The sequence below is a fragment of the Oncorhynchus masou genome, chromosome 26, assembly GCF_036934945.1.
Source record: "Oncorhynchus masou masou isolate Uvic2021 chromosome 26, UVic_Omas_1.1, whole genome shotgun sequence".
NCBI classification, from domain to species: Eukaryota; Metazoa; Chordata; class Actinopteri; order Salmoniformes; family Salmonidae; genus Oncorhynchus; species Oncorhynchus masou.
Window position 1 is genome coordinate 2286503 of NC_088237.1, and position 144179 is coordinate 2430681.

Here is a 144179-nt window from a genome sequence, read left to right on the forward strand (position 1 = left end):
GAGACCCAGGGTCTCGAGATTGATGACGAGTTTGGAGTGTACTATGGTGTTAAATGCTGAGCTGTAGTCGATGAACAGCATTCTCACATAGGTATTCCTCTTGTCCAGATGGGTTAGGGCAGTGTGCAGTGTGGTTGAGATTGCATCGTCTGTGGACCTATTTGGGCGGTAAGCAAATTGGAGTGGGTCTAGGGTGTCAGGTAGGGTGGAGGTGATATGGTCCTTGACTAGTCTCTCAAAGCACTTCATGATGACGGAAGTGAGTGCTTCGGGGCGGTAGTCGTTTAGCTCAGTTACCTTAGCTTTCTTGGGAACAGGAACAATGGTGGCCTTCTTGAAGCATGTGGGAACAGCAGACTGGGATAGGGATCGATTGAATATGTCCGTAAACACACCAGCCAGCTGGTCTGCGCATGCTCTGAGGGTGCGGCTGGGGATGCCGCCTGGGCCTGCAGCCTTGCGAGGGTTAACACGTTTAAATGTTTTACTCACCTCGGCTGCAGTGAAGAAGAGTCCGCATCTTTTGGTTGCGGGCCGTGTCTGTGGCACTGTATTGTCCTCAAAGCGGGCAAAAAAGTTATTTAGTCTGCCTGGGAGCAAGGCATCCTGGTCCGTGACTCGGCTTGTTTTCTTTTTGTAATCCGTGATTGACTGTAGACCCTACAGTTGAATTGCGATTCTACTTTGTCTCCATACTGATGCTTAGCTTGTTTGATTGCCTTGCAGAGGGAATAGCTACCCCTTTGAATTGCGATTCTACTTTGTCTCTATACTGACGCTTAGCTTGTTTGATTGCCTTGCAGAGGGAATAGCTACACTGTTTGTATTCGGTCATGTTTCCAGTCACCTCGCCCTGATTAAAAGCAGTGGTTCGTGCTTTCAGTTTCACGCGAATGCTGCCATCAATCCACGGTTTCTGGTTTGGGAATGTTTTAATCGTTGCTATGGGAACGACATCTTCAACGCACGTTCTAATGAACTCGCTCACCGAATCAGCGTATTCATCAATGTTGTTGTCTGACGCAATACCAAACATATCCCAGTCCACGTGATGGAAGCAGTCTTGGAACGTACAGATGCCCAGCGGGACACTGGAGGGGAGTGGGTTCTGCATGTAGCGCCTGCTCAATGTCCGCATCCAGCTCCCACACTACCGACGCCACCAGGCAGGTGGCCGGGAGTATGGGGGTGGGATCCATGGGCCTCTCCTCTGTGTCATACAGCCGGGACAGTGTGTCTGCCTTAGCATTCTGGGAACCTGGTCTGTACGAAAGGGTGAAAACAAAACAGGTGAAAATTCAGGAAAAGTGACATACAAAAAAATGTGTTTAACAGAGGGCTCTGGGTGAGAATGGTGTCAGCTCACCTGGGGTGACACCAGACTGCCCTGCCAGCTGCCTCGATCCGCAGAGGAACCGACCGGCAGTGTGACCTCTGTGGCCACAGATGGTGCACGAGACGGAACCTCCTCCGGTCTCCCTGCGCACTGCACCTCCCAACTCCGTGGGCATCGGTGTGGTGGTGCTGGGGGATGGAACCGACAGACCCCGCTCTGGACGTCCCCGGGTAGCCAGCAGGTTATCCAACCGAATGGACAGGTCCACCAGCTGGTCGAAGGTGAGGGTGGTGTCCCTGCAGGCCAACACCCGACGGACGTCCTCGCGCAAACTGCAGCAATATTGGTCAATCAGGGCCCTGTCGCTCCATCCCACGCCGGCGGCCAGGGTCCGAAAGTCCATTGCGAAGTCCTGGATTCTCCTCGTCCCCTGCCTCAGATGGTAGAGACATTCACCTACCACTCTACCCTCGGGCGGGTGATCGAAGATGGGTGAAATCCTCGAAATGGTCCAGCGCCGCGTCTCCTTCTCCACACACGGCGTTGGCCCACTGCAGGGCTTTCCCTTAGAGGCACAAGACGAGGACGGACACCCACTCACGGCCCAAAGAAGCTGGGTGAACGGTTGCCAGGTAGAGATCTAGCTGCAAGAGGAAACCCTGGCAGAGTGCAGCCGTCCCGTCGTACTCCTGGGGAAGGGCGAGACGAATCCCACTGGTACAGAATGAAGTGGAGGCGAGTAGTGGAGGCCCTGGTTGGGCTGGTGGAGGCGCTGTAGGAACTCCCTGTCTCTCCCAGCGGTCCATGGTTTGGACGATGCGGTCTGTGGCAGCGCCGAGATGGTGGAACATCGCCGCTTGCTCCTGGACGTGCTCCTGGACTCCTATACCAGGGGCACCTGCTCCTGTTCGGTGCGTAATTCTGTAAGGGGTGCGTAACTGGTGGCAGGGAAGTCAGACGCAGGAGAGCAGAACTAGGTAATAGCTGGAGCAGTTTAATTTCAAAACGAACGGCATAAAGAAATAACCAACATGGGAACAAAACCTGACGCGCACCAGTAAACATGTGCACAAGCACTTACAACAAACAATTCCGCACAAAGACATGGGGGAACAGAGGGTTAAATACACAACAATTAATGAGGGACATGAAAACCAGGTGTGTAGGAAAACAAGGCAAAACAAATGGAAAATGAAAGGTGGATCAAGGATGGCTAGAAGACCGGTGACACCGACCGCCGTACACCGCCCGAACATGGAGAGGAACCGACTTCGGTGGAAGTCATGACAATATGTTTATTTTTGTTTATTGTGCTGAATTATATTCTGTTAAACACATATGTGTATGTTGTTTTAATATTCTGTTTGTATTGAAATGTGTACAGGGCTCTCTTGTAAAATAGATTTTTAATCTCAATATGACTCCCTGTTTAAATTAAGGTTAAAACCATCAAGCGGTATGATGAAACTGGCTCTCACGAGGACCGCCATAGGAAAGGAAGAACCAGAGTTCTCACTGCTGCAGATTAGTTCATTAGAGTTACCAGCCTCAGAAATTTCAGCCCAAATAAATGCTTCAATGAGTTCAAGTAAAAGACACATCTCAACAACAACAACTCAGAGAAGTCTGTGTGAAACAAGCCTTCGTGGTTGATTTGCTGTGGGGAAAAAACACGACTAAAGGACACCAATAAGATGAAGAGACTTGCTTGGGCCAAGAAACACAAGAAATGGACATTAGACCAGTGGAAAACAGTCCTTTAATCTTATGAGTCCAAATGTGAGATTTTTGGTTCCAACCTCCATGTCTTTCTGATACGCAGTGTAGGTTCCCACCGTGAGGCATGGAAAAGGAGATGTGATGGTGTGGGGGTGCTTTGCTGGTGATTTATTTAGAAGTCAAGGCACACTTAACCAGCATTGCCACCACAGCATTCTGCAGTGATACGCCATCCCATCTGGTTTGCTCTTATTGGGACTATCATTTGTTTTTCAACAGGACAGTGACCCAAAACACACCTTCAGGCTGTGTAAGTGCTATTTGACCAAGAAGGAGAGTGATGGAGTGCTGTATCAGATGAGCTGGCCTCCACAATCATCCAAACTCAACCCAATTGAGATGGTTTGGGTAGAGTTGGATTGCAGAGTGAAGGAAAAGCAGCCAACAAGTGCTCAGCATATGTTTGAACTCCTTCAAAAAAGTTGGAAAAGCATTCCAGGTGAAGCTGGTTGAGGGAATGCCAAGAGTGTGCAAAGCTGTCATCAAATGGAGGCTACTTTGAAGAATCTAAAATCAAAAATCTATTTTGAATTGTTGAGCACTTTTTTTGGTTACTGTCTGATTCCATGTGTTATTTCATGATCTTCACTATTAATTCAAATTCAGCAAAAAAAGAAACGTCCCTTTTTCAGGACCCTGTCTTTCAAAGATAATTAGTTAAAATCCAAATAACTTCACAGATCTTCATTGTGAAGTGTTTAAACACTGCTTCCCATGCTTGTTCATTGAACCAAAAACAATTAATGGACACTTGTGGAATGGTTGTTAAGACACTAATAGCTTACAGATGGTAGGCAATTAAGGTCACAGTTATGAAAACTTAGGACACTAAAGAGGCCTATCTACTGACTCTGAAAAACACCAATAGAAATACGCGTCCCTGCTCATCTCCGTGAACGTGCCTTAGGCATGCTGCAAGGAGGCATGAGGACTGCAAATGTGGCCAGGGCAATAAATTGCAATGTCCGTACTGTGAGACACCTAAGACAGCGCTACAGGGAGACAGGACCGACAGCTGATCGTCCTCGCAGTGGCAGACCAAGTGTAACAACCCGTGCACAGGATCGGTACATCTGAACATCACACCTGCGGGACAGGTACAGGATGGTAACGACAACTGCCCAAGTTACACCAGGAACGCACAATCCCTCCATCAGTGCTCAGACTGTCCGCAATAGGCTGAGAGAGGCTGGACTGAGGGCTTGTAGGCCTGTTGTAAGGCAGATCCTCACCAGACATCACCGGTGACAACGTCATCTATGGGCACAAACCCACCGTCGCTGGACCAGACAGGTCTGGCAAAAAGTGTTCTTCTCTGACGAGTCGCGGTTTTGTCTCACCAGGGATGATGGTCGAATTCGCATTTTTCGTTGAAGGAATGAGCATTACACAGAGGCCTGTACTCTGAAGCGGGATCAATTTGGAGGTGGAGGGTCCATCATAGTCTGGGGCGGTGTGTCATAGCATCATCGGACTGAGCTTGTTGTCATTTTAGGCAATCTCAACACTGTGCATTACAGGGAAGACATTCTCCTCCCTCATGTGGTACCCTTCCTGCAGGATCATCCTGATATGACCCTCCAGCATGACAATGCCACCAGCCATACTGCTTTTTCTGCGCGTGATTTCCTGCAAGACAGGAATGTCAGCGTTCTGCCATGGCCAGCGAAGAGCCCGGATCTCAATCCCATTGAGCACGTCTGGGACCTGTTGGATCGGAGGGTGAGGGCTAAGGCCATTCCCCCCAGAAATGTCTGGGAACTTGCAGGTGACTTGGTGGAAGAGTGGGTAACATCTCACAGCAAGAACTTTCAAATCTGTTGCAGTCCATGGGGAGGAGATGCACAGCAGTACTTAATGCAGCTGGTGGCCACACCAGATACTGACAGTTTATGTCTCAGATGTTGAATCGTGTTATGTTCACACAAACATTTACACATTTTAAGTTTGCTGAAAATAAACACAGATGACAGTGAGAGGACGTTTCTTCTTTTGCTGAGTTTACAATGTAGAAAATATAAAAAAATAAAGAAAAACCCTTGAATGAGTAGTTGTGTCCTAACTTTTGACTGGTACTGTATATGGCAATAATTTTCTGGGAGTCTGTGCTTACTCCTTTTTGGGTTTGTGAGCGGAGTCTACAAACAAACATACAACTGCCGATTAATACTTTGCAAGTGAAACACAATATTTTCCGCTAAACTTACTATTTTGACTGTAGGTATATACTGGGTGTACAAAACATTATGACACATTTCCATGAGAGGTGCATCCTTTTTTGTATTTATTTTTAATTTACCCTTATTTTACCAGGTAAGTTGACTCAGAACACATTGTCATTTACAGCAACGACCTGCGGAATAGTTACAGGGGAGAGGAGTCCAGGTGAAAGGTATGATCCCTTATTGATGTAACTAGTTAAACCCGCTTCAATCGGTGTAGATGAAGGAGAGAAAATAGATATGTGTGCCATTCAGAGGGGGCAAGACATAAGATTTACGTGTCTTTGAACAGGGTATGGTAGTATGTGCCATGCGCACCGGTTTGTGTCAAGAACTGCAATGCTGCTGGGTTTTTCACACTCAACAGTTCCCTGTGTGTATCAAGAATGGTCCACCACCCAAGGGACATCCAGCCAACTTGACACAACTGCAACATGGGACACCATCCCTGTGGAACGCTTTCAACAGCTTGTCCTTGTAGAGTCAATGACCAAACATGGTGAATTAAGGCTAGGGCACCTCAATAATAGGAAGGTGTTCTTAATGTTTTATGCACTCAGTGTATATGGGACAGATAGGACACATATTTAAGCTGTCTGTATATATTCTCTGTTTTCGTTGTCGTGTGTGTGTGTGTGTGTGTGTGTGTGTGTGTGTGTGTGTGTGTGTGTGTGTGTGTGTGTGTGTGTGTGTGTGTGTGTGTGTGTGTGTGTGTGTGTGTGTGTGTGCGTGCCTGAGGCTGTGTGTGTATGTGTGCACGTGGGTGCATCAGCTGTCATAGTTATGGGCAACTTGGTAATATGGAGGAGAAGGTGCTTTTTGGGTCCATGATTGTGTCCTTGCAGCTATGACATTTGGTATGTCTGAATCATTTTGCATATGTAATGTGATTTATGGATGAAACAAAATTATTTAAAAAGATGTTTCCTGGCAGGATCGGTGAGGATGTGGCGAGGGTGACGGAGGGAAGCTACGCAGGGAAACACTTCCGCATGGGTTTCATGACCATGCCAGCGCCCCAGGACCGCCTTCCCTCCTCCTGTGGCCAGGGCTTCACTGTGCGTTCCCAGTCTCTACACTCTGTCGGCGGGGGTGATGAGGATGGGAGCCCCAACTCCCGTAAGCTACCGCCGCCCAAACCCAAGAGAGACCCCAACACCAAGCTCAGCATCTCCTCTGAGGGTGTGAACTCTGGATCTGCCTCCAGCAATTGCAACAGAGACAGCCTGGTCAAGTTTGACCGTGAGTGGCCTGGGCTGTGTGTGTATGTGTGTGTCCATGTCAACTTCAAATTAGATTTATGTTCTTATGAGGAAACCTTTTAGGTAGCCTGGTCCTATATATTGCATATGGCATGACAACAAAAGAGAAGTTGGCTACAGTACATACAATATGGGAATTGGCATAATTTTTTGGTACATACAACAACACAAAACAGTCAACATAAAGTATACCAAGTTGCATTACTTTAATTTTAACATTCCAGAAGTTATATCCCTAAATTTGCTATAATGCTATTAACTGGCCTGGAATGTCCATCTTTTTTTTAAAGATAGCAACACCAAACTTGATATGTACCATCTGGATGGTGTCATTGACCGACATGACACGTTTCATGTTAATGGAGCAAAGTGACATGCAGTTATCATGCGTTTAATTAAAAGGGGAAACAGTTTTACATTTTTTGATTGGCCAATTTTCATGCCATCTTGGGAGATATCAAACTTTTAAAAACTTGTTAAAGACAAGTGCCCTGAGCATACATACCATGTTTCGAGTCAATAGGACTAACAGTTCATGAGAATATGATTTTTTAAGGGTTTGACAAAATTAGGCCTATACACTGTTTCGCATTTGCAAACAGCTATTGTTTCAATTCAATCCATAATGTATCTAAAAATAGACAGTTCAATAGGCCAAGGGATTCCTAGGATTTCAGATGTAATGATAAGTGCCCAACATATATGAATTAAAGCCAGAGGTTCAGATGGAACTATCCAAGCAGTAGACACATCTCTTTTAAATGTTGATATTTGTGACATGTTTCAGGAAACTAGACATATGTCACGGGTCACTACATTTGAACATCTTTAAAAAAATCTAAATCAAATCAAATTTATTTGAAAAGCCCTTCTTACATCAGCTGATATCTCAAAGTGCTGTACAGGAACCCAGCCTAAAACCCCAAACAGCAAGCAATGCAGGTGTAGAAGCACAATGGCTAGGAAAAACCCCATAGAAAGGCCAGAACCTAGGAAGAAACCTAGAGAGGAACCAGGCGCTGAGGGGTGGCCAGTCCTCTTCTGGCTGTGCAGGGTGGAGGTTATAACAGAACATGGCCAAGATGTTCAAATGTTCATAGATGACTGGCAGGGTTAAATAATAATAATCACAGTGGTTGTCGAGGGTGCATCAGGTCAGCACCTCAGGAGTAAATGTCAGTTGGCTTTTCATAGCCGATCATTCAGAGTATCTCTACCGCTCATGCTGTCTCGAGAGAATTGAAAACAGCAGGTCTGGGACAGGTAGCACTACAAAATGCATTCTTTTGGCAGAAATGCCTTCTGGAACATGTGAACTTTCATGTGCCTTAATTAAAAATGTGTATGCCATCTGTAAATACAAATAAAATAGTTAAATTATGAGCCTAGTTGGTTTAGCCACAGAGAAAGTAAGCAACCTTCCTGCTAGCCATGATTGGCTGAGATAATGAGTGGGCTGGACATGTCGAGAGATGAGTTTGGATTGGTTTGCCATATAGCGCACTTCTGTCTATTTGAGCTGGCTAGTATGTGTAGGTAATCATGTCTAAAGCGGCTTTTTAAAACAAGTATATTGCTTAGTAGAACTGCATAAGTGTTGATCTCCACTTTCTGGAGGACCGAGTTTTGAAATCAGTGGATTTAGAGTATGACAGCTAAGGAAATGGAGAAAACATCCTTCTCCATGCTTCTCCAGATTACATCTTCAAACTAAGGGCAACCATGGCATCCGTGACAGGGAGAAGCATCTGACCATAATGTATACGGACGGGTAAGATAGTCTAGCCAGCTACCTTTTCCGAAATTACATGTTTCTAATTTGGACATAAAGTCTTTTCATTTCAAGTTAGTGTACTGTTAGCTAGCTAGCTAACATTAGCTGGCTGTCTCGCTAGCTAATGTTACATGTATGATCTTATTATTCATATCTCAGAGCCATTTGCTTGGCTAGTTATAGCCTAATGTTAGCTAGCTAACATTGAACCTGGTTGGTTAGCTACCTGCAGATTAATGCAGGGTAGTAAATGTAATGAGTTGAGATTATGGTTCATTGTGTACCTAGCTAGCTAGCTACTTATCTTAACAAAATACTCCACTATGCAGGGAACCTCTACTCCAATTTCAGAGCACTATCGCCTGAGTGTGCCAGAGTGCAGAATAACTGATGAATTTACAAATGCTCAAAGATAGAGTAATTAAATTGTGGCGAGCTGCAGTTATAGCTGCACAGCTCTGGCAAACATGAAAATAGCCTAGCCAGCTCTGCTAGGGCAAGTAAAATGGTCAGAAGGGGGTGTTCTCTCATGTGTGTCTGGAAGTAGCTCGCAAGTTAGCCACTGTTAGCCAGTTAGCTTGGGTGTTTGACTGCTGTTGTGAGGTCAGAACATTCGGATCAACCCTACTCATCGGCCAGATCGTCCAGTGTGCATCCTGAATGCTCCGAGAGCGAAACCTTCTAACCTTACAAACGGACAATCTGACAGCACAGTTGCAGTCACCAACACTCTGGATAACATAACCAGCTCCGCCACAGCAACTAATGTTGAATGAGCTGTTCTCTCATTTGTGTCTGGAAGCATCTAGCAAGTTAGCTTGGGTGCTTGCCTGCTGTTGTTAGTACAGACTGTTCAGATCAAACTTTAAAGAGATGGGTGGGACTATTAGATGCTATTAGATGAAGCACAGTGATGTTGTAGATTTATAAATAAACAGAATATCTGACATTGTATTTCCGTTGCAACTTTGCTGTGCTTTTAAATATTTGAAAGCACATGTAGTGATAGACATTTGGGTGACAACTAAACAAAAAATTGGGTGTTGTTTTTCCATTGGAATTGGTTGTGCTTTTAGATGGTTGAAAGCATAGTAATAACACAAAAGGAAATTCATCAAACCTTTGGCTGTCTTTTTGAGCAGGTGAATATAGGTTGTAATCTCATTGATCAACATCTCAAATAAATATTACCCAATTATTCACTTTCCTCCACCTACAGTACATGCACATATTACCTCAATTACCCTGACAACCTGTACCCCCGCACATTGACTCTTTAAAAAAAAAAAACTTTAGCCTATTTAGCAAATATTTTCTTAACTCTTATTTTTCTTTAAACTGCATTGTTGGTTAAGGGCTTGTAAGTAAATATTTCACCTGGTGTATTAGGCGCTGGAGTATCTGGGATCTACATCTGTTTATATTAGTTACTGTGCTGTTACTAAGCAGTAATGCATTACGGCAGTGTTACTTTACTACACCTAATAGGAAATGCACATGCGCACTGGGGTGCCGCGAACTGTAGAGCACGAGGGGTTTTGACTACACGAAAACTAACTGTACTCCCGTCTCCTGCCTGGTCATTTCTCCACAACACAAATATTACAGTGGCGACGAGGATGTGTACATTATTACAAATGATTGCAGTGAATTAAGTAATTGCAGAAACTTCTGAAGTGAAGAATTAGATGAAAATTAAGGAATACAAGGAATAAGGAAACTGAACAATTAACTGTGAAAATGGCAACCATTTGTCAAGTACCAGAGTTTGAGGCTACAAAAGAGGATTTTGATTCCTATTTGGAGCGTTTTGAGCATTGGCTGGCTGCAAATGAAATCAAAGATGGAAAGAAAGCAGACGTATTTCTCAGTGTTTTGGGTCCAACTGAGTATGGATTGCTGAAAGGTCTCATTGAACCAATGAAAGCAGTGGAGTTTAACTATGCAGAACTGACTGAAACTCCTGCAAGGTATTTCAAGCCTAAGCCAATTCTCATTGCAGAACGTTTCAGATTTGACCAAAGTCACCAGAGTCCAGGGGAAACCGTGGCTTTGAAAAGGCTGGCAAGTACATGTGAGTTTGCACAATTTCTTGATGATGCTCTCCGAGACAAGTTTGTATGTGGTCTCACAGGTGAAGCATATCACAGAAGGCTCCTGTCAGAGAAGGACCTGACCTTTAAGAAAGCCTGTGATATAGCACTTGGACTCGAGCTTGCCCACAGGGATACTATTGAGCTATCGGGACATGCAGAACGTCAGAAAGGTGTTCACAAGGTCAGTGATGAACGTGGTGAAAAAATCTCACAAAAGTCACACTTTTTTCAGTCCCGTCCTCAAGGTTACACAAGAACAAAGCAGCCCACATCTCAAAGGTTTAAGCCAAGTTGCTACAGATGTGGGAGAGACAATCATCAGCACAGTGAATGTCGATTCCAAAATGAAAAGTGCCACAATTGTGGAAAGGTTGGACATTTACAGAGAGTGTGTAAAGCCTCGAAACGCACAGCAAGAGCGCACAAAGTGTCAGACGCTGCACAAGAAGAGGAAGGTACAACTGAAACAGTAGTGGAACTGTTCACAGTGTACACAGCTCAACAACTAAAAGATGGAATCTATCTCAACATGGAGTTAGTGGGAAAACCAGTAAAAATGCAGTTGGACACTGGAGCGTCTGTATCTCTGGTTCCAGAGAGACTCTACAAAGAAAAACTGAGAGTGCCCTCTTCAGTCCGCGTCCATCCGCCTTTCTTCATACACTGGTGACACTATTCCTGTCTTAGGGCAGATCCAGGTACCAGTCCGGTATGAGGGGAAGCAGTGGACGCTACCGCTTGTCATTGTTAACCTCTTACACTTATGGTGGCGCTATTTCATTTTTGGAAGAAAAACGTTCCCGTTTTAAACAAGATATTTTGTCACAAAAAGATGCTCGACTATGCATATAATTGCTACTGTTCGAAAGAAAACACTCTGACGTGTCCAGAAATACAAATATCTTCTCTGTGCGTGCCCTGTAACGTGAGCTTCAGGCAAAACCAAGATGACTTGGCATCCAGGAAATGACAAGGATTTTTGAGGCTCTGTCTTTCATGATATCCTTATATGGCTGTGAACGCAAGAGGAATGAGTCTGCCCTTTCTGTCGTTTTCCCAAGGTGTCTGCAGCATTGTGACGTATTTGTAGGCAGATCGTTGGAAGATTGACCATAAGAGACCACATTTACCACGTGTCCGCCCGGTGTCCTGCGCCGAAATTGGTGCGCAAAAGTCACCTGCCAGTATTTTTCCATGGGGCACAGAGAGAGAAGCAAGCTTCCACGAACTGCATGTCAATGAAGAGATATGTGAAAAAACACCTTGAGGATTGATTCCAAACAACGTTTGCCATGTTTCGGTCGATATTATGTAGTTAATCCGGAAAAAGTTTCACGTTGTAGGTGACTGCATTTTCGGTTCGTTTCGGTAGCCAGGCGCAATGTAGAAAACGGAACGATTTCTCCTACACACAGACGCTTTCAGGAAACACTGCGCATTTGGTATGTGGCTGGGAGTCTCCTCATTGAAAACATCAGAAGCTCTTCAAAGGTAAATGATTTTATTTATTTGGTTATCTGGCTTTTGTGAAAATGTTGCGTGCTACATGCTACACAAAATGCTATGCTAGCTTTGCATACTCTTACACAAATTAGTCAATTTCTATGGTTCAAAAGCATATTTTGAAAATCTGAGATGACAGTGTTGTTAAGAAAAGGCTAAGCTTGAGAGCAAACGCATTATTTTAATTTTATTTTCGATTTTCAGAAATCGTTAACGTTGCGTTATGCTAATGAGCCTGAGGCTTAGTCACAATCCCGGATCCGGGATGTGGAGTTTCAAGAGGTTAAAGGAGAAAAATCAGCCTTGCTAGGCAGAAACTGGCTACAAAGGATCAAGTTGAACTGGGGAGAAATATTCAGTCTCAGAAATGACAAACCAGTGAGTCAGGCTACACTCACTAACATGCTGGAGACGCACAAAGAACTTTTCAAAGATGGCTACGGCGAAATACAAGACTTCACAGGAAAAGTCAGAGTGCAAGAAGGAACCAAGCCTATCTTTCACAAACCACGTCCGGTTCCCTATGCTCTTAAGGAAGCAGTAGAGAAGGAACTGGACCGCCTACAGAAGAATAACGTAATCACGAACGTAGCGAGGAACCACTGGGCCGCTCCGATTGTTGTAGTCCCAAAGAAAGACAAGACCGTCAGAATGTGCGGTGACTACAAGGTCACAGTAAATCGCTGCATACTACCAGAGGAATATCCACTACCAAACGCTGAAGATCTGTTTGCCACTCTAGCTGGTGGGAAGGTTTTCAGTAAGCTGGACCTGGCATTCGCTTATCAGCAACTGAAGCTGGATCCGGAGTCAGAACAGTATCTGACCATCAATACACACAAGGGGCTATTCAGATTCAATCGCTTGGCCTATGGAATCTCCACAGCTCCAGCGATATTCCAACAAACAACGGATCAGATCTTGGACGGTATAGACCATGTTGTGTGCTTCATGGACGACATCCTCGTGTCAGCACCAACCATTGGAGAGCACCTTGTAGTGCTGGACAAAGTGATGTCAAGACTGGAGAAATACAGACTGAGAATGAAACGCAGCAAGGGTGAGTTAATCCAGGACTCAGTGGAATATCTCGGATACAAGATTGATGCACAAGGCCTGCACCCAACCAACAGCAAGGTGGAAGCAATCATAAACGCACCAGAACCCACAAATATCTCAGAGCTGAGGTCATTTTTGGGGCTCCTGAACTATTACGGAAAGTTTGTGGCAAACTTGTCCACATTGTTGCATCCGCTTCACCAACTGCTGCAGGCCAATACAAAGTGGAATTGGTCCCCACAAGCATTCAAGACTTGCAAACAGCGTCTGCTAAAGAGCAAGTGGCTTGCCCACTATAACACAGAGATGAAGCTGAGACTCGCGTGTGATGCATCTCCATACGGAGTAGGAGCCGTCATCTCACATGTTCTACCGTCAGGTGAAGAACACCCTATTGCATTTGCATCACAGACTCTGTGACCAAGTGAGAGAAATTATGCTCAAATTGAGAAGGAAGCCCTGAGCATAATATTCGGAGTGAAGAAGTTTCACAAATACCTCTACGGAAGGAAGTTCCAACTGCTGACAGATCACAAGCCTCTGTTGGCCATCCTTGGACCAAAATCAGCTATACCAACCCTTGCTGCACTTCGAATGCAACATTGGAATCTGATATTGTTAGCCTACGACTACGAGATTGAGTACAGACGATCCAGTGATCATGCAAATGCCGATGCACTATCGAGACTACCGTGCAATAGTGACTCCGACAGTGAAGATGATAGAGCAGTCTTCCCGATCTCTCTCATTGATGAACTGCCCATATCTGCTTCTGACATAGCAGAGGAAATAAGGAAAGACCCCATGCTTTCAAAAGGTCTTGGACCTAACATTTGGCGGTTGGCTAACCTTCGTCCATTCATCGACAAGAAAGACCAGTTGTCCACTGATCAAGGGTGTGTTCTGTGGGGATCAAGGTTGGTGGTACCTCACAAATTCCAGAGGAGACTGCTATCTGACCTGCATGAGGGACATCCAGGGATCACTCGAATGAAAGCACTCGCTCGCAGTTATCTGTGATGGCCTGGACTGGATCAGGACATTCAACAGCATGTAGGCCACTGCTCACCTTGTGAAGCTGTTCGCAACAAGCCTGCTGCTGCACCTCTTCATCCATGGTCCTGGGCTGCTACACCTTGGGAACGCATCCATGTGGATTACGCCGAAATTGACAAGCAACATTTCCTTGTTGTCGTCGATGTCCATTCCAAGTGGATGGAAGTGTCAGTCTTTTGTCAACTGACCACAGCTGAGAAGACCATCAATCTTCTCAGACACCTGTTTGCATCCTTTGGACTAGTCAAGGAGCTTGTATTCGACAATGGCCCTCCGTTCACGTCAAACGATTTTGAAATGTTTCTCAAGAACAACGGAGTAAGGCACATCCTGTCACCTTACCATCCGGCATCAAACGGAGCAGCGGAGAGAGCCGTGCAAACCTTTAAGAAGGCCTGGACGAGACTCGAGGTTCAGTCTGTGCCCATCCACCAAAGGCTTCCTCGGTTCCTGTTTACTTACCGTAACACCCCACACACAGTAACGGAATGTACACCAGCTGAACTGTTTCTGAAACGCCAACCACGTACCCGCCTGACATTGTTGAAACCAGACTTGTCAAGCACTGTGGCAAAGCACCAGCTACAGCAGATGAAAGCTCATGACAGACACTCAAAGACTGTCAGAGAATTCAAAGAGGAAGAGAGGGTGATGGTACATGATTTCAGACACCCTAAGCGCCTGTGGAACTCAGGTGTGATCTTGCAACGGAGAGGACCTTTGACTTACCAAGTCCAAATTGGTCATCGTTGGGTCAACGTTCATGTGGATCATCTGCTACGGTCCAACGCCCCAGCAGAGACATGCAGAGAGAACAAGAACAATAACGACCCCCAGGACTATTCTCCTGACTGTGGACGTACAGGAGAGACAGAGCCTGACCTTCCACCCGAACCTGGCCCACCACAGGAAGCCCAGGAGGAGCGGAGATATCCTATTCGACAGCGAAGGGCACCTCAAAAGCTTGACCTGTGAGTTGAGCTGGTTAGGGAGGTAACCAGACAGTAAAACAAACATTTTAATATGTCCTAGATAAAAGGAAAGAAAAAGGACATTACCTGGGTTAGTTATTAGGACACAAACTCCATCTTCGGGCAGAATAATCCCCTGGATTTGTGCTGGGCTCTGAAAAGTCTGCTTCAACCCAGTAGTTGAAAAATGTTTAAGAATGCATTGTTTAGATATTGCATTAGTAGTTACCTAACATATTTACCTTGTTCTCCGGGAGTTAAACACTATGGGGGAGGAGTGTAGTATCTGGGATCTACATCTGTTTATATTAGTTACTGTGCTGTTACTAAGCAGTAATGCATTACGGCAGTGTTACGTTACTACACCTAATAGGAAATGCACATGCGCACTGGGGTGCCGCGAACTGTAGAGCACGAGGGGTTTTGACTAAACGAAAACTAACTGTACTCCCGTCTCCTGCCTGGTCATTTCTCCACAACACAAATATTACAGGCGCATGTGACGAATAAAATGTGATTTTATATTCACATTGAAATGACATGGTGTTCCCATGTGGGATGGGGCTGAAGAAATCTACACACTCAAATTATTACCTGTAACTAGGCAAGTCAGTTAAGAACAAATTCTTATTTTCAATGACGGCCTCAGAACAGTGGGTTAACTGCCTGTTCAGGGGCAGAACAACAGATGTGTACCTTGTCAGCCTGGGGATTAGAACTTGCAACCTTCTGGTTACTAGTCGAACACACTAACCACTAGGCTACCCTGCCACCCCAAATGTATGGATAGAGCTATGTATGGAAGGATTAACCATTCATAATAACAAAATCATAGTTTAAACCTTGTTTTGTGGCAATACAGTGTTTGTTTACAATTCCTTTGTTTTACAAGCAAAGGAGTAAAAACAGTTTATAGTTTGGGTTCTGATGGGGTACATCTGTTGAACTAAGCTCCTGAAACATTTAAGTTATATTCTTCAATAATTAATCAGTATGAATCATTAATTAAAAGTAAAAAATTGATGTTTCAACTGCAGATTGCCCCTTTGAGGCAAATGTGTTCCTCGTGAGGAGAGAGGCCTCTATACCCAACTTAGTAATTTTGTCAAACTGGGTTGTATCTTTGTGTGTGTCAAATAAAATAAAATTGTATTTGTCAAATACGCCGAATACAACAGGTGAAGACTTTACTGTAAAATTCTTACTTACGAGCCCTGTCCCAACAAAGCAGAGTTAAAAAATGTTTATGGTAAAAAAGTAAATAGCAATAACAAGGTCATGTACATGGAATACCGGTACATAGCCAATGTACAAGGGGGTATGACATACAGTGGGGGAAAAAAGTATTTAGTCAGCCACCAATTGTGCAAGTTCTCCCACTTAAAAAGATGAGAGAGGCCTGTAATTTTCATCATAGGTACACTTCAACTATGACAGACAAAATGAGAAAAAATATCCAGAAAATCACATTGTAGGATTTTTTATGAATTTATTTGCAAATTATGGTGGAAAATAACAAAAGTTTATCTCAATACTTTGTTGGCAATGACAGAGGTCAAACGTTTTCAAACTTTCTATCCAAGATGGCATTGCAGTTCAGATGTCTTTTGTCCTCGTCTTGTCGTGTCCCGTATATATATATATATATATATATATATATATATTTACAACTTTTTTCACATACATTTTTTCAATTTTCCATAAACTCATCTTCAAAACACTCTCCTGCAACCCGCCTCACCAATTTATATTTATAAAAAAGTATTATTTACCTCAAATCTGTAATCCTCCAAGAAGCTAGCCAGAAACTAGCCAGAAGCTAGCCAGGAGCTAGCCAGAAGCTAGTTCAGAAGCTAGTTAGCTTCTTTACTGGCAAATCGTTAGTATTCAGCTAACCACGGTTTGTGGTCATCAGCTATCCTTTAGCTCAAAAATCTATCGGCAGTTTTGTACGGCGCAGCGCGGCTCGGAACAGAACATACCGGACCAATTTTTCTCTCCATGTCCCTGGATTTCAACCACTAACTCTGGACATTCATACCTGGATCTCACAGCTAGCTAGCTGCTATCCGTGTGACTATCGGCTTTCTTCGATTCCGGAGCAAACATCAATTATTCCGGAGCTAGCCAGCTGAAGAGTTCCATCAATCACTCCTGGGCTGCAGTCACCTATCCGGACCCGTTTTACTGCCTACGCAGAGCCCCACCGGGCCTTCACAACTGGACTGCCGACGTTATCTACCCAAAGGAGATATCCGGCTGGCTCATCCGTCGCGTCGTTACCTGAACGCCCATCTGCGGCCTGCTAACCGTTAGCTGTCTTATCGGCTGCTATCTGAATAGACAATCGGACAATTTATTTATTTATTTTTATTATTATTATTTTATTTTTTCTTCTTCTTAAGCCTCTATAACTATATCTATTGTTTTTATTTTTGTTGTTGTTGTGTGATTTGGATGAATCCCCTCTACCACACGGAACCCAGACTGTATGTTTGTTTTACTCCATGTGTAACTCTGTGTTGTTGTATGTGTCGAACTGCTTTGCTTTATCTTGGCCAGGTCGCAATTGTAAATGAGAACTTGTTCTCAACTTGCCTACCTGGTTAAATAAAGGTGAAATAAAAAATAAATAAAAAATAAAGTTAGAAGCAATAGGATATGAATCATTAGCCTACAACTATTTCAGCATCTTTTCACGCTGCTCTGAGACGAGCATGGGGACTGGTCTTGATAAATCAACAATATTTGTACTTGGACTGAATCTCCATTTGGGAATTGGTTTGACTACAATTATGGTGTAGAAATGTTATGCTCTTAGTGTAACCTTTAGTTAAGAACAAATTCTTATTTACAAGGACAGCCTACTCATTCCTCCCAATTGAACCCCGGTCTCCTGCATGCCTGAGCACAACACAGGAATTCTTTAGCTAAATAGCCTAATACTGTGGAGACTACTCCCAACCATCAAGTTGTACAGCGACTTATTTTCCGTTCCATCCTAACTGAAACCGAGAGGATTTTTCGTTTTTCTTGGAATATCAACAACATAATATTAATCAAATGAATCCCAAACTCTAAAAGTAATTGGAAAGGTAGATACAAATTATTTGTGACATTGTGATTAAGTTAAAGAATGTAAACAAGATGCTGTGTTTCATTTACAGTAGTGATGGACAGCTGGTGGCATATTGAAAACAGGTTTTTGAGCATTTGTAGCCCGATTATCAGGACAACATATTCTTTAAAGACCGGCTTCTGTATGTCTGAACACCCCCCGAACTGCAATACATTAAACGCTTAAGTACTCTGAAGTGTTACATTTCTCACTCAAAACGGGCGATACGGTATTTCTTCATCTTTATGCTTTCGTTAATAAAATAACTTGAAAAAAGACATTCAAAATGCAGATGGTTATTTAAACCGCATTTTAGTTGCACTTCCACCCTGCTCCACGACCAAGTGTAAAACCTTGCTGGGATGATCAATGTATTTGTTGCATTGTTGTATCGTCAATTTCTGTAGTCAAAATGTCTTGATGGCCTCAAAAGTTTGGCGACATCTTCTAATTCCATGGTTTTTCATTATTTTTTTTAACTTCTTTTTTTTTACATTGTAGCATAATAGTGAAGACTTCACAACTATGAAATAACACATATGGAATCAGTTACAAATTCTTATTTACTAGGACAGCCTACTCCTTCCTCCCAATCAGGAATTGAACCCCAGTCTCCCACATGCTCACACAACACAGGGATAATTTAGATTAACAGCCCAGCACTGTAGCAGACTCATGACCGTCACGTTGTACAGTCTTCGGCCAATCGTTTTGAGAATGACACAAATATTAATTTTCACAGTCTGCTGCCTCAGTTTGTATAATGGTAATTTGCATTTACTCCAGAATGTTATGAACAGTGATCAGATTAATTGCAATTAATTGCAAAGACCCTCTTTGCCATGCCAATGAACTGAATCACCCCCAAAAAACATTTACACTGCATTTCAGCCCTGCCACAAAAGGACCAGCTGACATGATGTAAGTGATTCTCTCGTTATTAACACAGGTGTGAGTGTTGACGAGGAAAAGGCTGGAGATCACTCTGTCATGCTGATTGAGTTTGAATAACAGACTGGAAGCTTCAAAACGAGGGTGGTGTTTGGAATCCTTGTTCTTCCTCTGTCAACCATGGTTACCTGCTAGGAAACACATGCCATCATCAATGCGTGGCACAAAAAGGGCTTCACAGGCAAGGATATTGCTGCCTGTAAGATTGCACCTAAATCAACCATTTATGGGATCATCATGAACTTCAAGGAGAGTGGTTCAATTGTTGTGAAGAAGGCTTCAGGGCGCCCAAGAAAGTCCAGCAAGCGCCAGGATCGTCTCCTAAAGTTGATTCATATGCGGGATCAGGGCACCACCAGAACAGAGCTTGCTCAGAAATGAAAGACTTTTGGAGGATGGCCTTTTGGCAAGAAGGGCAGCAAAGAAGCTTCTCTCCAGGAAAAACATCAGGGACAGACTGATATTCTGCAAAAGGTACAGGGATTGGACTGCTGAGGACTGGGGTAAAGACATTTCCTCTGATGAATCCCCTTTCCAATTGTTTGGGGCATCCAGAATAAAGCTTGTCCGGAGAAGACAAGGTGAGTGCTACCATCAGTCCTGTGTCATGCCAACAGTAAAGCATCCTGAGACCATTCATGTGTGGGGTTGCTTCTCAGCCAAAGGAGTGGACAATTTTGCCTAAAAACACAGCCATGAATAAAGAATGGTACCAACACATGCTCCGAGATCAACTTCTCCCAACCATCCAGGAACAGTTTGGTGATGAACAATGCCTTTTCCAGCATTATGGAGCACCTTGCCATAAGGCAAAAGTAATAACTAAGTGGCTCGGGGAACAAAACATTGATATTTTGGGTCCATGGCCTTATCGTTCGGGAAGGCTTATATTTTAGCATAGGTATGATTTTACAAGCCCTACATTCATTAGATACTTCCTGACTGTTTGAAACGCAGTGTATTGACCTATAATTGCAAATCTTTTTTCTATTGTGAATCGCCCACAAGTTTTTGAAACAATCGAGTTATGATTTTTAGGCCACATCGCCCAGCCCTAGCTTGGAGGGGACTATGGTGTTGAATGCTGATCTTGTCCACGTGGAAGAGAGAAGTGTGGAATGCAATAGAGATTGCGTCATTTGTGGATCTGTTGGGGCGGTATCTGAATTGGAGTGGATCAAGAGTGTCGGATGATGATGTTGTGTACCATGACCAGCCTTTAAAAACATGGTTACATGTGAGTTTAGGCAGGTTACCTTTGAGTTCTTAGGAACAGGGACAATGGTGGTCTGTTTGAAACTTGTTGGGATTACAGACTGGGACAAGGACATTTTGAAAATGTCCATGAAGACACTTGCCAGCTGGCAATTATTGATGAAACTCCTGAGTGATGTGGTAAACTCCTCATTGTTATCGGATATTCCAGTCTGTGCTAGCGAAGCAGTCTTGTAGCTTAGCGTCCGCTTCTTCCGACCACTTCCATATTGACCACTGGTACTTCCTGTTTGAGTTTTTGCTTGTAAACAGGAAACAGGAGGATAGAGGCATGGATGCAAGGGCCTTGTATGCATTTCTGTCGGTTAAAGTAAAAGTGGTCCAGAGTGTTAGCGCCTCTGGGGCACAGGACAGGTGTTGGTAAAAGTGTTTGTCTCCCCACATTAAAGTCTCCTCCCACTAGAAACGTTACCTTTGGGTGAGCATTTTCTCATTTATTTACGTCACAGTCATTTCCCCCATCGCAGTAGCAGCATGATGGTAGCAGCAGTAGCAGTGTGCTGCTGATGTGCAGTATATGTCTATACTCTGAATCTTTCAGGAGAGAAATATAGGATTCTTCTTCTTCTCCTCACCATTGTCTGTATGCAATTGTCATCACTTCCCTCTTTCATATCTCTCTCTGTTCCCCACTCCGCATTCCTAACTTAGGCTTTCACATGTCTTCCTACATACTACGGTTGAATATTTTCATGATATTTTGCTAATCTTCCATCCTGAGAATAAATAACTTTTCTCCCGGGTAACCCGGTGTTTCCTGTCAAAACCGGAAGTGTCATTTCAAAGCATATAAAGCACATAAATATGTCTGAATTTCTTTTGAGCTTTGATCTGCTTTAAAATTCAAGCCTGATGCTACCTGAGCATGATGAGCCAAACATTACTGATATTTTATGAGCTAAAGATGTTTTTATGAGCCCAAGTCCAAAAAAGCCTAAATGACCGTGCCGTTATCCAACACATGGATAGCACATTACACATTACAGAAAAACATAAAAGCCCATACATGTAGCTATGCTGTCTTGGATAAATAAATTAAACAAGCTCTAGTAGGCTAATCTTTTTGAGTGTGGACTGTATTACTGTTTGTAATATAATGTATTATATACTGGAATTACACACCTCATTCAAACCATGAAGCTGGGAGAGAACATGCAATGCTGGTGCAGGACATACGGCCCACAAAGTTGCAATTATTTATTTTATTTATTTATTTTATTTAACCTTTATTTAACCAGGTAGGCTAGTTGAGAACAAGTTCTCATTTACAACTGCGACCTGGCCAAGATAAAGCATAGCAGTGTGAACAGACAACACAGAGTTACACATGGAGTAAACAATTAACATGTCAATAACACAGTAGAAAAAAAGGGGAGTCTATATACAATGTGTGCAAAAGGCATGAGGAGGTAGGCGAATAATTACAATATTGCAGATTAACACTGGATTGATAAATGATCATGTACAGGTAGAGATATTGGTGTGCAAAAGAGCGGAAAAGTAAATAAATAAAAACTGTGGGGATGAGGTAGGTGAAAATGGGTGGGCTATTTACCAATAGATTATGTACAGCTGCAGCGATCGGTTAGTTGCTCAGATAGCTGATGTTTGAAGTTGGTGAGGGAGATAAAGGTCTCCAACTTCAGCGATTTTTGCAATTTGTTCCAGTCACAGGCAGCAGAGTACTGGAACGAAAGGCGGCCGAATGAGGTGTTGGCTTTAGGGATGATCAGTGAGATACACCTGCTGGAGCGCGTGCTACGGATGGGTGTTGCCATCGTGACCAGTGAACTGAGATAAGGCGGAGCTTTACCTAGCATGGCCTTGTAGACGACCTGGAGCCAGTGGGTCTTGCGACGAATATGTAGCGAGGGCCAGCCGACAAGAGCATACAAGTCGCAGTGGTGGGTAGTATAAGGTGCTTTAGTGACAAAACGGATGGCACTGTGATAAACTGCATCCAGTTTGCTGAGAAGAGTGTTGGAAGCAATTTTGTAGATGACATCGCCGAAGTCAAGGATCGGTAGGATAGTCAGTTTTACTAGGGTAAGCTTGGCAGCGTGAGTGAAGGAGGCTTTGTTACGGAATAGAAAGCCGACTCTTGATTTGATTTTCGATTGGAGATGTTTGATATGGGTCTGGAAGGAGAGTTTGCAGTCTAGCCAGACACCTAGGTACTTATAGGTGTCCACATATTCAAGGTCGGAACCATCCAGTGCGGTGATGCTAGTCGGGCATGCGGGTGCAGGCAGCGATCGGTTGAAAAGCATGCATTTGGTTTTACTAGCGTTTAAGAGCAGTTGGAGGCCACGGAAGGAGTGTTGTATGGCATTGAAGCTCGTTTGGAGGTTAGATAGCACAGTGTCCAATGACGGGCCGAAAGTATATAGAATGGTGTCGTCTGCGTAGAGGTGGATCAGGGAATCGCCCGCAGCAAGAGCAGCATCATTGATATATACAGAGAAAAGAGTCGGCCCGAGAATTGAACCCTGTGGCACCCCCATAGAGACTGCCAGAGGACCGGACAGCATGCCCTCCGATTTGACACACTGAACTCTGTCTGCAAAGTAATTGGTGAACCAGGCAAGGCAGTCATCCAAAAAACCGAGGCTACTGAGTCTGCCGATAAGAATATGGTGATTGACAGAGTCGAAAGCCTTGGCAAGGTCGATGAAGATGGCTGCACAGTACTGTCTTTTATCGATGGCGGTGATGTTGTTTAGTACCTTGAGTGTGGCTGAGGTGCACCCGTGACCGGCTCGGAAACCAGATTGCATAGCGGAGAAGGTACGGTGGGATTCGAGATGGTCAGTGACCTGTTTGTTGACTTGGCTTTCGAAGACCTTAGATAGGCAAGGCAGAATGGATATAGGTCTGTAACAGTTTGGGTCCAGGGTGTCACCCCCTTTGAAGAGGGGGATGACTGCGGCAGCTTTCCAATCCTTGGGGATCTCAGACGATATGAAAGAGAGTTTGAACAGGCTGGTAATAGGGGTTGCGACAATGGCGGCGGATAGTTTCAGAAATAGAGGGTCCAGATTGTCAAGCCCAGCTGATTTATACGGGTCCAGGTTTTGCAGCTCTTTCAGAACATCTGCTATCTGGATTTGGGTAAAGGAGAACCTGGAGAGGCTTGGGCGAGGAGCTGCGGGGGGGGGGGCGGAGCTGTTGGTCGAGGTTGGAGTAGCCAGGCGGAAGGCATGGCCAGCCGTTGAGAAATACTTGTTGAAGTTTTCAATAATCATGGATTTGTCGGTGGTGACCGTGTTCCCTGGCCTCAGTGCAGTGGGCAGCTGGGAGGAGGTGCTCTTGTTCTCCATGGACTTCACAGTGTCCCAGAACTTTTTGGAGTTGGAGCTACAGGCTGCAAACTTCTGCCTGAAGAAGCTGGCCTTAGCTTTCCTGACTGACTGCGTGTATTGGTTCCTGACTTCCCTGAACAGTTGCATATCGCGGGGACTGTTCGATGCTATTGCAGTCCGCCACAGGATGTTTTTGTACTGGTCGAGGGCAGTCAGGTCTGGAGTGAACCAAGGGCTGTATCTGTTCTTAGTTCTGCATTTTTTGAACGGAGCATGCTTAACTAAAATGGTGAGGAAGTTACTCTTAAAGAATGACCAGGCATCCTCAACTGACGGGATGAGGTCAATGTCCTTCCAGGGTACCCGGGCCAGGTCGATTAGAAAGGCCTGCTCACAGAAGTGTTTTAGGGAGCGTTTGACAGTGATGAGGGGTGGTCGTTTGACTGCGGCACCGTAGCGAATACAGGCAATGAGGCAGTGGTCGCTGAGATCCTGATTGAAGACAGCGGAGGTGTATTTGGAGGGCCAGTTGGTCAGGATGACGTCTATGAGGGTGCCCTTGCTTACAGAGTTAGGGTTGTACCGTGTGGGTTCCTTGATGATTTGTGTGAGATTGAGGGCATCTAGCTTAGATTGTAGGACTGCCGGGGTGTTAAGCATATCCCAGTTTAGGTCACCTAACAGAACAAACTCTGAAGCTAGATGGGGGGCAATCAATTCACAAATGGTGTCCAGGGCAAAGCTGGGAGCTGAGGGGGGTCGGTAGCAGGTGGCAACAGTGAGCGACTTATTTCTGGAGAGAGTAATTTTCAGAATTAGTAGTTCGAACTGTTTGGGTATGGACCTGGAAAGTATGACATTACTTTGCAGGCTCTCTCTGCAGTAGACTGCAACTCCTCCCCCTTTGGCAGTTCTATCTTGACGGAAGATGTTATAGTTGGGTATGGAAATCTCTGAATTTTTGGTGGCCTTCCTGAGCCAGGATTCAGACACGGCAAGGACATCAGGGTTAGCAGAGTGTGCTAAAGCAGTGAGTAAAACAAACTTAGGGAGAAGGCTTCTGATGTTGACATGCATGAAACCAAGGCTTTTTCGATCACAGAAGTCAACAAATGAGGGTGCCTGGGGACATGCAGGGCCTGGGTTTACCTCCACATCACTCACGGAACAGAGAAGAAGTAGTATGAGGGTGCGGCTAAAGGCTATCAAAACTGGTCGCCTAGAGCGTTGGGGACAGAGAATAAGAGGAGCAGGTATCTGGGCATGGTAGAATATATTCAGGGCATAATGCGCAGACAGGGGTATGGTGGGGTGCGGGTACGGCGGAGGTAAGCCCAGGCACTGGGTGATGATGAGAGAGGTTTTATCTCTAGACATGCTGGTTGTAATGGGTGAGGTCACCGCATATGTGGGAGGTGGGACAAAGGAGGTATCAGGGGTATGAGGAGTGGGACAAGGGGCTCCATTGTGAACTAAAACAATGATAACTAACCTGAGCAACAGTATACAAGGCATATTGAGAGAGAGAGACATACAGCGAGGCATACAGTAATCACAGGTGTTGAACTGGGAAAGCTAGCTAAAACAGTGGGTGAAACAACAGCTAATCAGCTAGCATAACAACAGCAGGTAAAATGGCATTGACTAGGCAACGAGGCCGACAGATAAAACAAACAAGCAGAATGGAGTACCGTGATTAATGGACAGTCCAGCGTGCATCAGCTATGTAGCCAAGTGATCAGAGTCCATGGGGCAGGGGGGCTGGACTGGCGAGTGTTATCCAGGTTAAAAAACTAACAATGACTAAATAGCTTGTAGCTAGTTAGCTGGTTAGCTTCTGGGGGTTCTTGAGTGTGTTCTAAAAATTAAAAATAATAGCGATTCCGTATCACATTGGTTGAGGCAGGTTTCCGGAAGGTATAAAAAAATAAAAAAATCAAGAAGAGATAGAAAGTACATATGGGCCACTGCGTGTTTGGGATGCGGCAATGCAGACGGTTAGCAGGCCTGTGCTAACAAGCTAACAGATTAGCAGGCCTGTGCTAGCAGATTAGCAGGCCGGGGTAAACAAGGTAGTAGTTAGCGGACCTGGGCTAAACAAGCTAGCAGTTAGCATGCCGAATTAGCAAGCAAGGAGATAGCGAGGGCTAGAGAGTTCGCCTTTGGAGGGCGTCGCGATGGGGTGAGTCTGTTTATTCCTCTTCATGCAGTGACATCGATAGACCGGTCGTGGGTCCGGGTATTGTAGCCCAGGAGTATGCTATGAGCACAGGAGCTCTGGCCGGGCTAGCTTCAAGCTACGTGGGTGGAAACACTGTCCAGGAGTAATCAACCAGGGTTGCGGTTTAGCTTGATAGCTAGTTGTGAAGATCCAGCTGAAAGATGTTCCGTTTGCGGTGGGAATCCGGGGTTAAAAAAAATAAATAGGTCCGTTATGCTCTGGTTAGCGTCGCGTTATTCAAACTGGCGAGAGCTTTCCGAGCTAAGGGTTAGCTGAAGACCGCTAGCATAGCAGGTGGATTAGCTGGCTAGCTTCAGTTGAGGGGTTCCGGTTCCGAAGTAAATATAAATACTTTAGGAAAAGTAGCTACATTGGGTGAGGCGGGTTGCAGGAGAGTATTTGGAAGCGAGCAAAAATGTTTTTAAAGATATGCGAAGAAAAATATCTAAAACGAAAAAGAGACGATATTTACAGATATTTACAGAGAGACGATACGACAGGACGACTTACTGCTACGCCATCTTGGAACACGAACCATAGGCTAGCGAATTTGATTTTAATTTTGAAATATAATACGACCTATTTAAAATTGTTATGTTTAGTAGGCTGACCCATATATACCATTCATAATATTTATCCTAATGTTGTGCGATGTGCGTTTACGCTGCTGCTACCTTATGTTTATCATGTATGCATAGTCACTTTAATAACTATACATTCATGTACATACTACCTCAATTGGCCTGACCAACCAGTGCTCCCACACATTGGCTAACCGGGCTATCTGCATTGTGTCCCGCCACCCGCCACCCGCCAACCCCTCTTTTACGCTACAGCTACTCTCTGTTCATAATATACAGTGGGGAGAACAAGTATTTGATACACTGCCGATTTTGCAGGTTTTCCTACTTACAAAGCATGCCGAGGTCTGTAATTTTTTATCATATGTACACTTCAACTGTGAGAAACGGAATCTAAAACAAAAATCCAGAAAATCACATTGTATGATTTTTAAGTAATTAATTTGCATTTTATTGCATGACATAAGTATTTGATCACCTACCAACCAGTAAGAATTCCGGCTCTCACAGACCTGTTAGTTTTTCTTTAAGAATCCCTCCTGTTCTCCATTCCTTACCTGTATTAACTGCACCTGTTTGAACTTGTTACCTGTATAAAAGACACCTGTCCATACACTAAATCAAACAGACTCCAACCTCTCCACAATGGCCAAGACCAGAGAGCTGTGTAAGGACATCAGGGATACAATTGTAGACCTGCACAAAGCTGGGATGGGTTACAGGACAATAGGCAAGCAGCTTGGTGAGAAGGCAACAACTGTTGACGCAATTCTTAGAAAATTGAAGAAGTTCAAGATGACGGTCAATCACCCTCTGTCTAGGGCTCCATGCAACATCTCACCTCGTGGGGCATCAATGATCATGAGGAAGGTGAGGGATCAGCCCAGATCTACACGGCAGGACCTGGTCAATGACCTGAAGAGAGCTGGGACCACAGTCTCAAAGAAAACCATTAATGACACACTACGCCATCATGGCTTAAAACCTCTTAGAACTACCCATCCCGGATCCGGGAGAATTGTCATCAACTACACTAATTAGCATAGCGCAATGGTCAAAAAATATTACTAGAAAATATTAATATTCATGAAATACCAAGTGAAATATAGTGAAACACAGCTTACCTTTGGTTAATCACCCTGTCATCTCATATTTTGAAATTATGCTTTACAGCCAAAGCAAGACAAGCGTTTGTGTAAGTTCATCGATAGCCTAGCATAGCATTATGTCCAGCTAGTAGCAGGAAGATTGGTCACAAAAATCAGAAAAGCAATCAAATTAACCGTTTACCTTTGATCTTCGGATGTTTTTACTGACGAGACTCCCAGTTAGACAGCAAATGTTCCTTTTGTTCCATAAAGATTATTTTCATACCCAAAATTCCTCCATTTGTTTGTCACGCTGTGTTGAGAAATCCACTGGAAATAGCGGTCACGACAACACCGTAAAAAAAGTATATCCATAATATCGACAGAAACATGGCAAACGTTTTTTATAATCATTCCTCAAGGTGTTTTTCAAATAACTATTCGATAATATATCAACCGGGACAATTGGCTTTTCAGTAGGAGCGAGAGGAAAAATGACTTCCTCTGTCTTTTACGCAAGTATCACTCTGAGAGCCCTCAGCTGGCCACTTACGCAATGTAGTCGTTTACGTTCATTCTTCAACATAAAGCCGTGAAACTACGTCTCAATGCTGTAGACACCTTAGGGAATACGTAGAAAAGGAATCTGGTTGATATCCCTTTCAATGGCCAATAGGGATGCATAGGAACACAACAGTTTCAAAATAAGAGGCAATTCCTGATTGGATTTTCCTCAGGGTTTCGCCTGCAATATCAGTTCTGTTATACTCACAGACAATATTTTGACAGTTTTGGAAACTTTAGAGTGTTTTCTATCCTACGCTTACAATTATATGCATATTCTAGCATCTGTTCCTGAGAAATAGGTGGTTTACTTTGGGAATGTTATTTTTCCAAAAATGAAAATAGTGCCCCTTATTTTCAAGAGGTTTACCCCCTGCTCAAGCCAGCGCATGTCCAGGCCCGCCTGAAGTTTGCCAATGACCATCTGGATGATCCAGGGGAGGAATGGGAGAAGATCATGTGGTCTAATGAGACAAAATAGAGCTTTTTGTTCTAAACTCCACTCGCCGTGTTTGGAGGAAGAAGGATGAGTACAACCCCAAGAACACCATCCCAACCGTGAAGCATGGAGGTGGAAACATCATTCTTTGGGGAGGCTATTCTGCAAAGGGGACAGGACGACTGCACCGTATTGAGGGGAGGATGGATGGGACCATGTATCATGAGATATTGGCCAACAACCTCCTTCACCCAGTAAGAGCATTGAAGATGGGTCGTGTTGGGTCTTCCAGCATGACAACGACCCGAAACACACAGCCAGGGTTCCTAAGGAGTAGCTCCGTAAGAAGCATCTCAAGGTCCTGGAGTGGCCTAGCCAGTCTCCAGACCTGAACCCAATAGAAAACCTTTGGAGGGAGCTGAAAGTCCGTATTGCCCAGCAACAGCCCCGAAACCTGAAGGATCTGGAGAAGGTCTGTATGGAGGAGTGGGCTAAAATCTCTGCTGCAGTGTGTGCAAACCTGGTCAAGAACTACAGGAAACGTATGATCTCTGTTATTACAAACAAAGGTTTCTGTACCAAATATTAAGTTCTGCTTTTCTGATGTATCAAATACTTATGTCATGCAATAAAATGCAAATTAATTACTTCAAATTCATACAATGTGATTTTCTGGATTTTTGTTTTAGATTCCGTCTCTCACAATTGACATGTACCTATGATAAAATTACAGACCTCTACATGCTTTGTAAGTAGGAAAACCTGCAAAATTGGCAGTGTATCAAATACATGTTCTCCCCACTGTATGCATGTGTCTGTATGTAGCCTCGCTACTTTTATAGCCTCGCTACTGTACATAGCCTCGCTACTGTTATGTCTTTTTACTGTTGTTTTTATTTTTTTACTTTACTTTACTATTGTTCACCTAATACCTTTTTTGCACTATTGGTTAGAGCCTGTAAGTTATCATTTCACTGTAAGGTGTTGTTGTATTCGGTGCACGTGACAAATAAACTTTGATTTGATATATTACTCTTTCTCTTGCTTCATTCCTTCCTCGCTTTCAACAGTTAACTGAAATCCGGTTCGTTGTCCTTATCGTCAGCATTGTAATGACATGCTTGAATAATATTGGACGAGAATAAGATACAGACAGCCTTCACTTCTCTTCACGAAGACTGAATGGTTATGGGTCTGAATAAATAACTGCTCCTTTTTTAAATGAACTCCAGGAGCTAAGAAGCATTTTTTAAGGCATGAGGCCATGCATAACCCATTATTCATTAGCTAAATATAAGGCTAACACTGCATAGAATGTATTACCTGAAAGAGTTAGGGTAGGACATTATCATCATTAACAAAAGTATGTGGACACCTGCTTGTCAAACATCTCATTTCAAATTCATGGGCATTAATATGGTGTTGGTCCCCCCTTTGCTGCTATAACAGCCTCCAGTCTTCTCTGAAGACTTTCCACTAGATGTTGGGACATTGCTGCGAGGACTTGCTTCCATTCAGTCACAAGAGCATTAGTGAGGTCGGGCACTGATGTTGGGCGATTAGGCATGGCTCACAGTCGGCGTTCCAAATAATCCTAAAGGTGTTTGATGGGGTTGTGAGGTCAGGGCTCTGTCTCGGCCAGGCAAGTTCTTCCACACCGATCTCGACAAACCATTGCTTTATGGACCTCACTTTTGTGCACGGGGGCATTGTCATGCTGAAACAGAAAAGGGCCTTCCTCAAACTTTTGCCACAAAGTTGGAAGAACTGAATCATCTGTATGCCATAATGTATGCCATTATGCGGTAAGGTTAAGATTTCCCTTCACTAAAACTAAGGAGCCTAGCTTGAACCATGAAAAACAGCCCCAGATCATTATTCCCCCTGCACCAGACTGTAGATTCGGCACTATGTATGGTGGTGAGCTTTACACCACTCCAGCCAACGCTTGGCATTACGACATGATAATATTAGGCTTGTGTCCGTGCGGCTGGTAGGCCATGGAAACCCATTTCATGAAGCTCCCGATGAACAGTTCTTATGCTGACGTTGCTTCCAGAGGCAGTTTGGAACTTGGTAGTGAGTGTTGCAACAAAGGACAGACCACTTTTTATGCTCGATGCACTTCAGCCCTCGGCGGTCCCGTCTGTGAGCTTGTCAATGTAAATAGTCCAGGTGACCATTTTATTAATTGTTCAGCAGTCTTATGGCTTGGGGGTAGAAGCTTGTAGCGTCATTCCCAAGAAGACTCGAGGCTGTAATTGCTGCCAAAGGTGCTTCAACAAAGTACTGAGTAGTGTCTGAATACTTATGTAAATGTATTATTTCATTTTATTTTTATTTTGCAAAAATGTCTAAAACTTGTCTTTGCTTTGTCATTATGGAGTATTATTGTGTGTAGCTTGATGACGGGAAAAAACATTTCAATATATTTTAGAATAAGGCTGTAACGTGACAAAATGTCGAAAAAGTCAAGAGATCTGAATACTACTGCATTGTAGTTCTGTATTTCAAAATGTTCAGTGGTGATAAATACAAAAGATTTAACTGTTCTTTAGTTCCAAAAACATGTGGTATTTTCTTTCCAAAATGTGTCATTGTTCCAAAGAGAATCTCTGCTGCTATTACATTCAATGGAGAATATGGTTGATGGTAACTTCCTGTTGGTGTGGGCTTTTCGGATTCTTCTGTGGGGTTTAAGAGGTGCCACCACCTACTGTACGTAGTGTGCATTTCTCTAGTATAGACAGTGTTGTACTGAGAGTACGAATCATAGACTGTAGCATATATCAAAAGACTTAATAATGCAAAAAAAAATGTATTGTCTTTCAAATGAACCCATTGCGAGATTGCTTGATGAGGGTTTACAGTGGTCCTCTGAGTGGGGGCTACCTGCCAGAGATGCAAATAACATCTAAAAATGGGCAAACTCTGCTCTCCCTCTAGTGGTAGGAATGTAATGCCTTGGGTATAGGGAAATGGAAAATATCAAGTCAGAGGCCTTCTTTTGCGTACTGGGTAGTGAAGTATTTCAAGATGATAGGTTTGTTTGCTATTGAGATTGTGCATAGTAGGAACAGTGTGTGCACAGGAAAAAGCCTATAGGAAATAGGAGGCCATCAATGGTCTATTGTGTGGGTGCTATTATTTCCTACAATTGACAAGAACTTTTGAACATCATCTTGGCAATTACTTACCCCAATTCTGGCTTCAACTTTGACTCTTCTGCCCTGGGCTCTCTGTAATTCCAACCCAATTTTTGGGCTACACAAGAGGAAACTCTGGCGTTACAGAGGCAAGAGTGTGGATGAAGGCAAATGGTAAACCGGCCACCTCTTCCCTCCATTCTACTGGCCAGTCACTTGATAATAATCTGGATGACTTCCTATCGTGGATATACCACCAACGGGACTCTCGAAACAGCAATGTTCTTTGATTTTCTGAAACATGGCTCTCCAACTTGATGGATTCTCCATCCACTGGGCGGACAGGACAGTGGAGTCTGGAAATCTTCATCAAAACCAACTGGTGTGCTAACTCCTGCACGGTGGAAGAGTCCACCTGTCTTGGAATACCTGATGGTCAAACGCTGACCCTTCTACTCCCCGAGGGAGTTTACATCTGTTATCATGAATGCTGTATTACATTCCACGTCAGGACTAAACAAATAACAAGCGAACTGTACAAGTCTATAAACATGCAAGAAAACCTGTATCGAGAGGCTGCTTTTCTAGTTGCCACTGATTTTAATTCTGTGTCACTAAGACACGTGATGCCCAACTTCCATCAACACATCTCCAACGGCACTAGGGGCGATAAAGTCCTAGACCACTTCTATTCTACCTACAAGCAAGAATACAAGGCCCTCCCTCGTCCACTATTCGGAACATCCGATTATGACTTTACAAACAGAAATTCAAACAGGGAGTACGTGTGACTCGCTCCCGTTGAGAATAGGCCACCGGAATTAGAGATTATGCTACAGGACTGCTTTGCTAGCACTGATTGGAATATGTTTCGAGACTTCACCGATAGCATTGATGAGCTAACCACCTCTGTCCCCAGCTTCATTAGAAAGTGCATTGACTGCATTTCCCCACGGTGATGGTTCCCTGCTTCCCCAATCAAAAGCCCTGGAATAACACAGAGGTTGAGAACAGGGCTACCACACACAGAATTATCGTAGACAACCCTGAGGCTACGCCGACAGGAATAAGTACAAGTCCCACAATGACCAGTTGCCAGGCATATTCACAATAATTTTCAACCTATCCTAGTACCAGTCTGTAATCCCCACATGTTTTAAGATGATCATGCTCATTCCTGTTCCCAAGAACTCTAATGCTTCATGCCACAATAACTACCGCCCTGTAGCACCCACTTCTGAATTCATAAAGTGCTTTGAGAGGCTATTTATGGCACACATTAACTCCACCACCCCAGATACACTCGACCCACTCCAATTTGCATACAGCCCCAACAGATCCATAAATGACGCAATCTCAACATGGCTTTGAGTAAGGCCAATGTGTCTATGTATGCGGGTGACTCAACACTATGCACGTCAGCTACTACAGTGACTGAAATGACTGCAACACTTAATTTCGGAATGGGTAGCAAGGAATAAGTTAGTCCTAAATATTTCCAAAACCTAAAGCATTGTATTTGGGACAAATCATTCACTAAACCCTAAACCTCAACTACATCTCGTAATGAATAATGTGGAAATTGCGCAAATTGAGGTGGCTAAACTGCTTGGATTAACCCTGGATTGTAAACTGTCAAGGTGAAAACATATTGATACAACAGTAGCCAAGATGGGGAGAAGTCTGTCCATAAAAAAGTGCAGGTCCTACAGGCCCTGGTTTTGTCACACCAGGACTACTGTTCAGTCGTGTGGTAAGGTGCCACAAAGAGGGACTTAGGAAAATTGCAGTTGGCTCAGAACAGGGCAGCACACCTGGCCCTTAAAAGTACACGGAGAGCTAACATTAATGAGATGCATGTTAATCTCTCATTGCTCAAAGCGAAAGAGTGATTGACTCCCTCATTACTTGTTTTTGTAAGAGGTGTGGACAAGCTGAAGGTACTGAGCTGTCTGTTTAAAATACTAGCACATAGCTCAGACGTCCATGCATACCCACAAGACATACCACCAGAGGTTTCTTCACAGTCCCCTAATCCAGAACAGACGCACACTACTACATAGAGCCATGACGACATGGAACTAACTATATTCCACATCAGGTAACTGATGCAAGCAGTAGAATCAGATTTAAAATGCAGGTAAAAATGCACCTCATGGAACAGCGGCGACTGTGAAGTAACACAGGCACATAGGCACAGACACATGTATGCACATACATGATAACACACGCACTGTAGACACACATACACATGTATTTTGCGTTGTAAATATGTGGTAGTGGAGTATGGGCCTGAGGACACACACTTAGTGTGATGTGAATTCTGTAATAAATGTAATGTAAAAAAAAAATGTTTTATGTATAACTGCCTTAATTAGCTGCTGCCTTGGCAACAGCTAATAGGGATCCATAATAAATACAAATACTAATTTCTCTTCTCACTGCCCTCACCCAAATAGATAAGAGGAAAATTTGTGAGAATGTTGTTCATTGACTACAGTTTAGCTTTCAACACCATTGTCCCCTCCAATCTCGTCACCAAGCATAGGACTCTCGGTGTGAACACCTCCCTCCTGCAACTGGATCTTGGACTTCCTGACGGGTCGACCCCAGTTGCTGAGGGTAGGCCAAATCATCTCTGCCACGCTGACCCTCAAGACAGGGGGTCTACAGGGGTGTGTTCTTAGTCCTCTACTCCCTGTTCACCCATGATTGTGTGGCCATGCTCGACTCCAACATCATCATCAAGTTTGCTGACGACACTACGGTGGTAGGCCTGATCACCAGCGACGATGAGTCAGCCTACAGGGAGGAGGTCAGTGTCCTGGCGGTATGGTGCTAGAGCAACATTCGTAAGACAAAGGAGCTGATCGTGGACTACAGGAAATGGGGCGGGGGCGAGTACAACCCCCTTGGGCTGCAGTGGAGCAGGTCGAGAGTTTCAAGTTCTTCTGTGTCCAAATCACTAAAGCCGTAAAATGATCCAAACACACAGTCATAGTTTTGAAGAAGATGCGACAGTGGCTCTTCCCCTTCGAGAGGTTGAAAAGGTTTGGCATGGGCCCTCAAATCCTCAAAAAGTTCAACATCTGTAGTATTGAAAGCATCTGGACTGGAGGAATCACTGCCTTGTATGGCAATAGCACCGCCCTCAATCACACGGCACTACAGAGGGAGGTGCGGAGAGCCCAGTACAGAACTGAGTACAGAACATTGCATTCGGAAAGTATTCAGACCCCTTGCCTTTTCATACATTTTGTTATGTTATAGCCTTATTCTAGAATGCATTAAATTGTTTTATCCCCTCATCAATCTACATACAATAGCCCATAATGACAAAGGAAAAAATGTTTTCTAGACATTTTTGGAAATGTATTAAAAATAAAAAAACTGAAATGTCACATTTACATAAGTATTCAGACCCTTTACTCAGTGCTTGGTTGAAGCACATTTGGCAGCGATTACAGCCTCAAGCTTTCTTGGGTATGACGCTACAAGCTTGGCACACCTGTATTTGTGGAGTTTCTCCCATTCTTCTCTGCAGATCCTCTCAAGCTCTGTCAAGTTGTATGGGGAGCGTTGCTGCACAGCTATTTTCAGGTCTCTGCAGAGATTTAGATCGGGTTCAAGTCTGAGCTCTGGCTGGGCCACTCAAGGACATTCAGAGACTTGTCCTGAAGCCTTTCCTGCGTTGTCTTGGTTGTGTGCTTAGGGTCGTTGTACTGTTGGAAGGTTAACCTTCACCCCAGTCTGAGGGCCTGAGGGCTCTGGAGCAGGTTTTCATCAAGGATCTCTCTGCACTTTGCTCCGTTTATCTTTCCCTCGATATTCTACAGACAGACAATTCCTTCGACCTCATGGCTTGTTTTAAGGCTCTGGACCTTATACAGAGAGGTGTTTGGCTTTCCAAGTCATGTCCAATCAATTGAATTTACCACAGGTGGAATCAAGTTGTAGAAACATCTCAGGGATGATCAATGGAAACAGGATGCACCTGAGCTCAATTTCGAGTCTCATAGCAAAGGGTCTGAATAGTTATGTCAATAAGGCTTTGTCATTATGGGGTACTGTGTGTAAATTGATGAGGAAAAACATGATTTAATACATTTTAGAATAAGGCTGTAATGTAAAATGTGGAAATAGTCAAGGGGTCTGAATATTTTCGAATGCACTGTATATCAGGTAGGCCCGAAAAAATTGTTAGACTCCAACCACCCAAACTATAGACTATTCTCTCTGCTTCCGCATGGTAAGCGGTACTGGTGCATCAAGTCTGACACCAACAGGCTCTTGAACAGCTTCTATCTCCAAGCAATGAGGCTGATAAATAGCTAACAAAATAGCTACACAGACTGTATCTTTATTGACCTTTTATTGACCGCTCAAAGGGCCCACACACTCACACACACAAACAAATGTTAATCTTTTATCCTGTTGCCTAGTCACCTTACCCCTATATGTACAGTATCTACCTCCATCACTCCAGTATCTCTGCAAATTGTAAATATGGTATTGACCCTGTATATTATTTGCTTACTGACTTACTTATTGTGTTCATCATATTTCTTCTTTCTTGTGTTTTTTTGTATTACATTGTTATTGATTATTGCATTATTAGTTTGAGTTTGTAAGAAAGGCATTTCACTGTACTTGCATGTGAAATGTAAAAAAATGTACACTTGAAATTTTTTTTTGTAAGAGCATATGTCCTGAGATGTGGAAACAGTCCAACAGGGAGATTGTTTTGGATTTGGTCAGTACTAAAGTCCATGGTGAATTTCCGGTTTGTGTTCCATTGCTCCAGGATAACAAATAATTCAAGGAGCTCTTCTTCACTGCCTGTCCACAGCGTCAGTATGTCGTCAACGTATCTGTACCAACCCATGATGTTGAGTAGGAAAGAGGGTAACACTTCATTTGGATAGTCTCAAGTAGATGGTTTGTAGATGTTCATATGGAAGCCCTGAAGCACAAGGCAAAAAAAATAACAAATATATAGACTCTTGGAATTATCTTGTTTGAACGACTTAGTACCTTGTTCGAATGACTTAGTGTCTCGTTTTAATGACTTAGTAAAAAGCTTGTCAGAACGTGTAATGGTTGCTGTAGCCATTCATTCACTAATTCCATCCATTCATATTATTATTCATGTACAGTTCTTTGATAGCCTAAATTATGGCTGCTTTTGAATGCTAGAACAGTGGGCCAGTGTGGAGCAGAGCGTAATCGAGCAGATTTTTAAAAAAAATGTCAGCCGTCTCTCCCTTTTCACAAGCTCTGGGCATGCTCTGCCAAGCATTTTCATTTCCTTTATCACTATTCTTTTAATTAGGCCTATGTGGTGGTAATATTTTAGCCTACCTCACCAGCAGTAGCCTATATCTAGTTTATATTGTAAGTGGTGCGTAACTGGTGGCAGGGAAGTCAGAAGCAGGAGAGCAGAACTAGGTAATAGCCGGAGCAGTTTAATTGCAAAACCAACGACAACAAAGAAATAACCAACATGGGTACAAAACCCGACGCGCACCAGTAAACGTGCACAAGCACTTACAACAAACAATTCCGCACAAAGACATGCGGGGAACAGAGGGTTAAATACACAACAATTAATGAGGGGAATGAAAACCAGGTGTGTAGGAAAATAAGACAAAACAAATGGAAAATGAAAAGTGAATTGATGATGGCTAGAAGACCGGTGACGCTGAACGCCACCCAAACAAGGAGAGGAACCGACTTCTGTGGAAGTTGTGACATATATTCTACCTTCTAACATTAGGATATGTAGTTAGTTAGGCTAATGTAAAATGTATTTTTGTTTTTCTTGGAATAGAACCACCATATAAATCAAAGTAATTCAGTTAAAATATCTAAAATAAATTAGAAGGCCAGGGTCAGCTTATTTTCATTAATAAAAGCAAATAAATTTCAAATTGCAGCGGACAAATGATTTGAGCACAAAAGCAAGCAACAAGCTTCACGTGCATTGAGCATGGGAAATGTGCTCTACAAATTCATTATTATTTTTGTCAGGTAAAAATACACACGTAAAAATGTAATTACATAAAGGAATGTTAGTGGGAATCTTACAGTAGACTATGTATTAACTACATATCCTAATGTAGAATATAAACTAGATATAGGCTACTGTGGGTGAGGTAGGCTAAAATATTACAACCGAGTAGGCCTAATTAAAATAGTGATAAAAGAAACAAAAATGTTAGGCTGAGTATGCCTAGAGCTTGTGGCTGAGCAGTACCAGAGCAAAATTGGAGCGGGAGAGATGGCCGACACCATTTTGTTATCTGCTAAATTTACACTCGCTCACTTACATGTTATGGCATTCAAAAGCAACCCTGCTTTAGGCTATCAAAGAACTGTCAATGAATAATCATATCAACGGATGGAATCAGTGAATGAAAGGCTGCAGCAACTATTACCCAGTCTGACAAAATATTTTTTTATTGAACACACACGAATGGTGCATAAGTACTTTGTAGAAAAGACAAGTTGACAACCTATTTTTACTAAGTCATTCAAATGAGATAGTAAATTGTTCAAATGAGATCATTCAAGAGTCTACATATTTGTTATTTATTTTTGGCCTTGGGCTTCAGGGCTTCCGTATGAAACCATCTACAAACCATAATACGTGGGACTATACAAATAAAGTGTTATCCCCTTTCCTACCCAACGGCATGGGTTGGTACAGATACATTGACAACATACTGATGCCGTGGACAGGTAGTGAACAAGAGCTCCCTGACCTTTGCTCTCCTCAACACATGGAACAAAAACCTGACATTTACCATGGATTTTAGTACAGACCAAATCCAAGACAATCTCCCTGTTGAAAGGTTTTCACATCTCAGGAGATGTGCTTGGACTGAAATTAGTTAATTAAAAGTTTACAAAATGTATGCCTTTCTTGCAAACTCAAAACCCAACAATGCAATAATCAACAACAATGTAAAACTAGAAAAAAAACACGAGAAACATGAAGAACACAATAAGTAAGAAAATAGCTGCAACCATATAGGCCTAATTAAAAGAATAGTGATAAAAGGAAACCAAGCGTGCCCAGAGCTTGTGGCTGAGGAGTACCAGAGCAAGAGAAAAGGCTGACACCATCTTGTCACGAAACGATAGAAACGGACCAAGGCGCAGCGAATGTTGAGTTCCACATAATTTAATAATAGTGAAAACTTAACAATAAAAGAACAACGAACCGTGACTGCAGAGGTGCTACATACCTGTACACTTAGTCAAAATACAATATCCCACAAACACAGGTGGGAACAAACACTACTTAAATATGATCCCCAATTAGAGACAACAATTACCAGCTGCCTCTAATTGGGAATCATACAAAACACCAACATAGAAACATGAAAACTAGAACACCCACATAGAAATAATAAACTAGACTAACCCGCCAGTCACGCCCTGACCTACTCCCCCCTAGAAAATAAGACTAATAAATAAGACTCTCTATGGTCAGGACGTGACACATCTTCGTACTTACATGCTCTGGCATTCAAAAGCAGCCCTTTCTTAGGCTTTCAAAGAACTGTCAATTTATAATCATATCAATGGATGGAATCAGTGAATGAATGGCTTCAACAACCATTACACAGTCTGACAAGCTGCATAACAAATGGGGCCTAATTAAACTAAATGACAATTAAGTTGTTCAAACAAGATAAGTAGTTCAAAGACTTAGTAACTCGTTTGAACAACCAAGTATATTTTTTGAACGGCTTAGTTAAAAACAAAAAATAGATACTAAGTAATTTAAACAAGATATAAGGTACTATTATTTTGTTTTGCCTTGGGCTTCAGGGCTTCTGTATTTTCAGTAGATGTTCAATAACTGTCAACAACATTTCAACCAACCCTACCCTGAACCCTCATCCTAACCCTAAACTTAACCCTAACCCACTGACATGATAACATTGTACATATTTTGTTTACAGTTTATTTTCCTAGCACTGATGTTTACAATGGCTCCACCTCTATTGCTCGAGACACGTCAACTTCTGTCCTCAACGCTGCCTGAAGAAGACTATTGCAGTCGAATTACGCTGCAGTTGTCCATCCCAATTTTATGTAAACTATAGCCCAATCTGCTCCTACTTATGTATTCTTTGTAAATATTATCTGTAAATTGTTTACTAAAATGTTATTTACTGTATGACAAATGATTACTACAATCAATATTCTTTATACAGATTTCTAATGCAATTGATTTATATTCCCCAATCATCTCTCACTGCAAAGTTACAGAATCAAGGAGTTAGATGGCCAATCCTTAAGGAGTCAATCCTACCATACAGAAGACCCAATCTGATGAGATTTGTATCGAAACAAAGCCAAAAACAAGAACAACCAAACAACAACAGCAATACACATATATCAACAAAAACAACACACATACAGTTGAAGTCGGAAGTGTACAAAACTCATTTTTCAACCACTCCACAAATTTCACAAACTATATTTCTGTCAATTCGGTTAGGACATGTACTTTGTCCATGACACAAGTATTTTTTCCAACAATTGTTTAATGACAGATTATTTCACTCTTTTCACTTCTATCACAATTCCAGTGGGTCAGAAGTTTACATATACTAAGTTAACTGTGCCTTTAAACAGCTTGGAAAATTCCAGAAAATTATATAATGGCTTTAGAAGCCATTGATAGGCTAATTGACGTCATTTGAGTCAATTGGAGGTGTACCTGTGGATGTATTTCAAGGCCTACCTTCAAACTCAGTGCCTCTTTGCTTGACATCCCGGGAAAATCAAAAGAAATCAGACCTCAGAAAAAAAATTGCAGACCTCCACAAGTCTGGTTCATCCTTGGGAGTAATTTCCAAATGACGGAAGGTACCACGTTCATCTGTACAAGCAATAGTACGCAAGTATAAACACCATTGGACCATGCAGCCATCATACCGCTCAGGAAGGAGACGCGTTCTGTCTCCTAAAGATGAATGTACTTTGGTGCAAAAAGTGAAAATCAATCCCAGAACAACAGCAAAGGACCTTGTGAAGATGCTAGAGAAAGCAGGTACAAAAGTATATGTATCCACAATAAAACGAGTCCTATATCAACATAACCTGAAAGGCCGCTCAGCAAGGAAGAAGCCACTGCTCAAAAAAACGCCATAATAAAGCCAGACTACGGTTTGCAACTGCACACAGGGACAAAGATCATACTTTTTGGAGAAAGGTCCAAAGATCATACTTTTTGGAGAAAGGTCCTCTCGTCTGATGAAACAAATATAGAACTGTTTGGCCATATTGACCATCATTATGTTTGGAGGAAAAAGGGGGAGGCTTGCAAGCCGAAGAACACCATCCCAAACGTGTTCTGCAGGAGGGACTGGTGCACTTCACAAAATGGATGGCATCATGAGGCGGAAAATGATGTGGCTGTATTGAAGCAACATCTCAAGACATCAGTCAGGAAGACGGATGGTCACAAATGGGTATTCAAAGTGGACCGTGACCCCAAGCACACTTCCAAAGTTGTGGCAAAATGGCTTAAGGACAACAAAGTCAAGGTATTGGAGTGGCCATTTATAAAATACATTTATAATGCAGAATTTCACTAACTGCTCTCCCAAGGCAACAGCCTCGGGAAACATTTCAAATGGAGAGGAAATAAACATTTTGTTAGTTTTCACTTTGCGAAATCTTAATCAGTCCAAACAATTCAAATTCGAAATTCTTACTTTCCAATTAACTTTGCATTTCCATTGTTACTTTCACTAGTCTACATCTCTGTTTCCTTTTAAATTACAGTTGAAACAAACATAATTACTCGTGACCCCTCCTCCGTTTCATCAATTCAAGAATTGTTAAGAATAAGACGGAATAATGTATCTCACGAGATTAAAACCCCTAGGGTTTTCCTGAGTCAACTTGGAGTGTTTGGTTGTGACAAAGAATGCATTTTGTTATACATTTATTTGAAGAAGAAGAAAAGAAGTGAAGAAAAGACTTGCTTGGGCCAAGAAACATGAGCAATGGGCATTAGACTAGTGGAAATCTGTCCTTTGGTCTGATGAGTCCAAATTTATGATTTTTGGTTCCAACCGCCATGTCTTTGTGAGACGCCTAGTAGGTGAAGCATGGAGGAGGAGTGTGATGGTGTGGGAGTGCTTCGCTGGTGACATTGTCAGTGATTTATTTAGAATTCAAGGCACTCTTAACCTCTCTAGGGTATGTGGGACGCTAGCGTCCCATCTGGCCAACATCCAGTGAGGTTGCAGAGCGCCAAATTCAATTACAGAAATGCTCATTATAAAAATTCAGAAAACAAAACATATTTTACATAGGTTTAAAGATTAACTTCTTGTTAAACCAACCACAGTGTCATATTTATAAAATGCTTTTCGGCGAAAGCATACCTATTACAGAACATACCTATCCCAGAATATAGCCCAGTTGACAAATTATTACAAACAGCAACCAGCCAAGCAGAAGCGTTACAAAACTCAGAAAAGGAGATAAAATGAATCCCTTACTTTTGATGATCCTCATATGGTGGCAATCAGAAGACATTGATTTAGTCAATAAATGTTCCTGTTGTTCGATGAAGTCTCTTTATATCCAAAAACCTTTTTGTTAGAGCGTTTTCTTCAGTAATGCACAGGCTCAAATTCAGTCAAAACAATCAGACAAAAAAATCCAAATTGTATCTGTAAAGTTCATAGAAACATGTCAAACGATGTTTATATTCAAACCTCAGGTTGTTTTTTAGCCTAAATGATCTATAATATTTCAACCGGACAATAACGTTGTCAATATAAAAGGTAAACCAGAAATGCACATGCGCCTGAAAAAATGTTAGGGTCCACTCGTTCAGACTGGTCTTACTCCCTCATTTATAAGAATACAAGCCTGAAACGATTTCTAAAGACTGTTGACATCTAGTGGAAGCCATAAGAACTGCAAATGGAGTCCTAAGTCAATGGATACTGTAATGGCATTGAATAGAAAACTTACAAAACCCCCCAAAAAATGACTTCCTGAATGGATTTTTCTCAGGTTTTCGCCTGCTAAATCAGTTCTGTTATACTCACACTATTGTAACAGTTTCGGAAACTTTAGAGTGTTTTCTATGCAAATCTACCAACTATATATGGGGCGGCAGGGTAGCCTAGTGGTTAGAGTGTTGGACTAGTAACCGGAAGGTTGAAAGTTCAAACCCCCGAGCTGACAAGGTACAAATCTGTCATTCTGCCCCTGAACAAGCAGGTAACCCACTGTTCCTAGGCCGTCATTGAAAATAAGGATTTGTTCTTAACTGACTTGCCTGTGTAAATAAAGGTAAAATAAAATAAAAATATGAATATCATATCTTCTGGGCTCAAGTAGCAGGCTGTTTAATTTGGGCATGCTTTTCATCCAAAATTCCGAATTCTGCCCCCTACCATAGAGGTTAAACATTATGGTTACCACAGCATTCTGCAGCGATGCGCCATCCCATCTGGTTTGCGCTTAGTGGGACTACCATTTGTTTTTCAACACGACAATGACCCAAAGCACATCTCCTGGCTGTGTAAGGGCTATTTGACCAAGAAGGAGTGTGATGGAGTGCCCCATCAGATGACCTGGCCTCCACAATCACCCAACCTCAACCCAATTGAGTTGGTTTGGGATGAGATGGACCGCAGAGTGAAGGAAAAGCATCCAACAAGTGCTCAGCATATGTGGGAACTCCTTCAAGACTGTTGGATAAAATGCCAAGAGTGTGCAAAGCTGTCATCAAGGCATTGAAGAATCTATAGTGTTAAAATATATTTTGATTTATTTAACACCTTTTTTGGTTACTACATGATTCCATAAGTGACAATTTATAGTTTGATGTCTTCACTATTATTCTATGATATAGAAAGTAGCAAAAATAAAGACGAAACATTGAATGAGAAGGTGTGTCCAAACTTTTGACGTATTATACATGTTGTTGCTATTATTAGGCTAACAGAAGAACACATATCTTTGGACAGATCCAGGGAGGCCCGCCCCAAGTCTCAGGGATTGCTGGTGGTCATAGGGACAAAGAAAGTCACTTCCTGCCGCTAATTAACTAATGGATAGTTAATTAATAATTTAATAGGCAACTTATTGGAAATGTCAGAATAATTGGCATACCAATAGCTACTGCAGGCCATATGAATTTAAATTTAATTTCAAAGTTCCAATTAGTTGTTTACTCACATAAATGCTGCATATTATTGTTAAGAAAAATGATCACTTCCACGGTGGAGGGTTCAGGCATGTTTCACCTTTTGTCTATGGTCCAGCTTGCCGAGTCGGATACTATTTCACTGCTGCTGCTGCTGTTGGCCGGCACGCAAATCACACTTCTCACCAACTTGGCTAGCCGTGGATATACTGTGCTCTTTTGGACTTCCACCAGCCCAACATATCTCTTTTGTCTGCCATCACAGGCCGCTGTTGTATATCTTGTCACGTCATCATCATCTTCTTCATCAGCATTCTCTGTGACTTTTTTCCACTCTGAAAAGTCCAACTCTCTTCTCTTGGCGCGGGTTGTGGCACAGACACAGTATTCTGTAGACTCCTCTGATGGTGGCACAGCCATGGATTGTAAAAGTTTGCACACATGGTCATAGACATCTTGCCTGTCTTGGGCGGGCAGCATCCTCAACTGGTTGAACTTGGGCCAGATGAATGTTGCCACCTTGTAGGTCTTTGATGTTCACCTTCCTCTCCAATCAACCGCTGTGATGCTGTCGCACAGCAGCCTGCTGTTGCTAGGCAAGTGCGTGGGGCTGACAGTGATACCTTAGTCTCTCTGACCTGAGACAAACCAGGTTAATTAAGAGTAAGATACTTTTCCAGTTCCTTCTGTGTGTCAAAAAAATGGCTTTAGGAACTCCAGGGGATACTGCATGTAATTCTTTTGACTCTCTCTGTTGGGCTCTTTCTGCGGACCTACAGCTTCTCGTGCACTTCATTGTACATGTCCTGAACAGAGTTGAGGGTCAGGTACACCGTATTAAATCTTGTGTCTCCCATCTGCAGCTGGCTCTTTGAGAGTTGCACAGCCATCCCAGACTGCTTGACATAGCTGTAGAGAGTATAATAAGCACATCATAAACTTTCAAACCCGTTTCATGGCAAATACTATGCCCATGGAAAGCTATATGAATGAATTAGGTCTAAGTTATTATTATTATTATTATATTGGCTATATTCATTATGTTCCTAAATGCACTGTTGCTAAAGGTATTACATGTTTATATAAAGCAAAATACTGCATTGTATTTATTTTGCTTATATCATCATATCATAAGTAACCTACCTGACAAGGTACTTTACTGCTGTGAGCGTTTCAGCAATGTCAGGTGCATCGATGGCCAGTGCTGCTCTCTCAAGGCCATGTCACAGCACCGTGTATAGAACTTGGTTCTGGCAGTCCAGTATCTGATATGGCCGAAGGGCTAGAACGATGTTAGAGCCCTGGTCAGTTTCCCAAACAATGTTGCTTAATGACGTAGAGTTGAGGCCAAATTTGGTCACTAGCAGCTTCACTATTTCTCCCGGTTTTGGCATCTTCTGCTGGAAACTGTGCTGTGGTCAGGTTGGAAATCTGGAAATCTGCAGTAATATAATGGCATGTTATCGTCAGATAACTAAGCTGCCGATAGTCGTCAGTCCGTATGTCAGGATGTTTTAACTTCTCTGTCAGGTTTTCTCTCTTTTCGTCTGCCAGGCTCAGACATCTGGCGGAGACAGTCTGGTGGAGGGGCAGAACAGAGGTAGCATGCACCTTCCCGTAAGTAGCCAGCACATCAATACGCTTTTGGGCAAGCTCGTCAAAGCCTGCCCCTTCTACAGTATTGAAGGGCCAAACATCCTTGCCAAACATCCTTGTCATGTACCGACTACTTTACTTTAACTTCTTGAAGCTACCAATCCCTGTAGCGGGATAATTTTCATCTTCAACCGCTGAATAGCATAGCGCAACAGTCAAATAATATTACTAGAAAATATTCATATTCATGAAATCACAAGTGCAATACTTTGAAACACAGCTTAGCCTTTTGTTAATCACCCTGTCGTCTCAGATTTTGAAATTATGCTTTACAGCGAAAGCAATCCAAGCGTTTGTGTAAGTTTATTGATAGCCTAGCATAGCATTATGTGCACTTAGCATCAGGAAGCTTGGTCACGAAAATCATAAAAGCAATCAAATTAACCGTTTACCTTTGATGATCTTCGGATGTTTTCACTCACGAGACTCCCAGTTACACAGCAAATGATCCTTTTGTTCCATAAAGATTATTTTTATACTCAAATTACCAACGTTTGTTTGTCGCGTTATGTTCAGAAATCCACAGGAAAGAGCGGTCACGACAACGCAGACGGAAATTCCAAATAGTCTTCATAATGTCCACAGAAACATGTCAAACATTTTTTATAATCATTCCTCAGGTAGTTTTTAAAATATATATTCGATAATATATCAACCGAGTGTGTAGCTTTTTCCATGACAGCGGGAGAAACAATGGCCACTTCACTCAATTGCGCACCATCTCACTCTGAGAGCCCCCACCTCTCCACTTACGCAATGTGATCCTTCACGCTCATTTTTGAAAATAAAAGCCTGAAACTGTGTCTAATCAGTGTTGACACCTTAGGGAAGCCACAGAAAAAGGAATCTGGTTGATATCCCTTTAAATGGAGGACAGGCATGCATAGGAACACAGAGGTTTCAAAATAATAGGCACTTCCTGATTGGATTATCCTCATGCTTTCGCCTGCAATGTCAGTTCTGTTATTTTTACAGTATTGGAAACTTTAGAGTGTTTTCTATCCTAATCTGTCAGTTTTATGCATATTCTAGCATCTGGTCATGGGAAATAGGCCGTTGACTTTGGGAACGTTATTTTTCCAAACATAAAAATAGTGCCCTTCGCATCCATTTTGCTGTGTTACAACAGTTTTCTCAGTGTTTATAACCAATTTATTAATGCAATTATGATTGGCTCTCCTATGGTCCGGCCCTACCTTATCGGTCATGCCCTACATGCACGGTACATGAACTACATGCAAGTGCCACGTGAATAGAGCATTGTAATGGTTGAAGGGAATAGGGAATGTTTTTGCTGTCTAAACAAATGAGGGATTTCATTAACATAACTTTTCAGTAAGAGAAACAACAAGTAAAACAATGAATTAAAATGACTGTAATTAGGTATAGCGTCAGGAACATGGACAACAGGACACAATGTTGATGGCTGCACTGTCTGTCCTGCTCGTTGACAGAGAGGAGGAGAGAGACAAGGTGCTGCATTTAAAAAATATATATAATATGTACACAGCCAGACAAGCCCGAGCTGGAATTTGAGCCTGGCTTGGAATGACAACTCTACCCCCAACCTTAAGCCTAATGCTAACCCTAACTAAACAAATATCCATGTACATGCAAGTGGGGGAAAAAAGTCCAGTGTGGCAGTCTCCTGCACCTCTCCATGTATATTTATTTATATGTGTCTTTCAGAAGGGTTAAAAAGCGCAAGTAAAATTTTGGCGTGACCAATAAAGTGAACAATTCTGCCTCTATTGCCCTTTGTATCATGGTCATCTGCTGATGACCTGTTTTAACGCTACTGTCTGTCTGTCCCCCATGCAGGGTCCAAGTCGCGACCTTTCAGTGAGGAGTACAAGCGGATCCCTCCTCCCAAGCCAAAGAGGAACCCTAACACGCAGCTGAGTACCTCCTTTGATGAGTCCTACATCCAGAATCATGGCAACAGGAAGGAAGGAAGGAGGGAAAAGTCCTCATCGCAGAGCCAGAGCCCAGCCCCAGATACGGAGGACGAGGATGAGCCTGTCTACATCGAGATGGTGGGTAACATTCAGAGGGAACTGAAGCAACACCTCCTGGAGGACGAGGACCAGAGTGAGTCGGTCTACGAGGAAATGAAATATCCCATGTTCGACGACATGCTCCAGGACGCTAAGTGGGAACAGGACATGGAGCAGGGTCGTTCCTCCTCCTCCCACACCACCCCCCGGGGGTCCCTCTGTGACATCCCCGCCCCCTTCCCCAACCTGCTCACCCATCGGCCGCCCTTGCTGGTATTTCCGCCAGCCCCTGCCCAGTGCTCGCCTAACTCGGATGAGTCACCCCTCACCCCGCTGGATGTCACAAAGCTGCCCATGCTGGAGAATGTTGCCACTGGGTACACCAACAAGCCCGGGGGAGGTGCCTCTCCCACAACCTCTGAGGCTCCGCCCCCCTCCTCCTCCCCCCACCACCGCAAGGGGGAGAGAGAGAGAGACAGGAAACGAGAACGGGAAAAGGAGAAGGATAGAGAGCGGGATCTCCAATTCACCCACACTATCACTGCGTCTGGTCGCTCCTCTGCCCCTCCCCTGCCCTCCACTCTCTACAAGGCATCGGCGTCGGCTCATGGGTATCCCAGAAGCCATTCCGCGTGTCCCTCACCTGTAAGCATGGGTCGCTCGGTCACACCGCTCAGCCTCAAGCGCCCACCACCTTATGACGCCCTGAAGATAGGTGGCAGCATGCCCCGATCCACCTCCTCCGTTGCGCATGCCGCCAAGAGCTCAGTTGGTCAGGAAGGGGGAGGCAAACTGAGTAACTCTTCTTCGGCCCACAGCTCCATGCAGAATGTGTCGCGTTCCCGCACCCCTACAAGCCCTCTGGATGAACTCACCAACCTGTTTACTGGTGGCCGGAATATGCTAAAGAAGGGATCGGGAGGGAGGAAGGTCAAGGAATCCGCTGAATGTGAGTGCCTATGATTAGGTATTGGCACATACAATATTTTGTTCATGAGGGTTAAATTGTCTCAAATGATGTAAATTGTAAATTCAGAGGGTGACTGCTAAAAAGTTGCTAAAAGGTATTGAATAAATTCACACATGGATTATACCTGTCAATCTGTCTCCTAACCAGAGACCATGAGCAATACCTAGAGTGACACAGGCCATGTCAGTGAGAAAAAAGAGTGAGAGGCAATGTCAGAGGGAGAAATATAGAGAAACAGTGTTGGGAATAGAGGAAAAAACACAAAGAGGGAGGGAGGCAGTGTCAGAGGTGTTTTCAAGACGTTCAAACATTCATAGATGACCAGCAGGGTCAAATTGTAGAGGGTACAACAATTCAGCACCTCAGGAGTAAATGTCAGTTAGCTTTTCATAGCCAAGCATTGAGAGGTTGAGACAGCAGGTGTGGTAGAGATAGAGAGAGGGAGGGAGAGATGGTCGAGAACAGCGCATCTGGGACAAGATAGCATGTCTGGTGAACAGGTCAGGGTTCCATAGCCACAGGCAAAACAGCAGAAACTGGATCAGCAGCATGGTCAGGTGGACTGGGGACAGCCAGGAGACATCAGGCCAGGTAGTCCTGAGGCAGTCCTGAGACATGGTCCTGTAGAGATGAGTCAGAACAAGCCAGGACTGTGCGATATAATAGGGAGTTGTGGTTTCCAACAGACCAATATTATATTCAGTTTAGTGCAGAACATGTGGCAATAAACTACAATGACCATAATGTATTGCTCACCCACTTTGGGGCGTCAAGTAGCCTAGTGGTTAGAGCATTGGGCCAGTAACCAAAAGGTTGCTGGATTGAATCCCAGAGCTGACAAGGTAAAAATATGTCATTCTGCACCTGAGCAAGGCAGTTAACCCACTTGGATGTTGATTATGGCAGCCCCCCGCACCTCTCTGATTCAGAAGAGTTGGGTTGAATGCGGAAGACACATTTCAGTTGAAGGTATTCAGTTGTACAACTGACTAGGTATTCCCCTTTCCTTTCCTTACTTGTCAGGGAGAGAAGAGAGAACACATAAGAGGGAAAGAAAGCAGTTGCTTTGTGAGGTACAGTATCTCTACCTGAAAATACATGATCTTAGTCAGTGGTTACCAAAAATATATATTTTTAAAACATGTTTTAAAAAACACAAGCCTATGCAACATTAACTTATATAAAAAAAGTCTAAGCCTTTATTTAATACATTTTCTTTTGCCTTTACTACTGTAGCCCATAGAAACGCATTGAATAACACAGTCATAAATGGCCAAAAAGTAACATAAATAATCAGGAATAAGGTTTTGAAGTTTCTGTCCTGTATCTAGGAGATATAAAAAAGCTCAGGAAATACAGTTGGAAATACAGTTAAAGTCGGAAGTTTACATACACCTTAGCCAAATACATTTAAGCTCAGTTATTCACAATTCCTGACATTTAATCCTGGTAAAAAAATCCCTGTCTTAGGGTCACCACTTTTTTTTAAAGAATGTGAAATGAATAATAGGCTAGAGAATGATTTATTTCAGCTTTTATTTATTTCATCACATTCCCAGTGGGACAGAAGTTTACATACACTCAATTAGTATTTGGTAGCATTGCCTTTAAATTGATTAACTTGGGTCAAACGTGTCGGGTAGCCTTCCACAAGCTTCCCACAAAAAGTTGAGTGAATTTTGGCCCATTCCTCCTGACAGCGCTGGTGCAACTGAGTCAGGTTTGTAGGCCTCCTTCTACAGGACTGAGGTCAGGGCTTTGTGATGGCCACTCCAATACCTTGACTTTGTTGTCCTTAAGCCATTTTGCCACAACTTTGGAAGTGTGCTTGTGGTCGTTGTCCATTTGGAAGGCCCATTTACGTCCAACCTTTAACTTCCTGACTGATTTTGCTTTACTATAGCCACATCATTTTCCTTATTCATGATGCCATCTGTTTTGTGAAGTGCACCTGTCCCTCCTGCAGCAAAGCATCCCAACAACATGATGCTGCCACCCCCGTTCTTCACGTTTGGGATGGTGTTCTTCGGCTTGCAAGCCTCCCCCTTTTTCCTGCAAACATAACAAAGGTCATTATGGCCAAACAGTTCTATTTTTGTTTCATAGACCAGAGGACATTTCTCCAAAAACTACAATCCTTGTCCCCATGTGTAGTTGCAAACTGTAGTCTAGCTTTTTATGGCGGTTTAGGAGCAGTGGCTTCTTCCTTGCTGAGCGGCCTTTCAGGTTGTCGATATAGGACTCGTTTCACTGTGGATATATATACTTTTGTACCTGTTTCCTCCAGTATCTTCACAAGGTCCTTTGCTGTTGTTCTGGGATTGATTTGTACTTTTCACAACAAAGTACGTTCATCTCTAGGAGACAGAACACATCTTCTTCCTGAGCGGTATGATGGCTGCGTGGTCCCATGGTACTTATACTTGCATACTATTGCTTGTAAAGATGAACGTGGTACCTTCAGGTGTATGGAAATTGCTCCCAAGGATGAACCAGACTTGTGGAGGTCCACAATTTTTTTCTGAGCTCTTGGCTGATTTCTTTTGATTTTCCTATTATGTCAAGCAAAGAGGCACTGAGTTTGAAGGTAGGTGCTTGAAATACATCCACAGGCACCTCCAATTGACTCAAATTATGTCAATTAGCCTATCAGAAGCATCTAAATCCATGACACAATTTTCTGGAATTTTCCAAACTGTTTAAAGGCACAGTTATTTTATTGTATGTATACTTCTGACCCACTGGAATTGTGATATAGTGAACTATAAGTGAAATAATCTGTCTGTAAACAATTGTTGGAAAAATGACTTGTGTCATGCACAAAGTAGATGTCCTAACCGACTTGCCAAAACTATAGTTTGTTTACAATAAATATTTGGAGTGGTTGAAAAATGAGATTTAATGACTCCAACCTAAGTGTATGTAAACTTCCGACTTCAACTGTATTGTGTATGGGTTACCTTCAGACGAGTCCCGTGACACTTGTGAAAAAAAACAGAGATTATCATTGTGTATTTGAGAGTCTCCCCTTTCCACATAGTGGTCATACTAGTTTGAAGGCCAAACCGTTCGTACGCTACTGTTTTCACAAGAAGGCCAATTTTCGGGACGTCTCATGCTCTGACAAACATAGCTGTATATCGGCCGACATTGGCAGATGTGGAGGATTGAAATGCAGTCCATGCAAAAAACTGATATCTCTAGTTTAAATTGACAGAATCTGTCGGGATTTTTTAAATTATGTTACTTGAAGGGTGTGTCAATAGAAACTGTTCTGTAAGCAATGTTTGTACAGTAGGCTATAGGCCTATGTTGGCTTTGGTTGAATTGCCCTGCCAGTGGTGTTCTTCTCAGACCATTTAGAAATTATACATATTTTTAAATCTATGTGACCACAATGGTAATAGATTATTTGTTGTATTCGTTGTGAGACACAGTGGAGTGAGCCTAATAATTTGCCTTCTTTATTTGACTGGACTGATGGCCTGCATCTGATGGTCTGAGGAGAGGGAGGAAAGGATGCTGCCTCACCGTTCCTCTGCTCTCCCTCCTTGCGCTGAGAAAAGGGGACACAGTCTTCCAGCTGATGTACCAATTCATGTTGTTACACCTATGACCAGAGAAAGTTAAATATTCCTCGATACTAAAAAAGCCACATGCTACTAATAATAACAATGCAAGCTTATTGAAACACTTCGTTATACTCATTGATTGCATCTCCAGTGCTGGTTATAGCATGAGTGCAAGTATGGAGAACATGCATTTTATGACTTAAAGTGGCTTCGGAAAGTATTCAGACACCTTGACTTCTTCCACATTTTTTTACATTACAACCTTATTCTAAAATGGATTTAAAATAAATAAATAAAATCTCATAAATCTACACACAATACCACATAACAACAAAGCAAAAACTGTTTTTTAGACATATTAGCAAATTTATATATGATTTTTTTTTTTTAAATCCCATTTACATAACTAGTCAGACTATTTAGTCAGTAGTTTGTTGAAGGACCTTTAAAAGTGATTACAGCATTGAGTCTCTTGGGTATGTTGCTACAAGCTTGGCACACCTGTGTTTGGGGAGTTTCTCCCACTCTTCTCTACAGATTATCTCAAGCTCTGTCAGGTTGGAAGCTCTATGGACAATTCCGTGAACCTCATGGCTTGGTTTTGCTCGGACATACACTGTTAACTGTGAGACCTCATATAGTCAGGAGTGCCTTTCCAAATCATGTCCAATCAATTACATTTAACACAGGTAGAATCCAATCAAGTTGTAGAAACATCTCAAGGATGATCAGTGGAAACAGGATGCACCTGAGCTCAATTTTGAGTCTCAAAGAAAATACTTACGTGAATAAGATATTTTTATTGTTAAAAAATGTGTACAAATTTCTAAAAAACTGTTTTTGCTTTGTCATTGTTTGTAGATTGCGATTTATTTTTTCATCCATTTCAGAAATAGGCTGTAAATTATCAAAATGTGGAAAAAGTCAAGAGGTCTGAATACTTTCCGAAGGCACTCTATAAAAGTGTTGAAGATGTTATTCAGCACTGTCAATACTAATTTAAGCAGGAACTTATAAAAACATCAGCTCTTTGTTGTATTAAATGAGTCTCTCTCTAGTCAGGGTTTTAAAAGTTTTGAAATCTCACTGTATCAACTTTGCTGTCCGCTCGAGGCTTGTTTTTACAGTCTTTGGCTCGATGAAACTGTGCAAACACAGTAATCTGAGCTTTCTGATTGGTCGGCAGTAGGCCTATAGCTGCATTTAATTTTCTCTCTGGGCCTGCAGGGTATGCAGAGTTCTACCTTCAAACACATTAAATGGTTAAAAATGGGAAGTCATTAAATAAAACAAATATTTTATTAAGTAAATTAACGTCAAGAAATTATTGTTAATAAGTGAGAAGCAGTAATGGGCAGTCACTACCATCATGTGACTTTTATTTTAAAAAAAATATTCTGTGTTGTTTACAGCATTCAACCCACATAATGCATATTGCATCTACTGTACTGTGTAAAAATCGAAATAAAAAACTGTGATCATTTTTTCAACATCGAAATGTAACCAAACCGACCTCAAAAAATACTAATCACTCAGCACTAGTGTGTGAGCCCGGATGTATCAGAGAGCCAGCGAGATGTGGAGAGAGACAGCAGACAGTGTGTGCTGTGGGATTGAGGGAGCATGGAGGAGGCCAAATCAGCAGGTGGTGTGTGTGCACAGGCACTGTCAACCAGTGTTAGGAGAATGTGCCCAGCAAGGAGGATTAGCATGAGCCTAGAACTTCTGTGACACACTGCCTCTCCCATAAACCTGTCATGATGCAGATCACAAGCACGGGCACACACACAGAAAGACTCCCTCAATCTCACACACTCATCCCCCCACACATGTGCAGACTAAGAATAAAAAAGCAACTGAAGTACTCAACTCAAAACATGTTCCAGACCAGTTTTCTCAATGAGATTATTAATCCCCACTTGGAATCCTGTTAGATAGGAACTTTAACGTTGCTGTGGATGTCAAAGATTGAGCCAGATTATAGTGCAAGTGCGCCACAGATTATAGTAAACTCTCATGAGGACCTCTTCACCATCAACCACATACTGGCATGCAAGGCAAGCCACACAGTAATGCACGGCAAGGCAAGCCATAAAGTGATGCACCCTAAATGGGATCAAGAGGGTAAGGTCTGATTTCTGTGTCTAGAATGGCACTGATTTAGGTTAAATCCATTGATTTCAGTTTTTATGAAATAATACACAGAGATTTTTAATTTTTGGTGTCCATATTAGGAATCTATTCTTCGCAGCAACACTATAATTCTGTGTTGACTTGCAAGGCTGATATCAGTCTCCTGTCAATGGACTTGGCTGTGCTTGTCTTATTGTTTTATAGTTTCTGATTGGCTTTTGCTCTGTGCCATGGGGGAGATTTTTGGGGCCCTCTGATTGGCTGCGATACCTCAACGAAGCTCTGTGCATCCAATAAAAGTATAACCTCCACGATCCAGCAGCATGGGGCTAGAGAGGCAGGGGAGGTTAGAACACAGCATGGCTGGCCTATTTATAGGCCTGGCATTGCATGCATCCTGAGACTCACAGCACAGCACAGCACAGAGAGTAGCAGGAATACAAAACGCGAACAGGAATAGGAACAAACACATGGTATGGATGATAGTTGAGAGTCGTAGTGTTTACCCACATGCAAAATATGTATACAGTACCAGTCACAAGTTTGGACACACCTACTCATTCAAAGGTTTTCTTAATTTATTCTATTTTCTACATTGTAGAATAATAGTGAAGACATCAAAACTATGAAATAACACTCATGGAGTCATGTAGTAACCAAAAAAGTGTTGAACAAATAAAAATATATTTAGATTTTAGATCCTTCAAATTAGCCACCCTTGGCCTTGATGACAGCTTGCACACTCTTGGCATTCTCTCAACCAATTTCACCTGGAAAGCTTTTCCAACAGTCTTGAAGGAGTTCCCACATACGCTGAGTACTTTTTGGCTGTGTTTCCTTCACTCTGCGGTCCAACTAATCCCAAACCATTTCAATTGGGTTGAGGTTGGGTGACTGTGTAGGCCAAGTCATTTGATGCAGCACTCCATCACACTCCTTCATGGAGGTGTGTTTTGGGTCATTGTCCTGATGAAAAACAAATGATAGTCACACTGCTGTGGTAGCCATGCTGGTTAAGTGTGCCTTGAATTCTAAATAAATCACTGACAGTGTCACCAGCAAAGCACCCCCACACCATCACACCTCCACCTCCATGCTTCACGGTGGGAACCACACATGCAGAGATCATCAACCATTCACCTACTCTGATTTTCACAAAGACACAGCAGTTGGAACCAAAATTTGGACTAATCAGACTAAAGGACAGATTTCCACCGTCTAAATGTCCATTGTTCGTGTTTCTTGGCCCAAGCAAGTCTCTTCTTATTGGTGTCCTTTTGTGGCGTTTTTCTTGCAGCAATTCGACCATGAAGGCCTGATTCACGCAGTCTCCTCCGAACAGTTGATGTTGAGCTGTGTCTGTTACTTGAACTCTGAAGCATTTATTTGGGCTGCAATCTGAGGCTGGAAATTCTAATGACCGTATCCTCTGCAGTAGAGGGAAGTCTGGGTCTTCCTTTCCGAGAAACCTGAATTTTTCCGGATTTACTGACCTTCGTGTCTTAAAGAAATGATGGACTGTCATTTCTCTTCCTTTATTTTGAGCTTATTTGAAATTCCACAAATTAACTTTTAACAAGGCACAAATGTTCATTGATATGCAATTCCAGGTGACCACCTCATGAAGCTGGTGGAGAGAATGCCAATAGGGTGCAAAACTGTCATCAAGACAAAAGGATGGCTACCTAAGTATAAAATATATTTTGATTTGTTTAACACATTTTTGATTACTACATGATTTCATGTGTTTTTTCATAGTTTTGATGTCTACTATTATTCTACAAATCAGATACTAGTAAAAATAAAACAAAACCCCTGGAATGTGTAGGTGTGTCTGAACTTTTGACTGGTACTGTAGACGTTTACTCAAATATGGAAATTATTTTTTTAATGACAGATGGCTGCTATATTTATTTTTATTTTGGTTGAGAAAGGTTGGTTTGAGAATTTTTTACTAAGAGAGACTGAACCAGATTTTCCAGGAGCCCCACCTCAAGTGTAGCTTCTTAAAGTAATACTTCAATGAATTTTTTTATTTTATTTCACCTTTATTTAACCAGGTAGGCAAGTTGAGAACAAGTTCTCAAATGTTAATCTTCAGTTCTGTTACAAATGTCTCAAAATATCTAGGTAAATTCAGAGTCACTTCTAAAAAGTTGCAAAAAAGTATTGAATATATCCACCTACGGATTATACCTGTCTTCTACCCAGATACCCTGAGCGATAAATAAAGAGAGACAAGCCATTTAAGAAAGAAAAAAAGAGGAGGGGCAGGTGGAGGCATTGTCAGAAGGAGAAAGACAGACAGTGTTGGAAATAGATTAAGAGGCACAAAGAGAGAGGGAGGCAGTGTCATATGTGTATGTGTGTGTTTGTGTATGTGTGTGTGTCGTGTGTATCAGAGAGCCAGTGATATGTGGAGAGAAAAAACAGACAGTGTTTGTATTTATAATGGATCCCCATTAGCATCTACCCTTTCTGGGGCCCATCAAAATTAAGGCAGTTATATACCATTTAAAAAAAAATACAATACATTTCACAACATACAGTTGAAGTAAGAAGTTTACGTTCACCTTCAGCTTTTATTTCTTTCTTTCATCACATTCCCAGTGGGTCAGAAGTTCACATACACTCAATTAGTATTTGTTAGCATTTCCGTTAAATTGTTTAACCTGGGTCAAACATTTTGGGTAGCCTTCCACAAGCTTCCCATAATAAGTTGGGTGAATTGTGGCCCATTCCTCCTGACAGAGCTGGTGTAACTGAATCAGGCTTCGAGGCCTCCTTGCTCTCGCAAGCTTTTTCAGTTCTTCCCACAAATATTCTATGGGATTGAGGTCAGGACTTTGGGATGGCCACTCCAATACCTTGACATTGTTGTCCTTAAAGCCATTTTGCCAAAACCTTGGAAAATGCTTGGGGTCATTGTCCATTTGGAAGGCCCAATTGTGACCAAGCTTTAACTTCCTGACGGATGTCTTGAGATGTTGCTTCAATATATCCACACAATTTTCCTACCTCATCTCGCCATTTATTTTGTGAAGTGCACCAGTCCTTCCTGCAGCAAAGCACCCCTACAAAATGATGCTGCCACCCCCGTGCTTCACGGTTGGGATGGTGTTCTTCGGCTTGCAAGCCTCCCCCTTTTTCCTCCAAACATAACGATGGTCATTGTGGCCAAACAGTTCTATTTTTGTGTCATCAGACCAGAAGACATTTCTCTAAAAGTACGATCTTTGTCTCAATGTGCAGCTGCAAACCTAGGTCTGGCTTTTTTATGGCAGTTTTAGAGCAGTGGCTTCTTCCTTGCTGAGCGGTCTTTCAGGGTATGTCGATACAGGACTTGTTTTTAGTGTGGATATATATACTTTTGTACCCGTTTCATCCAGCATCTTCACAAGGTCCTTTGCTGTTGTTCTGGGATTGAATGGCACTTTTCGCATCAAAGTACTCTCTAGGAGAGAAAGTGCATCAAAGTACATCTCTAGGAGACAGAACGCGTCTCCTTCCTGAGCGGTATGGCGGCTGCGTGGTCCCATGGTGTTTATACTTGCGTACGATTGTTTATACAGATGAACGTGGTACCTTCAGGTGTTTGGAAATTGCTCCCAAGGATGAACCAGACTTGTGGAGGTCTACATTTTTTTCTGAGGCTGATTTCTTTTGATTTTCCCAGGATGTCAAGTATAGAGGCACTGAGTTTGAAGGTAGGCCTTGAAATACTTCCACATGTACACCTTCAATGAACTCAAATGATGTCAATTAGCCTATCAGAAGCTTCTAAAGCCATGACATCATTCTCTGGGATTTTCCATGCTGTTTAAAGGCACAGTCAACTTAGTGTATGTAAACTTCTGACCCACTTTGTGATACAGTGAATTATAAGTGAAATAATCTGTCTGTAAACAACTGTTGTAAAAATTACTTGTGTCATGCACAAAGTAGATGTCCTAACCGACTTGCCGAAACTATAGTTTGTTAACAAGAAATTTGTGGAGTGGTTGAAAAGCTAGTTTTAATGACTCCATGTATATGTAAACTTCCGACTTTATTAAGTGTGTGCCCTCAGGCCACTACTATACTATCACATATCTACAACACAAAATCCATGTGTATGTGTTTATAGTGTGTATGTTATCTGCTGTGGAATTGAGGGAGCATGGAGGAGGCAAGACTAACAGGTGGTGTGTGTGTGTGTGCACAGACGCTGTCAGTCAGTGTTTGTCCAGCAAGGAGAAGTAGCATGAGCCCAGAACTTAAATATATTTCTTTACCCCGTTTTGTCCCCAATTTCATTGTATCCAATTGGTAGTTAGTCTTGTCTCATCACTGCAACTCCCGTATGGACTCGGGAGAGGCGAAGGTCGAGGGCCGTGCGTCCTCCAAAACACAACCCAGCCAAGCCGCACTGCTTCTTGACACAATGCCTGCTTCACCCGGAAGCTAGCCGCACCGATGTTTCAGAGCAAACGCCGTACACCTGCACCCGGCCCGCCACAGGAGTCGCTAGGGTGCGATGGGACAAGAACATTCCTGCCGGACAAACCCTCCCCTAACCCGGACGACGCTCGGCCAATTGTCTGCCACTCCATGGGTCTCCCGGTCGCGACCAGCTGTGAGAGAGCCTGGACTCGAACCAGGATCTCCAGTGGCACATCTAGCACTGCGATGCAGTACCTTAGACGACTGCGATGCAGTAGCTTAGACCACTCGGGAACCCAGAACTCCTGTGAAACACTGCTTCTCCCATAGGCCTATCATGATGCAGATCAAACACACACGCTCCTGACCAATTGTGCTATTTTGTGTTTTTCAACCTCTCCTTGACCAAGTCTGTAATACCTACATGTTTGAAGCACACCACCATAGTCCCTGTGCCCAAGAATGCCAAGGTGCTCAATGAACAGCATTCTCATGTAGGTGTTTCTTTTTTCCAGGTGGGAAAGTGCAGTGTGGAGTGCAATAGAGATTACATCATCTGTGGCTCTGTTGGAGCAGTATGCGATTTGGAGTAGGTCCAGGGTGTGATGATGGTGTTGATGTGAGCTGTGACCAGCCTTTCAAAGCATTTCTTGACTAGAGATGTGAGTGCTACAGGGCGACATAGCCACACGAAAACACACTCTCTCTCTCTCTCTCTCTCTCTCTCTCTCTCTCTCTCTCTCTCTCTCTCTCTCTCTCTCTCTCTCTCTCTCTCTCTCTCTCACCCCTCTCTATCCTCTGCTCTGGCTGGCAAATGGACCGTGCTCAAGAAGTTTATTACGGCTCATACACTTGCCAGTGAATATAATTGAAAAAAGCTTTCATCTGCGAGCAAAGCAATTTCCTTAATGCCTTTAGCGCACATGAAGGACGTGATGAATGTGGTGGCAAATGGACAGGCTGTGAGCGCAGGTTGCATGGTTTAAAAAGACAGCCCAGCCGCCCAGCAGAGGACAGGAAAAGAGGCATGAGGACGTGTGGGCGGGCGGAGAAAGCATGAGTAGAATAAGCATGCATAAATGGACAGTGTAGAAGAGAAGGGATGACCAGAACACGACACCATGATCTCGCTGGTGTTGGGTGCTAGACCATTCAACCTGAGGGGTTGTACAGAGATAATAGGCCATCTGGCATTGCTATAGCTTCCTCTTGGCACAATGTACACAACCTAAAACATCTGCAACATTTTTGGAAATATGGCCTCCTCCTTTCTAGCTACACACCTCTGCACCCAACAGTATTCAGCTCTATAGTGACACCCCGTGGTCATATCATACTGCAGTATCTTAACATCCCGAAAGACCCAAGGACTCCTTAGGGACCTGTGCAGTGTTGATTGGAGTGGTGCCCTGATTGAAGATCTGATCCTTTCTTATCTACATACATTTTTATTTATATTTATTTGGGGTGATTTAACATTTATTTAGTCAGGGATTGTCACGTTCGTCATAACGAGGAGACCAAGGCGCAGCGTGAGATGAATTACATTCCTCTTTATTTAAACAAAGAACACTGAAGAACACTGAAGAACACTGAAGAACACTGAAGAACACTGAAGAACACTGAAGAACACTGAAGAACACTGAAGAACACTGAAGAACACTGAAGAACACCGAAGAACACCGAAGAACACCGAAGAACACCGAAGAACACCGAAGAACACTAAACAAACGTGCCGCTATAAACACGAGTGCTGACATGCAACTACACATTGACAATAACCCACAAAACCAAAATGGATAATGGCAACTTAAATAGGATCCCCAATCAGAGACAGTGATAAACAGTTGCCTCTGATTGGGAACTAATTCAGGCCACCATAGACCTACATTTAGCTAGACAAACCAAAACCCCATAGATATACACAAAACCCTAGAGAAGTTAAAAACACACATACCACCCTCGTCACACCCTGATCTAACCAAAATAATAAAGAAAACAAAGATAACTAAGGTCAGGGCGTGACAGGGATGGCATACATCAATACAAAATAAATACACTCTGGAAGTAAATATGAACCTTTGCTTAGACAGGGAAGTCATATCAAATGTAATGTATACACCAGGGAAGCAAATACAAAATACACATAATCAATCAACCAATCATGGCATTAAAACAACCATAGGGGAATTGGTTTGTCCAATTTTTCCTGGAGTTCATTCCATGTTTGGGTAGCATATAATCGAATGCAGTTTTCCCTAATCATGATGAGGTACGGGGGACATCAAGAACAAGCCAGTTCTGTGAGCAAGTCAATGGCTGTGTTTGCACAGGAAGCCCAAATCAGATCTTATGCTAATTATTTCCATATCTGATACCGATCTGATCTTTTCACTAATGGGTGAACAGGTGAAATGGGTGAACAGACAAAATAAATATGGAATCTAATCTTTTGACTTCCAATTTATACCACTTCCAAATGCGGATCTCAGTGGAGGCTCTTTCCGAGGAGGAATGGAAGAACTATCCTCCTCAGTGAAGTTCATAAAAATGTAAATTGTAAAACATTTTAAAAGTAAAACCTTTTAGATAATACTATACTAAACATAATCACATCACCAAATAACTGATTAAAACACACTATTTTGCAAAGGTCTACAGTAGCCTCAACAGCACATTGTAGGATAGCACCATGGTGTAGCCGGAGGACAACTAGCTTCCGTCCTCCTCCGGGTACATTGAATCCAATACAAAACCTAGGAGGCTCATGGTGTTCCCCCCCTCCCATAGACTTACACATTATGACAACTTCAGGAGGTTGTTCTCCAGCCTATCAGAGCTCTTGAATGATGAACTGACATTGTTGTCCACCAAATCAAAGGATAAGATAATTAATCTAGCACTGACAGCATAAGCTACAGCTAGCTAGCACTGCGGTGAATAAAAGGTGGTGAGTACTTGACTCGAAGAGAGAGGGAGACAATAGTTGAACAGTTTTGTGTAAATTAATTTCTTCCAAAAAGAAGGAGAAGCAAGAGAGAAATAGAGAGAGAGAGAGATTTTGTCATTTCTTTCACTCCCAGTTTCAGCAAATGCATCTAGCTAGCTTAGCCTACTAGCCTACTGAAACACACTGCTTAAACAGAGGGATGCTATGTTAGCTAGCTGGCTATGACTTTCCAACACAACACTGGAACTCTTCCAAGTCAAGGTAAGCTTTTGATTTGTTGTACATTAAAGTCCACAAACAAATACTATGTGGCTGTTATGAGAGTGAACTCTGTTTACGTGTGATCAAAGGTGTATTCATTCCGCTGATTCTGTTAAAAAATGTTTCTTAAAAGTAAAAAAAACTGCAACTGTTGGACTAATGATTACATAGCAGCTAGATGCAGGCTAGAGTGTACAAGGTGGTATTGAATGTCACTGTCTATCACCTCAAATTTGTTTCTCGACCTGTGTGCACCTATGTTGTAAACTTTCATTCATAGGCTAGGGTGTAGGAACCTCATGAGTATAGGGAAAATGAAAGTACCATGTGAACTGGGTGAATTGAATATGAATGAGAGTCATCCATATGCAGTAATAGAAATAAGGCCTTGCTCATAAAACATTTTTTGTCCTCCCTCATCATAAACGGCACTGACCACCACTGGTAGATCTCAATCCTAATACTATTCTCATGTTCCATATGTGACCTCAGTCTGGACCCTCAGATCAGATTTTTTTGCTGTGAATTGGCTTTTTTGCATATGACCTGCCGCTACTATGACAAGCACCCAAAATGTAAAGGAATAGTGACAGAAATGAGCATTCCATCTGTATGCTACTTCATTGGCTATATCAGTGTAAATGCACAAATCTGATATGGGTCACATGTAAATCTGAGTGTGGACAGTCATAAATAGGAATTGGATATGAAAAACAAATCTGAATTAGGTTCTTAGTGTGGTGGTATAAACACAGGTGGTATGCCTCCAATGAAAAAGAGATGAAAGATCGGTATGCTGCGCTTAAACAGGCAGACAAATTCTGGTATTATTTCCATGTATTGGTCTTTTGACAGCTCTTTCTACAATATTTGGGGAAAAGATCAGAATTGGGCTGTATGTGTAATTGCAGCTGTAGCAGAGTTTCTGTAAAACTGCATTATACAGCAATGGAAACCAGGCCACCCTAGATGGTGGCCTGGTTTCAGTAATAACAGGAAGGGGACTATGGTACACTGAGTCCAGAGTTTTTAGTGTAGTGGTGGCGTGCATATAGATTGTGTATAAGCATTTACTAAATGTAAAAGCCTTTTCAAAACAACCCTCTCCCTCCCAGGTGAGGCCAAGACCAGGAGCCACAGTACAGAACCTCTATCTAGGCACGAGAGCAAAGCTCACCACGGAGGCAGCCAGGAGTCTCCCAAATCCCAGGAGTGGGATGGGCCCTCCGGACATTCATCCAACCCCACTGCCATGCCCAGCCGCCTGGGACGCTCTTCTGTCAGCCCCACCATGATGCTGGGGAGTGGGGTCACAGGTGAGTGCCTCTGCCTGGAGTTACACACAAATTGTTTTTAATTACAGAAATGTAATGTATAAGAGAATGTGTTTTAGATGGAAATAGTTAAACAATTATTAGACTTCCAATGTTGGAGCCCATAGTGTTCGATTGGTAAGAGCTAATAATTTGGAAGACACATGAAAAGTGTCTACAAAATGTATTGGCATGACATCGGAGAATTAAAAGTAGGCTATATGAGTATTTTATAACAGAAAAAAATGCATTATATCATGGAAGGCTAAATAATTCAGATATGGTGAAAGAAATTAATGTTTACATCATCAAATTTTAATGTGTACAAAATGTGGCTCAGAATCCTTGATACAGTGCATTGGGAAAGGATTCAGACCAGTTGACAATTTGTGACGTTGCAGATTTACTCCAAAATGTTTTATTTGTATTTTTGATTCCCTCATCAATATACACACAATACCCCGTAATGACAACAAAAACAGGTTTTTAGACATTTTTTTAATGAAATATCACAATTACATAGCTATTCAGATCCTTTACTCAGTACTTTATTGAAGCACCTTTGAGTCTTCTTGGGTATGATGCAACAATCTTGGCACACCTGTATTTGTGGAGTTTCTCCCATTCTTCTCCGCAGATCCTCTCAAGCTCTCTCAGGTTGGATGGGGAGCGTTGATGCACAGCAATTTTCAGGTCTCTCCAGAGACGTTTGATCAGGTTCAAGTCTGGGCTCTGGCTGGGCCACTCAAGGACATTCATAGACTTGCCCCGAAGTCACTCCTGCGTTGTCTTGGCAGTTTGCTTAGGGTCATTGTCCTGTTAGAAGGTGAACCTTCACCCCAGTCTGAGGTCCTGAGCGCTCTGGAGCAGGTTTTCATCAAGGATCTCTGTGTACTTGGCTCCGTTCATCTTTTCCTCGATCCTGACAAGTCTCCCAGTGCCTGCTGCTGATGAGGGAAAAAAACATTTAATTAATTTTAGAATAAGCCTGTGACTTAACAACATTTGGAAAATGTCAAGGGTGCTTAATACTTTCTGAATGCACTGTAAATTAAGATTGATCTCTTGTTGAATTTACTGTTGAGTTGGTTAAAGTCATATGCAACTGAAATGCAACTTGTGTGACCACTATGCATTTCTGACATATTCAGTGCAACTGAGATGAAGTTAATAAAACGCAGGTGCTGAGGACAGAGCAGTCAAGGTTAGCTAACCGAAAAAATTATGTTTCATTATTTGGGTTTTAACTCCTTTTGAAGACTAAAGCACAGCTAAACGAAGGACAGGGCAAATGTGCCTATAGGTTCTGACAACACTATCGGCCCTTACAACACAGATCCTCAGACCATCCCTAGCAACAATGTACTGTACATCCTAACCGACTGAGCATGTCTCCCTACAGAATCCAAAGCGGTGTGTAAGCTGGGCCGGTCAGCCTCTACATCGGGGGTTCCTTCCCCGTGCGGGACTCCCCAGCACCAGCCCTCCGAGCCCCAGCCAGGCTACAGTCAGGTACCGCCGCATGCCACCACAGAATAAGAGAGCAAGCTAGAAAGAAAGTGCTTGTGAGCCCATGTGGGGCCCTTGTCCCTGTCTCTCTGTGTTCACCTGTGTGTCGGCTGTCTGACCCCATCCCCAAATTGTATTTTCCTCATCCCGTAGCACCATCCCCCTGTCACCTGTCCCACCACTATGTAGCTGTTTTGTCTCGTCTGTATTGCATTTATCCAGGGTCACTCTGCTTATTTGTGTTTTGTTTTTGTGGAGACATCTTCATCCTGTGGTATTTCAGGTTAATTGGTATACTCATATATACAGACATCAAACCTCAGTGATATAATAATCTGTTTCCATCTCAGGACAAGGAGCCAGGGCAAATTTTCTTCCTCCTCCTCCTTTTACTTTTAACACTATACCTACCTGTCCCTCCTTAATTTAGCTGGCCCTTACTTACTTACTTCAGCTAAGAACTTCCCTTTGTACACTGACTGAAACTTCCAATTTACTGGAACCGTACCACTGCACTTTGACCTTACCTCCACCTGTGCCTTTAGCTGGCCCTTAACCTGGACTTCGATCTGGTCCATAACTGGCACCTTCCATCTTCCCTTTTCTTTTACCTCTATGACCATCTATGCTATAACCTGACCCTTTAATCTAAACATTGACCAGGACTTTGACCTATGCCTGGCATTTTAACTGTTCTGTCTTTTACACAGCATTTTACCTGCTTTTCTCCCTGGCAGCACCTTGAGTTCCCAAACCCCTAGCAGATGTGCAGCTTCTACTTCTAAAAATGACCAAACGTGACTAATTTCATGTTTGATGTATGTATATACAGGGCCATGAAAAAGCATTTGCCCCTTTCTGATTTGCTCTATTTTTGCATACTTTTGATACTGAATGCTATCAGATCTTCAACCAAAACCTAATATTAGATAAAGGGAACCTAAGTTTACAAATAACAGAAAATCGATCTATTATTTGTATTTATTCAATTAACAAAGTTATGCAACACCCAGTTCCTCTGTGTGAAAAAGTAATTGCCCCCTTACACTCAATAACTGTTTGTGCCACCTTAACTGCAATGACTGCAAAGAAAGCTTCCTGTAATTGTTGATCAGTTGCATAACTTTGTTTATGAAATAAATTAAATCATGTTGTAATTGTTGTGTTATTTGTTCACTCAGGTTCCCTTTATCTAATATTAGGTTTTGGTTGATTACAAAATCTAATAATAAATATGCAAAAATTTTGAAAATCCGAAAGGGGGCAAATGCTTTTCCGCAGCACTGTATGTATACACAACATACAGTGCCAGTTAAAAGTTTGGACACACCTACTCATTCCAGGGTTTTTCTTTATTTTGACTATGTTCTGCATTGTAGAATCACAGTGAAGACATCAGTGAAGACAAATTATGAAAAAACACATATGGCGTCATATAGTAACCAAAAAAGTGTTAAACAATTCAATATATATATTTTAGATCCTTCAAAGTAGCCACCCTTTGCCTTGATGACAGCTTTGCACACTCTTGGCATTCTCTCAACCAACCTCATGAGGTAGTCACCTGGAATGCATTTGCTGCAGGGTATAACTTTCATTAGAGTTACCAGCCTCTGAAATTGAAGCCCAAATAAATGCTTCACAGAGTTCAAGTAACAGACACATCTCAAACTCAATTGTTCAGAGGAGACTCTGTGAATCAGGCCTTCATGATTGGATTGTTGTGAAGAAACCACTACTAAAGGACACCAATAAGAAGAAGAGACTTGCTTGGTCCAAGAAGCACGAGCAATGGACATTAGACCGGTGTAAATCTGTCCTTTGGTCTGATGAGTCCAAATTTGAGATTTTTGGTTCCAACCGCCATGTGACTACCTCATGAAGCTGGTTGAGAGAATGCCACGATTGTGCAAAGCTATCATCAAGGCAAAGGGTGGCTGCTTTCAAGAATCTAAAATATACTTTTTTGTTTACTACATGATTCCATATGTGTTATTTTATAGTGTTGGTGTCTCCACTATTATTCTAAAAAGTAGACAATAGTAAAAAATAAAGAAAAAACGTTGAATGAGTAGGTGTGTCCAAAGTTTTGACTGGTACTATTTGTGGAATGTTTATTGAGAGCACTATGTGTTTGTGTATGCTGTTGGTTATGGAACAAGTTTTTAATTTTCTTATATCTCTTTATGAGTGATCAACCATTCTTGAACATGTCTCATTGATGTATACATATGTATCTCTCTTCTGGGGAGGCAGCATATGATGCTTCAGAAGTGACATGCTACACACACAATACACAAACAACATGCACACACACTCACTCACACACACAAACACTCACACACACAAACATATATACACACACACACACACGCACACACACACACACACACACACACTATGACAGGTCACTCAACCATTTGCACGAATCAGAAGCCTTCTTCATTCTAACTCCCTAGCTCTTAGAAAAAGTAGTCTAACTAAAAACAGAAGGCCTATCCTACTGAAAGTGATCCAATCAAAACAGAGGCCAAGAAAATAAAACCTTGTCAAGTCGTTCTGTCATTCCTCCCTTTCTGTGTCCTTTTTGTGTCTGTGTCCTTGTCTATATATTGTGAGAATGCTGAAAAAGCATTTGTTGTTATGTGTGTTTTCAAATGAATGTCTTACTGTGTGCATGTTTGTGTACTTGTGTGTTTGTGTGTATGAACATGCAGTGGGCCATGTTTCACAATTACATAAATACTGCTTAAATTTCCTATCTGAATAATTGAATATTTGATGACCGTAATGTCTACACTTGAATTTACTGTTATATAAGCCTTGGTCAATGATGACACTGTGTTTTACTGTTCATGGAAAGGAGGACAGTCTTATACACATCAATACATCATATAGTGTTATACACACAGAGACTACGTAGGCTACTGACAATACATACCTGATCTATTCAGACAAAATCAACACACACTTCACAAACAACACATCTGCCAAGACAATACATACATTAACATATACTTGTGGTCTCATTCAACAAACACTACTGTCTGTACCTTTCCTTAACATTAGGAAAGTAGTAGCACTCACTTCCAGCTATTTTCTACTTCTGTCTATAACATAAACCTAGACCATTGGTTCCCAACCTTTTCTTAGCCGTGGCACACCTTGATGGGATAAAACATTCTGTGGCACAGCTAAACTTTTCCTAATCATTTATTTTGTGGTAATCTGATCCATACTGCAAATAATCAATTTTCTGTGCCATTTTTTCTTTCATAGAATAAATAGGGTTTATTTAAACTACTTTCATAGTTCCTTACTCATGTTTAATTTGTGTGGACCCATTTAAAGCATCCTGCAAATCTCCAATATAAAGAAAACCTCTTGTAGCTCCAGTAAAATAGGTCTATAGGTTAATAGGTTAATTTTGAATGGAAGAATCTAGAGATGAGAGGTTTTCGGCATTGTAAAGGTGCAACCACAAACACAAAGCAATGCTCTGTTTGATTCTTTGGCAGAGGCTGTGGTACTGCTGAGCCTCGTCAGACTTGCCTGTGCAAAGGGTTCTCACAAGAGAAGTAAAATTATACGAATGACCATGCTCGTTGTGCACCCCTCAAATGATACAAATGTAACAACAGCTCCAGCGCATTGGACTTGAAACAATGGTACAGATGCAACCATGTGTGCCATTCAATATATTATCTACAGTCATGGCCAAAAGTTTTGAGAATGACACCTGCCTCAGTTTGTATGATGGCAATTTGCATATACTCCAGAATGTTATGAAGAGTGATCCAATGATTTGCAATTAATGGCAAAAAGCTTGTCTGGAGAAGATAAGGTGAGCGCTACCATCATTCCTGTGTCATGCCAACAGTAAAGCATCCTGAGACCATTCATGTGTGGGGTTGCTTCTCAGACAAGGGAGTGGGCTCACTCATAATTTTCCTAACACAGCCATGAATAAAGAATGGTACCAACACATCCTCAGAGAGCAACTTCTCCCAACCATCCAGGAACAGTTTGGTGAAAAACAATGCCTTTTACAGCATTATGGATTACCTTGCCATAAGGCAAAAGTGATAACTAAGTGGCTCGGTGAACAAAACATCAATATTTTGGGTCCATGGCCAGGAAACTCCCCAGACCTTAATCCCATTGAGAACTTGTGGTCAATCCTAAAGAGGCAGGTGAACAAACAAAAACCCACAAATTCTGACAAACTCCCAGCATTGATTATGCAAGAATAGGCTGCCATCAGTCAGTAAGTGGCCCAGAATTTAATTGACAGCATGCCAGGGCGGATTGCAGAGGTCTTGAAAAAGAAGGGTCAACACTGCAAATTGACTATTTGCATCAACTTCATGTAATTGTCCATAAAATCCTTTGACACTTATGAAATGCTTGTAATTATACTTCAGTATTCCATAGTAACACCTGACAAACATATCTAGACACTGAAGCAGCAAAATTTGTGGAAATTAATATTTGTGTCATTCTCAAAACTTTTGGCCACGACTGTAAGTGGCACTGGTCAAGTCCAAGTCAAAATCCCATGTCCATTCCACAGGTGACGTTTATAAGTGTTAGAAGAGTGTTCCAAAAAATTTAATTAACCTGAGAGTTCCTCAAGTCACACCAGTGTGCTGCGGTAAACCGGTTAAAAACCACTGACCTAGACTACTCACAATTTGTACTCTTTCCAGACACCAACAACACACACTTCAGGACACATACATCTATCATACAAATACAGTGTCTAGTGAAAGTCTACACACCCCTGTCACAATTGTCACATTTTGCTGCCTTAAAATTGGATCTAAAAGGGGATTCAATTAGATTTTTCCCATGTGAAACTTATGATCCCTTATTGATTTCACTGGTTAAATCTACCTCAGTGTAGATTAATGGGAGGAGATCGGTTAAATATGGATTTTTAAGCCTCAAGACAACTGAGACATGGATTTTGTATGTGTGGCATTCAGAGGGTGAAAGGGCAAAACACAAGATTTAAGTGCCTTTGAACAGTGTATAGTAGTAGGTGCCAGGCACACTGGTTTGAGTGTGTCAAGAACTGCAATGCTTATGGGTTTTTCATGCTCAACAGTTTGCCGTGTGCATCAAGAATGGTCCAACACCCAATGGATATCCAGCCAACTTAACACAGCTGTGGGAAGCATTGGAGTTGACATGGGCCAGAATCCCTGTGGAAAGCTTTCAAAACCTTGTAGAGTCCATCCCCAATGAATTAAAGCTGTTCATCGTGGCAAAAAGGGTGCAACTCAATATTAGGATGGTGTACCTAATGTTTTGTAGACTCAGTGTATATCCATTGTTTTTTGTAAAAAATGCTGAAGCTCGGTAGATTTGGTTGAGAATCATTATTGGCGGCAATCTTCAAACCTTTGCAAGCTGTTTTAATGTCAGGACTGAGAATGGACCCCTCGGGAACACTCAACAACTTTTGAACAGCCATTCTGTTATCTTTGGCAAAAACATTTGTTTAATTGTCCCACGGAAAAATACAACTCTATTCCAGGGTTCAGAACATATATTCAGAAGACTGAGGCACATTTTCCTCTACCTTTTAACCGGGGCGTTGCTCCTTTCATATTCTTTTGATCCTTTTATAACTCTACAGCCCCTGCCAGTGACAAGCATACTCATAACATAATGCTGCCAACACAAAAATTGCTGGCCAGTATGACAACATGAAAAGAAGGAAGCCTTTATTAAAACAAATCTATTTCAAATAATCCATTATATATGTTTGCAAAAAGGTCCTTAAGTAACACTGCAAGACAACATGGCAAATAAATACACTTTTTGCCTTCAGGTTTTGGACAAATCCAATAAAACACATCACAGAGTGAACCCCTCTGTATTTTGAAGTAATGTGGTGGCAGCATTATATTATGTTCATGCTTGTTACCAGCAGGGAAAGATGAATTTGTCAGGATCAAAATACATATATATACAGTACCAGTCAAAAGATTGGACACACCTTTTCATTCAAGGGTTTGTCTTTATTTTTACAATTTTCTACATAGTATAATAATAATGAAGACATCAAAACTTTGAAATAAAACATATGGAATCATGTAGTAAAAAATGATTCCATATGTTTTATTTCATAGTGTTAAACAAATCAAAGTATGTTTTATATTTGAGATTCTTCAAATGTAGCCACCCTTTGCCTTGGTGACACCTTTTCACACTCTTGGCATTCTCTCAACCAGCTTCATGAGGTAGTCATCTGCAATGCATTTCAATTAACAGGTGTGCCTTGTTAAAAGTTGATTTGTGGAATTTCTTTCCTTCTTAAATAATGCGTTTGAGCCAATCAGTTTTTTATTTTTATTTTTTATTTTATTTAACCAGGTAAGCTAGTTGAGAACAAGTTCTCATTTACAACTGTGACCTGACCAAGATAAAGCAAAGCAGTGCGACAGAAACAACAACACAGAGTTACACAAAAAATAAACAAGCGTACAGTCAATAACACAATAGAAAAAAAAGAAAGTCAGTGTGTGCAAATGGCATTAGGCAATAAATAGGCCATAGTAGCAAAGTAATTCCAATTTAGCAGATTAACACTGGAGTGATAGATGAGCAGATGATGGTGTGTAAGTAGTAATACTGGTGTGCAAAAAAAGCAGCAAAGTAAAAAAAAAATATATATATATGAGGATGAGGAAGGTAGATTAAGTGGGCTATTTACAGATGGACTAGGTACAGCTGCAGAGATCGGTTAGCTGCTCAGATAGCTGATGTTTGAAGTTCGTGAGGGAAATGTAAGTTTCCAGCTACAGCGATTTTTGCAATTCGTTCCAGTCAATGGTGGCAGAGAACTGGAAGAAAAGGCAACCAAAGGAGGTGTTGGCTTTTGGGATGACCAATGAAAGACACCTGCTGGAGTGTGTGCTAGGGGTGGGTGTTGTTATCGTGACCAGTGAGCTGAGATAAGGTGGAGCTTTATCTAGCATAGATGTATAGATGACCTGGAGCAAGTGGGTCTGGTGACGAATATGTAGCGAGGGCCAGCCGACTAGAGCATACAGGTCACAGTGGTGGGTAGTATAAGGTTGGCAGGTTAGCCTAGTGGTTAGAGCGTTGGACTAGTAACCGAAAGGTTGCAAGTTTGAATCCCCGAGCTGACAAGATATCAAGGTACAATTCTTATTTTCTGTCATTCTGCCCCTGAACAAGGCAGTTAACCCACTGTTCCTAGGCGGTCATTGAAAATAAGAATTTGTTCTTAACTGACTTGCATTGTTAAATAAAGAAAAAATAAATAAGGTGCTTTGGTGACAAAACGGATGGCACTGTGATAGACTACATCCAATTTGGTGAGTAGAGTATTGGAAGCTATTTTGTAGATGACATTGCCGAAGTCGAGGAATCGGTAGGATAGTCAGTTTTACAAGGGTACGTTTGGCGGCGTGAGTGAAGGAGGCATTGTTGCGAAATAGAAAGACAATTCTAGATTTGATTTTGGATTGAGGATGTTTGATATGAGTCTGGAAGGAGAGTTTACAGTCTAGCCAGACACCTAGGTATTTGTAGTTGTCCACGTATTCTAGGTCAGAACCATCCAGAGTAGTGATGCTAGTCGGCCGGGTGGGTACGGGCAGCGAACGATTGAAAATCATCCATTTGGTTTTGCTAGCGTTTAAGAGCAGTTGGAGACCACGGAAGGAGTGTTGTATGGCATTGAAGCTCGTTTGGAGGTTTGTTAACACAGTGTCCAAAGAAGGGCCAGATGTATACAGAATGGTGCCATCTGCATAGAGGTGGATCAGGGAATCACCCGCAGCAAGAGCGGCATCGTTGATATATACAGAGAAAAGAGTCGGCCCGAGAATTGAACCCTGTGGTACCCCCATAGAGACTGCCAGAGGTCCGGACAACAGGCCCTCCGATTTGACACACTGAACTCTGTCTGTGAAGTTGTTTTTTGAACCAGTCGAGGCAGTCATTTGAGAATCCAAGGCTATTGAGTCTGCCAATAAGAATACGGTGATTGACAGAGTCGAAAGCCTTGGCCAGGTCGATGAAGACGGCTGCACAGCACTGTCTGTAATTGATGGCGATTATGATATCGTTTAGTACCTTGTGCATAGCTGAGGTGCACCCATGACCAGCTCGGAAACCTGATTACACAGCGGAGAAGGTATGGAGGGATTCGAAATGGTCAGTGATATGTTTGTTAACTTGGATTTCAAAGACTTTAGAAAGGCAGGGCAGTATGGATATAGGTCTATAACAGTTTGAGTATAGAGTGTCACCCCCTTTGAAGAGGGGGATGACCGCGGCAGCTTTCCAATCTTTAGGGATCTCGGACGATACTGAAGAGAGGTTCAGAACATCTGCGATCCGGATTTGGGTGAAGGAGAAGCTGGGGAGGCTCGGGCAAGTAGCTGTGGGTGGTGCAGAGATGTTGGCTGGGGTTGGGGTAACCAGGAGGACAGCATGGCCAGCTGTAGAGAAATGCTTATTGAAATTTTTGATAATCATGGATTTATCGGTGGTGACCGTGTTGCCTAGCCTTTATCGGTGGTGACCGTGTTGCCTAGCCAGCTGGGAGGAGGTGCTTATGTTCTCCATGGACTTTAGTGTCCCAAAACGTTTTGGAGTTAGAGCTACAGGATGCAAATTTCTGTTTGAAAAAGCTAGCCTTTGCTTTCCTGACTGACTCCGTGTATTGGTTTCAGACATCCCTGAACAGTTGCATATCGCGGGGACGATTTGATGCTATTGCAGTCCACCACAGGATGTTCTTGTGCTGGTCAAGGGCAGTCAGGTCTGGATTGAACCAAGGGCTATATTTGTTCTTAGTTCTACATTTTTTGAAAGGGGCATGCTTATTTAAGATGGTGAGGAAATGTATTGTGGCAAAGAAGGGGGACGAGTGATAAATGGCAGATAAGTGAGAGCAGAACTAATAAACGGGCTATGCCCGATCACTAAAATGGCCACCCCTGTCAGAACTACAGATCACAAAATGGCCGACCGCCAAAACTACAAGTCCCAGAAGCAAGGGGAACCCTCAGAAGGTGGAGCCGACCCAGAGATAAAGGGTCAAGGAAAACCAGGAAGAGGAAGAGAGAGGGCTGGAAGGATCTATGAACATTAGAGAAAGAGACAATAGAGATTGGCTGGATTTACCGTGTATGAGCTGGATTGTTTTGGACTTACCTGTTGGCGTTTGGACCTGGACCTACCGAGAACCCGATTCGTGTATCGAACCCTGCTATCCTTGACCTCGCCTACGGCCTGGGTGGACCAGGACGGAGAAACAAACACACAGGAACTGTCCTGTTCGAAAGAACTCTCATTCTTTGGTGATTTGGTGACAGTTTACCACTTAATTTGTGACAAACGCTCCTAACCTTGATGAGGTTTGCCACAGTATGTTAAAGGATACCTGGGCCAGGTCGATTAGAAAGGCCTGCTCACATAAGTGTTTTGGTGAGCTTTTGACAGTGGTGAGGGGTGGTCGTTTGACCGCGGACCCATAGTGGATGCAGGCAATGAGGCAGTGATCGCTGAGATCCTGATTGAAATCAGCAGAGGTGTATTTGGAGGGCAAGTTGGTCACGATAATATCTATGAGGGTGCCCATGTTTACAGAGATTGAGGGCATGTAGCTTAAATTGTAGGACTGCCGGGGTGTTAAGCATATCCCAGTTTAGGCCACCTAACAGAACAAACTCTGAAGATAGATGGGGACAATCAATTCACATATGGTGTCCAGGAGGCTTCTAATGTTAACATGCATGAAACCAAGGCTTTTTCGATTACAGAAGTTAACAAATGAGAGTGCCTGGGGACACACAGGGCCTGCTTTAGCCTCCACATCACCCGAGGAACAGAGGAGGAGTAAGATGAAGGTACGGCTAAAGGCTAGCAAAACTGGTAGTCTAGTGCGTTGGGGACAGGGAATAAAAGGAGCAGATATCTTTGCGTGGTAGAATTGTTTCAGGGCATAATGTGCAGACAGAGGTATGGTGGGGTGTGGGTACAGTGGAGGTAGCCCAGGCACTGAGTGATGATAAGAGAGGTTGCATCTCTGGACACGCTGGTTATACTGGGCGAGGTCACCTCATGTGTGGGAGGTGGGACAAAGGCATGTACAGTGGGACTAGGAGCTCTGCAGGTAACTAGAACAATGATAATTATCTTAAACAACATTATACAATGCATATTGACATTTGAGAGAGACATAAAGTGATGCATAAAGCAATCACAGGTGTTGATTGGGAGAGCTAGCTAAGACGACAACGGGTAAGACAACAACAGCTAATCAGCTAAGACAACAACAACAGGTAAAATTGCGATGAATGGGCAGAGAGGGTCGGTTAACTACACACAGGGCCTGAGTTCGGGGCTAGGGCCGACAGAAAACAAAGGTAAACAAAGTGGAGTACTGTGATAAATGAACAGTCAAGCAGGCATCAGTTATGTAGCCAAGTGATCATAGGGTCCAGTGTACAGCAATAGATGGAACAGGGAAGCCTCGGGGTGGTCGTTGCTACGCTAGCACGCGGGAGACACAGCGTTTAAAGTTAGCAGTCTGGGGTAAGGAGAAGCGTCTGCTCCGACATCTGGCAATGGCCGGATGAAGGCACAGCTGATGGAATTATGTCTGCGGACCAGTCGTGGTGGTACGGCGGGGCGCCGGATCGAGGAAGGGACCGGGCCAGATGGCGAAAGAGGTATTGTAGTTGTGGTAAATACATTTGCTAGCCGGGAGATGCACCTGGCTCAGATCTAGCTTCGGGGCTGGGTCAGTCAGTGGCAGCTAGCTAGCTGTGATGATCAATGGTCCAGGATTTACGGCAAGAATCCGGCGTTGAAGTGGAGATTAACAGTCCGAGGCTGGCAGGTATTATCCAGGCTAAAAAACAGGCTGCTGCCTGAGCAGAGGGTAAAGGTTGCTAGCAGTGGCTAACAATGACTAAATAGCTAGTAGCTGCCTAGCTTCTGATGCAAGTTTTGGCTATAAGGTCTAATTGCGAATCGGTGTCATATTGAGTGAGGCAGGTTACCGGAAGGTATATTTAATTTTAAAATGGAAAAAGATATTGAAAAATAAATTGGAATATATATATACAAAAAAAGACGATAAAATACAAAAAGTAAACGAGAGGACGAGAAACCACGTCTGCGCTGCTACATCATCTTGGTTCACAGTTGTGTTGTGGCAAAAACCATCAAGTGCTATGATATACAGTTGAAGTTTACATACACTTAGGTTGGAGTCAATACACGTTTTTCAACAACTCCACAAATTTCTTGTGAACAAACTATAGTTTTGGCAAGTCGGTTAGGACATCTACTTTGTGCATGACACAAGTAATTTTTCCAATAATTGTTTACAGACAGATTATTTGACTTATAATTCACTGTATCACAATTCCAGTGGGTCAGAAATGTACATACATTAAGTTGACTGTGCCTTTAAACAGCTTGGAAAATTCCAGAAAATTATGTCATGCTTTAGAGGCTTCTGATAGGCTAATTGACATAAGTCAATTGGAGGTGTACCTGTGGATGTATTTCAAGGCCTTCCATCAAACTCAGTGCCTCTTTGTTTGACATCATGGGAAAATCAAAAGAAATCAGCCAAGACCTCAGCAAACTATTGTAGACCTCCATAAGTCTGGTTCATCCTTGGGAGCAATTTCCAAACACCTGAAGGTATCACGTTCATCTGTACAAACAATAGTACGCAAGTATAAACACCATAGGACCACGCAGCTGCCATACCGCTCAGGAAGGAGACGTGTTCTGTCTCCTAGCGATGAACGTACTTTGGTGCGAAAAGTGCCATTCAATCCCAGAACAACAGCAAACGACCTTGTGAAGATGCTGGAGGAAACAGGTACAAAAGTATTTTTATATACAATAAAACGAGTACTATATCGACATAACTTGAAAAGCCGCTCAGCAAGGAAGAAGCCACTGCTAAAAAAACGCCCTAAAAAAAGCCAGACTACGTTTTGCAACTGCACATTGGGACAAAGATCATACCTTTTGGAGAAATGCCCTCTGGTCTGATGAAACAAAAATGGAACTGTTTGGCCATAATGACCATCGTGCAAGCCAAAGAACACGATCCCAACCGTGAAGCACGGGAGTGGCAGCATCATGTAGTGGGGGTGCTTTGCTGCAGGAGGGACTGGTGCACTTCACAAAATAGATGGCTTCATGAGGAAGAAAATGATGTGACTATGTTGCAGCAACATCTCAAGACATCAGTCAGGAAGTTAAAGCTTGGTCGCAAATGGTTCTTCAAAATGGCTTAAGGACAACAAATTCAAGGTATTGGAGTGGCCATCACAAAGCCCTGACCTCAATCCTATAGAAAATGTGTGGTCGAATTGCTACGCTTTATCTTGGCCAGGTCTGACCCACTGGGAGTGTGATGATCATCTCTACTATTATTCTGACATTTCACACTCTTAAATACGTGGTGATCCTAACTGACCTAAGACAGCGAATTGTTTTAATAGGAGGAGAGAGAGAGAGAGAGAGAGAGAGAGAGAGAGAGAGAGAGAGAGAGAGAGAGAGAGAGAGAGAGAGAAGGTTCATGTCCGGGCTCTGGCTGTGCCACTCAAGGACATTCGGAGACTTGTCCCAAAGCTACTCCAGCGTTGTCTTGTCTGTTTTCTTAGGGTTGTTGTCCTGTTGTAAGGTGAAAACCTCCCTTCTGAGGTACTGAGCGCTCTTAAGCAGCTTTTCATCAAGGATCTCTGTGTACTTTGCTCCGTTCATCTTTGCCTCGATCCCAGTCCCTGCTGCTGAGAAACACCCCCACATCATGATGCTACCACCACAATGCTTCACCGTAGGGATGGTGCCAGGTTTCCTCCAGACGTGCCGCTTGGTATTCAGGCCAAATAGTTCAATCTTGGTTTCATCATAACAGATAATCTTGTTTTTCATGGTCTGAGATACATTAGGTACATTTTGGCGAACTCCAAGCGGGCTGTTATGTGCCTTTTACTGAGGAGTGGCTTCTGTAGTAAAAGGCCATAAAGGCCTGGTTGGTGGAGTGCTGCAGAGAAGTTTGTCTTTCTGGAAGGTCCTCCCATCGCCACAGAGGAACTCTAAGAGCTCTGTCAGGGTGACCATCGGGTTCTTGGTCACCTCCCTGACCAAGGCCTGTCTCTCCCGATTGCTCAGTTTAAAAAAAAATCAATTTTAGAATAACGCTGTAACGTAACAAAATGTGGAAAAGTTTGAGGGGTATGAATACTTTCTTAAGGCACTGGAAAAAAGGTTAAATGCTTTGTCACATTTTTGGCAGTATTGCTTTAAGTGCATGTTTTGGAATATTTTGATTCTTTAGATTTCCTTCTTTTCACTCTATCAATTAGGTTAGTGTTCTTGAGTAACTACAATCATCAAATCAAATGTATTTATATAGCCCTTGGTACATCAGCTGATATCTCAAAGTGCTGTACAGAAACCCAGCCTAAAACCCCAAACAGCAAGCAATGCACGTGTAGAGGCACGGTGGCTAGGAAAAACTCCCTAGAAAGGCCAAAACCTAGGAAGAAACCTAGAGAGGAACCAGGCTATGTGGGGTGGCCAGTCCTCTTCTGGCAGTGCCGGGTGGAGATTATAACAGAACATGGCCAAGATGTTCAAATGTTCATAAATGACCAGCATGGTCAAATAATAATAATCACAGGCAGAACAGTCGAAACTGGAGCAGCAGCACAGCAAGGTGGACTGGGGACAGCAAGGATTCATCATGTCAGGTAGTCCTGAGGCATGGTCCTAGGGTTCAGGTCCTCCGAAAGAGAGAATTAGAGAGAGCATACTTAAATTCACACAGGACACCGGATAGGACAGGAGAAGTACTCCAGATATAACAAACTGACCCTAGCCCCCCGACACATAAACTACTGCAGCATAAATACTGGAGGCTGAGACAGGAGGGGTCAGGAGATACTGTGGCCCCATCCGATGACACCCCCGGACAGGGCCAAACAGGAAGGATATAACCCTACCCACTTTGCCAAGCACAGCCCCCACACCATGAGAGGGATATCTTCAAACACCAACCTACCATCCTGAGACAAGGCCGAGTATAGCCCACAAAGGTCTCCGCCACGGCACAACCCAGACAGGAAGATCACATCAGTGACTCAACCCACTCAAGTGACGCACCCCTCCTAGGGACTGTATGAAAGAGCCCTAGTAAGCCAGTGACTCAGCCCCTGTAATAGGGTTAGAGGCAGAGAATCCCAGTGGAAAGAGGGGAACCGGCCAGGCAGAGACAGCAAGGGTGGTTCGTTGCTCCAGATCCTTTCCGTTCACCTTCACACTCCTGGGCCAGACTACACTCAATCATATGACCCACTGAAGAAATGAGTCTTCAGTAAAGCCTTAAAGGTTGAGACCGAGTTTGCGACTCTCACATGGGTAGGTAGACCATTCCATAAAAATGGAGCTCTATAGGAGAAAGCCCTGCCTCCAGCTGTTTGCTTAGAAATTCTAGGGACAATTAGGAGGCCTGCGTCTTGTGACCGTAGCGTACGTGTAGGTATGTACGGCAGGACCAAATCAGAGAGAGGTAGGAGCAAGCCCATGTAATGCTTTGTAGGTTAGCAGTAAAACCTTGAAATCAGCCCTTGCCATGACAGGAAGCCAGTGTAGGGAGGCTAGCACTGGAGTAATATGATAAAAAAAGTGGTTCTAGTCAGGATTCTAGGAGCCGTATTTAGCACTAACTGTAGTTTATTTAGAGCTTTATCCGGGTAGCCGGAAAGTAGAGCATTGCAGTAGTCTAACCTAGAAGTGACAAAAGCATGGATTAGTTTTTCTGCATCATTATTGCACAGAAAGTTTCTGATTTTTGCAATGTTACTTAGATGGAAAAAAGCTGTCCTTGAAGCGGTCTTGATATGTTACGTAGATGGAAAAAAGCTGTCCTTGAAACAGTCTTGATATGTTCTTCAAAAGAGAGATCAGTGTCCAGAGTAATGCCGAGGTCCTTCACATTTTATTTGAGACGACTGTACAACCATTAAGATTAATTGTCAGATTCAACAGAAGATCTCTTTGTTTCCTGGGACCTAGAACAAGCATCTCTGTTTTGTCCGAGTTTAAAAGTAGAAAGTTTGCAGCCATCCACTTCCTTATGTCTGAAACACATGCTTCTAGCGAGGGCAATTTTGGGGATTCACCATGTATCATTGAAATGTACAGCTGTGTGTCATCCGCATAGCAGTGAAAGTTAACATTATGTTTTCAAATGACATCCCCAAGAGGTAAAATATATAGTGAAAACAATAGTGGTCCTAAATCGGAACCTTGAGGAACACCAACATTTACAGTTGATTTGTCAGAGGACAAACCATTCACAGAGACAAACTGATATCTTTCCGACAGATAAGATCTAAACCAGGCCAGAACGTGTCCGTGTAGACCAATTTGGGTTTCCAATCTCTCCAAAAGAATGTGGTGATTGATGGTATCAAAAGCAGCACTAAGGTCTAGGAGCACGAGGACAGATGCAGAGCCTCGGTCTGATGCCATTAAAAGGTAATTTACCACCTTCACAAGTGCAGTTTCAGTGCTATGATGGGGTCTAAAACCAGACTGAAGCATTTTGTATACATTGTTTGTCTTCAGGAAGGCAGTGAGTTGCTGCGCAACAGACTTTTCTAAACATTTTGAGAGGAATGGAAGATTCGATATAGGCCGATAGTTTTTTATATTTTCTGGGTCAAGGTTTGGCTTTTTCAAGAGAGGCTTTATTACTGCCACTTTTAGTGAGTTTGGTACACATCCGGTGGATAGAGAGACGTTTATTATGTTCAACATAGGAGGACCAAGCATAGGAAGCAGCTTTTTCAGTAGGTTAGTTGGAATAGGGTCCAGTATGCAGCTTGAAGGTTTAGAGGCCATGATTATTTGCATCATTGTGTCAAGGGATATAGTACTAAAACACTTGAGTGTCTCTCTATATCCTAGGTCCTGGCAGAGTTGTGCAGATTCAGGACAACTGAGCTTTGAAGGAAAACACAGATTTAAAGAGGAGTCCGTAATTTGCTTTCTAATAATCATGATCTTTTCCTCAAAGAAGTTCATGAATGTATTACTGCTGAAGTGAAAGCCATCCTCTCTTGGAGAATGCTGCTTTTTAGTTAGCTTTGCGACAGTATCAAAAAGGAATTTCGGATAGTTCTTATTTTCCTCAATTAAGTTGGAAAATAGGATGATCGAGCAGCAGTAAGGGCTCTTCGATACTGCACAGTACTGTCTTCCCAAGCTAGTCGGAAGACTTCCAGTTTGGTGTGGCGCCATTTCCTTTCCAATTTTCTGGAAGCTTGCTTCAGAGCTCGGGTATTTTCTGTATACCAGGGAGCTAGTTTCTTATGAGAAATGTTTTTAGTTTTTAGGGGTGCAACTGCATCTAGGGTATTGCGCAAGGTAAAATTGAGTTCCTCAGTTAGGTGGTTAACTGATTTTTGTCCTCTGGCGTCTTTGGGTAGACAGAGGGAGTCTGGAAGGACATCAAGGAATCTTTGTGTTGTCTGTAACAATGTTATTGATCCATCCTCAGTTTTCTCCTATCACAGCCATTAAACTCTGAAACTGTTTTAGTCACCATTGGCCTTGTGGTGAAATCCCTGAGTGGTTTCCTTCCTCTCCGGCATCTTAGTTAGGAAGGACGTCTGTAACTTTGTAGTGACTGGGTGTATTGATAACCATCCAAAGTGTAATTAATAACTCTCCCATGCTCAAAGGGATATTCAATGTCTGTTGTTTTTCCCCACCTACCAATAGCTGCCTTTCTTTGGTAGGCTATGTAAAACCTCCCTGGTCTTTGTTGTTGAATCTGTGTTTGAAATTCATTGCTCGACTGAGGGTCCTTACAGATAATTGTATTTGTAGGGTCCAAAGATGAGATAATTAAAGAATCATGTTAAACACTATTATTGCACACAGTGAGTTGGAATGCCAAGGTTGTGGGTTCAATTCCCATGGGAGACCAGTAAAAAAACATTTGAACTCATTACTGTAAATTGCTCTGGATAAGGGCATCTGCTAAATGTTTAAAAATAAGCTTAATGACCTTTATGGGATCGGTGTCCCTCCACAAGTATGGTTGAGCTAAAGTGATTAGCATGACGTGGTAAGTAACAAGACCATTTCCTGGGACACAGACATTTCTTATATGGTCAGAAAGCTTAAATTCCTGTTCATCTAACTGAACTGTCCAATATACAATAGCTATTACAGTGAACAAATACCATGCTGTTGTTTGAGGAGTGTGCACAACAACAAAAACATTTCATCATGGCAACTGGTTTGATACATTCACCTCTGAAGGTAAATAATGTACTTACATTCAGTAATCTTGCTCTGATCTGTCATCCTGAGGGTCCCGAGGATAAAAATGTAGCATTGTTTTGTTTAATACAATCAATTTTATATTCAAATGTAGGAACCGGGTTCACTTTTTCTTTCACATTGAACATGTGGATCAGGTTGTGTAGATATGTAGTTAAACCATCTAATGTAAATCCCTTTTTGATTAAATTTTAAGGCAGCAAAAATGTGATAGCTTTGCAAGGGGTGTGTAGACTTCACTAGGCACTGCACATATTATTGACTGAGTTTATTACACTCAACTTACTTTGCCAGTAAGATTGCACATGTCTGTTGAATTACACTCATAGTCTCTCTCTTCGAATGCTACTGTCTGTCTATGGCAACACCAACATTCTGGGCAACCCCCTCATACCCTCTGTCCCCCACCCCTCCTCACCCCAGATGATCCCTCCCATGCTGTGGGCTTGCGGAGACAACACCATGATGGAGATGATTGAGAAGAAGCGCAGCCTGTGTCGGGAGATCAAGGCCCGCCGGGGGCCAGCAGACAACAACCTGTGTAAGCAGGACAGCATGCCCATCTTGCACAGCTGGAGGAAGAGCAGCAATGGGACCAAGAAGTATGGCGGCCCTCCCCCTTACTCCACACAGACCACCGTCTTCTGGGACACGGCTATCTGACAGGAGTGATCCACCCTGTCCTGGGCCTTGTAACGGGCCTTGTTCAAATGGAAGAACCAGGACTTGACCGGTATGTCCAGGACTACCTGGACTTGACTAGTAAGAAACACATTTTGTTTTCCGTTGCAAAACATTTTAAAACGTTTCTGTTGCGTGCCCTAATGAACACAACCCTGTCATCAGACTCCTCCCCCTTCCTTTCACAAGCCAGAGATGGGTTTTGAGCTGGTGACCAATCAGAGCACAGGGAGACAAGAGTTTCCCCCCCACCTCTCTGTTGTAGCAATTCAAATATCTGGTATATTTCCCTGGTTTGGTATTGCTAATTTATATTTTAAAAAATGGTACCTCAGTAATTGTCTTAATATTGAATATGCTTAGTACAATTATATATTTTCTAAAGATTAAAAAATATAAAATAATTTGGAAATTTTAGTCTACAGTTGTTAAATGGTTTTTCAAACCTTGTCTTGGATATTTATGTTGCAAAGACACTTGTCTGTGCGTTGGAGAAAAAAATATGTTGCCAATACGTTGAGCCAATTTAGTAAGAACACTATGGTTTTTTATACAAAAAAATCGAAAGGATAAATGTTCTTATAACGATGAAAAAAGCACTAATTTTAAATTGAATATATTTTGGCATCTTGAATTTAGATGTTGTTGTATTGGAATGCTGTTGTGAACCATTTGAATGATCCACAATGTAGGTTTGGCTTGCTCCACTGCCCTGACAATCACTATTACCATGTCCCAATACTTAGGGCAAATCTGCCATATCATATAGGGCCAGGACCAAAAGTAATATGGTAGCACCTTGGGGCAAATCATATCAAATCAGTGGTCGGACAAAGAGACAAGGTAACAATTTACTTGACACCCAGCGTCATAACACGTTATGACATGGTCTTAACATGTCATATGTCATAACAACTGACGTAACCTGTCATAACCTGTCATAATATAGTCATAACACTATCATGACACATATTTTTTGTTGTGACATTTATTGCATTATTTTATGGCTGGTTATGACACCTACATAAGTGTCAAACCCACAAAACCCACCACACAAGGCAAAACATTCCATTACACCGTAGCCTACTTGTCAACAGTATATTTATGTTATATAACATTTTCTGACATTGAACATATTCAATTATTATTGTAATTGCGCACAAATTATTGTCAGACATTCACCTACCCCAATGCTCTGTTGCTGATGACTGAGATGAATGCAGGAGAAGATATCAGGAGCAGGACAAGACAACTTCTTTACGACTGATTACTGACATAAGGGCATATATGGCTTATATGATTATGATGGTCATAATACCTCTTGACAGTGTCATAAAGTATATTTTCTTAATCCAAGTAAAATGACACAGGAAGGTCATAATGCTTCATGACAGTGTCATAAAGTGTATTTTCTGCAAGTGATTTAAAATATGATGAAAAACAACATGACTGTAAATAATGAATTACGACAACAACAAAGCACTTATTAAGAAACAATCTTTCAAATGAAAGGAACCTTGTTGGTTCCGAAAAATGTCATTTTAATCCAAAGAGACGTGAAGGAGAAGCTCGTCGGATGTTGATCTCTTCTCGGCTTTTTGTTTTTAAATAAATGTGGGTTTTGACCGTCTTATGTATGTCATAAAATAATGCAATATATGTCACGTTTGTAAATATATGGGTAATGACAGTGTTATGACCATATTATGACAGGTTATGACAAGTTATATCAGCTATTATGGCATATTATGACATGGTCATGACCGTGTCATAAAGTATTATGAAGCTGCGTGTCAAGTAAAGTGTTACCGGGACAAGAATATAGGAGACAAGGAGATAGGACGGAAGGATGCCATTTATTAAGAGTGTTGGGACAAGATGGTTTGTACAGTACCCAACATAATCTTTTCACACGACTGAGTCCAGCCAAACTTCACTGCCCTGGCTTGCCCTGGTTACACATCAACCATAGTTGCTGGAACTGAGCTGGAAAGAACAATGTGAAAACAAAATGTTGACACTAGCAACTACGGTTCGGGTCTACACAAAAGTGCTTAAAAAGTACAAGAGATTATAAGAGAGTCAGTGACCCATATCACCGTGCCAGAATAGTGACTGACCGGGCAGTGGAAGACTCGGCCATAGGGATGGAGATACTGTCATGGTGTATTTAATAAAGGCAGTTAAGATTATCCACCTATTCAGACAGGAACTAAGCTTGAATTAAAATTATGTCTTATCTGAGTCTGGGGGTATTTCTCTTGCCTCCAAATGAAAACAATTATAGTGAGTTTGAACTTTCTAGTTCAAACACGTTTGAGTTCTGCACATGTTATATAGTTCTACACATGTTAAATATTTCCAAATCGAGTTGTATCAAAATAATGTGAGGAGACATGATTATTGTTTATAAATGACCACACATCATACCATAACATATATACACACACCAGGAGCCTATTCAGGAGGATGTAGCCTCCGGAGCTAAGGTGTCTCACATTCTGTTTGAAAGCCTGGGGAAGTTCTCATCAGAAAAGATGATCAAAAGTGGTGGATCAAGGCAGTCTAGTGACACATTTCCACTTCTCAAACAAATAAAGTATTTTACATGGTTGGAGCTGCAAAAAGAGCTGATGTTTCTGAAAAACGTTCTGACTTGCAACAAGCAAGCTAAGATCAAAACAACAGTGATTAGCTAGTTGTGTCATCTAATCATTTGTGATTTGCTGGCTGTGTTATACTGTCATCCGTGATTGGATGGCTGTGACATTTGATTAGTCATGTTTTGCCGGCTTCCTTGATGAGGAATGATGAGTCTACAGAGAGTAGTCTACTGTCAGTTGTAGATCATTCCGCTAATAAGGACAGGATCTACAGTGGCCCAAAATTGTGTCATCACTGTCAATCAGTCTATCAGTGAGCTGTCTGACATCAGCCCCTGGTTGAAGTTGCCCTTGAACACAGATCTAACCATTTAAGGGGGAAAAGACACAACTGCCCTCAGGTCAGTGTCTGGTGACAACTTCATCCTTCTCCCTGACACAGCCAAACTGGCCTGTGAAGTTCTAACACTACACATCTGCTCGGTGAGAAATGTACACTTTGAGCACACATGAGAAATTGTAGAATGCTCAGGGGAGCTATGGCAGTGGCTATGGAGGGACCAGCATGGACTAGCACTCTTGCCATCTCCTTACTCCTCGTCACTATTTTCTTTAATCTTTCTTAACCTGCTATTTTCTCCATTGCATTTATCCTCAATTGCCCTTGTCGCCTCATTCTGCTTCTCTCTTCATCCTGTTTTAATCCTTTCCCCTTAGAATATTGTGTGAGGCACGCACACACAGTATTGACAATGATGTACGCCATTGTGGAAATCCTTGCTATAAACATTGCTTTGGAGACCAGGGTTCACTGTGACTCAGAGAGATGGTCACTAAAGCTCACAGAAATAGATATATGACCTAAACATTTATGATTACAGACCAGTGACAAGGTTTTACTTCAGAGAACGGATCTATCTAACCACACAGTAGGCAGGTTTTCATTGACCCAGGTTTGTTTGACAAAAGCAATGTCGCAACATGTGTAATGGAAAAGGTAGATATACTGTATATAGGAGACCTTTTCTAAAGATCAACAACATTTGTATCCGTTCGACAGGGGTGGATTATTCTTTTGTCAAACATTATTGGGACAAATCACAATGGAAACGATGTTTTTCAAATAAATGATTGCCCAATATTTTTGAAGGCACTTGATGTCAACACGTAACTCTGAAAATCCACACCACATTTTATTATAAATGCCTACTGCCTTTTTAAATCTATTTTTCAACTATACAAATAATGTTTCTTTGCAGGATCCTTCCAAGACTGGCTGAATTGCTTTGCCTTGCTTTTCTGGTTGGCTGGATGCAAGTTTCACCATCTAATTACTTCACCATGGCATAGACTGTGGAGAAAAGTTGGCACAATTCTTGCATTCTATCCATGCTGGCTTCTGCGGGTTACCAGAGACATGAAACAGATAGTCTGTATGCCCTCCCACCTGTCACCAATTTATGAATATCCAATTTGCCTAAATATGTAAAGTAAACTTGATTTTTATTAGACTGTAGATTTTTGCAAAAAATATGTTTTTAAAGGTGTTATGTCATTACGTTCAGCTGTTCTTATTATCGAAACAAGATGGTTAAATTATTAAGTGTAGGGGAGAGTGGCATAAGTTGAGCTAAAGGGTTAGTTTATCCACCTCTTGTTTTTACATTAACATTTTTGTCAATTAGCAGATGCTCATATCCAGAGCAACTAACAATTAGGGCATTCATCTTAAGATAGCTAGGTGGGACAACCACATATCTCAGTCACAGTAAGTACATTTGTACATTGTTTCTAGGAAACCATACACAAAATGAATAATGTCACCAAATATGTAGGAAGAGGTCATCATTTCATGGAATCTGTGAAGGAAGAGACCACATGGAAAAAGTCAAATCGAAACACATTTTATTGGTGTTACGGCTTTCTTTTGTTGAAGGAGAGTCGGACCAAAATGCAGCGTGTAGATTGCGATCCATGTTTAATGAAAAAAAACGTAAAACACGAATCAATACAAATACTACAAAACAAAAAGAACGTAACAAAAACCGAAACAGCCTATACTAGTGTAAAACTATCATAGCGATAGGAACAAGGACACTAAGGAAAATCACCCATGAAACACACAAAGAATATGGCTGCCTAAATATGGTTCCCAATCAGAGACAACGATAATCACCTGACTCTGATTAAGAACCGCCTCAGGCAGCCATAGACTAACGCTAGACATCCCACAAAACCCCAAGACAAAAACACACCACAATAACCCATGTCACACCCTGGCCTGACCGAATAAATGAAGAATAAACATAATATATTTCGACCAGGGCGTGACAGAACCCCCCCCTAAGGTGCGGACTCCCGGACGCACATCAAAACAATAGGGAGGGTCCGGGTGGGCGTCTGTCCATGGTGGCGGCTCAGGCTCCGGCGCGGGACGTGGAACCCACTCTATAAATGTCTTAGTCCCCCCTCCTCGCATCCTGGAATAGTCCACCTTCGCCGCCGACCATGGCCTAGTAGTCCTCACCCAGAACCCCACTGGACTGAGGGTCAGCTCGGGAAAGAGGGGCAGCTTGGGACAGGGGCAGCTCGGGACAGGGGCAGCTCAGCACTGAGGGGCAGCTCGGGACTGAGAGGAAGCCCAGCACTGAGAGGAAGCCCAGCACTGAGAGGAAGCCCAGCACTGAGAGGAAGCCCAGCACTGAGAGGAAGCTCAGCCAGGTAGTTGGATCCGGCAGATCCTGGCTGGTTGACGGTTCTGGCAGATCCTGGCTGACTGGCAGATCTGGAAGAGTCTGGCTGACTGGCGGATCTGGAAGAGTCTGGCTGACTGGCGGATCTGGAAGAGTCTGGCTGACTGGCGGATCTGGCAGAGTCTGGCTGACTGGCGGATCTGGCAGAGTCTGGCGGATCTGGCAGAGTCTGGCGGATCTGGCAGAGTCTGGCGGATCTGGCGGATCTGGAAGAGTCTGGCTGACTGGCAGATCTGGCTGCTCCATGCTGACTGGCGGCTCTGGCTGCTCCATGCTGACTGGCGGCTCTGGCTGCTCCATGTAGACTGGCAGCTCTGGCGGCTTCTTGCAGATTGACAGCTCTGGCTGCTCCATGCAGACTGGCAGCTCCATGCAGACTGACAGCTCCTTGCAGACTGACAGCTCTGGCTGCGCTAAACAGACGGGAGACTCCAGCAGCGCAGGAGAGGAGGAAGGCTCTGGCTGCGCTGAACAGGCGAGGCGCACAGTAGGTCTGATGCGTGGTGCTGGCACTGGTGGTACTGGGCCGAGGACATGCACAGGAAGCCTGGTGCGGGGAGCTGCCACCGGAGGGCTGGGGTGTGGAGGTGGTACTGGGTAGACCGGACCGTGCAGGCGCACTGGAGCTCTTGAGCACCGAGCCTGCCCAACTTTACCTGGCTCGATGCCCACTCTAGCCCGGCCAATACGAGGAGCTGGAATGTACCGCACCGGGCTATGCACCCGCACTGGGGACACCGTGCGCACCACTGCATAATCAAATCAAATCAATCAAATCAACACGGTGCCTGCCCGGTCTCTCTAGCCCCCCGGTAAGCACAGGGAGTTTGCACAGGTCTCCTACCTGGCGTAGCCCTACTCCCTGTGAGCCCCCCCAAGACATTTTTGGGCTGACTCTCGGGCTTCCTAGCCAACCGTGTTCCCTCATATCGCCGGCTCCTATCTCCGGCTGCCTCTGCTCTCCTAAGTGCCTCCAACTGTTCCCATGGGAGGCAATCTCTTCCAGCCAGTATCTCCTTCCAAGTGTAACAACCTTTGCCATCCAAAATGTCTTCCCATGTCCATTCCTCCTTTCGCTGCACCTGCCTGTTAACACGCTGCTTGGTCCGTTTGCGGTGGGTGATTCTGTTACGGCTTTCTTTTGTTGAAGGAGAGTCGGACCAAAATGCAGCGTGTAGATTGCGATCCATGTTTAATGAAAAAAACGTAAAACACGAATCAATACAAATACTACAAAACAAAAAGAACGTAATGAAAACCGAAACAGCCTATACTAGTGTAAAACTAACATAGCGATAGGAACAAGGACACTAAGGACAATCACCCATGAAACACACAAAGAATATGGCTGCCTAAATATGGTTCCCAATCAGAGACAACGATAATCACCTGACTCTGATTAAGAACCGCCTCAGGCAGCCATAGACTAACGCTAGACATCCGACAAAACCCCAAGACAAAAACACACCACAATAACCCATGTCACACCCTGGCCTGACCGAATGAATGAAGAATAAACGTAATATATTTTGACCAGGGCGTGACAATTGGTCACATAAACATGGTTAACAGACGTTAATGCGAGTGTAGTGAAATGCTTGTGCTTCTAGTTCTGAGAGTGCAGTAATATAGAGCAAGTAATCTAACAATTCCACAACAGCTACCTAATACACACAAATCTAAAGAGATGGAATAAGAATATGTGCATATAAATATATGGATGAGTGATGTCCCGAGCGGCATAGATGCAATAGATGGTATAAAATACAGTATATACATCTGAGATGCGTAATGTAAGATACGTAAACATTATTAAAGTGGCATTATTTAAAGTGACTAATGATCTACTTATTAAAGTGGCCAATGAATCGAGTCTGTATGTAAGCAGCAGCCTCTCTGTGTTATGACAGCTGTTTAACAGTCTGATGGCCTTGAGATAGAAGCTGTTTTTCAGTCTCTCGGTCACAGCTTTAACCTCTAGCGACTCCCAAACCCGCATGCGGGAGCGTAATCATCGCCTGAAACTAATTGGCATAACGCAGCGGACATAAATATCCCTAGAAAATATTCCTATTCATGAAAATCACAAATGAAATATATTGAGGCACAGCTTAGCCTTTTGTTAATCACCCTGTCATCTCAGATTTTCAAAATATGCTTTACAGCCAACGCGAGACAAGCATTTGTGTAAGTTTATAATAGCCTAGCATAGCATTATGCCTTGCTAGCAGCAGTCAACGTTGTCATGGAAATCAGAAAAGCAATCAAATTAAATCGTTTACCTTTGATGAACTTCGGATGTTTTCACTCAAGAGACTCCCAGGTAGATAGCCAAAATATTATTTTTATAGGCGAAACAGCTCCGTTTGTTCTTCACGTTTGGCTGAGAAATCGCCCGGAAATTGCGGTCACCACAATGCCAAATTTCTTTCCAAATTAGCTCCATAATATTGACAGAAACATGGCAAACGTTGTTTAGAATCCATCCTCAAGGTGTTTTTCTAATATCTATTCGATAATATATCCATCAGGACAATTCGTTTTTCTCTAGGACCGATTGTAGTAATGGCTACCTCTGTATTTTACGCGAGAATCTCTCTCGGAGCCACCATGTGACCACTTACGCAATGTGCCCCCATACGGCTATTCTTCAACAGAAATGCGTAAAACTACGTCACAATTCTGTAGACGCCTTGGGGAATACGTAGAAAGCGTAAGCTCGTTGATGGTACATTCACAGCCATATAGGGAGTCATTGGAACGTAGCACTTTCAAAACCTGGGGCACTTCCAGATTGGATTTTTCTCAGGCTTTCGCTTGCAACATCAGTTCTGTTATACTCACAGACAATATCTTTACAGTTTTGGAAACGTTAGAGTGTTTTGAAATGGGAACATTTTTTTTTTTTTTTTCTCCAAAAATGACAATACTGCCCCTAGAGTTCCAAGATTAATCCACCCGTACTGACCTCGCCTTCTGAATGGTAGCGGGGTGAACAGGCAGTGGCTCAGATGGTTGTTGTCCTTGATTATCTTTTTTGGAATTCCTCTGACATCGGGTGCTGTAGGTATCCTCGAGGGCAGGTAGTTTGTCCCCGGACATGCATGATATGCACCACCTTCTGGAGAGCCTTAAGGTTGAGGGTGGTGCAGTTGCCATACCAGGCGGTGATACAGCCCGACAGGATGCTCTTAATTGTGCATCTGTAAACGTTTTGTGGGGGTTTTAGGTGACAAGCCAAATTTCTTCAACCTCCTGAGGTTGAAGAGACACTTGCGCCTTCACCACAGTGTCTGTGTGGGTGGACCATTTCAGTTTGTCTGTGATGTGTACACCGAAGAACTTAAAACGTTTTACCTTCTCCACTGCTGTCTCATTGATGTGGATGGGGGGGTGCTCCCTCTGTTGTTTCCTGAAGTCTACGATCATCTCCTTTGTTTTGTTGACATTGAGTGAGAGGTTATTTTCCTGCCACCTCAATCCGAATGCCTCAGCACCTCCATGTAGGATCGTCATTGTTGGTAGTCAAGCCCACTACTGTTGTGTTGTCTGCAAACTTGACAATTAAGTTGGAGGCGTGCATGGCCACACATTAATGGTGAACAGGGAGTACAGCAGGGGGATGAGCATGCACCCTTCTGGGGCCCCAGTGTTGAGGATCAGCGAAGTGAAGATGTTGTTTCCTACCTTCACCACCGGGGGGCCGCCCTTCATAAAGTCCAGGACCAAATTGTACAGAGCGTCGTTGAGACCCAAGGCCTCAAGCTTAATGATGAGCTGGAAGGGTACTATGGTGCTGTAATCAATGAACAGCATTCTTATATAGGTATACATAGGTTTTCCAGATGGGATAGGGCAGTGTGCAGTGTGATGGTGATTGCATCATATGTGGACCTGTTGGGGTGGTATGCAAACTGAAGTGGTTCTAGGGTGGCATGTAAGGTGGAGGTGATATGATCCTTGACTAGTCTCTACTCCCAGTCATCTTTCCATGGTTAAATGCAGTTGTTGGCGCTTCCAGTTTTGCGCGATCAAAACAATCTTGAAGAGTGGATTCCGATTGGTCAGACCAGCGTCGAATGGTTCTTGTCATAGGTACATCCTGTTTGAGTTGCTGCATAGAGGACGGTAGGAGCAAAATGGCGGGGGAGGGTCTTGTATGTGTGTAGCGGAAGTTAGAGTAGCAGTGATCCAGCGTATTGCTATACTCAATATGCTAATAGAATTTATGGAGCCTTGTTCTCAAATTTGCTTCGTTAAAATCCCAAGCTACAATAAATGCAGCCTCAGGATATATGGTTTCCAGTTTCTATAGTCCAGTGAAGTTCCTTGAGGGCCAACGTGGTAGCTGTTTGAGGGGGGATATACACGGCTGTGACAATAACCGACGAGAACTCTCTTGGGAGATAATATGTTCGCCATTATATTGTAAGTAATTCTAGGTCAGATGAACAAAAGGACTTGAGTTCCTGTATGTTTTTACGATTACACCATGATTCGTTAATCATGAAGCATACACTCCACCATTCTTCTTCCCAGAAAGATGTTTATTACTGTTGGCGAGACGCATGAAGAAACCCGGTGGCTGAACTGACTCCGACAACATTCAGAGAGAGCCATGTTTCCGCGAAACAGAGAATGTTACATGCTCTGATGTCTCTCTGGAAGGCAACCCTTGCCCTAATTTCATCTACCTTGTTGTCTAGAGACTGGAAATTGGCGAGTAATATACTTGGAAGCGGTGGGTGGTGTGCACGCCTTCGAAGTCTGACCAGGAGGTCTCTCTGTCTACCTCTTCTGCAGCGACGTTGTTTTGGGTCGCCTCTGGGATTAGATCCAATGTCCTGGCTGGTGGTCAGAACAAAGGATCCGCTTCGGGAAAGTCGTATTCCTGGTTGTAATGTTGGTAAGTTGACGTTGCTCTTATACCCAATAGTTCTTCCCGGCTGTATGTAATAACACTTAAGATTTTCTGGGCTGACAATGTAAGAAATAATACATAAAAAAGAAAATACTGCATAGTTTCCTAAGAACTCTAAGCGAGATGACCATCTCTGTCGGCTCCATCTTGCTAGGTAAGCAGGTAAGTGGTAAGCAAGTTAGGTCCAACTAAGATTTTCACAAAATCAAATACATTTCTTGTGTTTATAAGTTTCATTTTTGCTTGTTCTAAACCAAAATAGATAATTGTAAGATTGTTTTATATATCAGTTGGGGTCTCTATAAGCTAAATTGTAATATTCTAAACCTAGCATGAAAGTGCATCCTTGTAGCTATGTGGGCTAATATAGTGAAAATATTTGCCATGGGGTAACTTGAGGTATTGGCCACCATACCCCATACAAATGATGATAGCATTTTGTTTGTTTTATGCATAATAGGCCCGATTCAGAATCTATTCCATTTTTTTGCATTTTGATTTAAGCACTTCTCAGTATTTGGTAGTCAGACCTGATGCGCTTCAAACCTTTGATATGCTAAACGGTCGCGGTATACAGCCACCCCTTCATCCCCTTCCAACCTCCCTACATTCATTTCTGTCTTAAATGACCATACAATTATTATCATCTCATGAGTCCAGTCTGATAATATGAATCAAAACACAGGAAAAACTGAATTTTGACTGCACTGTGCCCTTTCAATAAGTAATCTCAATGAGCTGGCGAATCGGCTGCTGAATCGGGATTACACTGAAAACAATTACAGTATATTACGGTTTTATGTGCCTTCTGATATTCTTAAAGTTGAAGGATGGCAATATTTGTAAAAAAAAAAGGCTATATCAAATAGGCAAATACATAATGACAAAGATACAAACATATAGGCAATATCAGTGCTTTAATGGTGAATAAAGAAGGAAAATTGTTCATTAGGAAGTGATGATCAAGTTTAATAATAGGCCTACTGCTTCAGAATTCCATCTTACAAGAGCTCAAAACGTAGCCACATTAAAGAGGAAGTCTGCATTCTTAAATATAACAAAGGAACACCCCATCACTGTTCTGGTAAAAAGCTGAGGTATGGGGACAAATGTAACCTCTCTCAAATTCATAGACAGAGCTCTGGCTGCAAGGACTGACCATCCATGATATCCAAAGAACAATCAGACACATTCTTTGGTTAAAAGGTCATGGAAGTTTATGCAAAAGGTTTTATAGACAAAAAGAGCTCAATGCATCGATCCACGGGATTTCAAGGAGGGCCAGTCCACGTTATGATACAAAAATGCAATGAGGTATACTTTCATAAATTGCTATGATAAAGTGCATCCAATAGCTTCAGTAAGCTGCATTCTACATTTATATACAGATGTAGGATCTTAATTTGAGCCAGTTTGCTAGAGCAGGAAAATAATCCTGCAGTAACAGGAAATGTAATTTGATGAATGGACCTTTTTTGTAGGGGTTGATACATGTTTCATTAGGGCATGGAAAGACAGGACATGTTCCTATAGAAGGAGCCTATTGAATATTGAACTAGGCCTTTATAAGTTATATTTTTCAAGAATCAATGGGTATATACAGTCGTGGCCAAAAGTTTTGAGAATGACACAAATATTAATTTTCACAGTCTGCTGCTCAGATTGTATGATGGCAATTTGCATATACTCCAGAATGTTATGAAGAGTGATCAGATGAATTGCAATTAATGGCAAAGTCCCTCTTTGCCATGCAAATTAACTGAATCCCCTAAAAACATTTCCACTGCATTTCAGCCCTGCAACAAAAGGACCAGCTGACATCATGTCATTGATTCTCTTGTTAACACAGGTGTGAGTGTTGACGAGGACAAGGCTGGAGATCACTCTGTCATGCTGATTGAGTTTGAATAACAGACTGGAAGCTTCAAAAGGAGAGTGGTGCTTGGAATCATTGTTCTTCCTCTGTCAACAATGGTTACCTGTAACGAAACACATGCCGTCACCATTGCTTTGCACAAAAAGTGCTTCACAGGCAAGGATATTGCTGCCAGTAAGATTGCACCTAAATCAACCATTTATGGGATCATCAAGAACTTCAAGGAGAGTGGTTCGATTGTTGTGAAGAAGGCTTCAGGGCGGCCAAGAAAGTCCAGCAAGAGCCAGGAAGGTCTCCTAAAGTTGATTCAGCTGCGGGATTGGAGCACCACCAGTACAGAGCTTGCTCAGGAATGGCAGCATTCAGGTGTGAGTGCATCTGCACGCACAGTGAGGCGAAGGCTTTTGGAGGATGGCCTGGTGTCAAGAAGGGCAGCAAAGAAGCCACTTCTCTCCAGGAAAAACATCAGGGACAGACTGATATTCTGCAAAAAGTACAGGGATTGGACTGTTGAGGACTGGGGTAAAGTAATTTTCTCTGAATCCCCTTTCCGATTGTTTGGGTCATCGGGGAAAAGCTTGTCCTTAGAAGATAAGGTGAGCGCTACCATAATTCCTGTGTCATGCCAAAAGTAAAGCATCCTGAGACCATTCATGTGTGTGGTTGCTTCTCAGATAAGGGAGTGGAGTCAGTCACAATTTTGCCTAAGAACACAGCCATGAATAAAGAATGGTACCAACACATCCTCAGAGAGCAACTTTTCCCAACCATCCAGGAACAGTTTGGTGACGAACAATGCCTTTTACAGCATTATGGATTACCTTGCCATAAGGCAAAAGTCATAACTAAGTGGCTTGGAGAACAAAACATCGATATTTTGGGTCCATGGCCAGGAAACTCCCGAGACCTTATTCCCATTGAGAACTTGTGGTCAATCCTCAAGAGACGGGTGGACAAACAAAAACCCACAAATTCTGACAAACTCCAAACATTGCTTTTGCAAGACTGGGCTGCCATCAGTAACCCAGAAGTTAATTGACAGCATGCCAGGGCAGTTTGCAGAGGTCTTAAAAAAGATGGGTCAACACTGCAAATATTGACTCTTTGCATCAACTTCATGTAATTGTCAATAAAAGCCTTTGACACTTATTAAATGCTTGTAATTATACTTCAGTATTCCATAGTAACATCTGACAAAAATGTCTAAAGACACTGAAGCAGCATACTTTGTAGAAATTAATATTTGTGTCATTTTCAAAACCTTTGGCCACGACTGTACAGTATTATTGGTTTAAAAGTAAAAAAGAATTGAAGTAGCAATCACAGATTGCTCCTTTAAATGAGACACAGACAGGCCTACTTAAAACCCAGAATATGAATGGCAAATATAAAGAGTAGCAACAACATCAAAACTTTAAAGTGTATGATATTGCAGATCATTTTTCATCGACTATTGTTGTCCTAGTTTTTCTAAAATGTCTTGATATATTCATAAACATGATATGGAAAGGCTAATAAACATACTACTGCACACATTCCTGTGACACTCCCATTTCCTGCTCCACCTACATACAGTAGATGCAAAGTGTTACAGTATCTGTGTAATCCAAATTTGCCAATGCTAACTTTTTTGTTGTTGTAGCTTTTGTTTTAAAGAGAAGAAAATGTCGCCCTGAATCTCACACAACTCTGTTGCAATGTTAGAAGACAATCACACTTGCAAACTTACTGCTGCAAGGTGCTCGCTCAGTCGAACTGTGCTGCACGGAGAGAAAAAAATCAAATTTTCAAGCAGTGAATCTGCTTGTTTGCATAGAAATAGGATGGATAGAAAGGGCACAGTCCTATTTCACCCAAGCCCATTCATGATAGATTGTGTCAGGAGCATTGAGTGCATTAACCATTTGATGTTCAATCACTGAGTACATAAGCAGTTATGTCCATTCTATTCAATCCATCTCAATATGTGTTCCAACTCTTATGAATACATTACAGCTCTTCTTTGATTGTCTAGCTTCCACTTATTTGTCCTGTGGGGAGAAGATCTTGAATCTAAGGGTACGTATATATATTATATTTTGTGTATACGTTTGCACTGTGGGGCTAAGACAGAAGCACTGTGATGTCACACTTTTGTCTTTCTTGCAATGAGAGTGTTTGAGTGTTTTTTTATGACTATGTCCGAGGACAAAAAAAAGAGTATGCTTATTGTAATATTAATAAATATTTATTGAGTATGAGATAAATAAATATGTTTTTGCATTTCGCTGTGTGGAGTGGTTGTTTTGCCAAGACAAAGTTAGTTCTCTACAATTAGATCAGTCTCACAAGGATCTACACAACAGTATGACTTTATTTCCACAGTGCTTGGTAGGCTACATTCCCTTGTAGTGAGGGCAGATCATGATGGCTTATGAAGACTTCGGCCTGTAGGCCATTTGATATCATTAATAACACCCATTTGGAGATATTATACTGGAAAGAGCCAGAAACCCCACAGATGACTTGCTGGCTGCTTCAGATCCACTAGACACAGACGTCAATTCAATGTCTATGTCACGTTGGTTCAATGTAATTACATTGAAATGGGGTGGAAACAACATTTTTCAAATAAAAAAATCTAATTTTGTTAACGACAGATGTAGACTAACAGCGAAACACTTACATATGGGCCCTTCCCACCAATGCAGAGAGAAAGAAAATAGAGAAATAATAATAAATACACAATTTGTATTGATAACTTGGCTATATGCATAGGGTATCCAGTACCAAGTCGATGTGCATGGGTACGAGGTCATTGAGGTAAATACTGTATGTACATATAAATAGGAATAAAGTGACAGATTATAAACAGCAGCAGCAATGTATGTGATGAGTCAAAAAAGTTAGTGCAAAAAGGATAGATGCAGATAGTCTGGGAAGCTATTCGGTTACCTATTTTGCAGTCCTATGGCTTGGGAGTAGAAGCTTTTCAGGGTCCTGTTGGTTCCAGACTTTGTGCTTCGGTACCACTTGCCGTGCGGTCGCAGAAAAAACAGTCTATGACTTAGGTGGCTATGACCATTTTTAGGGCCTTCCTCTGACACCACCTGGTATAGAGGTCCTGGATGGCAGGGAGCTCGGTCCTGGTGATGTACTGGGCCATACACACTAAGTGAGGATGCAGCCAGTCAAGATCATCTCAATGGTGCAGCTGCAGAAATTTTTGAGGGCACATGCCAAATCTTTTCAGCCTCCTGAGGGGGAATAAGTGGTGACAAGCCCTCTTCACGACTGTGTTGGTGTGTGTGGACCATGATCTTTAGTGATGAAAGCTTTACATTTCTCTGTATCTACGAGAGACCCTCTCCAATACAGCCCTTTTGATGTGAATGGGTTCGAGCTCGGCCCTTTGTTTCCTGTAGTCCACGATCAGCTTCCTTGTATTGCTGACGTTGAGGAAGAGGTTGTTGTCCTGGCACCACACTGCCAGGTCTGTGACCTCTCTATAGGCTGTCTCATCATCATCGGTGATCAGGCCTACCACCAGGATGCGTAGTGTAGTGATGAGCTTTGAGGGCACTATGGTGTTCAACGCTGAGCTATAGTCAATGAACAGCTTCTCACATAGGTGTTATTCTTGTCCAGGTTGGAAAGGGCAATGTGGAATGCAATAGCGATTGCGTCATCTGTGGATCTGTTGGAGGCGGTCTGCGAATTGGAGTGGGTCCAGGGTATTTGAGATGATGGTGTTGATGTGAGCCATGAACAGCCTTTCAAAGCATTTCATAGCTACATATTTGAGTGCTACGGGGCGATAGTTATTTAGACAGGTTACCTTGGCGTCCTTGGGCACAGGGACAATAGTGGCCTGCTTGAAACATGTATGTATTACAGACAGGGTCAGGGAGAGGTTGAAAATGTCAGTGAAGATACTGGTCAATGCATGCTCTGAGTACACATCCTGGTAATCAATCTAGCCTTGCAGCCTTGTGAATGTATACCTGTTTAAAGGTCTTACTCACATCGGCTGGTGATCACACAGTATTGCGGAACAGCTAGTGCTCTAATGAATGGTTCAGTGTTGCTTGCCTCAAACGAGCATAGAAAACATTTAGCTCATTTGGTATGCTCACGTCACTGGGCAACTCGCGGCTGGGGTTTCCCTTTGTAATCCATGATATTTTACAAGCCCTGCTTGATCTGACAAGCGTAAAAGCTGGTATAGTAGGATTTGATCTTAGTCCTGTATTGATTCTTTGCCTTTTTGATGGTTCGTTGGAGGGCGTGGCAAGATTTCTTTTATGTGTCCATTTTAGTTTCCCGTTCCTTGAAAGCGTCAGCTCTAGCCTTTAACCTAGGGTCCTGTGTGGCTCAGTCGGTAGAGCATGGCGCTTGCAACGCCAAGCGTCGTGGGTTCGATTCCCGCTGGGGCCAACCATATGTAAAAGTAGTGGCCCCAGCCGACTTGTAAGTCGCTTTGGACAAAAGCGTCTGCTAAATGGGATATATTATTATTATTATTAACCTCTAGCGTCGAGCAATCCCGTATCCGGGAGCGTAATCATAGCCTCAAGCTCATTAGCATAACGCAACGTTAACTATTCATGAAAATCGTAAATGAAATAAATATATTGGCTCACAAGCTTAGCCATTTGTTAACAACACTGTCATCTCAGATTTTCAAAATATGCTTTTCAACCATAGCTTCAAAAGCATTTGTGTAAGAGTATTGATAGCTAGCATAGCATTAAGCCTAGCATTCAGCAGGCAACATTTTCACAAAAACAAGAAAAGCATTCCATTAAAATCATTTACCTTTGAAGAACTTCGGATGTTTTCAATGAGGAGACTCTCAGATAGCAAATGTTCAGTTTTTCCAAAAAGATTATTTGTGTAGGAGAAATCGCTCCGAAAATTAAGTCATTACGCCAAACATTTTTCCAAATTAACTCCATAATATCGACAGAAACATGGCACACGTTGTTTAGAATCAATCCTCAAGGTGTTTTTCACATATCTATTCGATGATAAATCATTCGTGGCAGTTGCCTTTCTCCTCTGAACCAAATGGAAAAGTGGACGCAGCTGGAGATTGCGCAATAATTTCGACGGAGGACACCAAGCGGACACCTGGTAAATGTAGTCTCTTATGGTCAATCTTCCAATGATATGCCTACAAGTACGTCACAATGCTGCAGACACCTTGGGGAAACGACAGAAAGTGTAGGCTCATTCCTGGCGCATTCACAGCCATATAAGGTGACATTGGAACACAGCGCATTCAAAATCTAGGGCATTTCCTGTATGAAATTTCATCTTGGTTTCGCCTGTAGCATTAGTTCTGGGGCATCACAGACAATATCTTTGCAGTTTTGGAAACGTCAGAGTGTTCTTTCCAAAGCTGTCAATTATATGCATAGTCGAGCATCTTTTCGTGACAAAATATCTTGTTTAAAACGGGAACGTTATTTTATCCAAAAATTAAAAGAGCTATATCGAAGAAGTTAACTCAGTGTGGATGTGCCTGTTATCCATGGCTTCTGTTTGGGATATGTACACTGTGGGGGCGACGTCATTGATACACTTATTTATAAAGCTGGTGACTGATGTGGTAAACCTCAATGGAACACAATGGAACAGTCCTGTAGCTTAGCATCTGCTTCATCGGACCACTTCCTTGTTGATTGCCCCACTGGCACTACCTGTTTGAATTTTTTGCTTGTAAGTAGGAATAAGGAATAAGGAGAATAGAGTTGTGAGGGTGATGGAGTGCTTTGTATGCATTTATTTTTGTAGAGTAAAGGTTATCTAGAGTTTTTTTTGTCTCTAGTTGCACAGGTGACATGCTGGAAGAACTTAGCTTAGAAGGATTTCAGTTTTCCTTCATAAAAATCACCGGCCAGTAGGAGCACCGCCTTCAGATGAGCATTTTCTTGTTTGCTTATGGCCCCATACAGCTCCTTGAGTGCGGTCTTAGCGCCAGCATCAGTTTGTGTCAGTCACAACACCTCAACACTGGGATGCGAGGTTCGATTCCAGGCTGTATCACAATTGGCCCAGCATAAACTCAGGTTTTCCGGGTCTCTATGTTTTTGGTTGGACAGGAAACATAACTCGACCTTCGCCTCTCCGGAGCCTTTTGAGGAGTTGCAGTGCTGACACAAGATTGGATCTCAATTGGTTATCACGAAATTGGGGAGGGGGAAAAATAATAATACATATACTGTAAATGAATAAGAATGGTCCATCACCTAAAGGACATCCAGCCAACTCAACAACTGTGGGAAGCATTGGAGTCAACATGGCCAGCATCCCTGTTGAACGCTTTCGACACCACACTCCTAGAAAAAAGGGTTTCAAAAGGGTTCTTCGGCTGTCCCCAGGTAGACCTATTTTGGGTTCTATGTAGAACTCTCTGTGTAAAGGGTTCTACATGGAACTCAAAAGGGTTTGTCAAAGGGTTATTCAATGGGAACAGCCAGAGAAGGTTCTAGATAGCATATTTTCTTCTAAAACTGTCAATGCCCCGATGAATTGAGGCTGTTCTGAGGGCAAAATGGGGTGGCTAAGGCAATATTAGGATGGTATTCTCAATGTTTTGTACACTTAGTGTATATTAGAGGTTCACACAGGAGTGAAAATTCATACCTGTCCTGTCAATTATTTTTCTGTACTGTTCTGATCCTGCACAGTCCTATAACTCTGGAACTTTCCTGTCCTTTCCCGATACATTTCACTCCCATCCCGTGCTCATTTTTGCATGCAGAAATAAGTTGGTTATTGTGTTTGTTTAAGAAGTATTGAAAATTATTTCAGTAATGCAATATGTGACTGTGAGATATCTTATTTAAATGCACTGACTGTAGGCCAAGTGGCTCTGAATAAGAGTTTATTCTAAATTACCTAAATGCAGATTAAGCTGGAGGATGAGGATTGAGACCCCAGCAGGATGGTCTGCTCAGCAAAATAGTCAAAATATTCACCTCAGATTGCATGGGTTTAGTTAAAAATGCAAACAATTTAGCTTGAGGGTAAAGCTGTTGGGAGTAAAGCAGCTTTGCCCACTCAGTCCTCTTGTCCCGCTCTCCAGTTGGTAGCCTATTTGATTAAACCACAGGATTTTTTTTATAAACTGTGTACTCTGTTCCTTCATTGTCAAAGACAAATCCAAAAAAATTTTCTTTCCTAACATCACTCTAATGTTAACTTCTTGAAACTCCCCATCCCGGATCCGGGATCGTGACTAAGCCTCAGGCTCATTAGCATAACGCAACGTTAACGATTTCTGAAAATCGCAAATAAAATTAAAATAATGCGTTTGCTCTCAAGCTTAGCCTTTTCTTAACAACACTGTCATCTCAGATTTTCAAAATATGCTTTTGAACCATAGAAATGGACTAATTTGTGTAAGAGTATGCAAAGCTAGCATAGCATTTTGTGTAGCATGTAGCACGCAACATTTTCACAAAAGCCAGATAATCAAATAAATAAAATCATTTACCTTTGAAGAGCTTCTGATGTTTTCAATGAGGAGACTCCCAGCCACATACCAGATGCGCAGTGTTTCCTGAAAGCGTCTGTGTGTAGGAGAAATCGTTCCGTTTTCTACATTGCGCCTGGCTACCGAAACGAACCGAAAATGCAGTCACCTACAACGTGAAACTTTTTCCGGATTAACTACATAATATCGACCGAAACATGGCAAACGTTGTTTGGAATCAATCCTCAAGGTGTTTTTTCACATATCTCTTCATTGACATGCAGTTCGTGGAAGCTTGCTTCCCTCTCTGTGTCCCATGGAAAAATACTGGCAGGTGACTTTTGCGCATCAATTTCGGCGCAGGACACCGGGCGGACACGTGGTAAATGTGGTCTCTTATGGTCAATCTTCCAATGATCTGCCTACAAATACGTCACAATGCTGCAGACACCTTGGGGAAACGACAGAAAGGGCAGACTCATTCCTCTTGCGTTCACAGCCATATAAGGAGATCATGACAAACAGAGCCTCAAAAATCCTTGTCATTTCCTGGATGCCATCTCATCTTGGTTTTGCCTGAAGCTCACGTTAAAGGGCACGCACAGAGAAGATATTTGTATTTCTGGACACGTCAGAGTGTTTTCTTTCGAACAGTAGCAATTATATGCATAGTCGAGCATCTTTTTGTGACAAAATATCTTGTTTAAAACGGGAACGTTTTTCATCCAAAAATGAAATAGCGCCACCATAGATGTAAGAGGTTAATGTTAGTGATGGGTCCTTGGCTACAACAAGACTTTGCATTTCCTTTATTGAAGGCTTCATAATTTATCCTTCTGAGGTAGCCTATAGTGACTAACTAAATTTGGAGCGAGGCACGAGAGTGAGCGGGGGAGGGAGGGGGGGGAATTACATTTACTTTGTATCGAATTTTTTAAGTAAACTGTATTAGGCCTAACCCCACACATGACATGTTTCCACCGCAAAAACAATGTTTAGAACTATTCCTGTACTGCCCTTTCCTGTGGACTGTTGATCCTGTCCCATCCTGTCCAGAACTTGACTCATGAACTTCACTCCCATTCCTGCCAGAATCCCAAGAGACCCGCAAGACCTGCTTCCATGTAAACCTCTAGTCAGTCCCTCCAAGATTCTGCAATTCTGCGATTGCATAATTAAATCCAAATCAACCAATCCGAGCATATTATGAGAGAGCTGAGAAGATGATGGCTGATTGTTGATGGCTGACAGGTAGTACAATGAACAGAAATGTCATTTGCCAACAAAAATAACAGCTAAAGACCGTGCGAAACAATTTCCAAATGTTTTACATCGCGAAATCTTGGAGGGTCTGTCTAGTGCATATTATCCATGTCCTTGTTCAGCCACAAATTTGAGAAATATATGTTACCAGAAATCTTCAGGTCCCGTTGATTGATAGTCTCAAATGGAGCTGTCCAGTTTGTTCTCCAATGATTGTACATTTGCCAATAGAATGGAGGATAGAGGCAGTTTATGTACTCGCCGACATAGTTTCGTCAAGGTGCTCGCGCGCCGTCTTTTTCTTTTCCAAGTCAGGGACTGGTCCGGGGTGAGCAGTATGTCCTGCGCCTCCAACTCATTGAAGTAGAAATCTTCATCCAAATTTAGGTTAGTGATCGCTGTTCTGATGTCCAGAAGCTCTTTTCAGTTATAGGAAACGGTGGTGGAAACCTTATGTACAAAATAGTAGAATTGGTGAGGAACCCTTAAAACGTCTGCTATCTACTGCACCGTGATTCTTTCATTCTTCTCATTCAACCAGTTTGTGCACAGTAGGATGTACAGATGCACTCTAAACAGCCTATAGACATTAGTGGATCAGGTACAATTTGGGGTCCCAACATACTATTGAGAGTATGAATATGTGCAATTTCGAAATTTGCTTGTGCATCTGCATTTCTTCTCTTGTTATGTCAGTCACTGAGTCACTCAATTAGCATTTTTTTATTTGTAGTTAGTCTAGCCATCTATCTAGTTATCATGGACGAATACCGACCGAGCACACAGGGCATATGCCCAGGGGCTCTGATCTCCAGGATTCTCACTCAGATATTATATTAATGTGGCACAAGTGTCACATCCTGATCTATTTCACCTGTCTTGTGTGTCACGCCCTGATCTGCATCACCTGTTCTTGTGATTGTATCAGGACCTCCTGGAGGTTTTCAGCAAGGCCCAGGCTACCTTCCTTCCTACACATCGTCCCTACGATTGTGCTATTGACCTCCTCCCGGGCACCACACCGCCTCGAGGTCGGCTATATTCCCTGTCCGGACCTGAGACCATGGCCATGGAGGAGTAAATTGAGGACTCACTGGCTGTTAGGAGCATTTTCCCTTCTGCCTCTCCTGCTGGCGCAAGACCCTGCATCCATGTATTGATTACCGGGGTCTCAATGATACTACGATTAAAAATCGGTACCCTCCACCACTCCTGTCCTCAGACGAGTGGAAGATAGCTTTCAATACTGCCAGTGGACATTATGAGTACCTGGTTATGCCGTTTGGTACCCTCGGTAAATGGTTACCGTCTACTACTCCTATCCTCAGCTTTCAAACCTCTCCAGGGGGTACTATCTTCACCAAACTGAACCTTCGGAATGCCTACCATCTTGTGCGGATACGCGAAGGAGACGAGTGGAAGACAGCTTTCAACACTGCCAGTGGGCATTATAAGTACCTGGTTATGCTGTTGAATCGTTTTGTTTTTGTCTACTTCGACGACATCCTGGTTTTCTCTCATTCTGCCCAGGAAGACATTTTCCATGTTCGACAGGTTCTTCAGCGCCTCTTGGAGAATCAGTTGTTTGTAAAGGCTGAGAAATGTGAATTCCACCGCTCCACTATCTCCTTTCTAGGATACATTATTGCTGAAGGGAATGTACAGATGGATCCGGAGAAGGTGAGAGCGGTACTGGGTTGGCCCCAGCCCAAGTCCAGGGTGCATCTCCAACGGTTTCTGGGTTTAGCCCATTTCTACCACCGTTTAATTCGGGGTTACAGCAACCTGGTGGCTCCGCTCTCTGCACTCACCTCTCCCAAGGTATCGTTCACATGGTCTCCAGCAGCTGGACAAGGCTTTTGGGGATCTTAAGCAGCGATTCACTACTGCTCCTATCCTCATCCATCCAGACCCAACTCGTCAGTTTGTGGTGGAGGTTGATGCTTCCGACATGGGAGTAGGGGCTGTTCTTTCCCAGCGATCCGTCCAGACCAAAAACTTCATCCCTGTGCCTTCATGTCCCATCATCTCAACTCTGCATAGAGGAACTATGATGTTGGGAACTGGGAACTCCTAGCTGTGAAGATAACTCTGGAGGAGTGGAGACACTGGCTGGAAGAGGCGGAACATCCATTCCTGGTATGGATGAACCATAAACATTTTGAATACCTCTCTACTGCCAAGCGTCTTAACCCAAGGCAAGCTTGTTGGGGTCTGTTATTTACCAGGTTAAATTTCACCATCTCCTACCGACCAGGGTGAAAGAACATGAAGCCAGACTCTCTATCCCATCTGTACAGTTCCACTGCCACTCCCTCTGAGTCTGAGACCATCCTCCCTGCCCCTTGTTTGTCGGCTTCTGTCATTTTGGGAATTGAGGCTCTGGTTCGCAAGGCACAACATTCCCAGTCGGACCATGAGGGTGGTCCGGCTAACCGGCTGTTTGTTCCGGATTCGGTCCTGTCTCAGGTTCTGGAATGGACTCATTCCTCTAGGCTTACCTGTCATCCTGGTACTCGTCGAACACTGGCTTTCCTCCGTCAACACTTCTTGTGGCCCACCATGGTCCCTGATGTCTCGACCTTTGTCACCCCATGGATGGTGTGCACAAAAGCAAGACTATGCGGCAAACTCCGTCTCGCCTCCTACAGCCACTCCCTGTCTCTCATCGCCCCTGGTCCCATATTTCCCTGGATTTTGTCACTGGACTTCCTCTGTCATGACGGCAACACCACCATCCTGACAGTAGTTGTCAGATTCTCCAAGGCCGCCCATTTCATCCCTCTTCCAAAGTTACCTTCAGCCAAGAAGACAGCCCAGCTAATGGTGCAGGATGTCTTCTGAATCCATGGACCGTCAATTTACATTGTCTCGGACCAGGGTCCTCAGTTCTCGTCCCAATTCTGGAAGACGTTTCATCCCCAATATAATGGCCAGTCGGAGAGAGCCAATCAAGATATGGAGACGGCACTCCGGTGTCTTGTTGCCAGTAACCCCACCACCTGAGGTCAGCAACTGGTCTGGGTGGAAAATGCCAGGAACACTCTCCCCTGCTTGGCTACTGGACTATCCCCCTTCAAATGCTCCATGGGGTATTAACCCCCACTCTTCCCTGAGCAGGAAGTGGAGGTCAACATATCTTCAGCTCAGATGTCTGTCAGCCACTCTCAGCGTACCTGGAGAAGAGCTCGGGCGGTTCTTCTCAAGACCACCTCCAGGTATCGTCGACAAGCGGATCGCCACCGGACTCTGGCTCCTCGCTGTCAGGTCGGGCAGATAGTATGGTTGTCCACTCAGGACCTACCCTTCCGGGTAGAATCCTGCAAACTTTCCCCCCGTTTCATTGGTCCTTTCCCCATTTCTAGAGCCATTAGTCCCACTGCTGTCCATCTGTTGTTGCCCAGTATCATCCGTGTTCACCCCACGTTTCATGTGTCCAGGATTAAGTTCTTGTCTCACAGTCCTATTTCTTATGTTTCTAGGCCCATCCCTCCCCCCGGATCATCGATGGCCAGCCAGCATATACGGTGAGACGCCTCCTGCGGGTTCAACCACAGGGCAGGGGTTTCCAGTACCTGGTTGACTGGGAGGGTTATGGCCCGGAGGAGAGGTGCTGGGTTTCTGCTAAATGTGTCCTGGACCTGGCCCTAATCGCTGATTTTTCACCCCTGACAACCCAGTCAGCCAGGTATGCCCCTAGGGAGGGGGGGGGTACTGTCACACCCTAATTTGTTTCACCTGTCCTTGTGATTGTCTCCACCCCCTCCAAGTGTCGCTTATTTTCCCCAGTCTATTCATCCCTGTGTTTCCTGCCTCTCTGTGCCAGTTCGTCTTGTGTGTTTCAAGTTAATCAGATTGTTTTTCCCGTGCTCCTGCTTTTGCTATTCTCTCTTTTGCTAGTCCACCCTTGCCTGTTTTTCTGGACTCTGTACCCGCCTGCCTTTCCTGTCATGTCTTATTATGTCTGTTCCTGTCCTTTCTCTTCACTCTGTCTCTCTCTGCTGGTCTTATTAGGTTACCTTCTCTGTCTCTCCTTCTTCAGCTGTTCTACATCTCCCCTAACTAGCTCATTCATCCTTTCCCACCTGTTCTCTCTTTCTCCTCTGATTAGGTCTCTATTTCTCTCTCTGTTCCTGCTACTTTCAGTGTCAGATTCTTGTTTGTGTTTTTCATGCCAGAAGCAAGCTATCGTCTCGTTTGCTTCCACCTTGTCCTATCCTGTCGGAGTCGGCCTGGCAGGTGCATCCTGCACTATACAACGTCGGAAGAGGATTTATGCCATTCCTGTTTTTTCATTAAAGAACTCTGTTTTCTGTTAAAACCGCTTTTGGGTCTTCACTCAAGTACATAACATTTCCAGTCTGCCTGCCCTGACCTCAAGCCTGTCTGGCACATTGTACCTCCTGGACTGTGATCTGTTTTTTTATGTTTGTCTGTTGCCAGTTCGTCTTGTCTCGTTGAGCCTACCATCATGTTTTTCCGTACTCCTGTTCTCTTTAGTCCCTGTTTTCTAGTTCTTCCGGTTTTGTTCATTCGTCCTGTCCTGAGCCTGTCTACCAATCTGTACCTTTTGACACTGTCCTGGATTACCGATTTCTGCCTGCCCTTGACCTGTTGTTAGCCTGCCCCTTGGATTGCAAATAAACTGCTGTGATTCGAACAGTCTGCATCTGCAACTGATTCTGATAGTACGAACTGGCCATGACTGACCCAGCAGACTCGGACCAGCTCTGCAACGCCATCTCTTCTTCACGATGAGATACTTTGAAGTACTTTGCCTTGAATACATTGCTGGAGCAATTTCGCAAATTGTCTGTTAGGCAGCCAGCCAAGACAGTAACCGCACAGCCCCTAAGTAACTCCGCTGTCAGTCTCCCCAGGTTACCCCGGCTTGCCGAGAACCCTGCTTACCTCCTCCGGAACGCTTTGCTGGAGAGTCAGGAACCTGTCCCATATTTCTCTCCCTGTTTTCTCTCATATTCGAGCTGCATCCCTCGTCCTTTCCCTCGGACCGCTCGAAAATAGCATACCTCATAACGCTGATGTCCGGGAGGGCCCTCACCTGGGCTAGGGCAATGTGGGAACAACAATCTGCCTTCTGCTTCAGTCTGGAGGAGTTCATGGCTGAGGTGAAAAATGTTTTGAAAAATGATTCTCTATTGTCTGGGAGAAAGGCTGCACGGAAGTTACTCCAGCTTAACCTGCAGGCGCGACACAAAACGAAGAAATAAAAATATAAATCATGCCTTACCTTTGACAAGCTTCTTCTGTTGGCACTCCAATATGTCCCATAAACATCACAAATGGTCCTTTTGTTTCATTAATTCCGTCCATATATATCCAAAATGTCAATTTATTTGGCGCGTTTGATCCAGAAAAACACCGGTTCCAACTTGCGCAACGTGACTACAAAATTTCTCAAAAGTTACCTGTAAACTTTGCCAAAACATTTCAAACTACTTTTGTAATACAACTTCAGGTATTTTTTAAAGTAAATAATCAGTAAAATTGAAGACAGGATGATCTGTGTTCAATACAGGAAGAAAACAAACTGACACTAGCTTTCTGGTCAACTGCCTCTAACAAACAGTATTTATTTTATTTTTATTTTTCCTTTATTTAAACAGGCAAGTCAGTTAAGAACAAATTCTTATTTTCAATGACGGCCTGGGAACAGTGGGTTAACTGCCTGTTCAGGGGCAGAACGACAGATTTGTACCTTGTCAGCTCGGGGGTTTGAACTCGCAACCTTCTGGTTGCTAGTTCAACGCTCTAACCACTAGGCTACCCTGCCGCCACGATGAAGTGACCCTCATTTTGACCAGGGCTACTTCTTGGATGGGTGCTCACCCTCAATAGGCCCACTATAGGCAGTGTCACCCACAATACCACTCCTATGAACCTGCGAGTGTCAGGGAACCACAATTAGACAATACAGTTCATGCTCTTCAAGTCTGCTCAGGTACCTGTGGTTTTAGGGTTTTCAAGGCTCCAGCGTCACAATCCCTTCATCGACTGTTGGTGCTATCATCGGCTGGAGTGGTTCTGCCAAGCTCATTGCCTGAAGTCGGCACACACTGCCCCGCGATGTCTTCCTGTAGGCTCGGAAGAAGCCTCAGACCTCACCGCCTTCCCCCTCGGAGTACCAGGACCTCCGGGAGGTTTTCAGCAAGGCCCAGGCCACTTCGATTCCTCCGCATCAACCCTATGACTGCATGATCAACATTCTCCCGGGCACTACACCACCCCGGGGACAGCTATATTCACTGTTGTGTCCGGAGACCAGGGCAATGGAAACGTAAATCGAGGACTCCCTGGCTAAAGGGTGTATCTGTCCTTCTGCCTCCCCCGCCGGGGCAGGGTTCTTCTTTGTGGAGAAGAGGGCCAAAACCCTGTGCCCGTTCATTGACTATCGGTGTCTCAATAACATCATGGCTAAGAACCGCTACCGCCACTCATCACCTCGTCTTTCGAGTTGCTCCAGGGAGCCACCATTTTCTCTAAGTTGGACCTGCGGAACGCCTACTATCTGGTGTGGATACGGGAAGCTGACGAGTGGAAGACTAGTCACCTTCAACATGGCTAGCGGACACTATGAATACCTGGTGATAACATTAGGTCTGACCAACGCTCCTGCTTTGTTCCAGGCCCTGGTTAACGCCGTTCTCCACTACATGTTGAACTGGTTCGTGTTTGTCTACCTTGACAACATCCTCATCTTTTCCCGCACAGCTCAAGAACACGTTCTCCACGTCCGACAAGTTCTCCAGCTGGAGAACCAGCTTTTAGCGAAAGCAAAAAATGCTAATTCCATCGCTCCACCATCTCCTTCATTGGATGCATCATCACTGCTGGTAATGGGCAGATGGATCCCGGAAAGGTGAGAGCAGTGATGGATTGGCCCCAATTGCCAATTTCTATTGCCGTTTTATCTGGGGTTACAACACCCTGGCTTCTCCCCTTTCATAAAAACAGTTTGCATTGACTTCTCTCCCCATAGGAATACATTGGCTTCACCTCTAAATTCAACCTGAAGCCTATGTGGGTTATGAATGCCTTATGAACCTGTTTTCTATGACAGTCCATCAGACCAATATGAGGTCTACCTGTGTCGATTCTAAGCTTCCTGGAGCAACCGGAAGTGGTTAAATTCAAACAAAAGTTATTTGGATGTACATCACCAGCAAAGGTGAAAATGTCTCTGCATTCAACCCTGTGTAGATCAGTCAATTCTCAACGTAAAGACTTAAAACTCAGGATTCTGTAAATGTCTATGTCAATCAAGACATGTGTGTACTTATAGCTTCCTGTGCCAACCGGAAGTGCCATAATTGGTGTCTAAGGGGCTGTTTGGAAGGGTTAAAAAAATCAGATCTGTCCAAAACTTCATATGTGTGATTAGGCAACCCCCATGAACTATAAATCAGTAATTTTTCCCATAAAAATTCAAAGGAAAACTAAATCACACAGATACACAACTTGGATGGAGGGACGTATTGAGGTGCGTAGAGACTGACAGTGCCTCCAATAGTTAGCTTTGTTCGAGCTAAAAAAGAACCGTCAGACCTAGAGTTCCGAAACTTTAGAAACCTGTTCTAGACCTCAGGTCGATAGTGCGTGGTGAGTTAGGTGGCTCTAGAAGGTTCTCGGACCGAGAAACAGCCTCGTACATTTGCAATGACTTCAATTCATTTTGACCATTACTAAAATGGCGACATTTAGAAAAGTCTCAGAGACACAAGACTAGGTGCATTGTGACCGGCTCGGCCCATAGACACGGACCCCAACGTTTCTGTCCGATAGCTCATTCAAGGACCCCATAGCAAGGCATGGAAAAAAGTGGATTTTCAGCACCAATTAGGGTTTTACTCGGACACCAAATGACCTATCGAGCCGAAACTCAGGATTCGGGGTCGCCTCACATAGGACTACACATAATGTCCGAACTGGACCCACAGCTAGAACATAACTATGTGTTTTACGTTTTTATTATGTTTTAAACTAAAGGTGCTATGAATTATGGGCCTGCTCTGACATATGTGATAGTTGGCTTCTAAATGAGTTGGAAAAAGTGGGTTTGGTGTCAATTGGTATCAGTTTGGTGTTAGAATGACATCTAATTGACTGATGGACACTGACTTGCTAGTTGACTTTTGTTAATTTGCAATATGTTTAATAAGTGGAGAGGGACCATCACCAAAATGGCATTCTGAAATCAACACAAAAAATGTCATCACCATAGTGTCCAGACTGTGCCGAGTCCAACGAGGTGCCCCGCTTGACGGTAGCTCGCTCGGTCTGAGCGCAGCGACCATGAGAAAAATAGGCCCACAATGAAGCCTGCACCACAACATCATTTGATTTTGGGTGACAGCGGCGGAACCGTTAGGTTTAGAAGGACAATTCAAACACAGGAATGTTCCTAAGGTCCTCCCGATCTGTGCAAGCCTAACCTTGACCGTGTGACATTAACCCTTCACAGTTAAAAGAAGGTGTTTACATAAAAACAGTTTGCATTGACTTCTCTCACCATAGGAATACATTGCCTGCTCCCCTAAATTCAACCTGGAGTCTATATGGGTTATGAATGCTGTATGAACCTGTCTTCGGTACCAGTCCATCAGGCCACTATAAGGTCTACCTGTGTCGATTCTAAGCTTCCTGGACCAACCAGAAGTGGTTAAAATCGCCCTAAAAGTGTATACCCATACCCTGCCTGCAGTTTGATAGACATAGTGCATTCAACCCTGTGTAAATCAGTCAGTTTTTATGGTAAAGTCTTAAAACTCAGGATTCTGTAATAGAATACCCCAATGAGGATGTGTGTTGAGTTATAGCTTCCTGTGCCAACCGGAAGTGCCATAATTGGTGTCTCATGGGAAGTTTCGAGGGGTTAAAAGATCTTTCCAAAACTTCATATATGTGATTAGGCAACCCCCATGAACTGTAAATCAGTCATTTTTCCCATAAAATTTCAAAGGAAAACTAAATCACACACACACACAGCTTGGAAGTAGGGACCCATTGGGGTGCGTAGAGACATACACTACCCTGCATTAGTTAACCTTGTTGGAACTTTTAAAGAACCGTCAGACCTAGAGTTCCGAAACTTTAGAATCCTGTTCTAGACCTCAGGTCGATAGTGCGTGGTGAGTTATGGCGCTCTAGAAGGTTCTCGGACCGAGAAACAGCCTCGAACATTTGCAATGACTTCAATTCATTTTGACCATTACGAAAATGGCGACATTTAGAAATGTCCCAGAGTCACAAGACTAGGTGCATTGTGACCGTCTCGGCCCATAGAGACAGAACCCAACGGTTCTGTCTGATAGCTCATTCAAGGACCCCGTAGCAAGTAATTGAAAAAAGTGGATTTTCAGCACCAATTAGGGTTTTACTCGGACACCAAATGACCTATCGAGCCGAAACTTGGGATTCGGGGTCGCCTCAGCTAGGCCTACACATAACACAAGAAATGGACCCGCATCTAGAACGTAACTACGTGTTTTATGTTTTTTTTATGGTTTGAACCGAAGGCGTTGTGAATTTTGGCCCAGCTCTGAAGTATGTGATACTTGGCTCCTAAACAAGTTGGGAAAAGTGGGTTTGGAGCCAGTTTGTATCAGTTTGGTGTCAGAATGATATCAAATTGACTGATGGACGGTGACTTGCAGGTGACTCTTGTCCATTTGCAATATGTTTAAGCGGTGAGGTACCATAACCAAAAGTGACATTCTGAAATCAACCCTAACGTGTGATGGAGAGGTACCAGAATCACTGCCCAGCCATCCCGAGGTCATCGGGCCAGTCAATTTGGCATTCCTGCACGATTTTTATAGCATGACAAATTGGTGATGGTGAATGCCCAGTTAACCATATTGCAAATGCACAGTGACTTTGCAAGAGTGAGAAAACATCACCAAATGGACATTCTGAAATCAACCCTAACGAGCGATGGAGAGGTACCAGAATCACTGCCCAGTCATCCCGAGTTCATCGGGCCAGTCAATTTGGCATTCCTGCACGATTGTTATAGCATGACAAATTGGTGATGGTGAATGCCCAGTTAACCATATTGCAAATGCACAGTGACTTTGCAAGAGTGAGAAAACATCACCAAATGGACATTCTGAAATCAACCCTAACGAGCGATGGAGGTACCAGAATCACTGCCCAGCCATCCCGAGTTCATCGGGCCAGTCAATTTGGCATTCCTGCACGATTTTTATAGCATGACAAATTTGTGATGGTGAATGCCCAGTTAACCATATTGCAAATGCACAGTGACTTTGCAAAAGTGAGAAAATATAAACAAATGGACATGATGAAATCAACACCACAACGAGTGATTGAAAGGAACAACAATCACTGCCCGGCCATCCCGAGTTCATCAGGCCAGTCAATTTTGCATTTCTGCAGGATTTTTGAGCATGTCAAATTTCTTATGACATTTGGCCCCCACAAAACATATGCCTTATGCACAAGTAAAAAAATAATAAAAAATTCTGATAATAAAATATGACTAAAGTATGTTGATACAGTTCTTATACGTGTGTAATTGACACAAAATTCTAAAGAATTTCGAAAAATGGTCCAGAAAGCACGTTTTTATGGGTGTGTGAAGTTTTTTATGAAATTTTGCAATTTTTGACTTTTGACTTCCTATGAAATCATGTTCCAAATGGGGAAAACATATGCCTAATGCACAAGTAAAAAAAATAAAAAAAATAATGATAATAAAATATGACTAAAGTATGTTGATACAGTTCTTATACGTGTGTAATTGACACAAAATTCTAAAGAATTTCGAAAAACGGTCCAGAAAGCACTTTTTTAGGGGTGTGTGAAGTTTTTTATGAAATTTTGCAATTATTGACTTTTGACTTCTGACTTCCTATGAAATCATATTGCAAATGGAGAAAACACATGCAATAATGCGCGAGTAATAAAATAAAAATTATGATAATAAATATGGACAAAAGTATATTCATACAGTTCTTACACATGTGTAATTGACAAAAAAAGCGAAAGAATTTCGAAAAACGGTCCAGAAAGCACTTTTTTAAGGGGTGATAAAATTCATTTTTTCAAAATTTGGCTTTTGGATGTTGACTTGGGGTCCATTTCCTATATGAAAAACCAAGGTGGAGCGCACACGCCACCTGTTGGATTTTTGAAGTGTTACAACTGGCAATTGCCATATAGCATTTGCAAAACATTTTGCATGAATCAACGCCGATTTGGGTGGTATTGTCCATTGTGTACATGGTTTGTACTATGCCAATGGTTTCCCATTCATTTTTGTCCATTTGAGGGGGGAATTCCCTTACAGCACTCACCTCTCCCAAGATCCTGTTCACATGGTCCCCAGCTACTGACCGGGAGTTCCTGAACCTTAAGCACTGCCTCACCACGGCTCCCATATGAATCCATCCGGACCCGTCCCGTCAGTTTGTGGTGGAGGTTGACGTCGTGGCTGTCCTGTCCAAGCGTTCTACCCTGGACCTAAAGCTGCAACCCTGTGCCTTCTCCCATCGTATTAATGCTTAAGAGGAATTATGATGTGGGAAATCGAGAACTACACACGGTGAAGATGGCGTTGGAGGAGTGGAGTCACTTGGTAGATGTGATGGAACATCCATTCATTGTGTGGACGGATCACAAGAACCTGGAATATCTCTGCACTGCCAAGCGTCTCAAGTCCAGACAAGCTTGATGGACCCTGCTTTCACTTGGTTCAACTGTACGGTTCTCACGCCCAGGGTCCAAGAATAAGACTTTCCCGATGCGGTCCTCTGTTTGGTCCACCACCCAGGACAATGGATCGGATCCCAGCCGGCCACCAAAAACAAAGGCGGGTTTAGACGGAGCGGTCAGGCTCCGTAGACGGGCACATCGTGCACCACTCCCGAGAATACTACTTGCCAATGTCCAGTCTCTTGACAACACGGTAGACAAAATCCGAGCAAGGGTTTCCTTCCAGAGAGACATCAGAGATTGAAATGTTCTTTGTTTCACAGAAACATGGCTCACTCGGGATAAGTCATCAGAGTCGGTACAGCCAGCTGGCTTCTTCACGCATCGTTCCGACAGAAATAAACAACTCTCTGGTAAGAAGAAGGGCGGGGTGTATGCCTTAGGACTAACGAGACGTGGTGTGATCATAACAACATACAAGAACTCAAGTCCTTTTGTTCACATGACCTAGAATTCCTTACAATCAAATGAATGCCGACCGCATTATCTACAAAGAGAATTCTCTTCGATCATAATCACAGTCGTGTATAGGCCCCCCAAGCAGACACATCGATGGCCCTGAAAGAACTTCATTTGACTCTATGTAAACTGGAAACCACATATCCTGAGGCTGCATTTATAGTAGCTGGGGATTTTAACATGGCTAATCTGAAAACAAGGCTCCCTCCATTTTATCAGCATATCGAATGCGCGACCTGTACTGGCAAAACCCTGGATCATTGTTATTCTAACTTCTGCAATGCATATCAAGCCCTCCCCTGCCCTCCTTTCGGAAAATCTGACCATGACCTCATTTTGTCACTCCCAGCCTATAGACAGAAACTAAAACAGGGACCGCCCGTGCTCAGTTCTGTTCAACGCTGGTCCGACCAATCGGATTCCACGCTTCAACATTGCTTCGATCACATGGACTGCAATATGTTCCGCATAGCGTCGTACAATAACATTGATGAATACACTGATTCGGTGAGCGAGTTTATTAGCAAGTGTATCGGTGATGTTGTACCCACAGCAACTATTAACCTCTTGGAACTCCCTCTCCTGGATCCGGGAGAATTGTCATCAACTGACACTAATTAGCATAACGCAACGGACAAAAAATATTACTCGGAAATATTCATATTCATGAAATCACAAGTGAAATATATTGAAACACAGCTCAGCCTTGTTAATCACCCTGTCATCTCAGATTTAGAAATTATGCTTTACAGCCAAAGCAAGACAAGCATTTGTGTAAGTTTATTGATAGCCTAGCATAGCATTATGCCTAGCTAGCAGCAGGCAGCTTGGTCACGAAAATCAGAAAAGCAATCAAATTAAATTGTTTACCTTTGATGAGCTTCGGGTGTTTTCACTCACGAGACTCCCAGCAAATGTTCATATTGTCCCATAAAGATTATTTTTATAGCCGAAACACCCCCGTTTGTACTTCACGTTTGGTTGAGAAATCCACCCGAAACTGCGGTCACACCAACGCCGAAAAATATTCCAAATTAGATCCATAATATCGACAGAAACATGGCAAACGTTTTTTATAAACAATCCTCATGGTGTTTTTCAAATATCTATTTGATAATATATCAACCGGGACAGGTGGCTTCTTAGTAGGAAAGAGAGAAACAATGGCCGCATTTGTCTTTTGCGCACAAATCACTCTGAGAGCCCACACCTGTCCTGAAAGCGTGAACTACTGCTTTTAATCAGGGCAAAGTGACAGGAAACATGTCCGAATACAAACACTGTAGCTTTTCCCTCCGCAAAGCAATCAAACAAGCTGAGCGTCAGTATAGAGACAAAGTAGAGTCGCAATTCAACGGCTCAGACACGAGAGGTATGTGGCAGGGTCTACAGTCAATCACGGACTACAAAATGAAAACCAGCCTCGTCGCGGACCACAATGTCTTGCTCCCAGACAAGCTAAACAACTTCTTTGCTCGCTTTGAGGACAATACAGTGCCACTGACACAGCCCGCTAACAAAACCTGCGGGCTCTCCTTCACTGCAACCAACGTGAGTAAAACATTTAAACGTGTTAACCCTCGCAAGGCTGCCTGCCCAGAAGGCATCCCCAGCCGTGTCCTCAGAGCATGCGCAGACCAGCTAGCTGTTGTGTTTACGGACATATTCAATCAATCCTTATCCCAGTCTGCTGTTCCCACATGCTTGAAGAGGGCCACCATTGTTCCTGTTCCCAAGAAGGTCCACAGACGACGCAATGGCAATCACACTGCACACTGCACACTGCCCTAACCCATCTGAACAAGAGGAATACCTATGTAAGAATGCTGTTCATTGACTACAGCTCCGCATTTGACCTCTTTCAGCTGGGGGGCACTATTTTTTTATGTTTGGAAAAATAACGTTCCCAATGTAAACGGCCTATTTCTTAGGCCCATATGCCAGAATATGCATACAATTGACAGATTAGGATAGAAAACACTCTAAAGTTTCCAAAACTATCAAATATTGTCTGTGAGTATAACAGAACTGATATTGCAGGTGAAAACCTGAGGAAAATTAAACCAGGAAGTGGCTTCTATTTTGAAAACTCCATGTTCCATAGCCTGCCTTTGCTCCATTTAATTAAAGGGATATCAACTAGATTCCTATCGCTTCCTCAAGGTGTCAACAGTCTTTAGACATAGTTTCAGGCTTTTATTTTGAAAAATGAGCGAGAAAGATAACATTGCGTTATTGTATGGCTGGGTGCCAGCAGCGTTTTGTAAGCACAACAAAGCTTGGGCAGCCATTGCCGTTCCCTCTCCGACTGAAAAATACAGTTGCAGTTGATATATTATCGATTATATATTTTAAAAACAACCTGAGGATTGATTATAAAAATGTTTGACATGTTTCTGTGGACATTACGGAAACTATTTGGAATTTGTGTGCGTTGTCGTGACTGCTCTTTCCTTTGGATTTCTGAACATAACTCGCCAGACAAACAGAGGTATTTTGGATATAAAAATAATCTTTATGGAACAAAAGGAACATTTATTGTGTAACTGGGAGTCTCGTGAGTAAAAACACCCGAAGATCATCAAAGGTAAACGATTAATTTGATTGCTTTTCTGATTTTCGTGACCAAGCTACTTTGATGCTAGGTGTTTATAATGTTTTGTCGAGCGATCGATAAACTTACACAAACGCTTGGATTGCTTTCACTGTAAAGCATATTTTCAAAATCTGACACGACAGGTGGATTAACAAAATGCTAAGCTATGTTTTGCTATATTGCACTTGTGATTTCATGAATATAAATATTTTAAGTAATATTATTTGAATTTGGCGCTATGCAATTCAGTGGTTGTTGATGACAATTATCCCGCTAAAGGGATGGGTTGCGTCAAGAAGTTGACACCATAGTGCCCTCCAAACTTGTCATTAACCCCACCCTGTGCAACTGGGTCCTAGACTTCCTGACGGGCCACCCCCAGGTGGTGAGGGTAGGTAACAACATCTCCACCCCGCTGATTCTCAACATTGGGGCCTCACAAGGGTGCGTTTTCAGCCCTCTCCTGTACTCCCTGTTCACCCATGACTGCGAGGCCATGTTGTCAGGACCCGGTTTCGAACCTGGGTCTCCGGAGTGAGAAACAGACACTTAACCAACTGAGCCACGAATAGAGAGCAGAACCCAGAAGATGAGGCAGACACAGCAGTACTTAAGACGGTGTATTTAATAAAGAAAAAATCCTAAAATAAAAAATGGCAAATCCAAAAGGTGGTAGGTAAAACACAAAAAGACCTAAAAAGAAACTCACCAAAACTAAACAAAAACAAAAAACAGAATACCACAAGAACGTCACCCGGAATCGACAAGAGCACACAGAACACTAGGGCAGGGTGCTAACATACAAACACAGAGCACAGAACAGAGGGAAACTAAGGGTTTAAATACACTCAGGGGAAACAAGACACAGGTGCAAATAATAATGGGGAACAAGGGAAAAACATAAGGACAAAAAGCACAATGGGGGCATCTAGTGACCAACAACTGGAACAACCCTGGCCAAATCCTGACAGAATCCCCCCCCTAGGAACGGCTCCTGACGTTCCTACCAGCTCTCTCAGGGTGGAGGACCCTGAACTGACGAATGAGGTCAGGGTCCAGGATGTCTTTGGCAGGAACCCAGGAGCGCTCCTCAGGACCGTAGCCTTCCCAGTCCACCAGATACTGCCAGGACCGCTGCACCCGGCGGGAATCCAGTATCCGGTGGATGGTATAAGCCGGCTGGCCTCCAATGACACGAGGCGGAGGGGGAGGTCTGTCTGCCGGGACAAGGGGAGAAAAACAACAGGTTTTAACAAAGACACATGAAATGTGGGATTAATCTTAAGGGATCTGGGTAAGTGTAGGCGATAAGAAACTGGGTTAACTCTCCTGGCAACCTTGAAGGGACCGATGTATTTTTGGGACAGCTTGCGAGACTCCACCCGTAGAGGTAAGTCTCTTGTGGAGAGCCAGACTCTCTGGCCGGGCGCAGGGTAGGCCCGGGACGGCGACGTCTGTTGGCTTGTTGTTGATACCTCTGTGAGGAACGCATCAGATTAAGACGGGTCTTCCTCCACATAAGCCGACAGCGTCTGACGAATCTTAAGGCTGAAGGCACTCTCACTTCTGCCTCCTGGTCCGGGAACAATGGAGGAGCATAGCCAAACTGACACTCGTGCGGGGACATACCAGTGGAGGAGGAGCGCAAGGTGTTGTGCGCGTATTCGGCCCAAACAATAAAGGATGACCATGTGGACGGGTTGTCACGAGTCATACATCGGAGGGTGGTTTCCAGCTCTTGATTCATCCTCTCTGTTTGGCCGTTGGACTCCGGATGGTACCCTGAAGATAGACTGGCAGAAGCCCCCATGAGTTGGCAGAAGGCCTTCCAAAACCTTGAGGCGAACTGGGGACCTCTGTCAGAAACCACATCTTGAGGAATGCCGAAGACTCGGAACACATGATTAATTACCAACTCAGCCGTTTCCTTGGCAGAAGGTAACTTAGTCAGAGGGACGAACCTGGCCGCCTTTGAAAACCTGTCGATTATGACTAGGATAGTAGTATTGCCATGGGATGGAGGAAGTCCAGTAATAAAGTCCAATGAGATATGGGACCAGGGTCTGTGGGGAACAGGTAAAGGGTGAAGGAGTCCTTGAGGGCGGAGGTGAGAAGATTTGCCCTGGCAGCACACGGGGCAGGCATTGACGAAAGTGGCAACGTCTTCTCTTATGGTAGGCCACCAGAACTTACGCTGGATGAACTCCAAGGTGCGACCTACGCCCGGATGACAGGTGAGGCGAGAGGAGTGCCCCCACAGAAGGACCTGAGTCCTCACTGCCTTGGGGACAAACAACCGATTGGCAGGGCCTCCTTTAGGGTCCGGTTCGCTAGCTTGAGCACGTCTCACGGTATCCTCAACTTGCCACGAGATCGGAGCCACAATCTTAGCAGCAGGAAGGACAGGCATGTCCGTGTCATCTCGAATGGCAGGAGCGTAGACTCGGGACAGGGCATCCGGTTTGAGATTCTTCGACCCGGGCCGATAGGTGAGGATAAACTGGAATCGATTGAAGAAAAGAGACCATCTAGCTTGTCTAGAGTTCAATCGCTTCGCCTGCTGGATATACTCCAGATTTTTGTGGTCCGTAAGCACTTGAAACGGGTGAGAAGCCCCCTCGAGCCAGTGTCTCCATTCCTTCAATGCCATCTTAACCGCTAGGAGTTCACGATCCCCCACATCGTAGTTCCTCTCAGTCGGGGTAAGCCGGTGTGAGAAGAAAGCGCACGGATGAAGCTTCTTGTCTTCACCCCTCTGAGACAGGACAGCTCCAACACCAACCTCTGATGCGTCTACCTCCACCACAAATGGTTCATCCGTAGTCGGTAGTATCAGGATGGGAGCACAGAACAGAGGATGGGAGCACAGAACAGAGGGAAACTAAGGGTTTAAATACACTCAGGGGAAACAAGACACAGGTGCAAATAATAATGGGGAACAAGGGAAAAACATAAGGACAAAAAGCACAATGGGGGAATCTAGTGACCAACAACTGGAACAACCCTGGCCAAATCCTGACACATGTAACACAATCATCAACTTTGCAGGCGACACTACAGTGGTAGGCTTGATTACCAACAACGACGAGACGGCCTACAGGGAGTAGGTGAGAGTCCTTGGAGTGTGGTGTCAGGAAAATAACCTTACACTCGATGTCGACAAAACAAAGGAGATGATCGTGGACTTCAGGAAACAGCAGAGGGAGCAGCCCCCTATCCACATCGACGGGACAGTAGTGGAGAAGGTGGAAAGTTTTAAGGTCCTCGGCGTACACATCACGGACAAACACCAACAGAGACAGTGTGGGGAACAAGGCGCAGTAGCACCTCTTCAAACTCAGGAGGCTGAAAAAATTGGGATTGTCACCATAAACACTCACAAACTTTTACAGATGCAGAATTGAGAGCATCCTGTCGGGCTGTATCACCGCCTGGTACGGCAACTGCTCCGATCACAACCGTAAGGCTCTCCTGAGGGTAGTGAGGTCTGCACAACGCATCACCGGGGCCAAACTACCTGCCCTCCAGGACACCTACACCACCTGAAGTCACAGGAAGGACAAAAAGATCATCAAGGACAACAACTACCCGAGCCACTGCCTGTTCACCCCGCTATCGTCCAGAAGGGAAGGTCAGTACAGGTGCATCAAAGCAGGGACGAGAGATGCATCAAAGCAGGGATGACTGAAAACAACTTCTATCTCAAGGCCATCAGACTGTTAAACAGCCATAACTAACACAGAGAGTAAGCATTTCACTTTAAGGCTGTATTCCTGTTTTATTGTAACTAATACAACTTGATTTGAATGTCCGTAAACACACCCGCCATTTGGTCTGAGCATGCTCTGAGGAAGTGGCTAGGGATGCCATCTGGGCCAGCAGCCATGCGAGGGTTAACACGTTTAAATGACTTACTTACGTTGGCCACGGCGAAGGAGAGAGGGGGCCCGCTGTCCTTGGTAGCGGGCAGCATCGTTGGCACTGTGTCATCCTCAAAGCGAGCAAAGAATGTTAAGTTTGTCTGGAAGCAAGACGTTGGTGTTTTTGATGTGGCTGTTTTTGTTGTTGTCTGTAATTGCTTGTAGACCCTGCCACATACGTCTCGTCTCGTGTCTGAGCCTTTGGATTGCGATTCCACTTTGTCCCTATCCTGACATTTCGCTTGTTTGATTGCCTTGCGAAAGCAATTACTACACTGTTTATATTCAGCCATATTCCCAGACATCTTTCCATGGTTGAATGCGATGGTTTGCGCTTTCAGTTTTGCGCGAATGCCACCATCTGTCCATGGCTTCTGTTTAGGGTAGGTTGTAATTGTCACAGTGGGTACAACATCTCCAATGCACTTTCTTATAAACTCACTTACCTAGTCAGCGTATAAATCAATGTTATTCTCTGATGCTTCTCGGAACAGTTTCCAGTCCGCATGATCAAAGCAATCTTGAAGCGTGGATTCCGATTGGTCAGACCAGCGTTGAATGGTTCTAGTCACTGGTACATCCTGTTTGAGTTTCTGCCTATAAGATGGTAGGAGCAGGATGGAGTCAGGGTCAGATTTCCCGAAGGGAGGGCCTTATGTGCAGTAGTTGTCCAGTGTATTGCCTGTGCGAGTGCTACACTCAATGTGCTGATATAATTTAGGTAGCCTTGTTCTCACATTATCTTAGTTAAAATCCCCAGCTACAATAAATGCAGCCAGGAAATATGGTTTCCAGTTTACATCGAGTCCAGTGAAGTTCCTTGAGGGCCGTCGGGGTATCAGCTTGGGGGGGATATATACAGCTGTGACTATATTTGAAGAGAATTCTCTTGGGAGATAATGTGGTCGGCCTTTGACTGTAAGGAATTCTAGGTCAGGTCAACAGAAGGACTTGAGTTACTGTATTTTGTTATGATTACTTAAACATGAAGCATACACCCCCGCCATTCTTCTTACCAGAGAGATGTTTGTTTCTGTCGGTGCGACGCATGAAGAAACCCGGTGGCTGTACCGACTCCGATAACATATCATGAGAGAGCCATGTTTCAGTGAAACAGAGAATGTCTCTGATCTCTCTCTCTTTCATCCACCTTGTTGTCTAGAGACTGGACATTGGCGAGTAATTTACTTGGAAGAGGTGGGTGGTGTGCACGCCTTCGAAGTCTGACCAGGAGGCCGCTCCGTCTTCCCCTTCTGCGTCAATGTTGTTTTGGGTCTCTGGGATTAGATCAAATGTCCTGGGTTGTGGTCGGGACAAAGGATCCGCTTCGGGAAAGTCGTATTCCTGGTCGTAATGTGGGTAAGTTGATGTCGCTCTTATATCCAATAGTTCTTCATGGCTGTATGTAATAACTCTAAATAAGATTTTCTAGGCTGACAATGTAATAAATAATCTATAAAAAAATACTGCATAGTTTCCTAAGGACTCGAAGCGAGTCGACCAATCTCTGTCGGCGCCAGCTTGCATCAACACCCCATGGGCAAAGTCTTTACAATTGCAGGAAATTACATTTTTCTCTCCGTCGTCAAGAGGGGGCCACTCAAATGTTTTGCCGCAAGGTGGGGGGCCCCCCAACCAAATCTTGCCCCCAGAAGGCTAGATCAGGCCAAACTAGGGTTCAACATCCTTTTAACCTGTCCTGTACCTCTCAACTAGGCTGCTGTAGATGGGGCAGAATGCTATGCAGTGTGCTCGTGACATAAGCTCCCTTAAAATGCAACAATGTTCAAACTTTTGGGGGGCTTTAAATAATGCACGTTTAAATATTCTCCTATACTTTTTCAGTGCAATTTTGCTACAGTGGTAAATAAGAAAATAAAAGCTTATTCCAAATGAAACAAACACCCCACCCTCTCTGTCATGGTAATAAAACATTTAAAAACATGTGGATACACTTGTCATCCTGGGACCATCCCGTATTTCATCCCCTTTTCACACGGCCCGACTTTTCTTTTTGCAAAAAGGTCAATATATTAGCAAGACACATCAATTAATTCAAGCTACAAGAGTGGAGACCAAATGACAATCACCATAAATTATTACACTTTTTGGTGTTTTGTAACAGATGTCTCAGTCTTTCCATTCATTAAATGGTGGGTGCATGCTGGAATTATTTTGGAGTGGACGATTGTGAGCAGGTAGCCTACATTTTGAAGTCATTTGTTTGACAAGCAGATGAAAAAATCATGACATGTTAAAAATAAATGTATTTTTACCATTAAATGACGTCATTACAATTAGGTCCATAAATAACTATAAAAAGTGCACACATTACTCTATGAAGAGTGGATTTACCAATACTCTGAATAGGCCAAAAGCTTTCAGTTTTAGGGTATTCTGAATGTTGTTCCATGTGTGTGGTGCATAAAAACTACTGTTTGACCTAAATCTGTAGTGACAGAAGGAATTTCATAAGTTAGCCATCCCTGCGATTGGGTATGGTATCTCATACATACTTCAATAGGTTAGCCACGGTGTAAGGTAATACGGGAGTTTTGCACAAGAGTTTCATAAGTGAACAGAATGCAAGCCTAAGTTATGGCAAGCCTAAGTTCAGGAGGAAAAATGTGCTTAACAAGTCATATAATAAGTTGCACGGACTCACTCTGTGTGCAATAATAATGTTTCACATGGTTTTGTATTGGCCAGCTCATCTCTGTAGCCCACACATACAATTATGTGTAAGGTTGAGTTGAGTTGAGTTGAGCAGTGAATTTCAAACCCAGATTCTACCACAAATGCCAAGGAGGTGTTCCAATGCCTCACAAAAAAGGGCACCTATTGGTAGATGGGTAAAAATAAAACAGCAGACATTGAATATCCCTTTGAGCATGGTGAAGTTATTGATTACTATTTGGATGGTGTATCAATACACCCAGTCACTACAAAGATACAAGCATCCTTCCTAATGCCGGAGAGGAAGGAAACCACTGGTTTAATGGCTGTGACAGGAGGAAACTGAGGATGAATCAACAACAATGTAGTTACTCCACAATACTAACCTAATTGACATTGTGAAAGAAGGAAGCCTGTACAGAATAAAAAATATTCCAAAACATGCATCCCGTTTGCAACAAGGCACTAAAGTAATAATATAAACATTTTGACAAAGCAATTAACTCTTTGTCCTGAATAGAAAGTGTTATGTTTGGGGCAAATCTAATACACACATTACCACTCTCCATATTTTCAAGCAATGTGATGGCTGAATCATTTTATGGGTATGCTTGTAATCGTTAAGGACTGGGGATTTTTTCTGAATAAAAAATGAACCGAAATGGAGCTAAGCACAGGCAAAATCCTAGAGGAATACCTGGTTCAGCCTGCTCTCCACCAAACACTGGGAGTTGAATTCACCTTTCAGCAGGACAATAACCTAAAACACGGCCAAATCTACAGTGGTGTTGCTTACCAAGAAGACAGTGAATGTTCCTGAGTGGCCGAGGTGCATGTTTTACTTAAATCTACTTGAAAATCTATGTCTAGCAAGAATCACCAATCAATTTGACAGCGCCTCAAGACATTTTTAAATAATAATGGGCAAATGTTGCACAATCCAGGTGTGGAAAGCTCTTAGAAAGACTCACAACTGTATTCGTTGCCAAAGGTTCTTCTACAAAGTATTGACGCAGGGATGTGAATACTTATGTAAATTAGATATTTCTGTATTTCATTTTCATTTTCAATACATGTTTTCACATTGTCATTATTGGGTTTTGTGTGTAGATGGGGTAGAAATATTTCTTATTTAATACATTTTGAATTCAAGCTGTAATACAACAAAATGTTGAATAAGTCAAGGGGTATGAATACTTCCTGAAGGCACCGTAACTAGCAATTCAATTTTTATTTGTCAAGATGGCTAAGCTTTATGTGGTAGCATGGTGTAGCAAAACCTGCTATGCAAAAGTGAGTATGCCTCTATGGCCATGCAAATTAAACATTTTGTAAATAGAGGGATACATTTGTGAGAATGAGGTTTGGTGAATTGGGCATCTACTCGTCAACCTGCAGGGCACATTTCAACCTTGAGAACTTCCATGGCTATCAACAATGGAAGGAGAGCATCAGCGAAACGTTACTTTTGAAAGTGGATACTGTTCCTACTAACAACGTGGCGTATAAAGTATCACAAATAGAGAAAAAACCTTATCAGGGCTTCACGGGGTAAGTGAAAGAGCTAGTTTACTAATTCTATGCTAACATTAGCTAGCTATAGAGCTACCACATTTAGCACATGTCATCCATCTAAATAACACTGATTAATGTTAACGCTCAAGTAAAATATGTACTCGTCAGCCAGCTGATTATTGCTAATTTTCCTACTATAATCTGATTACATTCCGTTACGTTTAGATTACTTTCCCCTTAATAACCTCTCTTGGGTAGGGGGCAGTATTTTCAGCGTGCCCAAAGTAAACTGCGTGCCCAAAGTAAACTGCCTGTTACTCAGGCCCAGAAGCTAGGATATGCATATAATTGGTAGATTTGGATAGCGAACACTCTAAAGTTTCCAAAACTGTTTTCAAACTATTTTCATGTGGCTGTTTTTCAACTAAATGCCTATAGAGAATCCAATGAGTTAGGACCCAGATTGCAGTTCCTATGGTTTCCACTAGATGTCAACAGTCTTTAGACATGGTTTCAGGCTTTTATTTTGAAAAACGACGAGTAAACAGCCATTTTGGTCAGAGTTAAAATATTATTGATTATAAAGACAAAAAACAACCTGCGTATTAATTATAAACATCGTTTGACATGTTTCGACGAACTTTACCGGTACTTTTAGTATGTATTCGTCTGCCTGCTGTGACCGCCTTGGAACCATTGGATTACTGTACAAAACGTGCCAACAAAACTGAGTTTTTTGAACATAAAGAGGAACTTTATCGAACAAAACAAACATTTACTGTGTAACTGTTATGTACTTGAGTGAAGACCCAAAAGCGGTTTAACAGAAACAGAGTTCTTTTAATGAAAAAACAGGAATGGCATAGATCCTCTTCCGACGTTGTCAATGGCACAATAGAATACCCGCAGAGAGTGTGACAAATGAAACATAAAGTCCCTCTGATGAATAGCTGGGTAGCGGCGACAGGCTGCAGGTCGCTCTGGGTCGGTGCGGGTCACAGAGGAACGGTGGTAGCTGATCACACGTAGCATATGATGAACTGGACACGGTGCAAACAAAAGATAGTTAGTAGAGTACAGGATGCACCTGCCAGGCAGACTCCGACAGGATAGGACTAGGAGGAAGCAAACGAGACGATAGCTTGCTTCTGGCATGAGAAACACAAACGAGAATCTGACACCGAAAGTAGCAGGAACAGAGAGAGAAATAGAGACCTAATCAGAGGGAAAAAAGGGAACAGGTGGGGAAAGGGAGAACGAGCTAGTTAGGGGAGATGAGGAACAGCTGGAGAAGGAGAGAAAGAGAAGGTAACCTAATAAGACCAGCAGAGAGAGACAGAGTGAAGAGAAAGGACAGGAACAGACATAATAAGACATGACAGTAACTGGGAGTCTTGTGAGTGCAACCATATGAAGATCATCAAAGGTAAGTGATTCATTTTATCGCTATTTCTGACATTTGTGACTCCTCTACCTGGCTGGAAAATGCTTGTATGCTTTTGTGTGCTGGGTGCTGTCCTCAGATAATCGCATGGCATGCATTCGCCGTAAAGCCTTTTTGAAATCTGACACAGTGGCTGGATTAACAAGCAGTTCATCTTTAAGCCTATGTATAACACTATGTATGTTTTATGAATTTTTATTATGAGTCTTTCTGTTTTTGAATTTGGCGCTCTGGAATTTCACCGGATGTTGGCCAGGTGGGACGCTAGTGTCTCTCATACACTAGAGAGATTTTAAGAGGCATTAGAAGAAAAAAACGTATTTTTACCAATTGAAAGACATCTATTGCAGGATAAATCAATGTTAAAGTTTACATAGCTGGCCATAGATGGATGTTACATTTCACTTTATGTGTTGGTTATGTAGCCTTCCTCTAATCCATTGCTTTCTACTACATATGATGAAATTATATTCTTTAAAAACCAAAGTCCTTCAGAATTCCAGTCATTCCAATAAATGGTATACCTCTTGATCTTCAAGAATAGGACTTGAAAATATTGAAGTATAGATTAGCCAAATTGTTTTACTTGAGCATGACCCCAAAACTAAGGACTTATTAGCCAGCCCTACTCTGTCCTTTATGATTTGTTGTCATGGAGACAGATTCGATTTGAAAAATAAATGCTGGGCTCATGGAATGGCATGCTTTGCCAAGGGTGTGCAAAGCTTTCATCAAGGAAAAGGGTGGCTACTTTGAAGAATCTAAAATAAATTTGTATTTGTTTAACACTTTATTGGTTACTACATGATTCCTTATGTGTTACTTCATAGTTTTGATGTCTTCACTATTATTCTACAATGTAGAACATTTTAAAAAATAAACTTTTGACTGGTAGTGTATATATCATTATAAGTCCAAAACTAGATGTAGCAACTATAGATAAACTACAGCTACAGATAAACAAAAATAAGTCTATCAACAAGTGTGCAAGTTTGAGCATGTGTCCATTAAGCCTATGGATGTTTTCTTTTCATCAGCATGAATTAGATTGGAATAAAAGTGGGACTTTTATAGCTCAAAGGCTTTATCCACACTATGCAGCTGTTGAAGGGCACATTTTTCACTGGCTGACCAAAAGGGTTCAAAAACAATGATTGATAGGCAAATTAAACTTCTTGAATTCAACCATTATTGGGTTCAAATACACATTTAGATTTGTGAACAGCCATCCACAACAACCACACTCCGTGAGGCGCAAATATCTAAATGAGAGAGCAGCAGCGTGATAAAAAAAGTGGACAGATGAAGCACATGCGAAGCTACATGACTGTATTGCTAGCACAGACTGGAATATGTTCTGGGATTCCCCCGATGGCATTGAGGAGTACACCACATCAGTCATTGGCTTCATCAATAAGTGCATCGATGGCGTTGTCCCCACAGTGACTGTAAGTACATACCCTAACCAGAAGTCATCGATTACAGGCAACATCCACACTGAGATAAAGGCTATAGCTGCCGCTTTCAAGGAGTGGGACTCTAACCCCTAACTCTAACTCACAAACCATTCCAGACTACAAAGGGAAGCACAGCTAAGAGCTGCCCAGTGACACGAGCCTACCAGACGGGCAACACTACTTCTATGCTCGCTTCAAGGCAAATAACGCTGAAACATGCATGAGAGTACCAGCTGCTCCGGAACACTGTATGATCATGATCTCCGCAGCCAATGTGAGTAAGACCTTTAAACAGGTCAACATTCACAAGGCAGAAGGGTCAGATGATTTACCAGGACCTGTAATGTGAGCATGAGTTGATCAACTGGCAAGTGCCTTCACTGACATTTTCAACCTCTCCCTGTCCGAGTCTGTAATACCAACATGTTTTAAGTAGACCTGTGCCTAGTGCCTGTGCCCAAGAACACTAAGGTAACCTGCCTAAATCACTACCGACCCGTAGCACTCACGTCTGTAGCCATGAAGTGCTTTGAAAGGCTGGTCATGGCTCACATCAACACCACTATCCCAGAAACCCTAGACCCACTCCAATTTGCATACCGCCCAACAGATCCACAGATGATGCAATCTCTATTGCACTCCACACTGCCCTTTCCCACCTGGACAAAAGGAACACCTATGTGAGAATGCTATTCATTGACTACAGCTCAGTGTTCAACACCATAGTGCCTTCGAAGCTCATCAATAAGCTAAGGACCCTGGGACTAAACACCTCCCTCTGCAATTGGATCCTGGACTTCCTGACGGGCCACCCCCCGTAGTAAGGGTAGGTAACAACACACCAGCAATGCTGATCCTTAACACAGGGGCCCCACAGGGGTGCGTGCTCAGTCCCCTCCTGTACACCCTGTTCACTCATGACTGCACGGCCAGGCACGACTCCAACACAATCATTACGTTATTTGGTAGGCCTGATCACCGACAACGACGAAACAGCCTATAGGGAGGATGTCAAAGAACTGGCCGTGTGGTGCCAGGATAATAACCTCTCCCTAAACGTGATCAAGACAAAGAAGATGATTGTGGACTACAGGAAAAAGAGGATCGAGCATGCCCCCATTCTCATCGACAGGGCTGCAGTGGGACAGTTTGAGAGCTTCAAGTTCCTTGGTGTCCACATCACCAACAAATTAACATGGTCCAAGCACACTAAAACAGTCGTGAAGAGTGCACAACAAAACCTATTTCCCCTCAGGAGATTGAAAAGATTTGGCATGGGTCCTCAGATCCTCAAAAGGTTCTACAGGTGCACCATCGAGAGCATCCCGACTGGTATCGCAACTGCTCGGCCTCCGACCACAAGGCACTACAGAGCGTAGTGTGAACGGACCAGTACAAGCTTCCTGCCATCCAGGACCTCTACACCAGGCGGTGTCAGAGGAAGGCCCTAAAAATGGTCAAAGACTCCAACCACCCTAGCCATAGACTGTTCTCTCTGCTACCGCACAGCAAGCTGTACCGGAGTGCCAAGTCTAGGTCCAAGAGGCTTCCAAACAGCTTCTACCCCCAAGCCATAAGACTGCAGAACACCTAATCAAATGGCTACCCAGACTATTTGCATTGCCCCCCTTTACACCGCTGCTACTCTCTGTTGTTATCATCTAAGCATAGTCACTTTAAACACTACCTACATGTACATATTACCTCAACTAACTGGTGCCCCCGCAGAATGACCCTGTACCGGTACCCCCCCTATATATAGTCTCGCTATAGTTATTTTACTGCTCCTCTTTAATTGCTTGTGACTTTTATTTCTTATTCTTATCCATATATTTTTTAACTGCATTGTTGGTTAGGGGCTTGTAAGTAAACATGTCACTGTAAGGTGTAATACCTGTTGTATTTGATTTGATCCACATCAATGCGCTAATGTTTTGTAGATATCAATAATAACTGATATCCGTGTCGCCGTAGACTATTCAAGTTGGATAATCTTTGGATGCCGATAGCAGTCGCACCATTGGAAGACATAGCTTGGACTGTAGTCTACAAAAGCCTATTCCTACACTTTTTCTGTGATCCATCAAACACATTTGGTGTGTCATCATAGTAGTCTCTGACCTGTGGTCAGACTCGCTCAAGTAGAACTTGAGCGAGTCTGACCAGGTGGAACTTAAACTTGCGCCTTTTTTCAATGCTGATTTGAATGTCATTGAGAAAACAGAGAAGTGTCAAAGATTTTTTTCCGCAAACATCCTTTCTGAATTTAAAAGTAATCCTCAAAGTAATCATCTAATATCATTTCAAAATCATTTCAAAAGTATCGGTAATCTGATTACAATATTTTTGCAGGTAATGTAACGGATTGCAGTTTCCGTTTTTTTTGTAATCCGTTACTCCCCAACCTTGCCTACTACCATACCCTGTTCAAAGGCACCTCTTAAGGATCCAAACCTTTTTTCAATTTTCGCCTAAAAGTACATACCTTAATCTAACTGCCCTTAGCTCAGGACCTGAAGCAAGGATATGCTTATTCTTGATACTATTTGAAAGGAAACACTTTGAAGTTTGTCGAAATATGATATGAATGTAGGAGAATAACAAATTAGATCTGGTAAACGATAATACAAAGAAAAAAACATTCTTCTTTTGTACCATGATCTTTGAAATGCAAGAGAAAGGCCATAATGTATTATTACAGCCCATGCACAATTTAGATGTTAGCCACTAGATAGCAGCAATGTATGTGCAGAGTTTTAGATGGATCCAATGAACTATTGCATATCTGTTCAAAATGTTGTATCAAGACTGCCCAAATGTGCCTAATTGGTTTGCAGTTCATAATTGTTAACTCTCCTCAAACAATAGCATGGTATTCTTTCAATGCAATAGCTACTGTAAATTGGACAGTGCAGTTATATTAACAAGAATTTAAGCTTTCTGCCCATATCAGACATGTTTATGTCCTGGGAATTTTTTGGGTTACTTATTAAGGTGATTCCTCCATTTTAAAAATTGCGAGCTTACACTGCAGGACTTAGAGGTAACCAGCGTCACGGCTCCATTGCTCCAGACCACTGCAAGGTGGAGATAGAGCAGTCATTATGCATTTGGGTCCCAAGGTTTTTATGTGACAAATCATATCGAGTGGTTCCAATGATGAATTTGAAGTAAGCCACCCTTGCCTTTGTGGCATTCTTCAACAAATATGGCTGACAAAACATGGTGGAACCAGATGTAAGTTGTTATAACGTCATAATGAGTCAAGCAAAAAAGGTACAATTGAGAAGAATATGTTAGTTAATGTACAGCCAAGCGTTTGTGCATATTTTTTTGTCATTAAGTTAATTTACGAAAATCGCTATTTATCTGACTAGCTAATATTAGCCAGCTAGCTAGTGTTAAGAGAATGGATTTGAAATACAGGATAGTATTTCAATGAGATACTTAATTTCAAACAGTGGAGAATGTGAAAGGCTTTATTGAAATACGTTAATTATCCAGGTGTTATAAATACATAATAATTGTAATATATGATAATTGTAATATTAAGAATACAAGTTGAATTTGTACTTCAATGCACATATGGTATGCATTACAACTTCTGGTTAAACTGGAAGGTGCGCAATTCAAATAAATTCTAATAAATATTATTGATTTTAAATATTTAGGTACATACAGTGCCTTGCGAAAGTATTCGGCCCCCTTGAACTTTGGAACCTTTTGCCACATTTCAGGCTTCAAACATAAAGATATAAAACTGTATTTTTTTGTGAAGAATCAACAACAAGTGGGACACAATCATGAAGTGGAACGACATTTATTGGATATTTCAAACTTTTTTAACAAATCAAAAACTGAAAAATTGGGCATGCAAAATTATTCAGCCCCTTTACTTTCAGTGCAGCAAACTCTCTCCAGAAGTTCAGTGAGGATCTCTGAATGATCCAATGTTGACCTAAATGACTAATGATGATAAATACAATCCACCTGTGTGTAATCAAGTCTCCGTATAAATGCACCTGCACTGTGATAGTCTCAGAGGTCCGTTAAAAGCGCAGAGAGCATCATGAAGAACAAGGAACACACCAGGCAGGTCCGAGATACTGTTGTGGAGAGGTTTAAAGCCGGATTTGGATACAAAAAGATTTCCCAAGCTTTAAACATCCCAAGGAGCACTGTGCAAGCGATAATATTGAAATGGAAGGAGTATCAGACCACTGCAAATCTACCAAGACCTGGCCGTCCCTCTAAACTTTCAGCTCATACAAGGAGAAGACTGATCAGAGATGCAGCCAAGAGGCCCATGATCACTCTGGATGAACTGCAGAGATCTACAGCTGAGGTGGGAGACTCTGTCCATATGACAACAATCAGTCGAATATTGCACAAATCTGGCCTTTATGGAAGAGTGGCAAGAAGAAATCCATTTCTTAAAGATATCCATAAAAAGTGTTGTTTAAAGTTTGCCACAAGCCACCTGGGAGACACACCAAACATGTGGAAGAAGGTGCTCTGGTCAGATGAAACCAAAATTGAACTTTTTGGCAACAATGCAAAACGTTATGTTTGGCGTAAAAGCAACACAGCGCATCACCCTGAACACACCATCCCCACTGTCAAACATGGTGGTGGCAGCATCATGGTTTGGGCCTGCTTTTCTTCAGCAGGGACAGGGAAGATGGTTAAAATTGATGGGAAGATGGATGGAGCCAAATACAGGACCATTCTGGAAGAAAACCTGATGGAGTCTGCAAAAGACCTGAGACTGGGACGGAGATTTGTCTTCCAACAAGACAATGATCCAAAACATAAAGCAAAATCTACAATGGAATGGTTCAAAAATAAACATATCCAGGTGTTAGAATGGCCAAGTCAAAGTCCAGACCTGAATCCAATCGAGAATCTGTGGAAAGAACTGAAAACTGCTGTTCACAAATGCTCTCCATCCAACCTCACTGAGCTCGAGCTGTTTTGCAAGGAGGAATGGGAAAAATTTCAGTCTCTCGATGTGCAAAACTGATAGAGACATACCCCAAGCGACTTACAGCTGTAATCGCAGCAAAAGGTGGCGCTACAAAGTATTAACTTAAGGGGGCTGAATAATTTTGCACGCCCAATTTTTCAGTTTTTGATTTGTTAAAAAAGTTTGAAATATCCAATAAATGTCGTTCCACTTCATGATTGTGTCCCACTTGTTGTTTATTCTTCACAAAAAAATACAGTTTTATATCTTTATGTTTGAAGCCTGAAATGTGGCAAAAGGTCGCAAAGTTCAAGGGGGCCGAATACTTTCGCAAGGCACTGTATAAGTGTCTTACATCGGCTGAAAGCTTGAACTCTTGTTAATCTAACTTTCCAATTTACAGTAGCTATTACAGCGAAAACATGCCATGCGATTGTTTAAGGACCGCGCCCCACATCAAAATATTTTTTCACCGGCACAGGTTTCATACATTCCCATATAAAGATTAAATATTCACTTACTTTTTGAAAATCTTCCTTTGATTTGTCATCCAAAGGGTCCCAGCTATAACATGTAGTGTTGTTTTGTTAGATAAAATCCTTCTTTATGTCTTAGTTGATGCCATTGATTTGAGTAATCCACTTGTTCAATTTGCAGAGAAAGGAATCTGAAAATCTACCCCTAAACTTTGTTTCAACAAGTTGAAATACATTTCTATATAGTCCTCAGATACCCGAAAATGTAATCAAATGATAATATCTATTTCAAAAAGAAGTATGTTCAATAGGAAACCGATTTTAGCAGGTGTGTAATTCTTCATTGTGCGCGCAAACACTGAATTTCAAGACTGTGTCCTTCTACTAAAACTGATATTTCTTATTCAAGTTACAAACCTGAAACCTTGAACATAGCCTGTGGACACGCCGTGGAAGCCATAGGAATTGCATACAGGGAGCTAATTTACAATATGGCCTTTCTCTTGCATTTCTCAAAAAAAATGCTGGTTGGTTTTTCTTTGGATTTACTCCTACCATATCTATTGTGTTATATTCTCTTACATTATTTTAACATTTCTACACACTTCAAAGTGTTTTCTTTCCAATGGTACCAATTATATGCAAATCCTGGCTTCAGGGCCTCAGCAACAGGCAGTTTACTTTGGGCACGTCACTCAGGCGGAAATGGAGAAAAAAGGAGCCTAGTCCTAAGAAGATTTATAAAACGAGGAAGAAAGACGAGGTGGGGAGAGAGGTGAAGAAGACAGAAAGGGAAAGAGGTAATAACAGCGACAGAGAGCATATAATTCATGAATTACAGTGCTACCCTAATATTCTCTCAGTTAATCACAATTGCTGTGTCTCCTTACCAGCCTTGGGCCCCCAGTTGGCCCGAAGGTTATCTTAAGAGCGGGTGAAGTGGTGATGACGGGTCTGGCTTCCTCTTTCACATCAAAACATACCTGCAGATGAGAGAGCATGATTAAGCCTTGGTTTTTTATTCTAACACAGTCAGTCGTCTTAAATCAGGATGCAAAACTGACCTTGGATCATTAACTCTGGGACTACTACATCTCTGTCTGTATTTCAATGTAAAGCATCTCTTTAATAATACTTCCTGTTGACCTGACATCTCACCTATGATCATGTTGTGCCCTTTGTGTCAGCCAGTTCAGATGCGGGAGTGGTTCACCAAAACAGCTGATATAACCTAGAGGATATAGGGAGAAGGGGGAGAGGGATGAAGTGGAGAAGAGAGACTGTTATTTTGTGAGTGTGGTCTCACCTGGTGTCCACAATAAGTGGCTACAGAGTACTTTATGCTGAAAAACAGACAGATGAGGACAAACAATAGAAGATAATGTCAATAGAAGAGATACTGTATGTGACGCAGACACCTATCGGAGTGTACCTGAAACACTTAAATATAGAGGTCTATGTGTCTCACCACTTGGTTATTGCAAGGCTAACCCCCAGGGAAATCATGACTTGACAGCAACAGATAGTTCAGTGAAAATGGCTGTGTTTATGTGGTGTAAATCTGAAAATTAGCAGCTGACATCTTAAGGGTTTTTAATGAATGCATGTGAGACAGGTTCCATGTAAAACAAGACTGGCATAGATGGAGAAAAAGAACACAGAACAGTAATTACCTCTGGTAATTACCTCTGGTTATGGAATAAAGCTTCCATGGCCTGTTCCTCGGACAGTGAACAACTGGCAATATCTACATTTTCGACCCCTTGGTCAGCTCGCTTTCTGAAAGTAAAGAAAACAGCTTATTTTTTATAGATATGAAAACAATAACTGAGATATGACCGTTCAATCTAAAGCAGCCGATGTCATTTTTAGGATATGTAAATACAGCCCAGTGCTGCTTACCTGAGATGCCATCTTCGTAGGTGTCCGGTTTGACTTCCTTTGTGTCGGAAAAAAGTTGCTATCAGAACAATTATTTTTTATTGACAATTAAAAGGTTTTCCTCTCGACAAAAAGACACAAATGTACCTCCATATCGTATTGCTATTTGCCTGTGAATAACCACACCTTCATACAAACGTGCTACTGTATGCAGAATTCTTGACGCACAACGGAAGATGCTGCCACACCCTTCCAGCACGCCCACAAGCGAGCCACTCAGGAGCAGAATGATGAGGAGGGCTAATAGCTGAACTATAGACTATTCAACATTTATTAATGAATAGTCTAATAGCCATGCTAGGTGTGAAAACCCTGCCTCCTATCACAGACTAGATTTGCCCTAACGACCAAGGGGTAGCTTGCTACTCAATGTAATAAAGTAATGACTTTTCAAATAAGTTACCTTACACGTTATGTTGGCTGACAATTTGTTAGCTATGCTGTCCTTATGAACCGCATAGCATATCCTTACACCAGTATGTACCGGTATGTTAGCTAGTTAGTAGTTAATACATCAAACTTTCCAGTATATTAACTATAGGCTATCTAACTACCTAACGTTTATTGACTTGATTATTCTCGTCATTCTTAGCTTAGCTAAATGGTATAGTCGTTGTGCTTTCTCAAAGGACATTCGGGTGCTTTCGTAAATTCGCTCTGGCTATCTATAGGCTGGACAATAGAATGAGTCAAATTCCACCCAAGGCTGAAAAATGGCTTGAGAACGTTGCCTAAACTGGAACACTAGCGCGAGCCCGTAGCAAATTGATGGAATCAAAAGTTTGCAGAGCCTGTTTTGACTGGAGTGATGCTTAGAATTCCATTAAAAATGTATCCCTTTTAATATTACCACTACAATATGTTCATCGGGTGAAACTGGAGAAAAAAAATATTGTGTAGAGAGTAACTGTGTCAACTGTGTCAACTGTGCTTATGTCTGCGTAATGAAAAAGTAGGGAAAAAATAAAAACTTCTATTTCTGGTCTAGCAATCGATGACTAATGACCTCGCTGCCCAGACTTACATACTTACAAAGAGGAGATTCTCCTGATTAAAATGGTGCATGTTTAACAGTTTTGCTTCTCTCCCTCTCCTCGCCCCTACCTGAGCTCGAACCAGGGAACTACAGCCACCCTTGAAGCATCGTTACCCATCGCTCCACAAAAGCCACGGCCCTTGCAGAGCAAGGAAAACAACTACTTCAAGGTCTAAGAGCGAGTGACGTCACCGAATGAAACGCAATTAGCCATTTCACACCGATTACACCTGACTTTAAAAAAATCAATATATACTGTACACATTACGAGATATTTGGGCGAAATAGACAGACAGACAGACATGCCTATAATTCCCCCATAGGAAACAATGGGAAGACCGCAGAGTTCCAATATTATTTTTTGTTGTTTACAATTTGTTGTTTACATTTTAAATATTAAAAAACGTGAGCAGGTCTCATTGCCAACAATAGTGAAGCGGACATTGTGACGTTGAACAATAAGCAGGGAATAGAACGTTTGGAAGGCGAGTTGGTGCCACGGTGCTCAAAAGAACTAATAGGAGCTGACATGGTGAAAAGTGCACTAAAATAAGGCTTGTTTTTTCATGATTACTTCAAATGGACAACAAGCAGCTGGGAAACATGGTCATATTATGAAACTGGGCTTCACGGCGGATGCAATGAACTAGTTTTTATCAGAAAAGAACGTTGCTAAAAATTTCATGTGTCCAACCTACTATCTACACTGATTTCTGAGCACTTTCGTCAGAGCGCAGAAAAATTCATTTACGATCGCTCAATACCTGCTGAATATGACCGGTGTCAGTAAACGTTGGGGGGAAAAAATAATTAAATTGTTTCCAGCAGCACATTTACAGTCACCAACGCTCTGGTTAACACAAAAACTGCCTTACCAGCTCTGTTAGGGCGAGTAAAATGGTCAGAGTGGTCTCATTTGTGTCTGGAGGTAGCTAGCCAATGTTAACTTGAGTGCTTGACTGCCGTTGTAAGGCCAGAATGCTCAAATCAACCCTACTGCGCTCTGAGAGCAAAACGGTCTGAATTTACAAACTGACAATTTTTCTCTGAATTGAAACACCACAATATTAATCAAATGAATTCAGCCAAATCAAAACCAATCCCATATACTATGCTATTTCAAAAAAACGTTTTAAATTCTCTGGTGATACCAATACGGAATACTATCAAATGCTTCTCAAAGATGCCCTCTGGTGGTCAAACTAGCAATAACTTGAAGAAACAGAAGAAATGGCTGAGAACTAAATTCTTATAGATCAAATCCCTTTAGCGGGATCGATTTGACAACATCCAGTGAAATGGCAGAGTGCCAAATTCAAATTAAATTATTATAAACATTTAACTTTCATGAAATCACACATTCAATATACCAAATTAAAGCTACACTTGTTGTGAATCCAGCCTCAGTGTCAGATTTCAAAAATGCTTTGCGGCGAAAGCAAACTGGGCTATTATCTGAGGACAGCAACCCATCAATCAAAGACAGACAATCATAATTCAACCCGCCAGCCGCGACACAAAACTCAGAAATAAAGATATAAATCATGCCTTACCTTTGACGAGCTTCTTCTGTTGGCACTCCAATATGTCCCATAAACATCACAAATGGTCCTTTTGTTCGATTAATTCCATCGTTATATATCCAAAATGTCAATTTATTTGGCGTGTTTGATCCATAAAAACACTGGTTCCAACTCACGCTACATGACTACAAAATCTCTCATAAATTACATGTAATCTTTGTCCAAACATTTCAAACAACTTTCGTAATACTACTTTAGTTATTTTTTTTACGTAAATAATCTATCAAATTTAAGACAGGATAAACAGCGTTCAATTTCGGACGAAAACAAAGAAAGCATGTTCTAGGTCGCGCGTACCAAATCATTAGAGTGCACCTGGAGCGACACAGGAAAAGAACAGGGCTACTTCTTCATTTCTCTAAAGAAAAACTTCAACCAACTTCTAAAGACGGTTGACATCTAGTGGAAGCTATAGGAACTGCAAGGATATTTCTATTAAAACGGCCTTGCCATAAAAATTCAATGGAAAACAGATTGACCTCAAAAAAATTATTCCCTGGGTGGATTGTGCTTGGGGTTTTGCCTGACAAATCAGTTCTGTTATACTCACAGACTTTATTCAAACAGTTGTAGAAACATTAGAGTGTTTTCTATCCAATCTACCAATTATATGCATATCCAAGCTTCTGTGCCTGAGTAGCAGGCAGTTTACCTTGGGCACACATTTCATCTGGTACGTGAAAATAGCGCCCCCAAGCCATAAGAAGTTTTACATGACGTGCCACAGATTGCTGCAGCAGCATGCAGGGTGTGCTGCAGTAGGACACATCTTTTAAAGGAGGAACCACTGTAGCTTGCACATTATTGGGTTTTGAGTGAGTAGAATCTGCAAAGAAGATTTTAATCTATTTAAAGACGTTAATGGACCATCAAAACTGGATCAGTAATGTGGGAATTGAACGTGAATGAATTTACAAAATAATTTTTTAATTATGAATCAATGTTAATGATAAATGAAACCTGTATAGGTTATTTGGGAATTAAACTTTAATTAACCTGAAAGCAATGCTGTGGGATCTAGGTTAATGTAGGCAAGTTTAAATTGTCACATAGGCAGAAAGAAATCCATTTGGATATTATCCAACTGATCACCTGAAAAGATTTGATTGGCAATTAACTTCTTAGTTAAATTGAATAATATCCCTCTAGTGGTGTGGGGGCTGTGCTTTGGCAAAGTGGGTGGGATTATATCCTGCCTGTTTAGCCCTGTTCAGGTGTATTGTTGGACGGGGCCACAGTGTCTCCCGACCCCTCCTGTCTCAGCCTCCAGTATTTATGCTGCAACAGTTTATGTGTCGGGGGGCTAGGGTCAGTCTGTAATATCTGGAGTATTTCTCCTGTTTCTCCGGTGTCCTGTGTGAATTTAAGTATGGTCTCTCTAATTCTCTCTCTCTATTTCTTTCTTTCTCTCTCTCTCGGAGGACCTGAGTCCTAGGACCATGCCTCAGGACTACCTGGCCTGATGGCTCCTTGCTGTCCCCAGTCCACCTGGCCGTGCTGCTGCTCCAGTTTCAACTGTTCTGCCTGTGGCTATGGAACCCTGACCTGTTCACAGGATGTGCTACCTGTCTCAGATCTGCTGTTCTCAACTCTCTAGAGACAGCAGGAGCGGTAGATATACTCTGAATGATCGACTATGAAAAGCTAACTAACATTTACTCCTGAGGTGCTGACCTGTTGCACGCTCTACAACCACTGTGATTATTATTATTTGACCCTGCAGGTCATCTATTAACATTTGAACATCTTGGCCATGTTCTTTTTATAATCTCCACCCGGCACAGCCAGAAGAGGACTGGCCACCCCTTATAGCCTGGTTCCTCTCTAGGTTTCTTCCTAGGTTCTGGCCGTTCTAAGGAGTTTTTCCTAGCCACTGTGCCTCTACACCTGCATTGCTTGCTGTTTGGGGTTTTAGGCTGTGTTTCTGTACAGCACTTTGTGACATCAGCTCATGTAAGGAGGGCAATATAAATACATTTCATTGATTGATTGAATGATACAACGATATACAATCAGAGGAGGTTGGCTGAATATTGGAAGATTAATCACTTGTTACCAATGTGAGACAACGGTGGACAAGCATGGAATTTTTATTTAAAAGAAATGTGATTCTTTACCACCAGGAGTCACTTATCCCTGAGGGCTGAAACCACATGTGATTCCCCCGAAGGTGGGACTTCCATCAATATTGGATTAGTGCGGTGGGAAATGGCCTCAATGAGCTTGCAAAAGCACATTTAATTGATTAATCACTTTAATGATAAATCAAACTTGTATAGGCCATTTGGGAATTAAACTTTAATTAACCTGAAAGCTGTATTTAAGTTAATATCGAAAAATTGTAGAAACCAATCAATTTAGCATATTATTCAAAAGATCAACCTGAAAAGGGTTGGAAGGCAATTGAACAACCTAGTTTAATTGAATGTGACAACAACATCCAATCAGTTGAGATTGGTAGGATATCAGAAGTGTAACCACTTGTTACAAATGTGAGACAATGTTGGGTGTCACAGAAATAATTCTTAAAACAAAAAATTACTGCCGATTATTCTCCCCCAGGCGTCACTGATCGCAGAAAGCTGAAATCAAATGGGAGTCCAAAAAAAGGTGGAACTTCCATTTTCAAAGGCACTCTGTGTTGCCGTGTGAACAAAGGGAGAGAATTTTTTTTGCTTTAGCATCTCGTGCACGCTATCCTACTTTGTACACTTTCAAGCACAACAGTGAACCCATTTCAACAAGGGACTGGTTTTACTAATAACGTCTTACATTCAAACACTTTTGGAGATATTTTCTCAATGTTTTTACCTGAATTCAAGATGAAGGCCTCATTCTATCTTAGTTAGATTCCTCGCACGGGGCATCAATATGTCGTGTCTTGACTATCATTCATGTGTTTGACTGTTATTTTATAAAATAATTACATACCACGTTCAATTATTACGCAATTAAATGGGAAAAGTTATTTAACGAGTTACTATCTCTCGACTAAACTCTAAAGATGTAAATATCTCTTACATCTGTCACAATCAAGTAATTAATTCTTATTTACCTTATCAGTCTCATTCTGAACGTCATAATATCCTATAAATCTGCACGAACCCTAGTCTCTATGATGAATCAGCTATACACGAATTGGCTTAATTATGTATTGACTAACTAACTAAATAATCACACAGAATTACATAAACACACACACAGGAGAGATTATACATTGGTTACTAACATGATGCAATGAAAAGTCCCTAGTGGACTAAACCGATATGAAGGCTTGTTACACTAAATGTCAGATTCAAAAGAAAGGGAAAGGGAAAGACAAAGGAATTCCACTGACATACAGCTGATAACTATGCTCATGGAAATGTGAATACTTTGCATATTTTTGCACGGCAAGCGTTACTGGAGAGCCAAGTCTACGACCAAAAGGCTCCTTAACAGCTTCTACCCCCAAGCCATAAGACAACTGAACAATTAATCAAATGGCCACTGTACTGTTTCACATCCCTCCACTTGTTTTGTACACTGCTGCTACTCGCTGTTTATTATCTATGCATAGTCACCTCTGCCTACATGTGTCAGGATTTGGCCAGGGTTGTTCCGGGTTTTGGTCACTAGATGCCCCCATTGTGCTTTTTGACCTTATGTTTTTTCCCTTGTTCCCCATTATTATTTGCATCTGTGCCTCGTTTCCCCTGATTGTATTTAAACCCTTAGTTTCCCTCAGTTCTGTGCTCTGTGTTTGTATGTTAGCACCCAGCCCTAGTGTTCTGTGTATTCTTGTCGATTCCGGTGGATGCTCTTGTGGAATTCTGTTTTTGTTTTTGAGTATCTCTTGAGGCTTTTTTGTGCTATTCCGACCACCTTTTGGATTTGCCATTTTTTGTATTGAAGGACTTCTCCTTTTTACTTTATTAAATACACCGGAGACTGTCCAACGCCACGAAGCCGCCCTGGTTCAGCAAGAGGCCTTAATGGCTAGACATTCTCATCTTCTGTCGGAGATGCTGACTTCCATTAAGCAAATATCTGATCGTCTTACCCCGGCAACAGTTCCCGTCCCAGTACCTCAGATTCACGTGCCCATGGCAGTTAACCCCTGGCTGAACCTCGTCTTCCACCTCCCCAACGGTTCTCAGGTGATCCAAGTGCTTGTAAAGGGTTTCTCACCCAATGTTCTCTCTCCTTTGAGCTACAACCCTCGTCGTTTCCCACCGACCGGTCTAAGATCGCTTATATCATCACCCTGCTGTCGGAAAAAGCCCTGGCCTGGGCTACTGCTGTGTGGGATGCCCATAGTTCCTGCTGTGCCAGCTACTCTGCCTTTGCTGAGGAATTCAAACAAGTGTTTCAAGGCCCAAGCAGTGGTTCTGACTCAGCCAAACAGCTCCTGACTCTCCACCAAGGTTGGCGCAGCGTGACGGACTATGCCATCCAGTTCCGCACGGTGGCAGCAGCAAGTGGCTGGAACAACGAGGCGCTCACGGTGTGCTTTCTGAAAGGCCTTTCCGACACTATCCAAGATGAACTGGCCACTCGGGAACCACCGGACAATCTCGAGTCCCTGATCAAGTTGGCCTCACGCAATGACCAGCGTCTGAGAGAGAGAGAACTCAACCGTAGACCTCTAGCCCCTATCAGTCCCGGCTCCGAGTCCCCACCTTTATCCTCGCTGGCTCCATCGGAACCCATG

General features: G+C 42.7%; 2 protein-coding genes across 2 annotated transcripts; both read left to right on the plus strand.

The window, feature by feature from the left end:
• Window positions 1–6257: 6257 nt before the first annotated feature.
• On the plus strand, window positions 6258–48241 carry nyap2a (neuronal tyrosine-phosphorylated phosphoinositide-3-kinase adaptor 2a). The gene is made up of 3 exons (XM_064938015.1): window positions 6258–6579; window positions 47417–47969; window positions 48184–48241. The coding sequence occupies exons 1-3, from the start codon at window positions 6258–6260 to the stop codon at window positions 48239–48241; spliced, it is 933 nt and encodes a 310-aa protein (XP_064794087.1).
• Window positions 48081–85338, plus strand: LOC135514640 (neuronal tyrosine-phosphorylated phosphoinositide-3-kinase adapter 2-like). Its single transcript, XM_064938094.1, has 4 exons — window positions 48081–48541; window positions 63016–63216; window positions 64616–64725; window positions 82525–85338. Exons 1-4 carry the CDS (start codon window positions 48244–48246, stop codon window positions 82762–82764), a joined length of 849 nt encoding a protein of 282 aa, XP_064794166.1. The 5' UTR covers window positions 48081–48243; the 3' UTR covers window positions 82765–85338.
• The last annotated feature ends 58841 nt before the right edge of the window (window positions 85339–144179 follow it).

Coding starts and splice junctions, on each gene's coding strand:
- nyap2a (XM_064938015.1), top strand. CDS start 6,258: ATGTTTCCTGGCAGGATCGGTGAGGATGTGGCGAGGGTGACGGAGGGA. Junction 6,580..47,416: donor CAGCCTGGTCAAGTTTGACC/GTGAGTGGCCTG, acceptor TCCCCCATGCAG/GGTCCAAGTCGCGACCTTTC. Junction 47,970..48,183: donor CTGGAGAATGTTGCCACTGG/GTACACCAACAA, acceptor ACTCTCTACAAG/GCATCGGCGTCGGCTCATGG.
- LOC135514640 (XM_064938094.1), top strand. CDS start 48,244: ATGGGTCGCTCGGTCACACCGCTCAGCCTCAAGCGCCCACCACCTTAT. Junction 48,542..63,015: donor GGTCAAGGAATCCGCTGAAT/GTGAGTGCCTAT, acceptor TCTCCCTCCCAG/GTGAGGCCAAGACCAGGAGC. Junction 63,217..64,615: donor GCTGGGGAGTGGGGTCACAG/GTGAGTGCCTCT, acceptor GTCTCCCTACAG/AATCCAAAGCGGTGTGTAAG.